Here is a 115671-nt window from a genome sequence, read left to right on the forward strand (position 1 = left end):
CCCCTCTATCCCCCGGGCCTCTATCTGGTTACCACGTTTACTTCTGACAATAATAATGCATTTGTTTTGTAAATAAATAAATAACAATTTAACCCGAAATATTTATTTTAATCAGTTTTAAATATGTGGACGAAGTATTTGCCATGAACTGACCTACAATAAATTTATTTCGAATTATTTTTACTTTCGATTTCTGCAGATGCCGACAGAACAAGGGTTTTTTCAGTGACTGGAACCACAGAAGGTGAAACCAATCTCAACATGGATAGCAATATTTCAAGCAGTCAGGTAGGACCACAAATAAGATTATTAAAATTGAAACAAAGGTATTCTCATGATTTTGATATAAAGGCCTACATGGTAGCACACATTTTTAGACCAAGTAAAAATAAATAATATTCAAAATCGGTGAGGGAGTTCCTTATTGTTTGTTATTATGTTGGGTTTTTTTTACCATTCATTTCTGTGTAAAATTGCAATTGCAAAGTGTATGTCAACACATAAAAATGGAGAGGGACCTAATATTTTTGTTATTTCCTCAAAGCCCTACCCCTACATTTGTAGCTTGTTGAAGAAAGTGTTTGCAATGTCTATATATAATTGATATAAACCAAGAACTTCTTTAACATGTCTTTTCATCACAACAATTTTAGAAACAAAGTAAGGAAGCAAAAGAAATAGGCCTAGGCAGTGACGGCACCAGGAATTTCTTTCGGGGAGTGAATTTCAGGGGGCCAAAACCGACGAAATTGCCACAAAAAGTGGAAATTAATGTAATTTTTTTTGGGGGGGGTTGCCTCAAAAGTGGGGGGACAAGAAAAATATTTGGGGGGAAATTGAACACAAGTCGAATATTGAAAATGAAGTGGGTGATTATGGCATTTCTTTGCCTATTTTTTAACCTCCTGAGCACTACCTGCCGATCTAACATTGCCTCTGATTGGTCAATTACATGATATCTTCATTTTAATCACCAATCAGAATAGAACTTTGCAAACAATTCACCCCAATTTTTTTGTGTGGTGAAATTATTCTACCAATGTTGTTGATTGGTCCAATTGATAATAAAAACTTCTCTTTTTGGCTAATCAGCAGGTAGTTCTCATGGTGTAAAAGGAGTATTTTTGTGATCCTAGTATATCCTCTTTTGCAAGCCTCAAAATAAAGCAGATCTGAACCAGGAGCCACACATTTGGAAAAAGCGGCAGCTCCTGGTCCTGAATCTAGTGAACCAGGAGCCATTTTAAAAGAGCTAAGAGTCATTTAAATTTCAATTGTACACATTAAATACAAAGCTGTTTTAACCACCAGGCTCTTATTTAAAAACAAAATGTAAACAGTGGACAAGGATCCAAAATTTTATGACCATTGGGTAAATGGTTCCTGGGTGCCTAGTTATTTTGAAGCTTGCTCTTTTGTCAGTAGATATCCACAAAAAAAGCAATATTCCCAAAATTTCAGTTGATTAAGATTTTTCATGATTCATTTAAACACTGCCCTATAGGCTACTGTGTTGTAATTTCATTCTGGCATACCTAACATAATTCATATTTTTGCTAAATGAATTAATCTGCAAGAATATTTTTTGTACATAAATGTTTATGTAGCCAGAGGTTTCCACTCCAGTGGTATAAAAATCTCAACTTTTTTTTTAGAATAGTGGGGGGGGGGATGAGGCTGTGGATGCCCCTTTAAGCTTATGTGTTTTTGCATTGTTTAGAAAACATTGGTGAGTGTTTTGCTGTTATATATAGCTAATTCAAATTTTAATTTGTCAGTATAAGTTTTATTTACACATACCCATGTTTCTTTTCAATACTTTCAGATCTGGCTTGCATTACATCAACATTCTCTTCGACATCAGCATTCTATACCAAGGGGGTGTCACAACAGGCAAGCTTCACAAGTAACTACTACTAGGTACTCTTCAACAGGTCAAAGGTCACAGTGAATCTCCTCCATCGGTAACCACACACAACATCAGTATTCCACATGCCCAGGATGTCACAAGCAGACCTGCACATATCAACTGTAGGCATAATAATACTAGACATTCTTGACCAGGTCAAAGGTCACAGACATTCTTCAGTAGGTCAAATGGTGACAGTGTGTATACCCCACCTAGTATTTTATGACCCTGCTCAAATGGATAGCATCAGTATTTCACATGCAGAGGACATCAGGCCTAACTGGTATTATAATAGTTCTGCTATACTCTCTTCAACAGGTCAAAGGTCACAATACCCTCCACAAACCGTGCAGACATCAGTATCAGGCCCGTATGGGGGGGTATGGTGGTGTGACCCCCCAAAAAAGTACCAAAATTTCCGCATTTGCGAGCGTAGCGAGCAAAAAAAATGTGTTTTTTGGACAAAATAGGTCCAAATTTTGGGAAGAAAGTCCACTTTTCACAAAATCACCCCCGAAAAAGTCAACTTTTTCAAAATCAGCACCCCCAAATGAAATACTGTGTATGGGCGATGTGCGCGCATAGTATTTTACACCATTTTTGTGCATTAATAGGATGGAAATGGGCCTTATCTTTACAATGTGCGCAATTTTGCATTTTAAACTATTTTGGCCCATGATGGGGCTGAATTTCGGTAGAAAAGGGCTCCTTGCCCCTTTTCTTTTGCCCTCTGATTTTCTCTTTTATTTTTTGTCAGAGGGGCACTTTTTTCTTTCATCTTTTGTCCTTTCAACCGGCAACTCAACAATATTGGGATATTCCAGTAGAAATCCACACACTCGCTAGACTTACTTGCCCTTATTCTCCCATACAGGGGGTGTAGATTTCATATGGAATCGCCCATTTGGATATGGGCCCAACCCCATGTGAAATTCAAGGATGATCTTTGGCCAATCAGAAAAGACATACATTATGAGGTTGTCACCTGACGGTCTGTTTAATAATGAAGGAGAACAAACCGGCCGGACCAAGACTAGTCTTTCATAGGCGTGTATGCAGTGAAGAGGATTTCAATCCGCTGTCGTAGTGCACGTTAGTAACCATTGGTTACTGCTCCAAGCCTGGGTTCATACACCTGTTCTGAATTTTGATATGCCAAAGGTTTTGGGTTGTGACCATTTCGATCAGTGGTTCGTAACAAAGAATGCGTGATCCAGTTGACCTAGCAACAGTCATATTCTAACGGGCACTACGGCAGCGAATTCAGTATTAAAGTGTTACGTGTTATCGGATTATCACCTTGCCAACTGGACCACGCTTTCTAGTCTCGAACCATGATCGAAATGATCACAACACAAACCAAAGGAGCACTTACATGTATACATGGCAACATCGTAATTATATAAGCATTAGGTAATCACTTTGATACTTAATTGAATCAGAGATATTGGTTCCAACATCTGATTGATTCCAGGGAACTGGCTCCATGTTGCTAGTACTATTCGCCACTTGCAGAGTTCCGCCATTATGCACTATGTGCGGGAGAGCCTCGAACTGGCAGCATACATGAAAGGAAGAATTACGTAACCTTACACAGAATGTTATATGACTGGTTCAATTCCCATTCATGTATGCTGCCAGTTCGAGGCTCTCCCCGCACATAGTGCATAATGGCGGAACCGTGCAAGTGGCGAATAATATTAGATGTCAAATTATTGCAATTATTGTATATTGTGAAATTCACATACCGTATTTCGTCAAATAAATGCCCCCGGGGGCGTTACATTTCTCCAAAGGGGGCCGTTTATTCAAGGTCAATTTTAGAATGATAATTCCCGATAAAATCATTAGGTAAACTTAAAACTCACGCTAAAATGACGAACTATGAACTAGGAACACTGAATTCTAGTTCACTTCCAGGTTTCCAATCCAGATTTTCGCCAATTATTGACGCTATTATTGACCATGTGGACAACTTGGTAAGCTTACTACACAAGGTAGCATGGAAATATCGGCATATTTGAAACATCTTGGTTGAAAAAAGTGGTGGGGGCGTTTATTGAGGGGGCGACTATTTGACGAAATACGGTACGTAATTAAATTACTAAATGATTCAAAAATGGCTATGTGAATAGTAGAAATTACAACAATACTGTATTAGGCCAAATAAAAAAATAAACATAAAAAAAATAAACATAGACTGCAAAATTTACTGCAGAGATTATTGGCCCTCTGGTTGGGCGATCGCCACACCATTTGAAGAACAGTAAGGAGTTGGTTGAGAAATTACAACATGTTCAGCTTACCAATGACGAAATCCTCGTAAGTTACGATGTAACTGCTTTGTTTACTTGCACACCGGTAAATGAATCGCTCCGCATTATTGACACTCGCCTGAGAAATGACACCACCCTTCATGAACGCACTGAACTCAATGTCGATCAGATCATGACTTTGCTTGAGTACTCACTTACCACCACGTACTTTCAATACGATAATGTGTTTTACCAACAAATTGAAGGGGCGGCCATGGGGTCCCCGGTATCCCCAATTGTAGCAAATCTTTTTATGGAGGATTTCGAACAGAAGGCCCTCGCTTCGTTTCACAGCCCCCCAAAATTTTGGGGTCGTTTCGTGGATGATACCCTGGTGATCATCGATAAGAACTTGATCGACGAGTTTACTGAGCACATTAACAACCAACATCATGCCATCAAGTTTACCTTGGACAAAGAGTCCGAAGGCTGCTTACCGATGCTTGATGTATCTGTGTCGCGAGATGATGTGGGCAATTTGAGCTTCAAAGTGTACCGTAAACCAACACATACGGACCAGTATCTGGGTTTCGCGTCCAACCATCCACTGCAACACAAACTTGGAGTAATTCGCACCTTATGTGACCGCGCTAATTCCATTGTCACCAAGGAGGAAGAGCGGACACAAGAACTTGACAAGGTTCGTAGATCTCTGGCCATTTGTGGCTATGAAGATTGGAGCTGGGTTACTGCCAGAAAGAAACGGGAACCCAAACCTCAGTCCAAGAAACAATCAAGTCAACCTAAGGGGAGTGTCTCCATCCCTTACATTCCGGGACTATCGGAGTCCATTCAGCGGTTGCTACGGTCTAATGGTATCATCACCCACATTAAACCAACGAACACTATCAGATCTGTTTTAGTCAATCCTAAGGACAAGACGGATAAACTGGACAAGTGTGGTGTGGTGTACCACATCCCCTGTGGTGACTGTACTTCATCGTACATCGGTGAGAGTGCCCGCTCACTTAGGACGCGACTCGTCGAACATGGGAAAACGCCATCATCCCCAGTCAATGAACATGTTTCTGGCTCCGCCCACTCTATTGATTGGGAAGGGGTCAAAATTCTGGACAGGGAAGAGAACTGGTTTCGCAGAGGCGTCAAGGAAGCTATACAAATTAAACGCAATGAGAGTGATCTGAACAGAGACAAGGGGCGCCACCACCTTCCCCCCACCTATGACTCGGTCATCCATTCATCTGACCGTCGGAGGTCAACATCAGTTGCTACTTCCGGTCAGATGACCCAATTTCCCGCTACCAACCAAAACATCAGTCGGCATTGAAGACCAGTGGATGCTGGTCGCAGGCCACCAACCTCCACAACGTAAGTCGTGAGAACTTTGTTTAAATTTGTACTTTCTCGATAAAAATAAACATGTTTCACGTCCCCTCCCGCTTCCTTTTTTGAGGTTTCCTCAAATATATTTTTATTTTTTGAAATTCACTTATAACTTTTCAAAAAATATGTCTAGGTAGTTGGGATGCATTCTATAGCCATGTTAAGATACAAGAAACACTTTAGGAAGGTTTTGTGATCATTAGAGGGGGTGTAACTCTCAGAACAACAAATAAAAAAGGGCCTCCTCCTTTTTCCAGGCATTATTGTATACGCTAAAACAGCTCTAAGTATGGGTATTTACACCAATTTTGCGATAAAAAATAGAAAATAAAAAGCCCCCTCTTCCTCCTTTTTTTCGAAAACCCGGACGTGAAACATGTTTCATTTTTTACTTGGCCTTATAATCCATTGTGATCTACAACTCCTTGACAGCAGTGGCCACACCAGGGGGGGTTACCTCAGTACAAAAGCCAACTATTTGGAAAAATAACAAATTTTAGGCAAATTTCTGATTTTCCCCCCTCATGAAAAAAGTTTGATGCCTGGAAGTGAGAAAATGTCTTTAAAATTACATTGCAAAATTTTACCTGTGAAAAAGTGTTATCTTCCAAATTACTGTATATTGTGTAATTAAACAATGGTGTAACAGAAAATGTTGACAGACACATTCTGCCTCATGTAATTGTAGATGTAGGCCTAAAACAATGCGAAACTAACTCTATAGTCTGAACTGTGCCTTGCCCTTGGTCAGACAATTCCATTAATAAATACTCTTAAAAGTGGAAATTTTCGCACTTTCAATTTTTTGTACTTTGCCAGTTTTAAACTGTTTCCCTTGTTTTTAAATTTGCAAAATTCTAAGTTCCTTACATTGACCTAGACACAAAAATAATAAATTTGTATGTTGTTATTTTGGTGGTAGCAGCTTGGAACGCGGAAAACAAAAAAATATTACCGTAATGGTCCGAGTATAGTCCCATGTTCGAGTATAATCCCACCCCCCATTTTTCGAAAAATTTCAGAAATTGTAAAAAAAAAAAAAAAAATTATTTTTTATTTTTTTTTTTAAGTTTTTCCGGTTTTGAGTGTCCCTGGACCTAGACCTAGATGCTAGGATCATTCAGGGTTGACCTAAAAAAAAAAAAAAAAAAAAAAAAATTTCAAGATATTTTGTATTTTTAATATGAAAATTGATACTTTGTTTTCATGTCATACTCTATTAATGATTTCAAAATGCATTCAAATTCAATGCATTTTGAAATCATTAATAGAGTATGACATGAATACAAATTATCAATTTTCATATTAAAATACAAAATATCTTGAAATTTTTTTTTTTTTTTTTTTTTAGGTCAACCATGAATGATCCTAGCATCTAGGTCTAGGTCCAGGGACACTCAAAACCGGAAAAAAAAATTAAAAAAAAAAAAAAAAAAAAAAAAAAAAATTTTTTTGAAATTCGAGTATAATCCCACCCCCCAATTGTGAAAAATTTTCACATAAAAAACGGGTGGGACTATACTCGGACCAATACGGTAAATGTAGCGTGAACATTTCCACTTTTACCGTATTATTGTCTTGCCATTTTCAAAATTCATGTCTTCAGTAATTAACTCTCCACGGTACGGTGCCGACTGCAGATGACAAATTTCAAAACTGTTTACAAATTCAGAAATTTCGTACATTGGATCAGAGAAGATGTAATTGGATTCAGCATGAAAACTGCTTGAAAATAAGTACAAACAAGCCTAGTATTGGCTCAGTGGCTCTTGAGACAGCTCTTGATATTTTGAGAAAATATCTCAAAATTCAGACTTTTCAAGTTGAAGTCTATGGCTGACACACAGAGCAAACAAGCAATAGAATGTGTTTTGGCAGAGTTAACCTGACCTAAAAAAAATATCTTGAAAAGAGGTTTTTGGTAAGACCAACACTAGGATCCATAACATGCTCATCTATCAAGGCACAGGTCTGTAACCCCAATACAGTAGCACATTCATTGAATGACCTTTGAAAATTTGGGTACAAAAACTCATACTCTCCAACTTGAGGTCAAATTTTGAACCATCATTGTTGAATTGAGGTTATTAAACTATGCCATTGGGATGAGGCCATTGTGGCCCGTAGTGCAAGTCATGTCTCTACACAAGACATATCCGAAGTTTCAAAACAAAGTTGCATGTATGGTATGTCTCGGATATGGCCATTGGCCAGGGTCATGCCCATCAATTTTGTAATTATGACAATGAGAAATAATTATATAGTAGTAGTTATCAGAGTAGTTATGAAACAATAAGAAAGATTTTATTGAATTATGAATAATCATGATAAATAGCATGTATTTAGTAAAATAAAATATTTAAAGTGAAATTATAAGAGTTTGTTTGATTTATTGATGATCGTTGTCTCCATGGAAACCACTTGAGTAAATTCAGGACATGGGTAGGACAGGTACCACTAGATTCCACAACATGCTCATCTATCAAGGCACAGGTCTTTAACCCCAATACATTTGAACATTCATTGAATGACCTTTGACAATTTGGGTACAAAAACTCATACTCTGCAACTTGAGGTCAAATTTGCACTATCATTGTTTAATTGAGGTTATTGAACTATGCCATTGGGATGAGGCCATTGTGGTCCATAGTTTACATTAAGGGTAGGGTTAGTGTAAGAGGGTCCTCCTAGCAGCTATTGGGCTATTCCATTTAAAATCCACAAGCTTTAGGGAAATATATCCTTTACAGGGGGAGGTTGAATTTCAAATGGAATGAACACATATTTGTAGGTCTCCATAAACATAAAACTCATCGTCTTTCTCAGAGGGTGCATGAAATACAAATGGAGCTGCCTAATATGTTTATTCCATTTGAAATTCATACCCCCTCCGTGGTAGATATTTCCCAAATCTTTCACAGGGCTTGCATGGATTTTAAATGGAATATCCCAGAATCCTATGTAACATGTATCACCTAATTTCATCAAAATGTCACACCCAGGCCCGTACGCAGGACTTTTGTGGGGCTGCGGATTTTGAAAAAGTGGACCTTTTTTCCAAGGGGCGATTTTGTGAAAAGTGGACTTCAAAAGTATGGACCTTTTTTGACCAAAAGGCGTATACTTTTCCATTTGGGGGGGGGGGGGGCACCACCCCCCTGCGTACGGGCCTGGTCACACCCCATTGTATATATAGGTGTCCTTGCAAGGCCTTGTTGAAATAAACATTTTGCAACATCTGGATATCCTCTGTTCAGTCAGGTACATTTCGTCGCTATTGACCAATGTTGCACTACATAATTAAGTAAATCAGTACAGAAAATTGAAATGGGGGCAGCACCTGGCCTGATTGGAGGAGGCACAATCCGTTTTCAACCCCCCCCGGCCCATCCCTATGACGCCACACCAGCAACAACATTCATAACAATGGCTATTTCTATTCGCCCCCTAAGGTGGCGCCCAAGGCACGTGCCCCCTCCCTCACATACGCTTGGAAACCGCTCGCTCGCCGCTCATTCCCTCGAATCCCTCCCCCGACCCGCTTCGGCAATTTAGGGATAGGGTTAGGTATTGAGTGTGAACAGGATCTGTAGGATAAGAGTTATGGCTAAGCTGAGAGTAGTAGGCCCTAAACTTGGTTTACTAGTTGTCTCAGGTTAAGGTTTAAGGTTATATTATGTTAGGGTTGGGATTATAGGTTAGGGTGACGTTTAGGGTTAGAGTAAAATGATTAGGGTTAATAAGTTATGTGTTTTGGACTATAATAACCCTTCCCCTCGCGGGGCCCAAGGACACGGAGCAGTGCAGGCCATTGTAACAATTCCTTTATCATCGTTTATCCCCCTTATTTCATTTTCATTTTCGCTTTTGCTCGAAACTCCTAAACCCTCTGGGGCCCTTCGTCCACCCAGAGAATCCTTGGGCCCTGAAACTATTTTGTTTATCATATGGAATCAAATGCATCGCCAGTGGCCACACGGAAGATCCCAAACCAGCATCTTCCTTTCAAATGACATCCGACATATTTTATCAAAATTATTAAATATAAGCCTCTTTTCTTAATTCTTAAATTGCAGCATTTAGGTACAAATGTGACGGATTTTGTTTATACAAGTTATTTTGACCACCCTGAATAGGAAGTATTCCCATGTACAATAACGTTTTTATACAATAACTGCATGTCGGGGTTAAAACACCTTTAGATGTTATTCCATTCCATCTGTCGATTTCTTTGAGACTAACAAATGTCAAAATTGCAACAAATTTAGGCGGTACTATTATAATTTTATAGCTACATGTAATGGCTTCCGTTTTTGACACCCTTGTCAGTTTGTCAAAAAAATCCCGAGACAACGCACCTTCTCCGATTTCCATGCACAGTAAATTTTGCTATTTTCAGAGATGACTCACATGCCCGTATAAACTCCGGGTATAAACTAGGATTTATTTTGGGGGGGTCAGGTGGTGGTTTTGAAAAAGGGACTTACAGATGGATATTGAAAATTGGACCTTACAGTGGACTTTTTTTTCAAAATTGGGACCTTTTTTTGACTGAAAAGGCATAAAAACTGCTATTTTTTTTCGATCGCTGCGTTCGCAATTGGGCTAGCCGCGTCAAGAAAGTGGAATTGTTTGGCCTTTGGCGATTTGACACAGTGGCGTAGCGTCATGGGCACGGGGGGGGGGGGGGTTGCAATCGATCTGAAATTTTAAAAAATCCCATAGGAAAATTGCCGAAAAACGGCTTGTGCCCCTCCCCCAATCAGATCCAGTGCCCCCCAATCATGGCATGGTCGGTGCCACCCCCACCCCCACCCTAACAATTTGAGCTCCTCCTGGTTACGGGCTTGGCTGATGAGAAACTGATGAGAAAAACCTGAAAAAGCACGTGAATGCAAGCCAAAAAGACCCAAACGGGCTAAAAATAAATAAAAACGTGGGAATTTTGACTCGTAAATACCCCGAATTCAGGCTAAAACCTGAAAAGTGGAATCTCTGTATTTTTTAGGCGGCCTACAAACATGACAAACAAATCTGTCGGACCTTTTACCGATTTATGGGGTGTGCGTCGACCCCCTGACTCCGAGTTCGGGACTGGGGCATAAAGAGGAGAATCCAGGGGAGTTCACTTGATCGCCTATTTAAAAGTTGTTCCTCGGAACTTTGAGATAATTTTTCCATGCATGATAATCGTTACTTCATTTTCCTGTTTTGGAAAGTAAACAGAGAAGTTGTGCATCTTTTTAAAACCCAAATAATACAAATATGACTCTTGAGGAGCATCGTGCTTTCAGTATAGGCCTTTTGCCTTTCAATCGGTAACTCTTGAAATTATAAGAAAAGATCCGAATTCTGATCCGAATTAAAGCTCAATATTAGCATTGAAGCGAATAATGTCAAATGAAAAGAGAGAAAATTGGTTAACTTCACAAGTACATGTTGTGTGGCCACTAAATAAGCTTATATCCAACTTACAATTCAGGTCCTTTTGATAATAACACGGTTTTAAACAAACTCTTAAAATGACATATTTGGTGTTAGAATTATCCTCATAACAAGTTGTAATACGACTGTAGAAATTGATTATGAATAAACTAAAGTTGTTTGTTACATTTTGATAAAAGGGAAGCTTTACATAAAATCATTCTTATACTTGTGGTGGTAATCATCTTAAAAAGATATAATTCCCGTATTTGTATGATTGGAGTTTAGTTTACATGGAATAATATGTTTAAACGCAATCAATAAAACCAGTAATAGATTTATAATGATTGTGAAGTCTTCATTCCGTGTGATTTGAAAAAACCCCGGATTTGGTTAAAAGGTGGAAAATATGCTTTTGAAAACCTGAATGTGTTTGAACAAGATTTGTGCGATTTACTTTTGCTGCAATGATGCCTTAAGGGGGTATACACCCCTGCCCAATTTCGTGCCTATTTTTGCATTTTTCTCAAAAATTATAGCGCACTGGGGACAAGTAAGATATGTATATTATAGGGGCAAGGACTGCAACTACTGCACTGGAAATTTTATTTCAGCACAGACAACACTTGTGGAGTTACAGTCAAAAATGAGGGAAAACCAATATTTGATCAATAAATCAATAACTACTTGCGTTGAGTTACTGAATTATCAGTACAGTAGTTGCAGTCCTTGCCCCTATAATATACATATCTTACTTGTCACCAATGTGCTATAATTTTTGAGAAAAATGCAAAAATAGGCACAAATTTGGCTAGGGGTAGTACCCCTTAAGGGATGGGTTTATATGTGTGTAAATGGAGGAGAAATGGGAGGATTTTGGCATGTTTGCTGTGATTGTTTGCCTAGCAATATTGATCACAAGTACACATTTGATGGTGCATATCAAGGACCAAACTCTATAGTTTTATATTTGAGCACGATCACTTCTGTAAGGTCATGGGAAATTATGTAAATCGGCTTTTATATTTGATGTTGCATATCGGCTCACGCACTTTTTTTTTGTACCCAGTATTTCACACAGTCCCTGTACTCTGATGACCCTATGACTTTTTGCTGGTATGTTGAGCACTTTAAACAATTAATTATAGTACTTACCTCCTACTTTAGGAACATGCATATGCCTTAATGTATGTCGACCATGTCAAGAACCCAGTGTAGTTTTTCATGGTTGGAAAAGTCTATTTCCTTTCGCTATTTTGCCAATCATAATTCATAAATTGTCCAACTTTTTTGACAAAAAAGAGTTTTGCAACTATTCCGCCAGCAAGGAAACACAAATTTATGTGTATCCAGTGCGTCCTTTATACGTTTAAATAGTTCAGTTTATTGTCAAGTTGTGCCTCTATACGCCATATTTACGGAATTGATGATACGAGCTGATACGGAATTTTTGAACCCAAATTTCTTGAAATATACATTACCTTTTTAACTTCTCGCCACGAAATTGGATTCATAAGAAGGTCAAATACAAGCCTTCCATTATGGCTGGTATCATCATCTCGATTGGTGTCTTGTGTTAGTATTATTCCATATTTTGCTGGTAGAAGTTCAATGAAACCCTCCATAATTCACGACTTCTGTCACTTGTGTTATAAACTCGATGTGTTTACTATATTGTCGCTCGGGTCCCCGACTAATCGCAGGGACCGGTCTATCATTAGCTATTGACATGCATTTAATTATTTTACTACTATGTTTGATTTTATACATAAGTAGGCCTAATGGTACAATTAGGTTCTATGTTTATTCATCATTATAGATGATATGATCAAAGTCAGAAAGTAGCAAATGGTAGTCATTAAAAGTTATTTTTAAAAAGAAAATCCAAAATATAAATAAAATAATTAAATATTTTGCAATTCTCTACTTTGGACGCGGGCGGGAAACAGGAAACTAAGAATCAATTGTAATTGGCCTTAAGGGCGAGCGACAAGGCACTCGCGAATTTCACAGAAAATTTAAAGCAACATAGTTTTATAAGTTCCCAGACAGGAAATATTTTTCCTATGCCCTGAGCTATTCTATACACTTTTCAATAGCCTTATTGTGATGTGTGGGAGTTTTAAAAGCCGAGCCATGCATGAACAAAAATATAATGCGAGCACCCGGGGGGCATCAACTTTAGAGGTGACGGTATGTGCCTGTCAATATATGCCCCTCTTTTGAAGCCGACTATACCCGATGACCAGGCACCTTCAGTTTTCAAAATATTATACCCAATGACCCCTTTTTCATTTTGATTGTACATAATGACCCTTTTTTTTATAAAATAAACCCCCCCCAACGTTTTGTACTGATATGCGCCTACTTCGCGACGCTTGTAGGCACATATACCCATCAATTCTAAAGTTGTGTTTTCCGGTGTGAGCGCATACTGCGGGCCAATGAACAATGAGATAGTGGCTTTTCTGATATAGCTTTGAGGAACTGTTGAAGTATAAATCAGCCAACGAGTAGGTGTGTCCAAATTGCACATCTTGAATTGAGACCAAGACATGCTGTTATTTCAATTGTTATACCGTTCCGGTTGGTTTATTACCTACCATTGCCTACGAGATGCAGTTCTAAGGTGACAGAGGGACAGGTCTGCAATTCGATTCCACAATCATTCATACCTTTCATCTGTTTTATTGTATTATCGTGCGAACTGCTCCGTGGTACCTTACGGGTACCTGAATTTTATTTGAATGAAGGTGACTCTGTCATGCTCGACGTCATATTGCATAATTTCTATACAGTATATGCAATAAACCAACCAGAACAGTATAACAATTGAAATAATAGGCAGTTCTAAGATAGGTTAAGAAGAATATAACGTCACAATTCTGTATTATTATTCAAGGTTGTAACGTGTGTCTATGCTGTCATGTAGGCCTACCTGGCAACAGACACGCCCCCGGTACAAACAGATGAAATTTGTAGAAAAGCGTGATTATGACAAAAAACATTAAAAAATGATAGGCCTACTTTGAGGTATTGTTTTTTTAATTTTTGTATGGCAGATCATACATACACATGTGCTGAGGTCAAAAAGGTAAAAATTTTGTTTTTGACCCCTGACTCACCTGTCATTCCAAACAACCCCTTAAATTGAAAAGCACTCTGTCAGTTCATTCGTGCAGGGATATGAGACAACTATATCCCTGATTCGTGCAACAAAAGCGTAAACAATTAAAAAAAATGGGTATATGCATTGCTTATGGGAAGGATAAATTATAATATAACTTGCAAATAAAATTGCAAATAGATAATTCAGCTTTCAAGATGGAAATTCTATATTTTACGGTATTTCCCAGTATGCCCTTGGTACATGCATGTATTAAATATACTGGTATTCCCCACCCAGTTAATTCCACGCACAAAACAAATTACATGCATGTACTAGCAATAGCATTGGGCATACAAAGTCATGATCTTCCTCCGTGGCGTTGTCTTTTTTTTAAAAACAGTTCTTGTTTCACTTGCAGGATATAGTAACCATGATATAGCACATCCATCATGTCCATTGTCTTACAAATTACATATCTGACCATGATTTGACTTCGGTCAGCTTTTGGGAAAATGAACTTTCCTCCTGCCCTTTTCGGGGATCCCTTTGTCTTTTAAAAGAAAAAACGGGAAAAATGTTGAGTGTTTTTAAGACACTCTAGTCTAGAAGGCCTAATACAGTAATACAATCCAATAAATAAAGACCATTTCTGATCCAAGTTAATTTTTACGTCTGAAATTGATCCAAATATTATCAAACAATTTTGGTCTGTCACATTTTGAGAACATCTTTTTGTCAAATCCACAATTCATAAGTCTAAAGCCGGGGTCTAAAGTGGAAATATATTATATTACTAGAGTTTTTGTATGTTCTTCAATTTGCCACTTCGGCTAATCGTGCTATAGAAGAACTTGGACCATCGACTTCAGTTCTTTGGAAAGAGATGTACCCTCTTATCTTACAACTACTTTAGCCTATCTGTTATCGTTGATAATCACTGCTCTTGAAATGTCTAAACTTTTAATCCAAATACTAGACCTCACAATTGAGTGGGTTGGGAAGTAAATTGAAGCAATTATTTGGAAGAAAGGATCTCACCATTGACCTCATACAGGTGGCAAACACTGAATACCGGTGATTATCGGCCCTAGAAATAATCTAGTTATAAACGTCAAATTGTTCAATTTCAAGTACGTCTAAAGTAGGACCACTTTAAATGATTCGATTCGGATTGTTGCTTGATTGATTGATTGATTGATTTGACCGATATAATTATTATCACTATCCTTTATTATTTGGTATTTTCTCTCTGCCATGTTTTTTTCCCAATAAAATTGATTAACTTCATCAAGCCTATAATTGGAATCAGGTCTTCTCTGATGGAATGTCATGCTCAGGCCTGTTTCCAGGACAGACATAGCAGGTTTCGGGGTACATTTTCAGCAATGGATCCAGGTCCGTACGAAGGGTGCGGAATCTACAAAATATGAACATCCACTTGCATGCAAAAGTGGACAGTACATTATTAATAAAGTTGACCCTTTGATACGGTAATACATGTAGGCCTATACTTGGTTGGGAACCAGTTTCTAATAGGCAGCAGACTGCTAGCTGACAGCAGTACAATTGTTCTGTTTTTATAAAAGATTTTGATATATTTTCAATTCCAGACAGTCATTACAACTTTCGCCAGAGTAAGTGTAATGTTATCCTTTGTATAACCCGACTTTTAAACGTTTTCTGTAAAACATTTTGTGCTTGACATTTTTCATCAGGATCTGTTTGCCCCCCCTGCACCTCCTTGCAAGTCAGAATTTGATACCCCATATAATTTAAAATAATCTACTCTAATGTGGTTGAGCTTGAGGTATGCTTTGGACAGGGAATCATAGATGATGGATGCATTTTTAACTTGCAACGTAATGTCCAACGTTGTGCGTGGAATTCAAGGCGTGGAGTACAGGCAGTGAAGGTCTAGTACCTGCAATTAGGGGGTAAAACAATTTCTGTTTATTTAAAAAATTTGACAAATTAGCAACTCGCAACTCGGAAGAACTCGCAAATGTAAACTCACAACTCGCAAATTTCAACTCGCAACTCGCAAATTTTAACTCACAAATGCCAACTCACAAATGAACTCGCTAAGTCCTTGGCAACTCGCAAATACCAACTCACAAATCAACTCGCAACTGCACCTGGCAACTCGCAAATTTCAACTCGCAACTCGCAGATTTTCAACTCGCATCTCGCAATTCGAACTCGCAAAACACCTTTACCCCTGTTTTTGCTGTGTATTTTAGACCAGAGTCTATGTTTAGACGGATGGTGATTGTGTTTTAAAAATCTCAATGGGCGAATCAAAATCTCCTACGAAGAACTTGGCCGTGACCACACCGCGATCTTCATTCATAATAACGTCCCCGGGAATATGTTGTTCCACTTTTGAATGTTTGACAAAATAAAACGGTCTATCCAGTATCAGTTACACAATTCACGCTGAAAGGGTTTGAAACTCATGACTTTTGAACTTAATAGGCTAAATATCTCCATAAATGTTTTATCATTCTGTCGACACACATCTGAATACAAAGACTTTCTTGTGATAAAACTAAGTTTATTTAAGTATGATGGATGAAAGAACGGCATGGATGAAGACATTTTAGTTTTCTCCCACCGTATGAAGTGGACCATCACTTTATACAAGTAAACTCTTGACATTGAAGTCATGACCATGTTTTGGTTTCGAAATTGAGAATAAATTGGCCTATATTTATTAAGTGGGATTATTTGTATAGGGGCAGGGACATGAGAGTAGAACTCGAAACTCGAACTCGAAACTCGAACTCGAAACTCGAACTCGAAACTCGAACTCGAAACTCGAACTCGAAACTTGAACTCGAAACTCGAACTCGAAACTCGAACTCGAAACTCGAACTCGAAACTCGAACTCGAAACTCGAACTTGAAACTCGAAACTCGAACTCGAAACTCGAACTTGAAACTCGAAACTCGAACTCGAAACTTGAAACTCGAAAATTGTAACTCGTAACTCGAAACTCGATACTCGAAACTCGAAACTCGATAAAAAGTAACACTCCGAGTAGGGTACTCTGAGTACTCTCTAAAAATGTACACAGAGTGGAAAGAGTGAAAAAAAGTTAGAGTGAAATGGATGACAACCTGTTCAAGAGCTTTATAATTATATAGGCCTACTTAAAGCCTTCCGTCAAATTTTAATTTTGTTATTCTTTATTCAAAATGTTGAAATAATATTTATAGTAATATACTAATAACTGCCGTGAAGGGTTGCTGTCCATTTTAAGTTGAAATAACAAGGGAAAGTGAAAGAAAGCCCACTAGTTATTTTGGCCATTTAACATGCAGTTCAATGGGAGGACATATTATTATCATAATTTTTAAAATTATGATAATATGTCAAACTTTGACTCTGTTGACCTGCAAAGACAACAAATTTGGCCGATTCCATTTAGGTGTAAGTTGGGACATGTGTAAACATTACAATATGCAAAAAAATCAGGTTTGAAAAAAATTAACCAATTTCACATTTATATAAGTGGCTTTAAATTCATGCAGGAATTACCATGGTTACGAAAATCACATGTAGATAATAATAATTTCTGTGCACAACAATGGCATAATTAAAGCAACACAAATCGTAATTGGATCAGCTGTCGGGATGATAATTAATATGAGTGTTTAATTTAGACAAGAGAAGATGCGCGACTCCTGTTCGCTAAATTGGAAGAACAAGACCACCGTCAAATGATCGACCACTCGCTGCGCAATATGCGGCTATTTCAAAGCAATAATTATTAAATAGGCCTATGGGCCTAAAATATCTCGTAACATGTAGGCAAACTTCCTACATCATTATGTAATATAACAGTGGTGTGGATGTCTTTAGGCAGGGGGGGGGAGTTGGAAAAAAATTCTTGAAGTACATGTATAGTGAATATAGCACTTTTGGTGGCAGAATAATTTTATGGTACAAATGCGCAGCCAAAATTATTTTAAAAAAACCGTCCGGGAAAAAGTTGTATTTTACCCCCTCCCTCCCCACCACCACCAAGAAAGCTGGCTACTATACGCCCCTACCAAAATCCCAGTCCCATATATTATAGGCTTACTGTCTACTGAAGTGCTATTTAACCATACTTGATAATCATGATGATATTGATATAATAGTCATGTATAAATATACGGTTCTATTTCACAAGATTGTTTTTTTAGGGTTGGTACAATTTGTGACCCTACTTCTCATACCCGACTTTTCATACCCCACTTGACCCAACTTTTTATTGTTATGATAAATCATTTTAGATATTTCAATGAATACTAAATAAAGTGTAAATGAAGTCTACCGAATTGAAAAGGCTAAATCAGTGTAATTGGTGAAAATTATGATTTAGAAATTATTATTTATAAACATCGCCCTTCCTCGTGCGCAGCCATAATCTCCAAACCAGTCGTTCATAAGTTACCTTTTCATAAGGCAGTATAAATCTGTCTGTCACATTCAGATCTAAGCATGGTGACATTATCAACGTCAATATTGTTATTCAGCCCTTTCACTGCTACCAACATTTGAGATTAGTTGAGTATTGACTTTATTGTACCGCTTTAGTTGCTCCAAGCAAGTTCAATCAAGTTAGCATATCAAGGCATAGTTATTGACTTTTTTCTCCTGGTAATTGGTCAATGCATTGTGATAAGCAAACACTTATTGATTGGCTTGAGCAAACTTTATAACCAGGTTTAGGGAGTGTTCAGAACATGGAGGGGGGGGTGGGCACTTGGAAATTGGAGTCAAAAAGTTTTGACCCCCCCCCCCCCTTCATTCCTTCCATTCATATACGTGCTTACCTCAACAGTTTGAGTATCATCGCACTGGCTTTACGTACGTGCAGTTTTCCAGAGAACCTGAAACTGTTTTGACCCCCCCATCTTTGGACATACAAAACCTTTTTGATCAACCCTTTCCAAGAATTTAAAAAACAATTGATGATTTGTGCAGTAACGAACTCAATCCCAATTTACATTATAACAAGTATACACTAAGTTTTAATGGTTATACATTTTTTTAATTTATAGGTCTTTAGGCCTATTTCCTACACTGAAACATGCAAGTTTTATAGGGTGACTTGTATGAAGTTTAATTTCATTGTATGATTTCTAATTTTTTCATGTTTCATTCTTAGAACCAATAATTAAATAAAAGTAACACAAGAAAGGGAAATTGAGAGAAACATCTGGGCACATACTCAAGATTTTTAGTCTAAAGACTTGTTTATCAGGGGCGTAATTTTCTTGGTCAGTGGAAAAATATAAATTTCGGGGCAAAGATGAAAAAAATGTCGGTTGCATCATTTTGACCCGGTATTATCAGTGGAATATATACATATACTCTTTTCTTATAGAGACTGGATAAATGTAAAGTCTTCGAGCTTCCAAAAAGACTTTATAGGCCTATTGGAAAATATGCGTGAGTAGCGCGCAAAAATGTTGTATGTTCTTGTTCTTTTGGTATTTTCTTGTTAAAACTTTTTTGACCCCCGCCCCCTATCAGGAGCAAAAACTTTTTTGACTCCCCTTTTTGAAGACATAAAACATTTTTGACTCCCTTTTTAGAGACTAAAACTTTTTTGACCCCTCCATTTTGCCCCCCCCCCTAAAGTATTTCAGAACAATCCCTTAGTCCAGGCGATTAGAATTGCACAGGGCTCAAAACTCATCAATACTAATCACAACTTTGTATCTAAATATGGCTGAACGAGGCTTTGAAATTTGAGATGAGAAAATGCTTGAAAACGCTGTTCTTTATCAATAATATTAAGGAAATGTGTATGGTATTTGCTTAATATTTGATTACCAACGGAATAAACTGCGAATATCTAACAAAACTTTAAAAATAAGTCGGGTCAGGTGGGGTATGAAAAGTCGGGTATGAAAAGTAGGGTCACAAATTGTACCAACCCTTGTTTTTACCTCAAAGCTTCTTTTTACCTCAAAGCTTTTCAAAATACAATCAACATTTCATTTTATGTAGCTTTTATATTTTAAAACACTTCCACTTTCAATTCATCCCGCAATTCATCTTTTCAAATTTTATTGCTCCAGTTTTGTTGTTTATTTGGTCCATTATTTGGCGGATGAAGTCAAAGGCGGTTTGTTTGTGATAACCAAAGGTGAGAGAGGTGGTCAAACGTCGCCATGGTGTCTAGCGCCAGCTCCACCAGAAGCGTCTCAATCTGCCTAACTTTCAGTCAGAGAACACTCGACATTGTCAAATGTTTTGCCTAACTTTCTAGCAGCGACCTGCAATGCACAGGTTCTTTCGTCAATGGTCTACATTAGTTTTCCTATGAGATCATTTTCCATATAATGATCGGGTGGGGGGGGGGCTGTCGTTGCCGATAAACGCTACGCCGATAGCCCAACACCACCAATAATTATTGTACAACATTTCTGCCCCTGAAAGAACTCCAATTGCCCCTCAAGTCTATATTTCACTAGTACAATTGAGCACAAGAGTAGTTCTAGCTTATATTTTCATTCGAGCCTGGTCCCATCAGGACCAGAGCGCGTCTCCGCAAGGTACGACCACTTTTAAACGAAATTATCAGTGGCGGTGCCGCGTAAACTTGTATGGCTCAAAATTCGGACCGCTCGCCATGGACAGATAGTATCAGTTTGTGAATGAGGACATCGATAAGTTCCTTGTACTAGGTGCCGCTGGGGGGGGGCAAATGCCCCAGTCAGAACTCTTGCTCCCCCAATAAAAACCCAAAATTACACAAATTTCCACTTTTTTATGGCATTTTTGTGCAATATAGGTTGATTTTGCCCCCCCCCCCTGAAATTCACTTTGCCCCCAATGCCCCCGAATAAAAATTCCTGCCGCCGCCACTGGAAGGTTAGAGAAGGTTGCCACTGCCAGGAAATGTTTAAATGCCGGGTTTATATAAAGGACATAATATAAAGTGTATAAAACGTTTTCATAACATTAAAAAATATCTTTTCATAACCTACTGCAAATATCTTAATACGGTATATAAATGTTATTTTCATAATTTCATTGTTGACAAAATATTTGGCAAAATATGTTTGCAAAAAATATTTTACGATAACATTTTTAAAATCGTTGTAGTGAAGTGTAGCGCGCGCTATAAAGCGTAGAACTCCTGGGAGTTGTTACCCTTGTTTTGCCTAACTTTATAGCAAGTCTTTGCGAAATATCTGCCTAACTTTCTTTATTCAATAATGCCAAAACCAATTTGCCTAACTTTTGTAATGTAATTGTCGACCAGTACCGAAAAGTTTAATATTTTTCCATCTCAGATTAATCAACTTTTGGAGGAAAAAAACTTTCGGAACAATAACCATTCAGAGTCGTTTTTGACAAAGGAACCTTCGGATAAAATCCTCTCAGACAAAAGACCCTCCGGAATAAAAAAACCTTTAGGACTTATGACCGTCTATAGAAAAGGGCGTTTGGACAAATGACGCTTCAGAATAAAACTGTTCGCAACAATAATAGGGCCTGGTCAACAATAATAGGGCCTGGTCAATTGAGCCACAGAGGCACACTGGAGAAGAGCAGAAGATCTTAATTTATAGGTATACATTTAGGTTCAAATTAAAAATATGCAGTTCTGTCTGATGCCTTCTGCTGGGAATGCGACGAACACCATTCGAACCTAATACCTATACACCAATCCGAGAAGCGCCACTGTATTTGGCCCTCTATTGACGGCAACACAGATGTACCAGAGCGGAGATTTAATTCAGTAATTCAATACTCACGATTGTGTATTGAATATCACTGTTGTGCACAATTCCCGGGTACAATTCTGTATAGCACACAATAAATAATGGATAGAACCCCCGATCTCGGGACACCGCAGTTTTACATCGGGGACACCGCAGTAATGGCGAAGTCGGATAGGTGTATAGATAAAAATCTTTCGCTCTTCTCCAGTGTGCCTCTGTGGCTCAATTGTCTAGAGTGTCGTGCTAACAGGTCGCCGGTTTGAATCCGGCCAGATGCACTGTTTTTTTTTCAATGTTTATGTGTGCTGGCTGCTTTGGGTAAAGATTAAAATTTGTTCATCCTATCAACCCAGAGAACTAAGTGTATAATTTTCAATAATGGCCTACTTCGGCATATCTCCATTCATAATCAAACCATCCTGCTTCAATGTATTTTGCATTGCAGTTGACACCAGGGTGGATGAATTCCAGGGGTCCCTTGGGTTCAAACCCCCTCCCCCAGGGCAAAAGCAAAAATGAAATGACACACACACATGCACACCCCACCACCCACATAATTCATTGTCTCCCAATGAGTTCATGCATGTTTTTGACTATGGAAAATAATAATAATACCCGATGTAGATATCTAAATTTGGATCCAAATGGCGATTAATGGATTTAGCCTAGAGACGAATCATATACTTAGCTGTACAGAATTGGTATAACTATTGTATACATGCAGTACAGCTGCAACCACCGGATTTCTATATTAAATGTCCTATACTGCTATATTTGTGATGCGATCAAGCAAAATCAGTCGGAACTCGGAAATATCAAATTTTTAGTTTCTTATGGAATAGTAAAATGCATTTACAAAGCTGCATTGTGCAGAAAACGCCATTGAAATTGAACAAATGGTTCCAAAAAAATAAAGAGCAATTAAAGAGTTTCCAAAACAAGAGTTTGGCTATATCTGAAAATCAATATTTCCGAGTTCCGACTGATTTGGCTTGATCGCATCACATTTGACCCCAATGGACACAGCGACTTCACCAGGTAAATAATTATATTGTACAGGCAAGGAAACTAAATCAACACACTCAAATACAATGTCTAACAAATGCAGCCAATGCCTAAATTAAAGCAGAGACAAATACAAGTTTTCTTATTTTGTTCTATTTGGCATTGCATTTATTATATTAATCTAAATCCTCTCAAATTGTGCACTCAATCAGCCTATTCCAGCTGAAATCCAAACACCCCATGTGGAAGACATGACCTTAAAGCCATAGTGTGTGATTTGCCCCACAGCAACGCCCTCAGTATTTGTTAAATTTCTACTTTTTGCATGATTGCAATGCCCAATGGTGTACTAAAATCCCACATGAAAGACTAAGCCTGAAGTGCTTTAATTACATTAAAATTTTTAAATTTTAAATTTTAAATTTGTTTAAATTTTAAGACTTAAAAGTCTTTATAATAAAACCAGAGATCTCTGGTTTTATTCAGAGTTCAACGATCGAGTGGTGGCTGAAAGATTGTGTGCGTGTGTATTATTGAATCAGTGATGTATAAACTGTGTGCATATCGCTATTCATCTATTAGGTCTCGACGTATAAACTGTGCACATATCGCTATTCGTCTTGTTTGTCCAAGTTGTGCGAAGCTAGGTCAATATTCATGATAATAATATGATCGGCAAGCTAATACACACATTGTAGGCGCTGCAATGAAATAGCAATTTTCTTTGTTTTACCTTACTTGTGATCAGTGAAAACTAACATTTAAAAAGGAATCTATTCTTTATGCAAATCACACATTATAGCTTTAAGGGGATGTAGATTTCAAATGGAGTCACTCATTTAGGTAAACGCCCTGTGAGGCAACACAAAAGTCTGAAATACACCGGACGGACAGCAGATTGGATTGAAAATTGTTTTATCATATATCATCGGCATATGCCGTTAGATATTACCGTACGTATGAGTACATACACACACACACCACAACGTATTGTATTACTTTGGCATAAGAAAATATTAAGCTATTCCAGCTGAAATCCATACATCCCCTGTGGAAGACAAGACCTTATAATCTTCCACACAGGGAGTATGAATTTCAAATGGGGTTACATTAAAAGGTGACTATTTGAAATCTACACCCTTATGTCTTCTATAGGGGTGTATGGATTTCAGCTGGCATAGCCTACATCACCTTTGTATATGGCAAAGCAATTCATTGGCGAAGTGATGTAATAATCGCATTAAATACCATAGCAATAGGGTAAAACAATTTTTGAATATAGACAAATCAAACGAGCCAAATGATGGTTAAAATACAGTTGGCCATTACTGGGTCCCGTCTGCACCAAACTGGTGTTGTTACTGTCCAATTGGGTGGATTAAATCTGCTTAAAAATCAATGTTGAATTGTATTATGTTGTAAACTTTCATCATTCTTTTGTCTATGTGTAACCGGGTGATAGAATGCAGTTTAATATCCCGCCAAGGCCACATCATTTCACATTTTAGGTGGGATAGACGTAAAGGGGGGGGGGACCCAGCTATGGCTGTCATTGAGGTGTTGGAATGCCTGAAATTGGATTTGTCTATATCGCGCTGCACTAAAAGCAGGTTGCAATCATCACCTGTGCATGTCTGCAATCATAGATTGAATACAATACCGTTCTTTTCAATGATACTAATCTTACAGGTGCGATTGATCAGCATGATATGGTTGATAATGGTCCAATGCAGAGGTAACCTTGTTTTACCCTATTGTTATAGCAGTTAGATTATTACATCACTTCTACAGCAAATTCAGAGGTTGTGATATAATCATACATCTTGTGCATATACCTGTCTACCGGGTATCAGTCCCAAGGCACAAGCTATGCATTAAAGCCATATTGTAACATTTGCTGACGAGGACGACCTTAATACTTTTCAAAATTCAATTTTTTTCATAATTGTAATGTACTTTATTAAACTAAGATTCCTTGCAAAATTCAAGACTTTAGGTCACCGGTGCTGTAGTTTTGTTGAAATTCATGATTTTGGATAAAACGCAACAACCATTGTTTTTACGATGGAAATATTAGTCAAACACATATACGATGTTCATAACACAATAATACATGTCATGTGGGACACATCAAAGGACCGTGCCATAACACCAACATATACTCTGAGCCCTGAATGGTAGCCTATCTACTATAAAAAACATTCAAAATTGCAAATTATGTTTACAAGTCCAGAATAATACCCCAGTTTAGACATTTCATCGGTGACTACGGTGCAGATTTCATCAATAATGCGCCAATCTAGCTGGACTCGTAAAACATAACTGGAAATTTTAATGTAATATTAACAGTCCTGATGAAGTTATTCAAAGAATAACAGATCTAGCTTGTGTCTGACAATTCTGTCAATCAAACTAAATCACAGCCTGTGATTGGTTAGTATGTGTAACTAGGCGGTGCCTTTGTTAATTACGCCATACTAGTCTTTTATTAGGCCAAACAAACAAAATAATGTCTTAAAGCCCTTGGCAGTTTCAAAAAATGAATGCGGAATGCGTTTTTTTTTATGAGTTTTTTTTTAAAAGAGCTTTTTAAAAACTTTATTGAATTAAAATGTCATTTGCGACTGTTCAAAAGTACACGGCATGAAATTGTGGTTCATTTACATTTACAAGTCCAAATATCAATTTATACCTATAATCAAGTAATTTTCTTCCGAATATATCTCAGACTTTCATGATTTTACGGCAAAGAACTTAAAAAAAAGGAATTTAAAAATGAATTTGCCGTTTCGGCTGAAATGGATGGATGCGCTAAGAAAAACAAATGTGCGTGGGCGCTTTGAGACATTTTTTTGTTTGGCCTTGTACTACTGACCCCGTTTATTCTTCATGAATTGGTTACGAATTTGAAATCCGGATCCGTCTTTTTGTTAATGTCATGTTACCCATAAAATTTCATGTAACACAAGAATTATTTATGAATTTTGGAACAACAAACTAGCACTTTAGCTCCAGAGGGCAGCACATCAATTTTTTAAAAACTGTGATGATCAGCGACGACGGTGCTGCGTTACCATATATGCCGCCCTCTTTCGCTAACTTATCACACTGAACACTGTAAAACAATCAGTGGCAGCGCAATGAATTTTTTTCCGGGAGGGCATTGAGTGGGCAAAGTGAATTTCAGGGGGGAAAAATCAACAGATTTTGTGCAAAATTACCGCGAAAAGGTGAAATTTTTGTAACTTTAGGTTTTTACTGGGGACAACAGGGGGAAGAGTTCTGACATTTTCCCTCTCATGCCCCCCCCCCCGTGGCGCTGCCACTAAAAACAATTGATATGCTGCCATCTACAGCACTTGATCCCTTGTTCCCTAATTCAAAATAACTGTCTTATGCTCTGCTAGGGTTAAGCATATAGGCCGCCTCCTTCTTCATTAATCAAAATAATTCAGTGTAACATGAATTTATTAAAAAGATAAATCCGGATTCAGCCGTCCGCTAAATTCATAACGATATGTTTGATAGTCCTAGCAAAACAAATTACTATCTTTCATTCTCTAAATAAATGTCTGTCCTGCAAGTTTGCAGACCTTCCCCAGAGTAATCCCATTATATGTGGTGTGATCAAGCAAAATCAGTATGAAGTCAGGCATATTCAATTTTCAGTTTTTATACATGATTGTATAAAGCATTTGCAAAGCTACATTTTGTAGAAAACCCCGTTGAAATTGATCATTTAGATATGAACAGTTGAAGTGTTTCAAAAACAATATAAAACAAAAAATATTATTGTCTTTGTTTGGCTCTGTCTGAAAATCAATATAGCCGACTTTCTACTTTGCTTGATCACTCGGACAAGCGAATTAAGGAGTGCAATAGTGTGCGATCGCACTTGCACGCCTTAAAACGCAATCCCTGAATTTTCTTTGGTTTACCTCATTGTTGGCTCGAAATGTGATCAGTGAAAACAAACATTTTGTGGAAAACAAATAACAATATATTCTTTATGGAAATAGCACATTATTGTTTTAAAGATTCAAATTATGGTTTGATTTTGGGCTCTTGTCAATACAGGCTGGCGGTTCACAATTATATCTCCATGTGAAACAAACCAAGATGGCACATTTACCATTTGCCTTTTTCGAGACATGGCGGACAAAATAGGATGGGGCTGCACGAAATGGGTCAAGTCTTTTGAATTTGCCAGGTTTTACCCACATTGAAGACTGCTCTCCTGTTGTGTACGCCATATCTCTAAAAGGGTAATGCACTTATCAAGTCTTTCCCTGGCCCTGGGGGACCCGGGACTAGCGGGGACTTAGCCGGGGAAGTACATTTTGCCAGCGTGACATCCCGGCACTGACCCTGTTAAAGTCCCGGTCTCACGGGCATAAATTTTCTGTACATCCCCGCTATGACTCGGCCCCGCTAGCCGGGCTACAGTGTGACAATCCCGGCACAATCCCTGACCCCATGGGCCGGGACTTGCGTTAAAACAATATACGGGCATAAATAAATAGAAGAAGAAGAAAAGTTCAAAGTTAATTCAACTTTTTAGGGCAATATTGCATTTCGTCAGTTGCGGGAGAGGAGTCAACGACTTTAATAGCACGTGCTAAAGTTTGCAGCGCGGTATACCTGTAGCTACCTGTGTCGATTATTGAATGAACGACACAATATAGGCCTAATAAAAAAAAGATCGATTGGATTATTTGGATAGCAGTGATCGTACACGACACGGCCGATTTAATAGTGCATGCCGATAATTTTAAAGACATCAACATGTTTGAGCCTTAATTTACATGCATAAGGATTTAAACAAAATAAAGTGTTTTAAAAAAAGTAGACTTTCATTTATAGATGCACGAAATTGGTTTTAATATAATATTGGTTACTTAAAACAAGTAATTATCCCACTCCTCAGTTCGCTTTGTAGCGCCACGATCGTGAAAATAGTGCATTTCAGATGAGTATGCAAAATCGGCCGTTCTTGGTATACTGATGTTTTTTAATGGTGTGACTTCATCGTGAAAGTCCCAGCTATGTCTCGGCAGTGCGGGGGAAAAAATTGTACACCCCTGCAAAAGCCCCCGCTAACATGAATGATTGGCCCGGCATAGCGGGGATGATCTACTGTACATCCCCGGCCAAGTCCCGGCTAACTTCCCTGCCTGCGGGGCAATGATTTTGTGTACATCCCCGGCTACGTCCCGGCATGTTCCCCGCTATGTCCCGGGTCCCCCGGGGCCGGGGAAAGACTTGATAAGTGCATAATAGTGTTACGCATGGTGCAATTTTGAGTTGGTATTCTTTGCGTATAATTTCATTAGATGTAATATGTTTAATTTAAACGTCAGCTTAAAACCCATCTCTTTCGTCAAGCATTTCCAGATTCACAGAATTAATTGCTTCTTTGTTTGTTTGTCTTTTTCATGTGTTTGCGCCCTCTGAGTTCCACGGAAGATTTTGCGCCTTAAAAGAACCATTCATTATTATTATTATTATTATTATTATTATAATAGTACACTACATTAGGCCTAAAGTCTGTTTGGCTTATATAAACTGGTCGGCTTTTCGAGGGCTCCCCGTCAGTACGAAACACCGTCGGTCCGAACCACCACTAGTCTGAATTTTTAGGGTTAGGGTTATGTTTAGGGTTAGCATTAGGTTTCGGGTTAGCTTTAGCGATTAGCGTCAGGTAAGCTTAAAATTCGGACTGTTTCGAACTGTACCCGGCTTTTCTCACTGCGCGCGTCAATTAAGTCCCAACTCACGCTTGCATAAATTCACATTAGCGTGCGCCTGTCATACATACGCAACCCAAAACTAACGTAAGCATTGCGCCCAACTACATGCATGCAATTCTGTATCAATACACAGTGTTATGAGTCTTATTTTTCTGCCTTATATGAGCCGAACAAACTTAAGTGCTGGACCATTGGTTACCTGTATGTTACCAGAGCGTTTTGACTATACTTTGATCAGCTCGTAATGGGCGGGCCTTATAACATCGCGGATTAATATCAATATATTTTATTTCGAAAATTGTCTTGTGACATCTCGCCAGAAGCATCACAAATTATTCATTCAAGTCGGATATGTTGTCTGTTTTCTTTAACAAGCACAATAGAGACCAGACAAAATCAGTATGAAGTCAGGCATATTCAATTTTCAGTTTTTATACATGATTGTATAAAGCATTTGCAAAGCTACATTTTGTAGAAAACCCGTTGAAATTGATCATTTAGATATGAACAGTTGAAGTGTTTCAAAAACAATATAAAAAAAAAAATATTATTGTCTTTGTTTGGCTCTGTCTGAAAATCAATATAGCCGACTTTCTACTTTGCTTGATCACTCGGACAAGCGAATTAAGGAGTGCAATAGTGTGCGATCGCACTTGCACGCCTTAAAACGCAATCCCTGAATTTTCTTTGGTTTACCTCATTGTTGGCTCGAAATGTGATCAGTGAAAACAAACATTTTGTGGAAAACAAATAACAATATATTCTTTATGGGCTTTTCGAGGGCTCCCCGTCAGTACGAAACACCGTCGGTCCGAACCACCACTAGTCTGAATTTTTAGGGTTAGGGTTATGTTTAGGGTTAGCATTAGGTTTCGGGTTAGCTTTAGCGATTAGCGTCAGGTAAGCTTAAAATTCGGACTGTTTCGAACTGTACCCGGCTTTTCTCACTGCGCGCGTCAATTAAGTCCCAACTCACGCTTGCATAAATTCACATTAGCGTGCGCCTGTCATACATACGCAACCCAAAACTAACGTAAGCATTGCGCCCAACTACATGCATGCAATTCTGTATCAATACACAGTGTTATGAGTCTTATTTTTCTGCCTTATATGAGCCGAACAAACTTAAGTGCTGGACCATTGGTTACCTGTATGTTACCAGAGCGTTTTGACTATACTTTGATCAGCTCGTAATGGGCGGGCCTTATAACATCGCGGATTAATATCAATATATTTTATTTGAAAATTGTCTTGTGACATCTCGCCAGAAGCATCACAAATTATTCATTCAAGTCGGATATGTTGTCTGTTTTCTTTAACAAGCACAATAGAGACCAGACAGGTAAACTATGACACTTTTAATGTTGGTTTACTTTTCGGCGTATTGAGAAAAGCCTGACAATTCCCGCCGAATACGGGGTGATCAAACTGTATGTTTTGGTACAGGTCAATAAAATAGATTGATTGTTCATTTCATGTTGGGTTTGCTAGTACCTGGGCACCACATTAAATAAGAATGAAATAAATAAATAAGTATGCCGACAAACCACTATTTTATGCACATATACATACTCTGTGCGGGACTAGCATGTATGATTGGATACTGTGACCCCGGGACTGTGACCAGCGTGACCATTACCACACCAAAGGTTAATCATGTCTAGATGTAGTACACTGCACTGGCCTTATGCTGGTTTCACACTTTCTGCCGCTTGTCGCTGAGCGGCGCGACACTTCATCATGCCGCTTGCACTTGTCTGCAACGGCAGGACTCTAAAAGCCATTGTTGCTGCTCAGCCCCGATTCAAAATCGTATTTTGTTGTCATCTGTCAGAGCGGAATCACTCCGAGTTGAATTGATTCAACTCCTAGCGATGCTGCTGCTTGGGCAAAGCGATGAAGTGATCGATATATCAGCTTGCCGCTGGCATTTTTTTTGTGTGATTGCGCAGAGGAGCAAAATCATCGTCAGAGCGGCGAAGCGGCAGTAAAGTATGAAACCAGCATTATACTGGCTTGATAGGTATCAAGGGTTCAGAACCAGAAAGCCTAAACTCACAATGACCTGCTCTTACGAAATGAGAATTAAGGGGGCTATCATTTTCTTTGGAAGGGGGGTCATAAATTTTTCGAAAGAAAAATAGGGGGGGCATAAAATTTTGATGACCAAAATGTAGGAGTCACAAGTTGACCACAGATAGTGTTTATTTTATTCAAAGAGGCTGATTTCAATACAATTTTAGCCCATTTAGGGGTAAGGTGTATCGTTAATCGGGGGAGGTCATAAAATTTTGTTGCCGAATTGGGAGGGGGTCGCAATTTTATTGACACCGACTTATGGTAAATTTGGTACCCCCTTCTTCCGAAGAAAATGATGACCCCCTAAGTTGACAATTTGAAATCAATATTTTATACCCTTTTCCTACCAAACATGGCAGAATGGCTCCTTGGTTTGGTCTTCAAAAATCAATATTTCCTCAAGAATTTCTTTTGTGTTCTATTGAATTTTGTCATGCTTAGTGGATTTTCTGCTCATTTTGTAAGGTCAGGTCGTTGAGAGTTAAGGCTTTCTGGCTCTTAACCCTCGATATACGGCCTAGTATTGGCTCCCTGTATGTGATCCTGTCCCAAATGTTGACTGCCAGCAAGTAACGATAGACTGCACTGGCCCAGTGCTTATCTGACACCGGCTCAATGCTGGCCTGACACCGGCCCAATGCTGGCCTCATACCGGCCCAATGCGGGACTGAAATCGGCCCAGTGCTTGACTGATACTGGCACCAATACTGGCTCCCTATGTCCTATGACTCTATTACATCTTAGGCTACCAGTAGCTAGCAATAGATCACACTTAAGGTCCGTTCATACAACGGAGCAGTTGCGGTGCGCTGTGGTGCATTGCCGATATATTAATTACTTTTTTCCGCAACTCAACGTAACTTGTTGCATTTCCAAGTTCAAATGTATTTAACTTTATTGCAATATCGCAATGCAGTAGTTTGCAGTACGACGCAGTGCGGCAACGCAAAGCACTGCAAAGCAATTGTGGCGTAGTATGAACACACCTTTACAGAAGTGAATATTCTGTAATTACTATGTCCATAAACCATATTGACTAGTGCCGACCTGATATCGGTCCAGCACTTGCCAGATACTGGCCCAGCATTAGCCCAATACTGGTATAGTGTTGGCCTGATACTGGCCCAGTGCTGTGGCCCTGTATTGGCTCCCTACAGCCTGTAATCCTGTCATGATTGTTGACTGCCAGCTGCTAGCAGTAGGTTGCATTTAGAGAAATGAATGTTCTGTATATTGGTAGACCTTGTTGAATACACACTGAGTAACTCAGGAGATGCGCTGCTCTCAGACCTGTATGTGAACAAAAATTGACAGTGCTGGCCTGCTGTGGCCCTGTATTGGCTCCCTACAACCTGCAATTCTGTCATGACTGTTGACTGCCAGCTGCTAGCAGTAGGTTGCATTTAGAGAAATGAATGTTCTGTATATTGGTAGACCTTGTTGAATACACACTGAGTAACTCGGGAGATGCGCTGCTCTCAGATCTGTATGTGAACAAAAATTGGCAAACAGTTTAATAACAGAGAAGCAGGGGTGTGAAATGGCTTTTAAAAAAAGCGGAAAATTTACCAACCAGTGGGTTTAAAAAAAAATCGGAAAATTTACCTACCAAACTACGGTACAAATTCAATGCTATTCCGCGCATATTTCACCAGCAATAAATTGAAGATTATAAGCTTCCATTTCATGGCCTAAATGTGAGTGTCGCTCGACAAAATTACATTTTATGGTAGCCATGATGTATCTTCTCTTAATTCCATATGATTTTTATGAAATCAAATCTGAAACTTCCGATGGATGGTTCGGATTGAAAATTGCTTACGAACAATCATGTATTTCGTATTTCCCCACAGGTACCATGACGACATTTTTAACTCATTCTGATGGGTGCAGTTCCCAAACAAACATATTACACAATGAGTAAGAACGAGGAATCAAAGAAGATTGCGATGATGTTATGACCTGCGTTTCATGACCCGGGTATGGGCCGGGTTCATGACCTTTCAAGCATCGTCAATCTAATTTTCCAGTCGTTTTTATTGCGACACACATGTAATGCTATCAGAAGTACACAGACACACTTTTGATTTTGGAAAAGCGGAAATTGAAATCAGTCAGAAAAATGAAAAAAGCGGATTTCTGCTCTGTAGCGGAGATTTCACTAACACATCCCACAATGCATTTCTTCCAATTCAATTTTCTGTACTGATTTGCTATCTAGTGCAACATGGGATGATAGTGACGAAATGTACCTCAATGAACAGAGCACATCCAGATCCTGCAAAATATGTTTATTTATTTTATGGCCTTAGTATGTGTACAAGATTAATTTTATGCATGCGATTTGATACTGTGCCTAGCGCAATGCACACCTACGTCACTACCCAATTTGAGGCGAACCATTGCATACCTTTCCATGCATAAAACACAACATATCCCTCTTTTTTTGATAAACAATCTATACCTTTCCATGCCTAAAACACAACATATCCAAGGGGGACTGCTCTAGTTGAATATGACCTGTGTGACCCACCATATCTTAACACATAGACTCAACCTCTTTCATCTCCAATCTGAGATGAATGTTAATGAAGTAAAAATCAATGTGGTGGTATATCTTAACCAATAACAGATAGGCAAGGATACATGTTTATGCATTAGCCCAACCCACTGTGTTCACTGAACCCAACCCACGTGGGGTAGCTCTATGATCTGGGTCAGGTAACATAAACCACAAGATCTGTGCATAAACAACCAAGACTGCATTTTAATGAGGTAACATCATACCCAGTATTAGAGTGCATAGGTCATTGTATAATCTAAATATAGTAGACCATTTTTCTCCTGGATAGCTCAGCTGTTGGATCAGAACAGGGTTGATTTTCCATGGTCAGAGGGATTAGGGGATGATAAATTAAAATGGTCTATACAGTAGACTAGTTACACCAATGAAACATTCTTTTTGGCCCAATTTTAGAGATGATCAAGGGCTAAATATAAGTTAGCCGCATGCCGGGTTTGGCCTGTAAGGCCATTCCAGGTTTAGCCTGTAGGCCGCATGCCAGATGTGGCCTGTGGCCCGCCTATTGAGAACCCCTTCACTAAACGAATTACACAACTATAATAGCACAAGACTTACTGTTTATTAGAGAAGTTATGCCGTACATCCCATATTCTGATAGAGTTATCTATACCACCTGCAAGATAGAAAAACACAATAAGACACATTCAGCACTTTTCATCAATTTTGGAGAAAATCAGCAAAAGCACACCATTACTAAACTGGCCTCAAAAAGTAACTTACAATTTTTCACAAGGTCATATCTTAAAATCCTCTCCATAAAAATTAACAAAAATTGCACACAGGATTATTTCAATACTCTACTCTAAAGACATGTCAGTAACCAAGCAGTTGTTCAACTGACACAACAGCAAAATGCACTGACATGGAACACCTTCCTTGACCAAAATTCACATCCCAACAGATTTCTTTTGTTGGGTTCCAATTATACGGCTGCACATGAACAAAAATTACACACAGGATAACTCCAATACTCTACTCTAAACACATGTCAGTAACCAACTGACACGACAGTAAAATGCACTGACACGTAACAGCTTCCGGGACCACATTCACAGGCGAATAATTGGAACCCAACCAAAGAAATCTATTGGGATGTGAATTTTGGTCCAGAAAGGTGTTCCATGTCAGTGCATTTTGCTGTTGTATCAGTTGGACAACTGCTTGGTTACTGACATGTGTTTAGAGTAGAATATTGAAGTAATCATGTGTGCAATTTTTGTTCATTTTTATGGAGAGGATTTTAAGATATGACCTTGTGAAAAGTTTCTTTTTGAGGCCAGTTTATTATTATTCAGTTTTCTTCCTTCCTTCCTTCATTAAAGTTGCTGACTTCTGCAAGTAAAGAACTACGCACTGCAGTTGCGAGCGTGCTCCAATAGATGAGTCACAGCCCAAAATATAAGTGCAAATTGTATGTACAGTGGAGAGTGCTGGATAAAAATAACTGTGAAGGATGCTGACTAAATCATCAACCCCAATGCCAATTTGAAGGGATTCAGGGATGGAAAACTGGCTGGGTCTGTCTTCAGAGCATTCCAATCACGACTGGTTTGCAGGAAGAATGATGAGGAGCACACATTGGTGTTACATTGTGGAACCCAGAATCGACTGCTGTGACCTCTGGTATTGGTTTTGGCTTCTCTGAGGTAGAGTTAACATCCACCATGTTAAATCTGATCTTGTACAGCATCGAAAGACAGCTGTAGAGTCTTTTGTTTACAAGGGAGGGCCATTGCAAGTCGCTTAGCATAGTTGTTACACTGCATGTGCGGTCGTAGTTGCCGGTCACATAACGTGCGCTGCGTCTCTGTACCTGCACCACCTTCTGGATATTTCTTTGGGTGTGTGGTGCCCAGGCTACTGATGCATATTTAACGGTGGGTCGTATGTAGGTCTTGCAGCTGGCTGCTTTGATGTTTCGTGGGCATCGGGTGAAGTTGCGGCTGAGGAAAGCTCTGGTTGAGTTGGCCTTCTTGGTAACAGCATCAACATGAGTGTTAAGGTTGAGCTTTGTGTCAATGTGCACAACTAAATACTTCACTGAATCAACCACCTCCAGATCATGGTCACGGATGTTGTATGATGATGGATGAAGTTTCCACTTGTTTGTAATTCTTATAACTCTGGAAAGCCAGAAATTGTTATCATCCCTACCACACATCCCCATACTTGTCTTAATGCCTTTCCACTAACATGAGCACCCAGCACCCACTTGATCCCATCTTATGAGTAAAATGAGTAAATTGCACCCTTTATGACACTTTTTTTTACATGGGTCTGTATTAGGTCACCCCTTGGAATCTAACAAATTTCATAACCAAACTTACCTGATGCCAGCATAGAGCTATCAGGGCTAAAACATAAACTATGTACAATATCTGTGTGTCCTCTTAACTCCTTGAATAGACTGCCCATTCCAAGGTCCCACAATTTGATCCGCCGATCTTCACCTGGAATAAAATATATGATATAAATATATGATATAAATAGTATTTATGCTCTGCGAGCTAGCCATAGGCTTTAACATAAAAAGTCCAAGTTTTGAGATATTTTCTCAAAATATCAAAACTATCGTAACAACCACTGAACCAATTCTAGGCTTATTTGTACTCAGTTTAATAAATTTTTCATGCTGATTCCAAATATGGTTATGAAAATTTACCATTCTGAATTTCATGAATTAAAAAAAAAAAACTTGTCGTCTGCAGTCAACAGTCACCGCATGTAGCGAGTTAATGTCTCTCTTCCAGTCAAACAAATCACTATAATCAAAATATTTAATTCTTGATCGTAAGAGCACATACCTACTGCATACACTATGTGGAATAAAACAATTGCGACATACTCTTGACCTAGCCTAGGGCCGACTATTTGAAAACCGTGATTGGTCAGTTCTCAAACAGTCATGCTTACTTTATCTTTTATGGTCATTGTGTTGTACGCTCCACATAAATATCTGTGCACTACAGAATGACACCCCACCCCCTACACACACCCCCACCCCTACACTCACCTCACCTCACCCCACACACACACACCTCACCCCACACATACAATACCTACCTGCAGAGGCCAAGTACTTTCCATCGTTAGAAAATGCCAGACTCAGCACTGTGCTCTAAAAATGAGAACAAAATCATGATTATTGATAAATCATAATTTCACATTATTCCTTATAAAATATGGCACCAGCAAGATTTTAAAAAGTAGTTTTTGTAACGAAGATTACAATCATAAAGAAATGTCGAAAAAAGGAGCTGATCCTGGGTGCAGAGGTTTATTGTGGTATGCACAGGGTGTGCGCTTCTTAGCTGTAAGTCCCTGAATGTTGCTATATGGTTAAGGGTCAGTCTGGAGCTGGTCATATAGTAATTCAGCCAACACATTCATAAAGCTGGTAAACATACATACAGCAACTAATTGAAAAGGTATTATGTCTACTTATACTTACTCTATGGTTGTTGAATAGCCTGACACATTTGCCATCTAATGTATTCCATAGTCTTACTGTCTTATCACTTGAACCGGTAGCAAGGTATTATGTCTACTAATACTTACTCTATGGTTGTTGAATAGCCTCACACATTTGCCATCTAATGTATTCCACAGTCGTACTGTCTTATCACTTGAACCAGTAGCAAGGTATTATGTCTACTAATACTTACTCTATGGTTGTTGAATAGCCTCACACATTTGCCATCTAATGTATTCCACAGTCTTACTGTCTTATCACTTGAACCAGTAGCAAGGTATTATGTCTACTAATACTTACTCTATGGTTGTTGAATAGCCTCACACATTTGCCATCTAATGTATTCCATAGTCTTACTGTCTTATCACTTGAACCAGTAGCAAGGTATTATGTCTACTAATACTTACTCTATGGTTGTTGAATAGCCTCACACATTTGCCATCTAATGTATTCCATAGTCTTACTGTCTTATCACTTGAACCAGTAGCAAGGTATTATGTCTACTAATACTTACTCTATGGTTGTTGAATAGCCTCACACATTTGCCATCTAATGTATTCCACAGTCTTACTGTCTTATCACTTGAACCAGTAGCAAGGTATTATGTCTACTAATACTTACTCTATGGTTGTTGAATAGCCTCACACATTTGCCATCTAATGTATTCCATAGTCTTACTGTCTTATCACTTGAACCAGTAGCAAGGTATTATGTCTACTAATACTTACTCTATGGTTGTTGAATAGCCTCACACATTTGCCATCTAATGTATTCCATAGTCTTACTGTCTTATCACTTGAACCAGTAGCAAGGTATTATGTCTACTAATACTTACTCTATGGTTGTTGAATAGCCTCACACATTTGCCATCTAATGTATTCCATAGTCTTACTGTCTTATCACTTGAACCAGTAGCAAGGTATTATGTCTACTAATACTTACTCTATGGTTGTTGAATAGCCTGACACATTTGCCATCTAATGTATTCCATAGTCTTACTGTCTTATCACTTGAACCAGTAGCAAGGTATTATGTCTACTAATACTTACTCTATGGTTGTTGAATAGCCTCACACATTTGCCATCTAATGTATTCCATAGTCTTACTGTCTTATCACTTGAACCAGTAGCTAGGTACTTGCAGTTTGGATGGAATCTAACACACTGTGAACAGACATGAGACAGAGGGTAAATAAAAATTTCCTTAAAATGGAAGGCTTACACCCCGTACACAGAAAAACAGACGTAAAAAAACACGGTCAATAAACAAAAATTACTTTAATATAAAAAAAAAACCCATCATACCTGAAAGAAATCTGTTGAGAGATGTTATGAAATAAATGGTAATAATGCAATATCCATTACACCCAAATAATGTGTCCAGGGCAGTAAAAACATAAATAATAGGTGAGGTGCAGCTGAGTCTATTCTGTAAACTTTTTTCTGCTGAGGACACATTATTTGGGTGTAAAGGACCAGGCAGCAAACTTTATTTTTATTCTTTTGCTGCTAAAATAGTAGGATATCACTTTTTTGCCCAAATATTTTAAGTTGTTTAATTCAAGGTATAACATGTACGTACATCCACAGCACTACAGGTAAATTAAGTAATTCTTGGCCAAGATTGAGCACTATAAACCCAAACCGTTGTTAATCCGTGATGAATCCACAGTTCAGTAGCGTACACGCGAACGCAAGGTTACGCAAACGCGTCACACATGAGCGCGTAAAATTCATCATGCCTGGAACATTATGCGTAAACGTGAACTCTCTTATGTTGGCGGTAGCAGCTAAATATTACCACTTTATTCTTTAGTTTTATTGCTGATATCAACAGAGAAATACCCCAATCTTTTTGTAAGGTTGAGTGGCAATGGCAAATGGACATTACGAATGAAAGAATCATGTGAATTAGATATCTTTAGCTTGTTTCGTTGTTGAAAGGAATTCAATCATGTTTCACCGTTGTTCATCACCGATTAACAACTCGCGTCCGGCGTGTCTGCGTGGTTTACTTCACGCGGGCAGCTAAAGCTGACCTTGCGAAGTAAACCACTCAGACGAAGCGGACGCATCGTTGTTAATCGGTGATGAATAACGGTGAAACATGATTGAATCCCTAAAAGTATTTTGGTATAAAGATGTTAAACATACCTCAATGACGTTTCGTACTACATCGTAGTACTTTCTCAAATTGACTGATCAACTCTCACACTCCTAAGTCTGTTTTCTGTTGGAACTCAACGTTGGTGGCGTTTTGGAGTGGAGTAATAATATATTGGTCGTAAATGTGGGGTAGGAAGTGGTTGCCCTTGTCTCGGTTGAACACTCATTGAGGTATGTTTAACATCTTTATACCGAAATACATTTGGATTTGTACACCAGAACTTTTGTAAATAATCTATTATGGACAATCCTGATGAATTTATTTACGGATTTTACCTTTACATATTATTACATTATATTACTTACATCTACATCAGTTATATGGCCTGCAAATATCCTCAGTGGGTACGTCCTCTCTAGTGTCCATAACCTTGCTGTGTGGTCCTTACACGCTGTGGCAAAGTATGTACCAAAAGGACTGAATTCAACATCCCAGATGGGGTAGTTATGACCTCGATATATGCAGGTGTTGGTATAGGTGCTGGTATTCCATGAACGTACTGCAATGAAAAGAAAAAAAAAACCCATGAGAACTACCTGCAGATTGGCCAAAATGAATATTGTGTCCAATTTTGAACCAATCAAGGAGGGTATTAATAAGATCATCTGTAAATGCAAGTTTGACCATAAATAGTTTAAAGGCTAGTCATAATTGGCAATTGAAATGAGTATTTCAAGTTATTAACCAATCAGGAATGCTGTTAGATGACCAGTAGTGTCCAAGGGGTTAAATAAGTAAACTCAATCTGTACGGAGCTAGCATGGACTAAACAAACGTCAAACATTCATTTTCTTGTCCAAGTACATGTACAACAATAACTCACATTTTTTTTTTCATAAATTAGATTGAGAGCAATGCATATCGAGGAATGTAGATGGAGTCAATACACTGGGAAGTACCTTATGGCAAAACCCGAGGGCAAGACCTCCAATTTTTTCCCCAAGCTGGACGGTCGCATGATTTATGATCGATGAGATATGGACTATTTTTTGCGCGGATAAGTACTTTGATATTTATCTGAGTTGACCGGTTGTTTACTTTGTACTTCCAAGTGGACAGACTGTACAACTGGATGTTATTTGTGCTATGCTTGTTTAGTGATGAATGAAAATACATTCGAATGTTGACGAATGAGGGTGGCAGTCTACATTCTGGGTATGCTGTGAAAATCTTCTTTGGGTTTGGGGTTTGAGTTAAAATCAAGCTGCTGTGTCTTCTGAGCATGTAATGATATAATAACACGTTCATCTGCGGATATACTGCATCCATGAACATGAACTTTGTTTTCTGATTAGATGAGTTTATGCATACATTGCAGGGTTAATCAGACATGCCAACTTTGAAATCCAGTTTCCCGTACTCAGTCGACAAAAAAACTGTATTTTGCACCCCAAAACTGTATTTTTGTAAATTTGTACCTTTTCTACAAATCATGTGTTGTGCATCTTACACTGTGGATGTCTTTCCTATTTCTCACAATAAAACTCCATTTCACAGTGTATTCATCCTTAAAACACTGTTTTCTTCAAGGTTTCTTCCCATCTTTGGATGCCATTATTTACATTTTTGGTGTCACACACAAACGAAAAGTCAAACACAAACACACACAAGTGCTTCTTTGAACCAGCATAGTGCTCACATCTACGATGCCAAAGTACTTTTTAAGACAAGCGTGCCGAATGGTCGACAAGGCCAAATTGAAACATTGTTTAGAAATATCAACCAATCAAATGACAGCTACGTTACCATGCATTAAACAGGTCAAACAATGTCAATTCAGATCGGTAGTCTATTACTGCAACTGTTTATCTTTTTGAGGCATACGTTATTACTATTTTGGACAAGATTATCAAATACTGTATTTTTCGGGAGTTGACCATACCACAGTATTTTTCATGTTTTACCGTACTAGTTGGCATGTCTGGTTAATGTTTAGGGCTTCTTGTTCGGGTTTAACTAACCTGTAGTATCTTCTGAGCATGATATAATGTGGTTTTTATCTGGCGATACACTGCATCCATACACAGGCCCGCTGTGTCCACGTAATACTTTACTTTCTGAACCAACACTGGAATTACAAGCAAAAAGAGAACATGAATTACCAAGTAAATCAGTAAATTATGCAGGGAGAAAAAACAGTTTGGGGAAAAAAAGAGAGAGAGAAAAAAGAAAGGAAATGAGATAAATTTGTTTGATCTTTACATTGACCATTGATGCTTGGTTGATCCTTATAATTGATGAAATATCATTTAATGGACTGCTGTTATTTTGTAACATTTAAAGGAACACTCCGGCAATCACAACATTATGCCTGATATGTTAGAAAATTAATTATCAAGCACGAATCATGTGGGTTTATTTTAAACAAACTCATACTGACCATAAAAACGAAATTAATACAGCCGTCTCTCAACACATGATATTCAAATTCACGCGCCGAAATTGTCTAGTGCAATGACGCCCCAATAATACAATGAAGGCTGACAGCAATTGAGCACAAATAACTATGACGTCATTGCACTAGACAATTTCGGCGCAGGAATTTGAATATCATGTGTTGAGAGCCAGCTGTTTTTATTCATTTTAATGGTCAATATGAGTTTGTTTTAAATAAAACCATGTGATTCAAGCTTGATATTATTTTCTAACACTAGTGCACCTGCGGCTGTGAGAGCCCAGATGCTGTGAGAGCACTGGCATGATAGCGATACTGCTTGACCCCAGATGACCTTTGAACTCGGATGACCTTGGTGCAATTTTTTCATGCTCCCTCAGTCATACAAAGGATTCCACCTATCAAGTTTAAGGCCAATAGGGCAAAGTTGAAATTTAGCCCCTACATGACCTTTGACCTCGGTTTACCTCAATTTTATTTTATGCATATATTCCCTCAGTATCAATGATTGCACCCACCAAGTTTGAACCCGATAGGACAAAGTTTGAAATCCATGACCTTTGACCTCGGATGACCTCCATATAATGTTTTTCATGCTCCCCTCATACGAAGGTTTCGACCCACCAAGTTTGAGCCCGATCGGACAAAGTTTGAAATTTGACCCCTCCGTAATGACCTTTGACCTCGGTTGACCTCGATTTTATTTCACAGCGCATTATATTCCCCTCCTATCAAGGATTCCACCCACCAAGTTTGGGCCCGATCGGACAAAGTTTGAAATTTTGACCTTTGACCTTGACCTCCGATGACCTTCAAAACCACATGGCCAACATGCTTTTCCCGATACCTATCTATATGCGAAATTTCAGCGCGATGCGTCGAAGCACGGCGAAACGTAGAGCCGGACAGACAGATAGATCAGACAGACAGATAGATAGACAGACAGATAGAGACCGCTTATTATTTTATTAGTATAGATATAAGGCATAATGATACCGGAGTGTTCCTTTAATATCTGCATGTAATGTACTGACCAATCATATTCTACCATTAATTTGTATAAAGTGTAGGAAGGAAGATTCTAAAAACATAATAATGTTTTATCTTGGGATCAACTGTCAGTGTTGCTTCAATTATTGTTGAACTATCTACACTTTATACAGAGTTGAAGAGTCCAATATAATCAACACTACTTGGACTTGGACTGTGTTGGATAGGCTCACTTCCCTCCCCACTCACCCCCAAATTTTGTTTTCAACAATTTCTTGACCAAAACTCATTTTTTTGACCCAAAAATATTTTTGACCAGAAATCTCATTTTTGACCAAGAAAAGACTCTGAAAACATATTGATGATTAAATTTTTTTCTCGCTATGAGTTTTAAATTATTAGACTCTACCAGTGTCTCGTCCAATATTTTAATACTCATAGCTCAACCAAAAAATTTGTGTATTGGGTTCAAACCATCCAATTTTATGTCAAACTTAGGTGCAGTACCTTACCTGTCTTCACGGATGATATCATCAAAACAATCACCAGCAAGGTGTACAGTTGACACGTCTACATGGTGTCGGGCAGTTTTCAGTTTCTTTGGTGATAGACTCCATGCTTTCATGGATGCGTCTTCAAAGCCTCCGATAAGGAGCGTTGAATCCTGGGATATATTTGTGCAGCATAATCTGACAAATAAAAAAGTAAAATTTTACATAAAAGTAAACTTTACATAGGGTAGCAGTTCATGAACATTGTAGACTTAAGTATGCTGGTATTTTTATGCTGTACTTTGGTTTTTAGTTTGTTAAGCGCTTGAGACCCCCTGGGTTAAGGGCGCTATATAAGAGCCTGTTATTATTATTATGAATCATGACCTTAGAACCAAAGTGGAGGTCGATTTTGGATATTTTCTTTAACTTGACCCTTCGTTCGCTGAAAATGGTTAAAAATAATGGAAACTGATGAAAACACTAAGAGGGACCCATAAAATGAATGTTGCTTTTCCAAGTCCACATCAATTGTTAGGTATTATTGTTGATTTTCACAACACTTAATTACTTGTCTGTGCAGCAAATCTATGGGGCATGCTATGGTTAAGTTTGGTGAAGCAAATATTGCAACTTCTGGTGCACAGACACGTTTACTCAAATGAATGAAGATGGCATGGGTAAAGGAACAAATGTTTCCTTATTCTTGTTGTCATGTGTGGAGACTATGATGCATTGCTGCCTTGGCCATTCAAGCAAAAGGTTCACAATCTGAATCGTTATCTTCTATTGCTTTTTGTTTCATATCTTGGGGATTTCTGCATCATTTTGTCGGCCGCATCGCATGAATACAACAACATGGCCGGTAACGTTGGCGGACCCTGCCGTACTTTCTCTACAGTAAACATAGTCATAACATAATAAGACCTCATATGTAACCTTGTGGAACACCAACTGCTACTCACCCTTGATATGCATTAATTAATGAATACAATAGAATAGATGGTAACGTTGGTGGACCCTGCCGTACTTTCTCTATAGTAAACATAGTCATAACATAATAGGACCTCATATGTAACCTGGTGGAACACCAACTGCTACTCACCCTTGATATGCATTAATTAATGAATACAATAGAATAGACGGTAATGTTGTCGGACCGTGCCGTACTTTCTCTACAGTTAACATAGTCATAACATAATAGGACCTCATATGTAACCTTGTGGAACACCAACTGCTACTCACCCTTGATATGCATTAATTAATGAATACAATAGAATAGACGGTAACGTTGGCGGACCCTGCCATACTTTCTCTATAGTAAACATAGTCATAACATAATAAGACCTCATATGTAACCTTGTGGAACACCAACTGCTACTCACCCTTGATATGCATTAATTAATGAATACAATAAAATAGACGGTAACGTTGGCGGACCCTGCCGTACTTTCTCTATAGTCTCCCTAAGAGATGCTAATTCAGATACTGAATCGTTGCTTCCTGCCTGACTTGAATCTTGCGTTGGGGGCGCTTGCTGAGTTGTTGGTATGTTATTTGGTCCTTCGTTGTCGATTTGGAAGTCGGTGTTCCGAAATGTGCCACGCACTGAAAGAGAAAATGATAAAAACAAATAGTTAATAATTATAAACTAAAAAAATTTCCTAGCTAGTTACACCTTGGCAGAGAAGAGGATTCATCTAATTGCTGAGAAATGAAAGCTTTATTTTGATAATTATACCGTATTATAAGATAATACCAGATAATTATACCGCATTATTTACTCAATCAGTGATATTGTAGAAGTGGTAATTTTAGAGATTTTAAACATTGCTTGCTTTTAATTTTGCAATTTTGAGTTTTCTTACATTAGACCTATACATTAAACTGTCAGGGCGTGAAATGTCCTTGATCATGTTAAGTAAATGTTGCCAAACAAATGACCCAAAAAAACACTGACCTTACTTAAAAGGTCTATCTGCTCTTAGGAGAGGTATTTTTTGTCACCTTAATGACAGAAATTATAATTTGTCATCTGCATCACATAGTGTCATATCTCAAAAGGCTGCCTTGTGTGATTTTTAGTATCATAGAATCAATATGTGACACGATCAAGGGAAATGAGTCGGATGTCGCTAATATTGATTTTGAGATATTGGTAAAGAAAGTATTAAAATTCTTTTGTTTTATATTGTTTTCAGCGATTGATAAATTGATGTAACTTCACAAAGAAAAGTCGTATCAACATGGGGTTTTCAGTTTGTGAAAGCTCTAGATGTCCTCTTTAGAAACGCGTGTAAAACTCATTTTCGACCAGGGCCGACATGTGACTCATTCCCCTTGATCATGTCACATATGTATATTGTTATTTTATATTTCAGCATGCTTCTTTCTTTCATTAAAGGACATGAGGTTGTAATATTATGATAATACCTCAAAATTAATATATCAAGTTAATTTTACAGTGCATATCATCACAATTAGATGACAATAATGTAAAAATCACAAAAGGCAGCCTTTTGAGATACGACAGTTTGTGAAGCAGACGACGAATTGATTGACACAAAGTATCACTATGGACCACAATGGCCTCATTCCAGTGGCATAGTTCAATAACCTCAAGTAAACAATCATAGTGCAAAATTTGACTCCAAGTTGCAGAGTATGAGTTTTTGTACTCAAATTTTCAAAGGTCATTCAATGAATGTACAAATGTATTGAGGTTAAAGAACTGTGCCCTGATAGATGAGCATGCTGTGGATCCTAGTGTATCACGTACCTTGCATATGAATATTTAGGTTGAGTACTTTGAGTATGACGGATGTATCTTGGCTTTGTAGATATCGCATGAGGTAGTCTAACGATTCCTTGCTTATGGAGAGCACATACTTGCTTTCTCTGTAAAGATGGAATCAGAGATGTAACAGAGGTGGAAGTAAATTTCCTGAAAATCAAATATGGCGGGAATAGGCTACAGGGTATTACACCCAAAAAAGATTTTTGCTCTTTTTTTATTTCCAGAATTATGGACATTTCTGGGAGAGTTACAACTCTGTGGAATAAATGAACAGAAATATGTGAATTTTCATTAACCATAAACATAAAGACAAGTGGAGCACACACAAAGATTTAGAGAATAAATGATAGGATTTTGTCTTTTGCCTATCCAATATCGTGTCATAATGGATGGGCTGGCCAATATTTTGAGTAGTGGATGCCGGCGCAGCCGGTATCCACTACGATTTCTTATTTAGTTTTAATGTAATTTTTGCGAGAAAAACTGCCTTTTTTTCAGAAAAAAATAAAGTTACTTTTGTGAGGACACCCCTGTTGTTTTAAATGAACGAAACCATCACAAACATCTAAGCCGCCGAATCAGTTCTTAGTTCTTGCACGTGTATTACGCGAACGCATTATCTCGCGATCCTTGAGGAGCAACAAGCGTGCCGCCGCATTAAGGCGGCGCTACTGACTAACTAATATCACTATCAACTATTGTGAGATATTATACACCTAAAACCAATCAAATTACGTGAATTCTTTACAAGACGCACCCATGGAATAAGAATGTTTGTTGTTGGTAGCCTGCAACTGAAAATCATTTTGTCTTTTGTTTTAAACTATTTTGAAATCTTTGCAAGAAAACAAAAATCAAGCTGGATTTTGAAATGAAACACTTTATGCATTATTTTTAATTTTTAGCCAAATCACATAATTAATAACAAATGGAGCCACTCATTCAGGGAACCCTAAGATTAAGGTCTACCCTTCAACAGAGGGTGTATGGATTTCAGCTAGAATAGCCTAATCACAATTCAGTATCTTGACAAGGCCAATTCCACCGTTACTGACGTTACAGATACATGCAACTTGCAACTTTTAAGTGAATAGCACACATGTTTGCTGTTAGGATAACACTTTATTTCTTTGTATGCTACTAGTACACACTCTAATGTTCAATATAATGAAGCAATTTTGTTTTGGCTTTCTTATTTAATTAGCTACAGAAATTAGAAACGAGCGTTAAGGACGTTACGCAAAAGTGCCTGCCTTTTTGACAGATGGTTTTTTTAAACATTTTTTAGTCATCAAATGTGTTGACATTGTTGCTAGATATGGAGTATAAATCCTCCTCAAATGCAAACCTTCAGAATAGGTCTGAGGTTCTCCAAAGTTGCCAAAAACTTTGAAATTAAAAAAAAAAAGTCATTTAAAATGTCCTATCAGTTACGTAGGCCTTGTTATAAAGCTAAAACAAATCGCTTCAACAAATATCGTTATGTACAAAAGTATAGGAACTGCATTTTTAAAAGCACATTTTCTGTGTGAAGGAAGCATATTTTTCAAACTTATAAAAACAGGTCCCAGAATGTTTTTTACATTTTTTCAAAGGTTATAGTCATCAAATATGTGTTGAAATTGTTACTAGATATGGATTCTAAATCCCTCCTCAAATGCAAGCTGAAGTGTATTAAAGCCTAGGGCTTCACTTTCACCTTGTTCTTTATTGTTTTTTTTCTCTATAAAATGTGACTTCTGTAAGGAGCTTATAAGGGTTTTTACAGTGTAGAAACCATCTAGCTTTTGGGGGCTTTGCTCCCTCAACCCCCATCAGAGCTTTGCCCCTGGACCCCAGCAGGGGCCCTTAAGCGGCCCCTGCACTCCAGGGGCGATACTGCAGCGCTCCGCGCCTCCGCTCGCCATGGACTCTGTTTTCTAGGTTTTTAATGTTGCAGGTATGATATAGGGTGTAAGGAATACATCTGGAATAGCCCAATTATTATATATTATTTGTTCATTTGGTGTAATCAAATAGATAAACTCACAGATGTATGTATTATCTTGACAAATATAACCACAATAGCTATATCAATAAATCACCCAATTATAGATATATCAATATTAGCATTGCTTTTGTTTCATCTCAACTTGAAATAGATATGATTTGACAAAATAAGTTGACAAATAGATCAAGATCAAAACCATCCGTTCTGGGTGACCGATGTGTCTGATAAAACAAGATGTATGCCACAGACACATGAAGAGTTCAAATGCAAAAATAGATATATTCATTTTTCGAAATTTGACATTCTGGAAAACATAATTGGTCAGATAGTTGTAAATGTTGCTCCAATGGTTTTGATATGAGAAGCAAAATGTGTATACCAATGCCCCATAGGATATTACATGTATACGTATTACCACAATTTGTTATGTTTTTGTTCACACTATTTAAATTAAAAATATCGCTGGCTTTAAATTTCACTGGGATAATAGGGTTTCTGAATGCTTGTCAGGAAGAAACCAATTTACTTATGCAGAGAAAGGTTATCGCCCTTTTGGCGACCTCAAGAAAGGTCATCTTGCTTCGACCCGGTGAGATTGTCATATGACCTAGTTTGGCGCGTGTGGGCTCGTGTGGTTTGGTCCAATCATAATGCGTGTTTTGGTCGGGTCGTTGCGTAGACCAATGGGGACAGGCCTTTCAAAGAAAGGTCGGCTCGGGTTGTCTCCTTAAAATCACATCACATTCAGATTTCATCCAATAAGGATCCAAAATATTTATTTTGTGATTTCCGTTTGATTTCCGGAAATGTGATTTCCGTTTGGTTTTTCCTTTCTCTGTCCATGGAGGTAGTAGAGAAGGAGAAAGCTCGCATACATTCTATTGTACAATCATAATTGCCGCCCTCTGAGGTTTCCAGATCAACGTTTTGATTATGTAACACGATTATCACTTATAATCTTTTGTGTTGTATACATGCATGGTCGCACACTTGTGTGCGCTATAAATATGATGAAACAGCATAAGTCATTCTAACTTGATGAAAATGATGCACATTATCGTTACATCTCTTTTATTGGCTAGTTTAAAAGAGGGCACAGGACGCGGTTTATTTTGAAACCTCGGGGGAGGAACAATTGTTAAAGTTTTGGGTAAACAAATAAAATCGTACCAACCCGGGCAGTACCGGGCAACACTGAGATACATCTCGTTTGATGGGAGTATAATTCAACTCATCAATGCGCAATTTATTTTAATAAGATCTTCGTATTTTTAAAACAGTGGTTAAAACAATTTTACCCGTCCTTAAAATGTGTGTGAACTGCACTATTCCATAATAAACTGTTTAGAAACATTCTGGAACAACATGTTTCAACATATTAATCGTAAAAAACATCATATATTAAATGAAATATGAATATTCAAGTTCAACAGCTAAGTAAATGTATGCGCATCCATAATACATGTTTTATGCGCATACGTGATTTACTTGTTACTAAATATGAACCCCCCCATGAGACGGAGTCATTCCAGAAATTATCGGCGATGATCATTAGATCAAAGGTATATCTGTCTCTATTGTGTATACAATAGGATTCACGTAATGAGTTTAACGCGAGCTCACTCCTTCTCTACTACCTTCATGCTCTGTCTATGGGTAATGGGGAAAATATGACCTTTTTCTGATACCAAAATCTCGGAAAATGGAGGATGAGGCTGTCGATTGGGTCAAGAACCTTTAAGAGCATCATGTTGTAGAGGCTTACCTAAATGCTGTTAGATATGGGTTGGTCAGAAGATCCATACTATTCATTACACCGGTCAAACTCCGCACAAGTTCACTGTGCTCTGACATTTCAATGAAAACACTGTGATGTTTGTTGTAGAGACTGTGAGCTGAAAAAAAAAGTTTTCAAAGAGTTCAGTATTCAAACCACAGACTACTAGACTAGACTATTCACAAACAGCCAAAGTTCCTGTGCTTTGTATGCTGTGAATTGCTGCATATTCATGAGGGATTGAGTCAACAGGGATTGAGTTTTAAGGCACCTTAAATCTCCTGTCACGATTAACTTCTTACTGAGTGCAATTAATAATAACACAACAGACAGCCCATCTTAACATTTCCAGAAGTTCCATTTGTAGTACCCTCTATGGAAGACATGACCTTCATCTACCACACACAGGGAGTGTGAATTTTAAATGGGGTTACCTGAATGTAGGCACCGGAGTTTCGCGCGATTTAAAACGGCAAAATACGCGGCCGGTTTTTTATAAAGCGCGAAAATTCAAGCCAAAAATCGCGAAAATGCGTTTTCCACCACTTTTGTATCCATTGATGAAGTCACACGCAATTCGAAATAAATCAAGTATGCCGAATTCTGCACCTATTTCACACGTGCTAGTCCGATGTTTTTCTCTCCATGAAGTTGATACATTATGTGAACAATGCAAATTTTATGTGAAAAGCTACTACTGTACTGTACAATAAACATTTTAATGCATAACTGTACTTTTTTGGCGTCCAAATGTTGTTTTTGTCATGAACTGATTCAGTATCTCGCGCTGCGCTCTGTGACTTATATCCTACCCTTCTTCGCTCAATCAATTATGCATATGATTAATGACGTCACTCATACATACGATCGATGTAAAGAATTAACTACCACACATGGTAACACGTCATGGAAAAAATCGGGCATTTGCATATCACGGAAGGGCTTTCGGGGAGGATATTGTGCTGGTCTGGACTCACGTAAACAGGCGCTGGGCCTGCATCAAATGGAATTTCATCTTGCGCAGGTTTGGCGATTTTGTTTGTTGGTGAATTTACATTGAAAAGTAGTGTGTTTGGCAAAATTCTCAAAATTCACGATGGACCACCAAAATCGCGATGGACCCCCAAAAACTCCGGTGCCTACCTGAATGAATGACTCCCATTTAAATCTACACCCCCTATGTGGGAGATTAAGGTCATGTCTTCCACAGTGGGTGTACAGATTTCAACCGAAATAGTCAATTTTTAGGATAAATCAGTACATTTTTGCATGGGTATCAGAATGATCTTGACACCTGGTTGGGATCATGGCAAGCAGCATCATTTACATCTGATTCAAGTGATTAAGCTTGCCCAATAGTTCATCATCATGTTCAAAATAATGATATAGTACAATTCGCTGTCAAAGTGATGATGTAACAGGATTAATTACCATAGCAATAGATGAATACAATTTTTGAATAGATCGCCCTGTATTACAACGTTCACACGGTACCAATGCATTGAGCCATAGATGCCAAAGAAATGCTAATCACTCGCACCTGTAAGATTAAAATCTTTGAAAAGAGCGGCGGTATTGTATTCAATCTATGTTTGCAGACATACACAGGTGATGGGTGCAACCTGCTTGTAGTGCAGGGCGATCTATTCAAAAATTATATGATTGCAGACATACACAGGTGATGGGTGCAACCTGCTTGTAGTGCACGGTGATCTATTCAAAAATTATATTCATCTATTTCTATTAATCCGATTATTAAAAACTTTGACAGCGAATACAGTTCCTTATCTGCTGCTCAAACCAATCAAGACGGACTAACAGGAGTGACTGATTTCAAGTCTACTTAAATAAATACTGATCACAACTTTTATTTATCCTGTTTACTTAATTTTGAGGAGGAAAAATATTGGCTAGGAAAAGCTCCCAATTTGTCAATTTTGGGTGTTTTGAAAAATTATATGAAAATGCACCCCACAAATTGGGTGGTTTTTTTTTTGGGGGGCGGGGAGAAAAAGTGTAAAGTAATCAACTTACCTGCAGATTTATGTCCTCCATAAATCATCTCAAGAAATAAATGCACAAACAATGGATACAGAAGTCCTTGAAGATCACTCTGCAATAATGACAAAAAGTGAAAAATTGACAAAAATGCAAACATTTCCATGCTATATCGTGTGAGTAAGCTAAAAACTTGCATCAGTCATGTCAGTGACGATTGCTAAATTGCATGGACAAAACCTATTATGACTCAAACTTCCATCCATTTCATTACCTAATTATGGTAGAATTTCAGTAGATTCTTGCTTGATGATGCACTTATGGGTGTAATTTTGTTGTATTTACCACGGAAATGATATTTTCCACTCAATTTCTGTGAGCGCCGCCATGGTAGTAGTATTAGTTTAGTTGTAAATCCCTTCTTTCTACAGGAGCACCATCGGGAAATTTAACCCGATTTTAACGTTTTTTTTCACTGACAATTCACCTTCAATAAACGCCCCCCTTTTGGAAAAATGCAATACCCCGGGGCGTTTATTACAGAAAATACGGTATAAGAAACCACAAAACTGTTGTTTTTTTGTGCAGTTTTAGCAAGATTTTCAGAAATGCAGCAAGTAGTCAAATTCAGTAGTGAAATTGTAAGGGTGTGCAATATCGCGCATTATATACCTCATATATAGATTCCTCTCATCTGATTGGTTAAAAGTGGAGTCATTAAAATAGCTGTGCCCCCTTTTTCTATCAAGATGACGCTCATAAGCAACAACTGTGCCCGGGCATAGATTCAACCGTGCCCGCTAAATAATTGGATATTCGCAACCCCGAATACACAGATCGCTCGTATACATTGCGCACCCACTATACGGCCAGCGTTGATTACAGTGTTGTAAAAGAGACTATCGCGGTCACAGTTTGCAATGAATTTGACCTCTCCTTGACGACGATCTTTCACCGGCCGCCCTGAGTGCAGTGATTGTTTACAATCTGTTACATGTCAAGGATTTATAGCTGCTAAATGTCACTTTTTAGACAAATTACTACGACCTGGAGACTCGGCAGTGTGTGATGTTAGCACAGAAACGGTAGGGTTGTTTTAGATATGAAATCGGTAGATATTGGTCCAAATTCTGCACCCTTGCTCTTGTATGCACTGTGTGCATTTAAGCCTAAGGCCTATGCAGTTAAAAGCTTGTAGGCCTTGTCAGTCAGGAAATCTTTTAACCAATCAAATGAGAAGAATCTATATTATTCGGTATATAAAACAAATATTGACTGCTTAATATTGGGCACAGTTTAAAATTATAGGCCCTCGGTGATGTCAAAACCATGAATCATGGTTTTGACATCACCTCGGCCTATAATTTTAACTGTGCCCTCATAGCAGTAAATATTTGCATAATATTGTGAGAAAATGTTAATTATCATGATGCGATAATTTGCACTGCTTCATAAATAACCCCACGATAAACATTAGACTGAACAACTTCCAAATGAAAGCTGAATAAAGTCGTCAATTTGCTATAACATTCCAAGTTGGAAGTCAGATTTTACTTTTTTTTTAATAGATTTTACCTTTCTTAATAATGAAGCACTTGCGATGTACGAAATTCCTTCCAGGAATCCATTCAATATTATTGCATGGAAATCAGGTCGAACATGGACAGCGTTCAAGTTTCCTGGTCTTAAAATTTATCGCGATATGATCGATATCGCTGTAAATTTTGCTATGCTATCGCAACATGAAAACCTTGGTGATGATCACCCTCATGAAATTGAATCACCATCACCATGGCCCACATCCACCCTAGCAACAGCCCTAGTTGATTATAACATACCTTGTATTCTTCCAGACTCTCATCTATGAAGCATTTCAATTTGTTGAACTGTTCTTCATAAACATCCCCATCTGCCTCACTAGAAACAAAAAACAAATAAAGTTAACACAAAAATTTAAGGTAAAGGTAAAGGAGCTGCATTTCAGGACGTAGTGCCCATCTCTCTTTTGTTAACGATTAGGCAAGTGAAATGTTGCTGTGGGAGGATCACCACAAATCCTCCACAGCGTGTCTGTTACCATCCCAGCATTTACATGTAAGAGTACCCATTTATACACCTGGGTGGAGAGGAGTAATCGAGAGATTAATTATTATTATTTTTTTTTACGTTTAAAAGGTTAGTGATTTTCATAAACGGATAGTGCATTTACAGCCAGTTAAACGGGTAAACATAGATACCCCTACTTACCATGTAGTACATGAAACCATGTTCAATGCACCCATCTCCCTATCAGCAGCAGCCTGCGCTGCCATAGACGTCAATGATTCTGTTAGCTTTATCGATTTCTTGCTAAAATTATCAGCACTGGTATCCTGAAAGAAAACACAAAATGGATATTTGATGCAATGTTTCTAGATCTAGAGCCCAGACAAAAACAACAAAAAACATGAGAGCAAATTACCGGCAGTGCCGTACTATTATGCTGACTTTCCTATTCGGCGAGGATGACAATTTCTACCTCCTCATCTGTTTACAAACAGAGAGGTAGACAAATACTCAAGTATCAGAATGATGGTCCACAATAGCGTGATTCACGTAAGATGAATAGGGATTAAAAAGCTGTCAAGTAGAACCATGTGCTTCTTTTGTCCAATTTGCCATCAAGATCAGTTCAGACCCAGAACATGATCATGTCAGAAATTAATATTTTGTTCTGGGACTGATTATTTGGACTAAGAGCAAATCGCATACCGCATTTCGTCAAATAGTCGCCCCCCCAAATAAATGCCCCCACCACTTTTTTCAACCAAGATGTTTCAAAAATGCCGATATTTCCATGCTATCTTGTGTAGTAAGCTTACCAAGTTGCGCACATGGTCGATAATAGCGTCAATAATTGGCGAAAATCTGGATCAGAAACCTGGAAGTGAACCAAAAGTCAGTGTCAAAAGTTCATAGTTTGTCATTTTAGCGTGACTTTTAAGCTTACCTAATGATTTTAACGGGAATTGTCGTGCTAAAAATGACCTCTAATAAACGCCCCCCTTGGGAAAATGTAACGCCCCCGGGGGCGTTTATTTGACGAAATACGGTATTGGGTTCTAAATTATGCAATTCTGGTCATTTGAGGAAATTGAAGATTTTCAAATTAAAAAAAGAAAACATTGGTTTCTTAAATATGTGACATGATCTGGTCCATGGAGACCAAACCTGAGTCATGATTAGAAATTACGTCATTATTACTATACTGCGCCAAATAAGTATCCTTACACTTGGAAAAATAATCATAATTTCAAAACTGAACAATATTGGGAGAAAATTTGTTTTTTAATAGATGCACTATCTAATCCTGCACATTTTGACAGCACAATGCACATTGAATCCATTCCTCAAGAAGTAAACTTACAAGCAATTGAATAGATGAAGGTCCAGTTTTAAAAGTGACAAACTGGCCTACACAAGGCACAAAAAGAATCCAACAAGTGCAACAAAATTACAAATGCTTGTAACTTTGCTTCCTGAAGTCACACTGGATTCAATGGGGTGTCGTAATGTTTCAGATTAGATATCTTTTAAAAAAACCAAATTTACCCCAATATGGTTCAGTTTTGAAATTGTGATTATTTTTCCAAGTGAAGGATACTTTCTGGCGCAGTATAGAGATAACATTTAATAGGCTTGCATACTGAATTTAGTTTTTGCCATTTTTGCCTTGATCTGGCAGCATGCATGAATGGGAACTGAACCAGTCGTATAACATTGGGTAAAGTTATGTAATTCTTCCTTGCAGGAACCTATTTTATCAAATTTCGAACCTGCAAGAAAAAGGCTGTTGCATGCAAGAAAAAAAATTCTTACCCAGAAGAAAAAAGTTTGTGCACTTAAATGTATTTTTTTGTATTTTCAGAATTTTAGAATACCGGTACTTTGTTTAATTTTCAAAATTTTGTAAAAGGGTTATCTTTCCTATAATTAGCCATAAAAAATTGCCATTTTGATGAGATGAGGCTACAAAAAAGTAATTGAAACTTTATTATATAAAAAGATGCAAGATTGTTATAACATTTATTTCTCTTATCTTTTTAAATTTTTTATCAAGTCATACAAAATATAACGCGTTACTCGAGAACTCTACATGTAGCTTCGAATTTGCACACGATATTTACGCATTCGATGCTAGAGTACTTTGCTATAGTTTTTCGGTCGGACAGCGGTGCAATTCTTTGCACCGGAGGTTATTTATTCTGTTAATGTTGAAATTTGGATGAAAGTTATTTCGATGAGACAACTGAATGATCTTTTGAGCAAGATTTACCAAATCTGGACAGTCTAAAATTGTGCTGAAAGTGTAATTTTACCCAGAGGCAGGGGGGTCACTCCCATTGTGGCCAGGGTTCGCGCCAGATCGCGTCTTCGCGTCCATGACGCTTTTTTTGAGCGCCGGACGCATTAATTTTGAAATTATCAAACCTTCTGCGTCCGACCGGACGCAATAAATTTCAATGTCAGTCTTCAGAATGCAAGAAAGATCCCTGAAATTCGCCAATTGATCATCAAACTAAATACAGTATTCTCCGTTATATGCAAATTATATTATGCAAATTACGTGAGTTTGTGGATCTCATACTCCAAAATTAATGCCAGACAACTATGACGTCATAGAAGTAGCAATGTTTATATGGGTGTATAGTTCAGTGGTGAGACGAAAATATCGTGTATCCTGCCCTGCGTGACAATCTTCCAAAATTATACAAGATTTTCAGGATTTCATAGATTCCTCACATTATTTTAATGCTTCAGCTAGTAAATTTGTGAGTTTCCTCTACTCAAAAATGTAGAACTTCTCTTGATTACTGAAGGAAAATTTGTGTTAGAAAGGACACATGAATAATCAGCTTAAGAAGTTAGGGTGCCGAATTTTGAACCACATTCGGCCTGCAACACTGCAATTGCATAACGTTGCCTCTACCGGCGCAGATAGTAAAGTTTGACATCATCTAGTAAATTCAGTCCTTCCAAATGACAAAATTACCCAGTAATAAGCTTTAAATGTTACAATTTTCCATGCATGGGTGGCCATGTGGTAATTATTGTCGCAAAATTCTTCAAAACATGATCAGTCACAAAATATCTCCTTGTTTCTTCAATTCTTTATTGTTCGTCTTCAGTACGGTACTCTTAATGTGTTCATATATCACATTACCCAAAAAATTCCGAACAAACTTTGTGGCCCAGAAAAATTACCCCGGACCCCGAAATGTTTGAAATTGGGGGTTGAAGGGGTCCAATGGACCCCGTAAATTTTGACCCAGCGCTAACCCTGATTGTGGCCTGTACACCATCCACGATAATCAACTTTTGAAAAGCACCCTAAACAAGGAACCGTTGGCTAAAACAGTACCCTAAACAGGCAACACACGCCTGTTTTCACACCCTAAACAGGGATTTTGTTCCTTGCATCAAATTTCATACCTTAAATTTCATTTCCGCGTATTAGCAATTACAATTTTGATCCTCTTTTTTCCAATTTTTCATGTTTATGACACCCTAAACACGATATGTGAGTATCGTGCCTACCCACGAAAAACTACCCTTTTTACATGTTTTTATTATCGCGGATGGTGTACTACAGGCCACAATGTCAATGGGAGTGACCCCTTCGGGTAGCAACATTTTTGATGCAATCGCCTCGGCTGTGTTGTACTTCTGAACTTCCATTGCTTTACACGGTGTCATATGCTTCATCGAATCTGACTAGATTTTGAATGCAATGGTCTCTAGTCTAGCTTAGATAGGGAGAATCACAATCGCCGTTTGCAGTGGCGCCCTATCGTAGATCTAAATTTGTTGCACGAAAAGTTCGTCGCCCCCGAGTCGGCTCGTGACCTTTGCGTCGGCAGCCATGTTGTTTTTTAAACATCGCCGCGGGACTAAAATTGACCGATTGCATGCCCGGTAAGTCTCTTCTTTTTCATTTCGGAACGTAACAATGCATGATTTGTGTGTAAATGATAATGATCTAATGTATAAAACTTGCGTTTTAATTGTAATTATTGTAATATCGGTGAAATTTGGGGGCAAATATGGCGTATTTTCGGTTCGAAAATGTTCAATTCAGTCATGTACATACCGTGTAATTTTGCTTCTTTTTATCAAAACTGTGTCGGTCTCGTAAAAATTCGTATACATTGTTCAAATAATATAAGCTTACTTAACATATAATCGGTAAAAACTTTTCATGAGGGTGACGCGAGTTGACGCTAAACGTGTGTTTCTTCACCCATGTCAAGTGTGAAATGACGAGGTTCGCGAATGTCACAGCCTCACAGTTGTATTGGGTGCATTGTACTGCGTTGTTGGCAAAACAGCGTGATGCAGCCGGTGCCGTGCGTGACTTGTAAATATAATCATTGCAATTGATTGATATTGGGGGTGGGGTGGGGTATTATAAAACCAACTTGATTTATTTTATAGGCCTGCTTTTTGATTTTTTTCACGATTGATTATTTATTTATTTGTTTGTCTGATTATTTATTTGTTTGTTTATTTATTTATTTATTTTTTTTTATTTTTTTATTTATTTTTTTACAATTTTTTTCATTTAATCTTTCTTATTGATTTAGTATTTATCTGTTTGTTTGATTATTTATTTATTTGTTTGTTTATTTTTTTATTTATTATTTTTTTTATTCTAATTTTTTGGTATTGGGGGTATTATAAAACCAACTTGATTGATTTTATAGGCCTGCTTTTTGATTTTTTTCACGAGTGATTATTTATTTATTTGTTTGTTTGTTTATTTATTTATTTATTTTTAAATAATTTTTTACAATTTTTCATTTAATCTTTCTTATTGATTTAGTATTTATCTGTTTGTTTGATTATCTATTTATTTGTTTGTTTATTTTTTTATTTATTATTTTTGTTATTCTAATTTTTTTTCATTCAATCTTTCTTATTCTAAAAAAAGAAAAGCATGCTAATAATAATAAATTAAATAATAATTTTAAAAATTAAATAAATAAATAAAAAAATGCTCTTTCTTTCAATTGATTTACTTTTTCCTTTGTACCTTTCCAGTAATTTGCTTTAGGTTTTTTTTATCAAGATTTTTTAAAGGATTAAGGTGGTGATGATTTATTCACTTATTTCTTTTAACATGGTTATTATTCTTTTTTCGTTTGTTTTGGTCATGATTTTTTAAGGATTAACACTTCCTCTTTTTATTTTCAGGTTAACCAAATTAATGAATTAATTTTTTTATATTGTTTCTCAGATTGTTGAGTTAGTCCACAAACCGATTACCAAGCCACCACCACCCAATGCCACCCACCACGAGCCAGTGCCACCCCCTGCCAGCCAGCCAGCCACCACCCAGTGCCAGCCACTCCGCCTCTGCCAGCCATTCACCACCCCACCCCACCCAGTGTCAGTCAGCCCTGACCCCCACCCATGTCAGTCAGGTCACAGCTCCTTGAAAGGTTTGTAAGATAAATTTGTTATTACAACTTCGAAACTATTTTGAGCATAACAATTGGAGAATTTTATTTTCAGGTTTAGCCATTTTTATTTATCAATTTTAAAATGTGTTGAATATTCAACAATAGACAAATCTTTTGTTCTCGACTTTCAGATGGTCAGTTATTCTAGCCAGTTCACGTCTTCTACCAAGCCCGGGACCAAGCCATTCGCCACCAGCCAGTGTCACCCAGTCACTACCACCAGCTAGTATCAGCCATGCAGTCATCACCAGCAAGCCAGTCTTTGATACATGAGCACCTACCTTGAAAGGTTTGTACTTTGTACATCGGAAACTTGATTATTATAACGATATCGTAAAACTATTTTAAACATGATAAACATGATGATATTCATACTTTAGCAACATTGCCTTAATACGATTTCTGTAACAAAATGTTGTTGTTTTTTTGCTTCTTGACTTTCAGAATCCTTTGATGCAACCAGCTCATTGAGGCAGTCAGCCAGCAACACATTGCAGGTTAAAAAATAATTGGAAGTTACATGTATTTCAATTTGAATGATAAATGTAATCAATGAAATGTATCTAAGGCAAACTGACTGAGTTATTATTGTGTGTATTTAGTAACAAGTGAGATAAATGAGGTTGTTTCATTGTAGATGATGCTTTGGACTTTTGGAGAGATGAGCCGGATTAATGCGCACACATTTCAAATGCCAGTACATATTAACTGCCTTGGGTGACACAACTAAAAGGCTGGATTTAGGACTTTCATTTTAATTCAAATTTTACAATGGACAGAATATTTGAATTCCTTACAAAATTTCCTTTCAGAAAATGTATACTTTTATGGAACTTGAGCAGGCAGAAGTTGCCGAATTCCAGCCGAAATACTCATGCAAGTTGTATTATCTTAAAACTTTTGTCTGTACACGGCTCAAAACATGGAAACATGGCAACATGGAAATGTTTTGACCTTAACTTAGGGATTTTAAGTGAAATAACAAGCATAAATTGTGAAAAACATGAAATTTACAGCAGGTTTATCATCAAATCTTTACATTTTACACCCAATTTGGGTGTTTTTACGTGAAAATAAAGTGCCGAATGACATAATTTACTTGCAACATTACAGTAACTTTGGGCGGAAAATGGCGGAAAATTGGGTGCTAAATGTACAAAATTCCCTAAAATTGCCTAAATCGGGCAAACTGATCATCATTTTGTACCAAAACCACATTAAAATATGATAATTAAATATGTTTTAACTATTATTGATTTTTAATGTATAAAAATGGCAAATTTCTTCATCAAATGTTGATCTTTGGTCCTTTAGCTCGGAAATTGGGCGGAAACGTGCGTGGATTTGGGCTCATTGCTGTGGGCGTGGTCGTCCGTGCTGCGTCATTTGACTTTTTGCATATCGCAACAGTCATGGGTGATGCTTGATCCACAATCCAACTTGTAAATCAGTTGAACTCCTGTATAAGGCCCTTCACAATTAATTCTTAGTTTCCTGTTTCATGGTTGAAAACCAGGGATGAGGCGACTTTTAATTATTAATTATTAATTATCTTTTATTTTCTTTATTTTAAAATAAGTGGTCGCAACCTTCATCAAGCCATTTTTACAAGGAGCATGCATTTAATTATTTTACTACTATTAGTAAATGTACTATGTTTGATTTTATACATTTAGTAATGGTACATACAATTAGGTTCTATGTTTATTCATCATTATAGATGATATGATCAAAGTCAGAAAGTAGCAAATGGTAGTCATTAAAAGTTATTTTTAAAGAGAAAATCCAAAATATAAATAAAATAATTAAATATTTTGCAATTCTCTACTTTGGACGCGGGCGGGAAACAGGAAACTAAGAATCAATTGTAATTGGCCTAATAGATCATTTAAATCACACAATGGGAAATAAAACAAATAAAAACACATTTGATTAGTGTTTCTAGATATTAGTGTCAAGGTCAAATAAGTGTAATGTTTTTTTCTCAAAATCCTGTACTAAAAAATTGTCAATTTTCCGACACATATTTTGCTATAACTCCGCTATTACTAACCCTACAGAGATGATCAACCCCTCATTTTAAAGGGAATTTTATGATCTTTGCAATAAAATGATTTTCAAGCAGATTAAAACAACTTCAAATTTTTGTGATACTGCCTAGCTTAGAATGTGAAGCTATATCGGTGAGCGACTTCTCAAGCAAATATTAAAGCACGCAGCGCTGAGCCTGATCTTCGTTGAATTTTGATTTTCCCCACCTGTTGTGTGAGTTCCTTTGTATAGGGATCCTATATTGCGGGGCAATATTCCAGCGTCGGTCTTATATAAGTGCAGTATATATGCAGCTTTATGCCCCCAAGTTTCTACGCACAAATCCAAATGTCATGTGTGCCGAATTCACCTGGTTTCAGCCAATTTGGTTCACCATCGCTCTTGAAAAAGTGCTCTAATAAGTCTCTAATCCCATTCATTTCATCAATATTCCTTACTACATTTGAAATAACAACTTGACAACTTACAATATAGTTTCGTCTCTTCAAATACTGCAGAACTGCAGCCTGAATCTGCTCACTATTCACTCGCTTCATTGTGACATTTTTCCCTAAATCCATTCACAATAATGACCTCTGCAGCCGGAAGTAAATAAATAGTAAACAAATTGATAGCCTCATCACTAGTACGCGATTCACAAGTTCACACGTATGAAGCTCTGATGTGGAACTTTGGTTGATATTTTTAGTATCTAAGTGACCCCATGTGCTGATATCGGATCAGATCATCAGACCACATTTTCATTCATCTGTTATTGATCTGGCAGTATTGATTTTTGTCAAGAATGAAAGAGAAACAAGTTAGATCAAAAGGCTGCAAGGTGTGTGCTGACTTCTGAGAAGTTACCTACATGGAATACCCCTACATGTACTAGTCCAATGCTGTCATGCTGATGGTTGACCTGTTGATCTTGGACAATTTGTGATTATTAAAAGTGAGGTAAGCTTTAATACGCATGTACGTTTTGTACACATGTATGTTAATTATGTGTTTAAACTTTGTTTTATATTCAAAATCATGATTATACATCAAATGTCATGATGTATTACTTGAATACTGGACACTTCATCCCCTGGACACTTCATCCCCTGGACATTTCATCCCCTGGACATTTCATCCCCTCGTGTTAAAACGCTATTGTAGCGTTCTTTGAGCGTGACAGTGAATCAAGAATGATGAATATAATAATTGTTTAGAATCTTGAACTTAGAAGGAACTAATATAAGGAAATTAATAATCTTATTTATCCAATGTATGCACCGTGTTCTGTTTGAGCTATCACCAGCTGATCACACGTATAATAATCGATCAATGTTGAATGGCAGCAGGGCCTATAATAGACTAATAGTTAATAATATACAAATATATACTGCCATGAGAGGTTCTGGTTAAAACTATGGGCCCGAGGTGAGATCAATAGTACTATTTTCCTGAGGGCGCAGCCCAAGGAAAATAGTATTAATTGATCTCAACGAGGGACCATAGTTTTAACCAGAACTTCGAATAAAGGCAGTATATATTTGTTTTATATACTTCATTAATATGTTCTTTGTTCATTGATTGGTTAAAAGAAAATTATTTGACGTTTTGACTCTCCCGCTTCTATCCTGAGTGAACAGCACGGCTAATTTAAGCACAACATACCCTTCAAAAATCGAATAGCCTAAAATCGGGCTAACCAATTACAGCAGCGCCGAAATGACGCAATGGCAGTTTCGCTGCGTATGCGTGAACTGTTCTGTCGCATCGAATGCGCGCACGCTTGAAGGCGTGGTCAAAAGTACTATTTACGGCTTGGAGGTACTATTTACGGCTCATCCGGGACATTGAAAATACTATTTACGGCTTAGAGGTACTATACATTCAATGAATTTGGCCCATTTCACGGTTAGGCGCCACTTTTTGATTTTCAACGTATCTGGCCTGGTGTGTAAAAAATAATGGGGTTACAGAATTGACTGTTGGTGATTTTTCATTGTCTCTGTATAGCCTACCTCCACTAGCTTAATCGGCCTTTCTGCTTTTATCTTTCAGGGCGCACAGGGGTCAGAAGTGGTCAAAAACCATTTTACTAGCAACCTAAAACAGACATTTATTTTCCAATGCTGCCACTTTTAACTATGTTGAGCCTACCAGCTGCGTTTGTTGTTTTTATGTAATGAACAAGTTGCACTATACAGCCATACATGAACAAAGTAGTAGTTGTCAGTTAAACTAGCATGAGAACCATTTAAATTTCTGAATTCGGATGTGACATTTTCCGTTCACATCTATGTACCTTATTCAATGTGGAATAGATCGACTAATACTTTACATGAATGGCAAACTAGTGTGTTTTAGTAAAGTTCAGAGTCTTGTTACTATTTGTTGAACAAATTACACTTGTTGCTCTTAATACGTAGATACAGCGATATTTTGAATTTTGCCAACAAATTCCGTTCACAATTTTGTCACATCCGATTAATTTTCCAAATAGTATAATTTATTAACAAATAAGTGGCAGAATTTGTTCTCCTTGATTTTTAAAAATCTCCTGCTATGAGCTATCTAATGACACCATTTAATGAAAACTCCTTTATCAACTTAGCTTGCAGATGTCATTTCAAAGTTTCCGTTCACATGTGTCACATCCATGGTACCTGTCACATCCAAAATAGTTTCTTCAAAGAACTAAGACAGGTATGGGACTAGGATGCCAGTTTGAAGTTATTTCATTACAGGTTTGTGGGGGATCAAAAGGCACAATAAGTTTTTAATTCAGCATGCCTTCTTTAATTGTGACAGGAGATTCAAAAAGCTTCCAATTTCCGTTCACATGTCACATCCTCAAAATTAGTAGTTTTTATTCCAAAATACTTAAACAACATGATATTTGACTTTCTAAAATAGGTTTATTATTTCATACATGTCACATATGATTATTTCATGGCTTTGTTGTTGTCTTTTAGGGGACAGTTTTGTATACAATTTACAGAAGCGGATGTGACATTTTCAATTGTGAACGGAATATTTCAGTATTATAAACATTTTGCTTGGCAAAAATATAAAGGGTCAGGAAAAACATTTTAGCATTGCTCAATTCAATAGAATCTATCAAAATATATGTGTTAGAAGTGCTTTAAAGCTTATATTTTGACAAGCAAACTGTTTATAATAATGAAATATTCTGTTCACAATTAAAAATGTCACATCCACCTCTATAAATTGTAAACAATGTTTTAAAATGAACACTAACACAGGTTAATATGTTTCAATATATCCCATTTCATTTACTGAGTGTGTGAAAACTCTTTGAATCATTATTTTCTGAAACATACTCTGCTTTACAATGTGTGGTTTCCGTTCACATTGACATCTGTCACATCCAAAATTGCACAAACATAAGAATCTTGAATTTGACCTGTGCTTTCAAACTGGCTGATATTATTTGTGAACATTACCCATATTATGACCATCAAAGCTGTGAAATATCAGAGTCATTCATTGATTATTAAAATTGTTGAGTAAACCTTTTCATGTCAATTTCCTTTTTACCACAAAAATTACATGTAAGTGGCCATAAATTTGTCATTACACAACAAAATTTGCCCAAATTTGGTCAGAAGAGAGCCTATGACATACTTGTTTATTTTAAATATCTATTATATATGTATTGGACAGTAAAAGTATAAATATTCACTACTCAATATTTATCAAAAAAAAAAAAAAATTACATAACATGAGATAATAAATTATAATTTTCTTCAAGAAGTAGAGAGATTTAAGCTGGGAAATGATATTTTTATGAAAATCTGGTCTTATGTGGAAAAGAAAACCCCAATTAAATGAAATTTAATCCATTTTGAAAATGTCAAGTTTTTTTCACCAAAAGTGGCGCCTAACCGTGAAATGGGCCATTTACCTAAATTGAACAGTGCATACGCGCATATCTTTTGTTATTACTGTGAGTATTGTTATCATTATATTATTACTATTATTGTTAATATTATTAGGCATATTATTATTATTATTATTATTATTATTTACTGTGGGTTTTTTGTTGTTGATAGCTCAGACTATTTATTATTGTTATGTTAAGTGTATTCTCTTTTTTCCTGTTATTTATGTATTTATTATGTATTGTTTATTAATTAATTAATTAATTAATTTATTTATTTATTTATTTATTTATTTATTTATTTATTTATTTATTTATTTATTTATTTATTTATTTATTTATTTATTTATTTATTATTTATTTGTTTGTTTGTTTGTTTGTTTATTTTATTATTTTATTATTATTTACTTAAAGTTGTTCATCTAACAAAATTAGTACATTTTAATACTATTTATCTGTTTATTGTACCGGTATATTGATAAATATGTCTGCATATGGAAGGATCATGGCAATATTTTTGTATTGTCCACTTGATGAGGTGATTAGCGCAATGTCATGTTAAACAATAGGAACAATAGCCGAATGGTTACAGGAAGTTGAATTCTTTCAATCATTGACTGGTGTGCTATTAATCAATGGAATCTATAACTATATAATCATTGGGGAATCTGTAATATAACCATGATAACCAGAGTCTTATCACTGATAAGGTGCGATTAAAAGGTTCTAAAAGTAGTCAAGTACAAGGATAGTTAGAACTTATACTTGTAGGAGAATTAAATTAATACTGAACGGTAAAGACTAAGGAGTAGGCCTACTATATGCAAAATACTGGAATTCCATCAGTTCAACTGATAATAAATATCTGCATTATATTTTTTCTTTTCTCCTGTTTTTGCCCATTTATTTTCTTGCTTTCCTCCAAAGATCCCCTTCAACACCTCCAAAGATCACATTTTTTCTTGTTTTCACCAAAAGCCATTTTTTGCTCCCAAGACCATTTTGTGGGGACACTCTATACTGTTATAAGATCGGCAACCAAGTTTTAGAATATGGCACAAAAAACTGCAGAAAGAACTGATTTTGGGGTTTTCCGCTTTATGCATGTCATTTTACTATTAGAGTGCCACCTCCCCGGAAACTTTAAAGTTTGAACTACGTGATTCCCGACAGAGTTTACACTCTGCATCTGTATGGATTACAATCCATGGCCCCTAAAGACCGGGTTATAAAAAATCGCAGGACCGGCGACCGCAAATATTTAAATTTGATTTCTCTAAATTAAATTTTCTAGATTAATTTTTCTAAAAGTAAGACAAACTCAGTTTCACCCATACAAACTTGCTCAAAAATATTAATCTTACTATAATTCACCAGAATCTGTACATCTGTTTGTCTGTACATCTGTTTGTCTGTACATCTGTTTGTCTGTACATCTGTCCGCCTCTTTTCTCGGAGACTAGGGGTCGCACGTTCCTCAAACTTGGTGGGTGGGTGCACATCTTGACCCCAGGCAGAACCAGTTTGTATTGGTTAGTGGCTCAAGGTCACCCAAGGTCATCCAGGGTCAAATTAGTAAAAACTGTTTTTCTCTGATACTGGCGGTCTCACGTTCCTCAAACTTGACGGTGGGTGCGTCTTGACCGGGACAGAACAAGTTTGTATTGGTTGGTGGGTCAAGGTCACCAGAGGTCATCTAGGGGTCAAATTAGTAAAAATTGTCATATGGGCATGCAACTTGGTGGATAGGTGCATCTTGACCTAAGACAGAACAAGTTTGTATTGATTAGTGGGTCAAGGTCACCCAGGGGTCATCTGAGGTCACATTAGTAAAAACTGTTTTCCGCCTATTTTCTCGGAGACTAGGGGTCGCACGTTCCTCAAACTTGGTGGGTGGGTGCATCTGGACCTCAGACAGAACAAGTTTGTTTCAGTTAGTGGGCCAAGATCACCCGAGGTCATCCAGAGGTCATCTGAGGTCAAATTAGTAAAAACTATCGTTTGGGCATGAAACTTGGTGGGCACAGTCAACTTTTGTAGTCAAATTTTTGGAAGGTCATTTTGGGGTCATCCGAGTCACCCAGGGGTCATCTGAGGTCAAATTAGTAAAAATGTCGTATCGCATGAAACTTGGTGGGTACAGTCACCTTTTAGAGTCAAATTTTTGGAAGGTCATTTTGGGGTCATCCAAGGTCAAATTACTAAAAACTGTCATATGGGCATGAAACGTGGTGGGTACAGCCAAATTTTGGAAGGTCATTTCGAGGTCACAGGGGGGTCATCTGAGGTCAAATTAGTAAAAACTGTCCTATGGGCATAAAACTTGGTGAGTACAGTCACCATCAGCCAGGTAATGTCGCGACAGCCGAGAACCGCCAAATACGGGTAACCGCCTAGTCTTACTATAATTCACCAGGAATCTGTACGTCTGTTTGTCTGTCTGTCTGTCCGCCTCTTTTCTCGGAGACTAGGGGTCGCGCGTTCCTCAAACTTGGTGGGTGGGTGCAGCTTGGTATGAGGAAGAACCAGTTTATATTTTTTAAGGTCAAAGGTCAACGACGGGGTCAAGTCCAATTGAAGTCTAATTTCAAAGATGTTAAATGACAAATCTAGCCATGCCATTGTGTTGACATTGGACTATCAAGCAAAAGTTTCTACGGTGACCTTTTCGCCAGACCTACGGTTAAGAGGTCATAGGTCAAAAAAGGTCAACATTTCAAATGCCCCTATGGAGCTCAAACTTGGTGGGTGGATGGACCTTGGACTAACAAACAAAAGTTTCCATGGTGACCTTTTTGTCAGAACTACGGTTAAGAGGTCATAGGTCAAAAAAGGTCAACATTTCAAATGCCCCTATGGAGCTCAAACTTGGTGGGTGGGTGGACCTTGGACTAACAAACAAAAGTTTCCACGGTGACCTTTTTGTCAGACCTATGGTTAAGAGGTCATAGGTCAAAAAATTTCAAATTTCAAATTGCTCATATGGAGCTCAATCTTGGTGGGTGGTGGACCTTGGACTAATAAATAAAAGTTTCCACGGTGACCTTTTTGTCAGACCTATGGTTAAGAGGTCATCCCAGCAAACACAAAACGCTTTCGACATCATTCGCAAAAGGTTATAAAAGGTTGTCAGAAAACGTTTAAATGTCGGGTTATATAAAGGGTACATTAATGGTATAAAACGTGTTCATAACATTAAATAACATTTGTTGGTAATCTACTGCACAGCAAACACAAATGTTTTACAGAAAATATTTAAATGTCGGGTTATATAAAGGGTATAAAAACGTTTTAATAACATTCCAAAAACATTTTTGAAAACTTGGTACAAATCATTCTAAACAGAATGTTATTTTGGTGTTTAAAAAATATTTTGCAAAAAATGTTGGCCCAAAATATTTACAATAACGTTTTAAAATATTTTCACGACCTTTATATAACCCGACATTTAAATGTTATTAAAACGTTTTGTAAAAAACATTTTAAGAACATTTCTGTGTTTGCTGGGTGCAAATATTTTAACATAATGTTATTTAAGTGTTGACAAAATATTTGGCCAAAAATGTTTGAAAAAATAGTTTATAATGACATTTCGAAAACATTTTAAAAATATTGTTGTAGTGTGTTTTCATACAAAACGTTTTAAAACGATATCATGACCTTTATATAACCCGACATTTTAATGTTATTAAAACGTTTTTACCTAAACCAAAACCCAAAATATAACTTATTTAAAACGTTTTAAAAACGTTTGTGTGTTTGCTGGGATAGGCCAAAAAATTCAAATTGCTCATATGGAACTCAAACTTTCAAACTTGGTGGGTGGGTGGACCTTGGACTAACAAACAAAAGTTTCCACAGTCACCAGTGACCTTTTCGTCAGACCTACGGTTCAGAGGTCATAGGTCAAAAATTTCAAATTGCTCCTATGGAGCTCAAACTTGGTGGGTGGGTGTAACTTTAGCCAAAGAAGCTTAGGTTTGCGTTCATTAGGTCATCCGTGGTCAACGGTCGGGTCAAATTTCAAATTGTGGCCGAAAGTCAGGTCAAATTGCAAAAGCTGCAACTTATTAAAGCTGCAATTTAATTGAGCTGAGCTGTGAGGAAAGTGATCCCAGCCAAAGGACACACCCTGATGTGAGATCTGTAAAAGCCAATAACCATGACAGCAGAGAACCGCGAAATACGGGTAACCGCCTAGTCAACATAATTTGTCAGTCCTCAGTAGGCCTCCCGGGTCCGTGGATAACGACTGGTAATGTAGTCTAAGCTATTTTCTATTTTCATCCCCCCCGTGCCCACCCCCTCCGTGCCAATGTATAATGTCATGTGATATTTTTAATTAACCCCAAAACAACCTCTTTTTTCGTAGGCCTACATCATGCATTTTTGTAAAATGAGTTGATTTTCAAAAAAAAAAAAAAAAAAGATAACGACTGGTAATGTAGACTAACCTATTTTCAGCCAATGCCCCACTCCCCTACATGAAAAGAGAAACTTGGCCCCCCGCTTGGCACTTTTGTCGTCTTAAGCCACTTGTGAGAATTGATATGGGAATATTCTAAGGATATTGATAATCATGGGGATTAAGCCCTTATATCAGTTATCTCCCTGCGCCGTGTATCGACTTTAATTTGTTTCCCATTGTCATACTTGGATGCACACTGACCACAGAATGTTTTGAATTAGTTGTTTGGAGGTTTTGTTTTGAAGGACCATTGACTATGACAGAATATCCAATTTAACAATTTTGAAGTCGGCTTTTCAAAAATAGCCCAATATTCAATGGATTTGGCGGGTGAGATTTTCAAAGGAGGCAAAATGTCGCGAAATCGCGGGAGCACGTTGTTTGTCGCGGGACGGAAGTCAAAAGTCGCCCAATTGGGCGACTAAAACTGGCAATATAGTTATATGTATATGTATATAGATTCCACTGATTGAAAGAGTTCAACTTCCTGTAACCATTCGGCTGACGTCTATTGTTCCTATTGTATAACATATCTAATCACCTCATCAAGTGGACAATACAAAAATATTGCCATGATCCTTCCCTAGGGCCTATATGCAGACATATTTGATGCTATTATCTTTTATCACTATCTTATTAATAATATAACATACTATCCACATAACAGATACATGGTTCCCATAAAAATGTACGGTACTAATAATAGGTGAACAACTAAGTAAATAATAATAAATAAATAAGCAAACAAAATAACAATAAATACATAAATAACAGGAAGAAAGAGAAGAAATACACTTTAGCTTAAATAGTCCAGGCTAATATCAACAACAACAAAAAACAAAGTATAATAATATAAATAATAATAAAAATATTAATAATAATATAATGATAACGATAGGCCTACCCGGTAAAATAGCAAAATAATAATACTTTTAATAATAATACTAGGCGTAATACTGAATTAGAATCATCCGTGCAGGCCTGCATCCGTGTAGGTGGCCTACACGCACTGTTCAATAGGTAAATTCATTGCACATGCCATTCAACATCGATCGATTTTTATACGCGTGATCAGCTGGTGATAGCTCATACAGAACACGGTGCATACATTGGATAAATAAGACTAATTTTAAATAAAGATTAAGTTCCTTATATTATTTCCTTCTAAAGATCCTAAACAATTATTATATTCATATGCAATCTTTTTACTGTCACGCTCAAAGAACACTACAATAGCGTTTTAACATGAGGGGATGAAATGTCCAGGGGATGAAATGTCCAGGGGATGAAAATGCGAGGGGATGAAATGTCCAGTTACCGTATTACTATTACTAATACTATTAGACTGTGGAACTCAGTCTTCAATGATCGTTACACGACCAGTGCCGTACTATTACGCTGACTTTCGTATTTGGCGAGGAGGACGATTTCGACCTCCTGGTTTGTTTACAAACAGAGAGGTAAACAAAACACCGTTCCGCTTGTCCAAACACTCAAGTATCCGAAGGATACACGTACATGCGTAACATGAATAGGGATTTTAGGCCCTTCGCACTTGATTATTTATTAGTTTCCTGTTGAAGATTTTGAAAAAGGGACGAGGTGACTTTTAGTTATTAATTAATTATCTTTTATTTTCTTTATTTAGTTTGAACTATTACAAGCAACTATTGACTCATTTTGACTAGGGCGGGCATTTAATTATTTCACAACAATATTTGATTTTATAAATAAATGAAGGTGCAGTTGTACTCCTTGTTCATTTATCATTATTGTTGATATTATTAAAGTCAGAAAATGGCAAGTAGAAGTTGTTGAAAGTTATTTTAAAGGAGAAAATTAGAAATAAAAATAAAATAATTAATTATTTTGAGATTTTCAATTTTGGACGCGGGCGGTAAACAGGAAACTAATAATCAAGTGTGAAGGGCCTTAAAAGCTGTCACATAGTAGAACCATGTGCTTCTATTGTCCAATTTGCCATCAAGATTTCATATGGAAACAGTTCAGACCCAGAACAGGATCATGTCAGAAATTAATAGACTCAGTACACCGGTCGATCTTACCGCTTCCGATGTTGATTAAGATACTTCTTGCATCGATCCCGAGATGCGGAAAACCAATAGTCATTTTGTCCCACATAAATGAATAAATAACAAAAACCCCGATCCCCGGTGGACTCACCCAAAAGGTGACGCCACACCATATGATCGTCCTTATCCTCCTTGGTCTCCGACTGACACAGACGTGCCTATCGATTGTTCATAGCACTGTGTATCAATTTCTCGACCAAAGGCGAGATATACGGTTGTAGTTTCACACCTTAGGTAAAACCAAACCGGTATTGTTCGGCTGAGGATAGTTTTGACGGCATTTTCTGGCGAAAAAGTGACAAAAAATCGATCCAAAACTTAGCTACATATCGTGCCTCCGCTTGTATCACGGGACACACGAGCAATTCAAAATGGCGCTCGTTGACGCCATTCATTTTGTTTCCCACGTAAAACAACCATTGCAGCCTGTAAGTTACAATAGATGTTTGTACATACACATTGTATTTCATGTACGGTAGGTTATTGTTGCTATGTTAGGGTGATTACTCTATCGTTATGTCTTCATTACCGTCCGATAAAGACGAGTTAATCAGATATTCATACGGTGGGGATTGGTAGGGACCCGTCTGACATTTTAGTAATAAAGTTAGCCAGTCCTTACTTTACCACTAACGTTAGCGACCAGCCTCCGTGCTCAGGTTTGTTTACTGGGCTTGAGTCGCGTGTTGGGGGGGGGTAGTGCCCCCCTCCCTTTTCTCCTCGCTTCGCCTCGGCCCTGTCGGGCTTGCCCTTCCTGGTGACGGAGCGGGACCCACACCCGCTCTGTTTCACCCGCAGGGGGTGGTCACGAGCTTCTTGCTGTCTTTCCGTTGCTTAGGACTCTCCGAGTTCCAGCTTGACGATTGGGATAGGTCCGTCATCGCCATAAGACGAAGAAGAAATCTACCAAGGGCACTGGTAAGGTCGACACGGTGGATTCTGCTGTGACAGCCCTATGGGTCATGGCAGGTCTGCTTAAGGGGCTCCGGTCCCCGGACAAGCAGGCGGTTCCTTCGGGGCTTGACTGCGCCCCCGAAGGCCGAGCAGCCAACGAATGCATTGACTATAGGTCGTCGCAACGTAGCAGGCACCAGAGCGGTAAGCACCAGCGAAAACCCTAGCGGGTTTTGCAGCAGGAGGATACCAGTCGATATGGTAGATTCTGCTGTGACAGCCCCTATGGGTCATGGCAGGTCTGCTTAAGGGGCTCCGGTCCCCGGACAAGCAGGCGGTTCCTTCGGGACTGCTAAGCGCGTCCAAAGGCTCAGCAGCCAGCGAAAGCACTGACTATACGTCGGAGCAAAGTAGCAGGCAGCAGAGCGGTAACCACCAGCGAAAACCCTAGCGGATTTTGTAGCAGGAGGATACCAGTCCTCTAGCGAAAATCCTCACGGGTTTTTAGCAGGAGGACACCCGTCTGTTGCAGGCATATCTACGGGCTCAAACAGCCACAGTAGTAGCCAGCGACGGGCAGCATGCAAGGGTACCCCGGGCTTGCCTGGGTTGAACCCTAGCATGCATGGGTTCAGCAGAGACGATACCGCGGCTAACGCTGTGGGTGTAATCTTAGCAGAACCAACTGGGGTTGTCACACGTCAGCGTTCCATGGCGGGACCGCCGAGTGATACCCTGGGCCCTAGAATAGCTGCTGGCTGTCCACAGGGACTGGCTGGCGATTATTCAGGGGTTGGGCTCGCAGTCTCTCACGGGACAGCGACCCAGGTGCATTCGGTGGCAGCTACAAAGACGAGCTACGGCTTGACTGCAGTGGTAGCCGCTATGCACCCGCCCATAGCTGCCGTGAGTGGTCCGCCACACACAGCGACCTTGGGCGAAGCTCTAGAGGGTACAGTAAGTAGCTTGAACAGCCTAGCTGATCAACAACCCACTTATGTCCTCGAGAGCCAGCAGAGCGTGGGTGATCCATTACCGTCAATGGGTCAATTACCCTCTCTTGATCGATCACTGTCAAATCAACAGGGCATAGCTCCATTGATTGACGCTGCCTATTCAGGTGGCGAGGTGATTGATCGGGGTATGCACGCAGCTCAGCTACCCGTGGTACTAGGCAAGCTCCCTCTAGCCAAGGGCCAGCCGGTATAGCGGGGGACCCATACACCCGGCTTGATCCCCTTGCGGGGAACGCAGTGAGGCATGGGTACAGTGGTACACAGCCGGGAGCCCTCACGGGCACCTACGCTGGAACCACGCATACAGCGCTACACACCCGGGAACCCTCACGGGTACCCATGCTAGTACCGCGCCCGGTACCACGCCAGCACACAGCTTGATCCCCAAACAGGGAACGCGGTGTGGCGAGGGTACAGCGGTCCACAGTTGGGAACCCTCACGGGTACCCACGCTGATACCGCACCGGTACCGCAGCACCGCTTTAGTCGCCACAGTCTCTGTGGCAACAAGGGGGAGGCGGTGCTGGTACTGCAGTACCATGGGGTTACCCTGGTGGCGGATCCTTTCAGGGTCAGCTGCCGGCTGGGTATGCCCGTGGTACCCGCCGCAGGGTGTTTCTTCCACGGCCTAGCACCGTGGCAAGTGTCGCCTAGCGATGGCCACGCAGTACCAACATCAGCTGTTGACCAGGCCAGCCGGCATGGGGCTAACCCAGATCTTGATCAGGGTAGGCCCGTGCTGCTAGCGCTAGGACGACGGCTGCGAGCATGCGGACCCAGTGGTGCCATGGCGGATACCTCAGGGTCTTGCGGAGTACTCCCTCTTCTGCTGGCAGGTAGTCGGCGAGCCACACAGTGGTTATGCCTTCTTACCCGCTTTCAGATGCCCGTCCTCAGTTACCGTCATCATCGGAGCATGATCACGGATACTGTGGGCGAGGGAAAGGAGTCGGAAGCTGAGTCCGGTAGTGACATCACTACAATCTCCTTCCCCCGCTGCCCCGGGGATCCTTTCAGTAGGATGCTCAGCTGCTGCTTCCTCACAGGGGACGCCTGCACTCTCATTCCCGGCAAACCTCACGGGTAGCTATCGTAGGCCTGTCGAGCCCAGTCGAGCTATGACGCCGCGTGCTCGCACGCTTCCTCTGCGTGTAACGCGGGAGGACCACGGGACCTACCTGAGGGGATCCGAGAGGGACCCAGATGTCGCTCAAGCGTATCACGCTCAGACAACATCTGAGCTCTTCCATGAGGTGAGCCTATTAGCGGTGCTAACAGCTAGCCTCAACGAGAGCTCCATGGGCCTAGCCCATAGGGTGTCCACTCAGCGCCGGGGGGGGCCTTTTTCTCTTTGGATGCTTCTGCGCTACGGTGGAGGACCGTGCAAAGAAGCTACCAACGGGAGCACTCTGAAGAAGTCGGAAACTGCCCTTACCATGGGTAGGAGCTCCAACTTCAGCAGGCCGTGCACCACCAACAGTACCCGAGCCCACTACCTCTGCAGCACCCATTTCTGGGAGGCGCCAGGGTAGCACAGGAACAGCTGGCAAGCCCCGAAGAAGAGCAAGCGCTCTTCCAAGGGAAGCTAGGCAGAGCATTCCTGGGGGGCTCAGCGGTTTTTCCACAGGGGGATCTCCCAGTGGACGACCGCTTATGGCTTTCACCCAGAGGTGGGAAACCATCTCTTTGAGCGCCTGGGTATGGTCAGTGGTGAGTGGGGGTTACAGACTGGCAACCCAGTCTCCCCACATCGCCTGCACATTTCAGAGGTCCACAGTAGTGCCGTCAGACGGCCCCCAGCGTCGGGCACTACTGACAGGGATCACACAGCTTCTCACGGCGGGCGATTGTCCCGGTCTACCCCCGTTCTACGGGTGATCTTGGAGCCATTGGCTCCAAGGAAGACAAGGCGGCGACGGGAGCCCCATCCGGAACCGCAGGCTGTTGAACACGTTCTTCAGGCCCAAGAGGTTCAGAATGGGGACTCTCGCCTCGGTGCTAGCCTGCCCCATCAGGGGCATGGGAACAGCATCGCTAGATCTCTCGGGCCTATCTGCATATGCCAATCGCCTCTCAAGATCGGAGGCATCTGCGCTTCTAGGTACAGGATCAAAATTACCAGTTTTGATACCGGCCATCCGGCCTGTCCATCTCTCCCAGGGTGTTTAACACTCTTGGTCAGAGCGGTGGCAGCGTACCTGAAGCACAGGGGTGTCAACATCAGTTGCTACCTGGACGTTTGGCTCATATCTGGACGCACTCCACTGAAGACTACGGGTCTCATGGGGTTGATAGTCCGTGGGGTGCGGGACCCTGGATTTTTGATCAGCTCAAAAAGTCCAGCGTGGTCCCGACGCAGACACCACTATTTGTAGGGGCCCAGATCACCCTCACGGAGGGGTTCGCGGTGCTCTCACCCGAGCGGGCGACGAACATGGTGCGGTGTGCCTGACTCTTGGCCGAGTCTCGGGCAAAACCCGCTGTGGCATGGATGAAGGTGGTAGGCCTAATGGCCAGTATGGTAGACCTCGTACTGTACTGCCGTTTCTACGTTAGGCTTACCCAACTACACCTTCTAGCCTGCTTGCAGGCCCAGTCGTCACCCAAGATCCCTCGCGGTTCCGTTGTCGGAGATCGCGCGAGAGGAACTCTGGTGGTGGACCCATCAGCCCAATTTGACCCAGGGGTCAGGTTTCCTGCTCCCCCGGTATGTCACGTAGTGACGACCATAGCGTCAAAACGGGGCTGGGGGGGTCCACATCCACGGAGACTCCGTCTCGGGCCTATGGGGGCCATAGAGACAGAGTTTCACATCAACCTCCCTCGCTTACGAGGAGGTGATCGTGGAATCACATACCGTTGTCCTGACGGATAACACAACCGTGGTAGCCTACCCCAACAGACAAGGGGACTCCGGGCCACCACGATTTAGCCTGCATGCACGACACCTGATAGGGTGGTGCAAGTTCAGGCAGATTACGATGAGAGCGATACACATCGCGGGCGTCACCAGCATCCTCGCGCACAATCTGTCACGAGGAAGGGTGTCGGGACCAGCAGAATGGTCCCTTGCTCCGCAGGTCGCTCAGACGATCTTCAAGGGGATGTACCACCCCTCGAAAGATCTGTTCGCATCTCATCGCAATCATCCACTGCCGGTGTACTGCTCAAGGGTCGCGGACCCCCAAGCCTTCACCGTGGACGCCCTGTCCATAGACTGGGGAGGGATGACAGCTTATTCAGTCCCTCCGATCTCACTACTCATGAGGGTGGTGGCCAAGATCGGGTGGGAAGACTGCATTGTCATTCTGCTAGCGGCAAGGCCGCTGGCACTCCCCGAGGTACCAGATCTACTCCGGATGCCCGGAGCGGAGGTACCCAGTCTATCACTAGAGCACCTGCAGTTAGCTGCATGGCCCTTACCAGGGAACGCGCAGCGGAGGGATACTTTTCATCAGAAGCTGTTTTTCTCATCGCCGGGGCTAGACGGAAGTCTACCCTCCGTACGTATAGCCAGAGTCTGGCTCCATACTACGCTTGGTGCAATGAGACAAATAGCTCTCCCGCTAGAGCCTCTGTGCTGCTAGTTCCGGAGTTTCTGACAGAAAAGTTCCAAGCAAGACTTCAGCGGGCCACTGGGGCCAGCTATAAGTCAGCTGTCCTCTCCATTCACCGAGGTTTCGAGACGGGTCGACTATCATAGCCGATGGTTACCTTATTAGTCTACGCCTCGACGGTATGTTCAACGAGTGTCTACCAAAAGGAAAGTGATCCTCCTAAGGGATCCCAACACAGTCTTAGATTACTTTAAGGGTCACCCTTTTGACCTTCCGTCCAAAGCGGCGCTTAAATACGTAACTCTCAAGATGGCTTTCCGGTTTGGCGTTGGCTTCGGACGGCGGTGCTGAGTTGCACACGGTCTCGAGGTTAGCTTCCGTGTTCACAAACACTGGAGCGACACTGTTTCGGCGCTCTGTTCTCGTGACTACGAACGGGCGCGGTGCATACCGACATTCGTCCCTCTCCAATCCCCAGGGTTGGGCAAGGTTCGGCTGAAGCCAAAGATAGGCTGGGGTGTCCGATAAGGCGCTGCAGCACTATTTCTTCCGAACACAAGCCTTGCGAGGGACTCACGACCGCATTCATCACCCTTACAGAGCCTTTCGGTCCAGCCGCTGTCGCAATGGCTGGTCCAGGTGTTGGTGGGGTCCGGGGATCGCGAAGGTTTCGCGTCCCGACCCACTCGACACGAGCTATCTCATCATCTTGGGTATACCGTTCGGTTGTCCCTTGAGGAGATCTAGCAGGCGGTGTCCCGGAAGCCACCTTCGCCTTCTCTACGATACTTCCGTTTACGTTAGTAATCAGAGACGGGCGGAGGTTTACCGGGACATTGTTCGGCGATCATAATACGGTGGTGTACGGGTACCAGGTTTTCAGACTATACAGAATACTCAGCATGGTAAGAACCAGTGTCGCTATTCTTAACCACCAAACTTATTAAGTAAGGAGGTTTATGTCTGTGATCGCGTGGTCTTTTTGTTTCCCGACCGTTGGGGAAAATATTTTCTGACCTCGCGAAAACCATCGTTACCGCTCCCGATCCCTGATCAGATGCTGACCAATCTTGTACCTCCATCCGTCGGTTACTTGCTAGATCGATCTTTCAGATGTTGATGCAAGAAGTATCTTAATCAACATCGGAAGCGGTAAGATCGACCGGTGTACTGAGTCTAGTCCCAAACAGAAATGTTTGGTAGACTCATAACCGGTGCGATCTTACCTTTCCGATGTTGATTATCCCGACCCCGCCACCCCTACAAGTTTGGTCCGGTAGGGGATCCCAAGTCGGATAAGGGATTTATCATATGGTGTGACGTCACCTTTTGGGTGAGTCCACCGGGGATCGGGGTTTTTGTTATTTATTCATTTATGTGGGACAAAATGACTATTGGTTTTTCCGCATCTCGGGATCGATGCAAGAAGTATCTTAATCAACATCGGAAAGGTAAGATCGCACCGGTTATGAGTCTACCAAACATTTCTGTTTGGGACTATTTTGTTCTGGGTCTGATTATTCGGACTATTACATGACTAGTCCTGCCAGCAAGACTTTGACACACAGTCTTTATCATAAACATAATGACATCTACGGACTTGAAGTCTTGCAACGGTACATAGGGATGCACTGCACGTTTAAGAAATCCAAACTTCAAGCATCATTCAAGAAATATACCTTCAAGAAATATTTACTTCGCTCGAAGTAAACCACGCAGACGACGCGGACGCATCGTTGTTAATCGGTGATGAACAACGGTGAAACATGATTGAATCCCTTTCAACAACGAAAAGAAGCTAACGGTCGTATAATTTACGATAATATTTCACGAAGAATGTCAGTTAATCATTGCCAATTAACAACTTCGCGTCCGGCGCGTCTCGTGGTTTACTTCGCCGCCAGTAAACCACGCAGACGCACCGACGCGAGTGAAACATGATTGAATCCCTTTCAACAACGAAAAGAAGCTAACGGTCATATAATTTACGATAATATTTCACGAAGAATGTCAGTTAATCATTGCCACTCAGCCTTACAAAAACTTAAATGATTTCTCTGTTGATATCAGCAATAAAACTACAGAATAAACGTCAATGATAAACCAATTGCCAACTGCAGTAGATTCCAATTGCCCTCCATGTAACAACCGGTCAGTACTGGATGATCGTTGGACCATTTGTCTGAAGACTTGGGGAGATTGAATTTAGTTTCATAGATTGTTTTATTATTTCAATTTTAAAAGCGAATGGGTTTGGGTCCAACGCCAATTAACCTTTTCGAAGCATGATGGACACAATAGGAGGGCAGTATTCAATATGGGTAAAACCCGCCAAATTCAAAGCCTTTACCCATTTCGTGCAGCGCCATCCTATTGTGTCCGTCATACTCTAAAAGACTAATAGGGTGTGAGTATGGGTACGGGTACAGACTCATTGGCACAGTTACGAGTTCTGGAATTGGGATTCAAGTATGGTAATTAGAGTTTCTTATAATACATGTTGTCTTGTTTTCCTACATGTAGATCTCAAGAAGTCAATCATTAACAATTACCAAACCATTTAGGAGGAACCCAGTTGCCCACAACGTTACAACCGATCACATCAGTGTTGAATGATCATTGGACTATTATTTTGTCTGGAGACACCAAGCAGCCTTACTTGACATCTGACCAAGAGAGCTGATAACACAAAGAGAAGTGCCATCAAAGGTATGTTCAGTAAAATACTAATGAGGTAGAACCAAAGAGTACAGACTCCATCATGGAGGGCAAAATAGTGTACTAGATTATTTTGCTACATGTATGCGCCCAGCAAACTTGGATTAAAAGTTCAATCCAATAAGCACCCAGGGCGCTTAACAAAGTCATTTTGGGTGGGCGCTTATTTTTTACATTGTTTTTAGTCATCAATCACCGTCTGAAAGTATTTAGTTACTCACAGTTAGTGCGCCTTCACAAAGTGTGTCTATATAATTATTATATTGACAATGTTTTTGAGGGCGCACTATAACTGTAAGTAAAGATGGCCGCCGCCGGAAAATATGATTTTGAGTTAGAAAATCCTCAAACTTGGCCTTTTAAAGGCATTTGCAGGTGGTTATTGTGAAGTATTTTTAATATCTATACATCTGCCCACTATGGAATAGCGTCATAATTTAATTTTGGTGCACATTTTGGATGCTTTTGATGCATGTAAATTCACTCGACAGGTAAGCTTACTGGAGGTATTTTGACAACATTAATAATTTTGTATTGTGTTTGTTGCAAAGTCGCTGGGTGGGCGCTTATTGGGGCATGGGCGGTTATTGGAACGAATACAGTACATGTATGTGAGACATGTGTACAACTGTACATTGTGCCAAATATGCACACACTAAGCACTGCATGTTCAATGCAAACCTTTGTAACACTCAAGCTTAAGACGTCAATTATCAGTTCATTTTAGGCTTTAGCCGATAAATACGGATAGATGCACAATTTGCACTCCATCATCGACACACCAAAATGGCGGATTTACCATAGCAACACACATGGGGGTAGTTGTAACTTTGTATTCTTTTGGTTTAACATTTGGACCCCATCCGCGTGGGTCTACTTTGCGTATGTTTCATATCCACGCGTCTATTTGTGCGTAGGCCTATCCGCGTAGGCCTACTTTGCATATATTTTTTTGGTTCCGTAATCAAGGATCATAACAACAACAGCGCAATAGTCTGACGATCGATATGAGGCGTGAAACTACTAGTTATACTGTGCTGAATAATATTTAGCCAAAATTGTTTTATTTTCTTAGCACAAATACATGACATGTATACAATGTATGTATGATTACAGAAATGCAAATTTAATACATGAACAGTAAATTTTAGAATTGCTAGTTCACCCGCCAGTGGCGTAGCCAGTGGGGGGGGGGGGGGGCCGGGGGGGGGGGGCCCCCAATCATTTGTTGATTTTGGGTCAACAAATCACAACTTCCGTCGGTAAAAAATATTTCCGTCGGTACATTTACAAGTTGTGCCCCCTCGGTTCCAAAATCCTGGCTACCCCACTGTCACCCGTAGCTGTCAGAGTAACTGATAGCGATGCTATTTGACCCCTATGACCCCTTTTGGCATGTTCCTGTCATATCAGGGGCGTAGCCAGCTTTTTTGATCGGGGGTAAATTAAAATTCCAGGGCACAGATGAAAACAAATTACAGTTGCATCATACTGTTAAATACATCTAGACTGTATGTCTCCAAGCTTCCAAAAAAGACTATTGGGACGATGTGCGGACGTGGCACGCAAACATTTGGTATTTTGCATTATTTTCGCCCGTTATCAGGATAGAAAGGGCTTTATCATTACAATGTGTGGGCTGCGCTTGCAAAAAATTTGTATTTCAAACTATTTTGGCCCATGATCGGGCTGAATTTTGGTAGAAAAGGGGCTCTTTGCCCCGTTTCTTTTCTTTTGCCCTCCTGATTTTCTTTCATTTTTTGTCAGAGGGGCACTTTTTTTCTTTCATTTTTTGTCAGGGGGGCACTCTGCCCCCGGCATACTCTAACATTTGATTCCATATGACCTTTGCCCTTGTCACCTCGGTTTGATTTTGTTCATGCTCCCGTGATATGGAGAATTACTTTCACCAAGTTGTTGTTGAAATGGTTAATATGGAATGATATGGGCTGTACCCACAGCAGCAGATAGGCGTATCCCATCATGCTCTGCAGTACCACAGTAGAGCTGCACATGCCATAGAAAGTCTACCCAACATCCCCCACTTCAACTTTCAATTACTCGCTTATATCAGGGGAGTTAAGACTTTTGTTTGAAAAAATATGATCTCCAAAGTATTGTGAAACTATCCATAGCTCTCAATATCTAAGCCGCTCTTACTACTGTATGTTTTGTATGTATTTGCTATGGAGCAAGCAAATGCATGATGGGATACTCCCTTCAGCTGCTGTGGGCTGTACCGTAGTGGTTAGCAAGAACCTGTAAAGTGTGCTACTCATCAAGGCTTGTGGATCAACATTATGGCTTTTACGCATAAATCACTGCGCTTTTCTTTTTATGTTGAGAATTTACCTCATTATGGGAAGAAGCAAAAATCAAAATAACAAACATGCAACATATTAAAAAAATATTTTTTTTCAAATTGTAATTTCTTTTTTGTTGCAGCCTGCATGCGATCTGACAAAGTGCTGTGTTATTGTTTGTGCTGCTACCATAATAACCATAGCAATTTGACTTTGAGAGAACAAGATGGCGGGATTCAAGCTAGATCAGTGTGTACAACGTGTAGGGAATCAATCCCACTTATCTCGTCTATCATCAGGACTTAACCAGTTGAGACAACAGGCAGCATTCTGTGATGTCAACATCATTGTTGGACATCAAAGATTCCCTGCTCACAAAGCAGTTCTAAGCTGTGCAAGTGACTACTTCCAAGGAATGTTCTCATCAGGGTTTCAAGAAAGCACAATGAGTGAGATAACTGTTCCTGGAACTGAAGAAAGCTTTGCCCAAATCTTGGACTTTGCTTATACAGGATACTTCAGTCTCTCCTTACGAACTGTCACAGGTATTCTCCAAATGGCTTGTTACATGGTGATACCTGAAGCAATGGATTTATGTGCTGAATATCTGAGACAAGTCAAGGGTAGTTTCACAGTTGAAGACTGTTATGAGATATGGTCGATTACGAGCAATCATAGCAGTATTGCAGATGTTGCACGATTGTATAGAAGTTACCTTGTAGAAAACTTCTCCAAATGTGTTCAATCCAAAGTGTTTCTGGAAAATTCTTCAGCAAGTGTGATGCTGGAGATTCTGAGTGACAAAGATATTGAGACGGACAACATGGCGGAAGAACAGATTCTGCAAGGAACAGTGATGTGGCTGAAGTATGATTGGGAGCAACGCAAAGTCCATGCAGTTGACCTCCTGAAGAAGATGTGTCTTGGTCTGGTGCCAGTTGACCGACTCCACAAGATACTTGGTGATGAGTTACTAGCCATACCAGAGTGTAATGAAATGGTGGAGGAGGTTGTCAAGTTGAGTGTTACCATGGATACGGCTTCACCACCATTGGTCAAAAGTTGCCCAGAGTTGTTTGCTACTAGAAACACTATTACAGCTAGATTGTACGCAGAGAACAGTGCTTGTGCAAACCATGACTATGATTATTATGGTAGCACTGGTCCCATCATGTTATTCGAATGCAAAACTAAAACAGCATGCTATGAGATGACCAAGTTGGCTGATATTCCTAATCGATTTCCTTATTCTGCAAATATGAACAGCACTGTTGCACCAGTTGTCAGCACTGAGAATCAATTATATGCTGCAATTGATGTTTATTATGATGCGCAAGATCAAGAAGATATTGAAAATCATGACAAATGGCTTTTGGAAAATAACTTTTTCCAATACGTGTCTGAGACGAATGAATGGATCTTGCTTCCACCAATACCAGTCCGAATGTTGGGCTATTGGATTCCTAGACTGTTTTATATAAAAGAATACATATATTTGATTGGTGCATATGACACCTTCAAGAGTATGATTCAACGATTCAATATTCGTCGCAAATTGTGGGAAATTCTTATACACGATCTATTGTTTGAAATATCGTATGCTATTTTACTATCAACAGGACAGATATTAATCAAAGCAAAACAACCAAGAACAGGTCCTATAATTCCTGGTGGCGGTTTATACTTGCCTGTTGCAGTCGCTCTGTACATGTATAAACCTGCTACCAATGAATTACTAGATGTCTCTGTTGATACCACATTGGATGAAAATGAAGATTCATTCTTTGTTGAGCATGATGATAACTACTACCTAGTTACTGTAGGCAAACACAATGAGCCTGACAAAATAAACAGAGTTATCTGTGACTTTGCTAGTGATAGGCCTACAATGGTAATTGGAGATGTCGTTGAAGATGAAACAATAGATAAAGAAAAGCATTTTTTGCCAGAATTTACTTTTGACAAGCGCAAACTAGGGTTGGTTCAAGAGCCTTGTGAGTGTGAATACCATGTGAAGAAAGGTGAAGCAAAGCTGGAGTAGATACAGTAGCAGTGTGGTACCCTAGATTGACTTGTGAGTGTTATCAATCAACCTTTATTCAGCAAAATGTAAAATACAAAAGCAATACTCAGCAATACAAGGAGGAGGAACAAATAAACCCAGGATAAAATCTGGACAACTAAATTGCCAAAATTAATGCAGGGTGACACATAGACTTCTCCGTAGTCCACTTGCCAATTGTGCATACTCTGGCTATTACATCTAAGCTTAAAGCTCTGATTTAATTAATGTGTGCACAATTGCTAGATTTTCACAACTGATCTTTTCAGTCACCCTGCTCCCTCTGTTTGTTAGCTTCCCAAGTGGACTACTGACTTTGGATTGCGGTTTACATGCTTAACACGGCTGTCTATGAGCTTCTATGGATGAGATTGTCGGAAATCTGATGTAAAAAAAAAAATAATGCATCTTTAAATGGATGTGGCTTGTGATTGGTCGGCCAGATTTCGTTATTGTTTAAATCCTCCCGACACGTACTGGTACCATTAACTAAACATGGTACACAACTATCTAGGGAATGCGGCGCGTCTGTGCTGGCGCAAAAGTTGGTGGATGAACGTACGCATCTAGCGCGTATTGTACCACCATGCTTAGTCCTGTGGTTAGATTTGATTGATAAACAAGTATGATTGACAGTGTGTTTTAGAGAACGAAGTCCCGGGGTAAAGTTCTGCTTAAAAGTGAAAGTCCGTAGTCGATTTTTAACTCAGATAATTAACTGGCAGATTCTAAAATTAGAATTGTTCAGTATTGAAGTGCCATTATAATTATGCCATTATGATATGTTGCATTCAATAATATAAGCCTACGTATACTTTACTTACTGTCACAAATATAAAATATAAACTTTTTCATAACCATTTTATACTAGTATTTTGATGTAATAAATATCAGGATAATTTCGAGTTCAACTGAATGCGTTCATCATGATTAATAACATTTTTATTTATCAAAAATTGACTATGGCATAGTCTAGGTGACACATAAATCTTATTATCAACAGAATAAACTAGCATTACTGATGAGTAAGAGTGAAAGAACCCATCAAAATGGTAGAGCACCAGCTGCCATCACAAACTGATGTAAGGCTGATCTTTGGAGCCCAAGGCTGGCTCCTGCTTAGCATTCCAGATTAATTTATTGGACAGGAGGCCAATTTTGCTGAGTTCATTCATGAATGTCTTAGATGATTTACAGATAGAGATCTGCTGACAAATGAGAATATCTTGTCAATGTGTCCAACATTTTCTGAGGTAATCAGTGCATGTGATCTGACTTCAAAACAAGTCAAATGAAAGTAAACTCTAATACCTGAAATGTCAGACACAGGGTCAATGTACTTGTTTTGTTTTCCTTCGCAGGCTTTTGATATTTTGTTTGTACACATTTTTTGTAAACTGTAACAGGTGTTGGTTCCTACATGTGGGACACGATGTAGAATCAGACAAGTAGGCAATTATGCCATGCATTGTATAGTATGCAAATATTAACTGTCTATGAGTGTGATCGATGTTCGAAATATAATCACGAGGTGAAAGATGGATTGTTCCATTCCACGAGCCGGAACGGCGAGTGGAATGGAACAATACATCTTTCACCAAGTCATACATACATAAATTCTGTTGTTAAAAAATACTATTTAAGATAGGGAATACATTTTTTCATCAACATATATATAAACACCATGTTTTGCTGTGACATACTTAACATTTTGGTGTCCACCCCATAACTAAATCGGCGAGTCTACGAGTCAGGGCACGGATTGGCGCAGGCGCACTACGGCGCAGCACTATGATGGTAAAAACTATCACACGGAGAGGCTGATGGTAAAAATGACAAATTGCTATCAACCAATGAACTGTCTAGAATTTATGTATGAGAGATATAATACGCAATGATGCATGGCAGTGTTGATTAGAGCAGTTGTGTCAAACAAGATAATATTAGTAACTTTATATTTCTTATTTCGAACAAAACTTTTTTGATTCATTGTAAAAAGTTTTAAGTGGAACTTAGGACTTGTGGACCCTTTAATTTCGTACAAACAACCTAGGATCTTGTGTTTTTAAAAATGGGTCTATTTGAGCTCATGAAAGTTTATGCTTCAAATACAAAAGACAACGTTTGGTATAAAATGTTTAATACATTGAAATAAGTAGTCTCATTTGTCCTGCTTTCGCTAGAATAGTCTTATATTAGTCTACCAGACACATTTTGGTGAGCCATTTTGGCAGTAGGTATTAAGCATAAAAATACAGTCTTCCAGCGTGAATTGAAGCTTTTGAGGTTGAGCTGTAGCCATGTTTCTTACATTGTAGCTAGTAATATTGTTAGTGTTTAATTGTGACTTACAAAATGCCCCATTCTTTAAAACTACCCATTGTCCCTACTGCCCAGCCACCTGGTTCAATTCCATTCAGTCACTGACATTTTGGCATTGATTTCTTGTACAAAGACACAAAAGTGGCCATGTGGATTTACGAATAGCTAGCTTCTAAGCAGTCAAGTTAGCTCAATAGATGAGGTGTTCGACGATAGTGCGAGAGGTTAGAACACTGGCAGTGGTTTAGTATGCTCTGGTGGAAAAATTTAGTTAGCTTGAAATTCCCAATGAACTTACTGCTAATTGTCTTGTTGTAACCCTTGCGGGGAGCTGATCCTGGCTGTGAAGGCCAATTGTGGAGTGTCTAGGCAAAGTCCCTGAGTTATTTGGAATGATACAATGTGGGCTGTATTGGTAACAACAACATGTGCCGAGGCTTGTGGATCAATGACTGGCTTAGCGCACTATAAATCATTGTACTTTTTTTCCACAGCATTGACCATATCTTTGCTTGTAGACCACCGATTTGAATCTTAGTAGATTTTAAAATTTGAACAACAAACATTGTAAATCCATATATTTATATAGCCAAATTTTTGTTGCAGCCTGTATATCTGTTTGAGTTTGCTAAAGTTCCACATTACGCCTACCAATTTGACTTTCGAGCAAGATGGCCGCATTCAAGCAAGATCAGTGTGTACAACGCATGGGGAATAAGTCCCACTTGTCTCGTCTATCCTCAGGACTTAACCAGTTGAGACATCAGGCTGCCTTCTGTGATGTCAACATCATTGTTGGAGATCAAAGATTTCCTGCTCACAAAGCAATTCTAAGCTGTGCAAGTGACTACTTCCAAGGAATGTTCTCATCAGGGTTTCAAGAAAGTACAATGAGCAAGATAACTGTTCCTGGAACTGAAGAAAGCTTCGCCCAAATCTTGGACTTTGCTTATACAGGATACTTTACTCTCTCCTTACGAACTGTCACAGGTATTCTCCAAATGGCTTGTTACATGGTGATACCTGAAGCAATGGATTTATGTGCTGAATACCTGAGAGAAGTCAAGGATAGTTTCACAGTTGAAGACTGTTATGAGATATGGTCGATTACGAGCAATCATAGCAGTATTGCAGATGTTGCACGATTGTATATAAGTTACCTTGTAGAAAACTTCTCCAAATGTGTTCAGTCCAAAGTGTTTCTGGAAAATTCTTCAGCAAGTGTGATGCTGGAGATTCTGAGTGACGAAGATATTGAGACGGACAACATGGCGGAAGAACAGATTTTGCAAGGAACAGTGATGTGGCTCAAGTATGATTGGGAGCAGCGCAAAGTCCATGCAGTTGACCTCCTGAAGAAGATGCGTCTTGGTCTGGTGCCAGTTGACCGACTCCACAAGATCCTTGGTGATGAGTTACTAGCGATACCAGAGTGTAATGAAATGGTGGAGGAGGTTGTCAAGTTGAGTGTTACCATGGATACGGCTTCAACGCCATTGATCAAAAGTCACCCAGAGTTGTTTGCTACTAGAAACACTATCACAGCTAGATTGTACACAGATAACAGTGCTTGTGCAAACCATGACTATGATTATTATGGTAGCACTGGTCCCATCATGTTATTCGAATGCAAAACTAAAACAGCATGCTATGAGATGACCAAGTTGGCTGATATTCCTAATCGATTTCCTTATTCTGCAAATATGAACAGCACTGTTGCACCAGTTGTCAGCACTGAGAATCAATTATATGCTGCAATTGATGCTAATTATCATGCGCAAGATCAAGAAGACAGTGAAAATCATGACAAATGGCTTTTGGAAAATAACTTTTTCCAATACGTGTCTGAGACGAATGAATGGATCTTGCTTCCACCAATACCAGTCCGAATATTGAGCTATCGGATTCCTAAACTGTTTTATATAAAAGAATACATATATTTGATTGGTGAATATGACACCTTCAAGAGTATGATTCTACGATTCAGTATTCGCAGCAAATTGTGGGAAATTCTTGTACACGATCTATTGTTTGAAATATCGTATGCTATTTTACTATCAACAGGACAGATATTAATCAAAGCAAGGCAACCAAGAACAGTTCCTATTCCTGGTGGTGGTTATGGATACGGGCCTGTTGTCGTCGCTCTGTATAAACCTGCTAGCAATGAATTACTAGATGTCTCTGTTGATACCACATTGGATGAAAATGAAGATTCATTCTTTGTTGAGCATGACAATAACTGCTACCTAGTTACTGAAGGCGAACGCAATGATCCTGACAAAATAAACAGAGTTATCTGTGACTTTGAGAGTGATAGGCCTACAATGGTAGTTGGAGATGTTGTTGAAGGCAAGACATTAGAAACAAGAAACCAGTTTCATCCAGAATTTACTTTTGACAAGCGCAAACTAGGGTTGGTTCAAGTGCGTTGTGAATGCAAATCCCATGTGAAGAAAAGTGAAGCAAAGATGGAGTAGATACAGTAGGTGTTGTTGTACCCTAGATTTACTTGTGAGTGTTATAAATCAACCTTTATTCAGCAAAATGTAAAATACAAAAGCAATACACAGCAATACAAGGAGGAGGAACAAATAAACCCAGGATAAAATCTGGACAACTAAATTGTCAAAATTAATGCAGGGTGACACATAAATCTTATTATGAACAGAATAAACTATAATTACTGAGTATGAGTGAAAGAACTCATCAAAATGGTAGAGCACCTGTTGCTATCACAAACTGATGTAAGGCTGATCTTTGGAGCCCAAGGCTTGCTCCTACCTAGCATGCCAGATTGTGTAACTGGACTGAAGGCCAATTTTGACGAGTTCCTTCATGAACGTTTTAGATGATTTACAGAGATCTGCTGACTAAGTAGAATATCTTGTCAATGTGTTCAACATTTTCTGGGGTATAATGAGTCCACATGATCACAAGTAAATTCTAATAATTTTTTTTATTTCGTACAGAACTTTTTGATTTATTATAAAAAGTTTTAAGTGGAACTTAGTACTTGTGGACCATTTACATTGTACATGTACTTTAGTATACTTGTAACCTGGGATCTTGTGTTTTTTTTAATGGGTCGCTTTGTGCTCATGAAACTTCCCTTTTTGAAAGTTTATGCTTCAAATACGAAAACAATGTATGGTATCCAGATTGGCTCCTGCCTCCTCTCCAGTTGTGTAATTGGACAGGAGGGTCATTTTGCTGAGTTCATTCATGAATGTTTTAGATGCTTTACAGAGATCTGCTGACTAAGGAGAATATCTTGTCAATGTGTCCAACATTTTCTGAGGAAATCAGTGCATGTGATCTTGACTTCAAAACAAGTCAAATGTAAGTAAACTCTATCTGAAATATTGGACACAGGGTCAATGTACTTGTTTTGTTTTCCTTCGCAGGCTTTTGATATGTTGTTTGTAAACTGTAACTGGTGTTGATTCCTGCATATAAACCACAGTAAAATACAATATATATAATACAAGCGGAGCATAGTAATGCAATAAATACGCAACAATAAAAAAGACGAATAATACATGTATACATACATGTATACATACATACATACACAATTCTTTTATAAAGCGCCGTTACATCTAGACCACAGCGCATAAACAAATTCAAAGCATAAATACAATATAACTAAACAAAGTGAGCAATAAAAACAGTCAACTTTTTGGGAAGAGATATGACTTCAGTAATTTCTTGAAGACTGGCAATGAGTTTGCAGTACTGATGGTGATGGGTAAATTGTTCCACAGTCCAGGAGCAGCCAGAGAAAAAGCTTTATTTGCGGCAGAATGGAGAGATTTGGCATTTAACTTATGTATAGTAAGCTGTGTTGTATCTGAAGCAGAGGGAAGTCCAGTACGCGATTGATGGTAGGGTGTGAAACAAGAAGCTAAATAACCTGGAGCATGTCCATTCAAGCATTTAAACACATACAGAAGTACTTTGAAATTAATGCGGCTTTCACAGGAGCCAGTGGAGTTGTTTTAAAAACGGAGTTGCGTGATCGAATTTTGATGCAGAAAAAATGAGTTTTGCACCCCAATTTTGAAGGCACTGAAGTCTGTCGATATGGGTTGTGTTTACATGTATGGGACACGATGTACAATCAGACAAGTAGGCAATTATGCCATGCATTGTATAGTACATGTAGGCAATGATGCATGGCAGTGTTAATCAGACCTGTTGTGTCAAACAAGATAATATTAGCTACTTTATATTTTTTATTTCGTACAGAACATTCACATTTTGATTTATTGTAAAAAGTTTCAAGTGGAACTATAAGGACTTGTGAACCATTTACATTGTACTTTAGTATACTTGTCACCTGGGATCTTGTGGTTTTTTTTTAAATGGATCTCTTTGAGCTCATGAAAGTTCACTTTTTGAAACTGTATGCTTCAAATACAAAAACAATGTACCTGTAAAAAAGACAACATTTGGTATAAAATGTTTAATACATTGAAATAAGTAATAGTCTCTACCAGAAGCATTTTGTCCTGGTTTCACTGGAATCTACATGTACCATACAGTCTTATATTAGACTACCAGAAGCATTTTGTCCTGCTTTCGCTGAAATCGGTTGTAACTAGGATTTTTAATGCTGGGAAAAATTTTACTTTGGCAATTTTTTGTCAAAATTAATCAAATTCTTGACTAATTCAATAAAATTGTGCAATTTTGGACTCTTGAGTGGTGGGCTCCAGTGCTAAAATTGCAGCTGAGTGGTGGGGTCTAAAACTGAGGGGTGGGTTCTGCTGCCCACCACCGCCCACTGTAGCTACAACCCTGCTACCATATAGTCTTACATTAGTCTACCATGGTAATACTAGGTAATATAAGCATAGAAGATTTCACACCTCCAAATAGTATTATACGGTCGTGCGCCCTGAATGCATTTCTCAGAAAAAAACCATTCATAGCCTAAAGTAAGCATTAAAATGAGCAGAAATTTGCATAACTTTGGCTACATTTGGATTGGTCATGATTAGTAATATCAAATCCTGCAAGTGTACCACCGATGGGAGAGATCGAGTACTTTTGAATGATTTTAAGCAGTCGTTTCTGTACAGAAACACTGGCATGATTTTGGAGGTAAATTAGGTAATTCCCAGACATCAGAGACTTCGAGGGCCAGTCGTAAAAAATAATGATGGTCAATCTATATTTTTTCCCAGTCAGAGGGATCAGACTAGGGCTAATTTCAACCATCATAGTTGTCGCTAAGAACTGAGTCGCTCTTGCGAAGACAAAATGATGTTTTCTTGAGGCGAATCTAGTACATATCTCTATGGGGATTTATTTGGTGGTGTGATATCAGAAACAGTCTTCCAACATGAATTAAGGCTGTTGAGGTTGAGCTGCAGCCATGTTTCTTACAGTGTAACTAATAATGCTGTTAGTTTATAGTGACTTACAAAATGCCCCATTCTTTAAAACTACCCGTTGTCTCTTCTGTTCATGGTTCAATTCCATTCAGTCACTGACATTTTGGCATTGATTTCTTGTACAAAGACACAAAAGTGGCCCATGTGGATTTACGAATAGCTAATTTCACTTAGCAGCCAAGTTAGCTCAATCGATAAGATGTTTGACTATGGTGCGAGAGCTCGAGGTTGCTTGTTAGAACCCTGATGGTGGTTTAGTACGCTTGGTGGAAAAATTGAGTTAACTGTATGAAATTCCCAAGGAACTTACTGCTAATTGTCTCATTGTAACCTGTAAGAAATTAGGGGAGCTGATCCTGGCTGTGAAGGCCAACTGTTGAATGTCTAGGGTGTGCGCATCTAAGCAGCAAAGTCCCTGAATTGTTTTTTTTTTAAATGGCTTATGGAATGATATGGGCCGTAGTGGTCAGTGACAACATGTAAAGTGTGCTGAGGCTTGTGGATCAATGTTTTGCTTGGGTGTAGCACACTATAAATCATTGTGCTTTTTTTTTTTTCACACCATTGACCATATCTTAGCTTGTAGAATCTTATTTAGTAGCTTTTAAAATCTGAACAACAAACATTGTAAATTTATATTTACAGCCAAATTTAAAACTTTTTTTTGTTACAGCCTGTATCTGATTTGAGTTTGCTAAAGTTCTACATTTGCGCAGCTAGTAATTTGATTTTCGAACAAGATGGCCGCATTCAAGCAAGATCAGTGTGTACAACGTGTGGGGAATCAGGCCCACTCATCTCGCCTATCATCAGGACTTAACCAGTTAAGACATCAGGCTGCCTTCTGTGATGTCAACATCATTGTTGGAGACCAAAGATTTCCTGCTCACAAAGCAGTTCTAAGCTGTGCAAGTGACTACTTCCAAGGAATGTTCTCATCAGGGTTTCAAGAAAGTACAATGAGCAAGATAACTGTTCCTGGAACAGAAGAAAGCTTTGCTCAAATCTTGGACTTTGCTTATACAGGATACTTCACTCTCTCCTTACGAACTGTCACAGGTATTCTCCAAATGGCTTGTTACATGGTGATACCTGAAGCAATGGATTTATGTGCTGAATATCTGAAAGAAGTCAAAGATAGTTTAACAATTGAAGACTATTATGAGATATGGTCAATTGCAAGCAATCATAGCAGTCTTGCAGATGTTGCACAATTGTATAGACAATACCTTGTAGAAAACTTCTCTGAGTGTGTTCAATCCAAAGTGTTTCTGGAAAATTCTTCAGCAAGTGTCATGCTGGAGATTCTAAATGATGAAGCAATCGAGACGGACAACACAACGGAAGAACAGATTCTGCAAGGAACGGTAACGTGGCTGAAGTATGATTGGGAGCAGCGCAAAGTTTATGCTGTTGACCTCCTGCAAAAGATACGTCTTGGTCTGGTGCCAGTTGACCGACTCCACAAGATCCTTGGTGATGAGTTACTAGCCATACCAGAGTGTAATGAAATGGTGGAGGAGGTTGTCAAGTTGAGTGTTACCATGGATACAGCTTCACCACCATTGGTCAAAAGTTACCCAGAGTTGTTTGCTACTAGAAACACTATCACAGCTAGATTGTTCACGTATGAAGACTATGAGTATGATGATGCTAGCAATGCTCCCATAGTTCTATTCCAATGCCAAACTAAAACAGCATGTTATAAGATGACTAAGTTGGCTGATATTCCCAATCGATATCCTCATACTGCAAATGTATACAGCACTGTTACAGCAGTTGTCAGCAATGAGAATCAGTTATATGCTGCAATTGATGTTGAATATAATGGGGAGGATCATGAAGAAGAGGAAAACCATTACAAATGGCTTTTGGCAAATAACTTTTTCCAGTACATGTCTGAGACAAATGAATGGATCTTGCTTCCACCAATACCAGTCCGAATAACGGGCTATCCTACAATGTTTCATATACATGTAAAAGAATACATATATATGATTGGTAAATGTGACACATCCAAGAATATGATTCAACGATTCAGTATTCACAGCAAATCGTGGGAAATTCTTGTAGACGACATATTGTTTCACATGTCGTATGCTATTTTACTACCAACAGGACAGATATTAGTCAAAGGGGAGCAACAAAGAGCAGGTCCCAATCCTGATGGTGATGGTTATGGATACATCGCTGTTGTAGTCGCTTTGTATAAACCAGCTACCAATGAATTACTGGATGTCTCTGTTGATACCACATTAGATGAAGAGTCATTCTTTGTGGAGCATGACAATAGCTACTACCTAGTTGCTTATAGAGGTGAAAGCGAGCCAGACAGGGTAAACCGAGTTATCTGTGAGTTTGATGGTGATAGGCCTACAATGGTAGTTGCAGATGTCGTTGAAGATGAAACAATAGACAAACAAAAGCATTTTTTGCCAGAATTTACTTTTGACAAGCGCAAACTTGGGTTGGTTCAAGTGCCTTGTGAGTGTGAATCACATGTGAAGAAAAATGAAGCGGAGTAGGAGCAGGATAGACGTGTTAATATATCAGAGTTGCTTGATGTAAATGGCATGATTATTTAAATCAATTTTTGAATTTGATTAATTATGGACAATTCAGTGTTGTTTTTGAGTAAATAACCATCTGCATTAGTCTCTGTTTGATGTTCTTTATGACTTTAAATCATAATGGGATTGGATTCAGTCCCTTCATTCAGAGACGTTCAAGTGTATGAATTAAAAAGATATGTCATAAATGAAGGTGAAAAGTTCATATGTGAAAGTGGGGTTGGAACTAGGCCCTCATTCAGAGACGCTGTGTAAGTCCAAATACATGCCAATAATAGGCCTATATGGTGAATGTATAGTATGTAGTAAAGAAAACTAAATATTATTGGTAATCCTTCAAGTTTCAATGCGGATGTGATGTATACAGTTCTAGCAGCATGAGATAACACATTTATATGATAATGCGCTAATCAAAAGAGTTGAGAGACTGTCAGGCCCATAGCCAGGATTTATTTTTGGGGGTGCTGATTTTGAAAAAGTGTACCTTTTTTTTCAAAATTTGGACTGAGCGGATTTGGACATTTTTGGACCAAAAAGGCATAAAAAACCTAGTTTTTCGCTCGCTACGCTTACAAATGGGACTTTTTGGGTCAAAAAGGCATAACAAACCTCGATTTTTTTCACTCGCCACGCTTGCAATAGGGACTTTTTTGGGTCAAAAAAGTAGACTTTTTGGGTATTTTGCATTTTTGGGGGGTGTGTCGCACCCCCTGGCTACGGGCCTGGACTCTGTTATAAATATTGAATATAAAAGTAGTTTGTAGTATGAATGCCGAAAAATGGCATTGTATTAAAATGGTGCAGCTCAACTCTTAAGGTTGGCAATTTCTTGGATGTAGATGTAGAGTGTGTACGTTAAATTGAACCATAGCTGTTCTATGCATTTTAAGAAAAATGCCCAACACATGTTTCGATCCTCTTTATCATGTTGATAGGCGGGATCTCATCAGGAATGGCCTATATGATAGATTTTATTATACTCCAAAAATATTCCCGACATACATGTACATGTATACATGAGTTGACACGAAATAGACTTTTCTGTAGTCCACTTGTCCATTTTGCATACTCTGGCTATTACATTTTTTAAGCATAAAACTCTGATTTATATTAATTTGTGTGCAACTGATAGATTTTCACATCTGATCTTTTCAGTCACAGTACTCCCTCTGTTAGCTTCCCAAGTGGACTTTTTACTTTGGATAGCTGTTAAGGGGGTACTACACCCCTGTGGTAAATTTGTGACTATTTTTGCAATTTTCTCAAAAAATAATAACACACTGGTAACAAAAGTTATGTATATTATTGGGGCAAGGAATCCAATTACTACACTGAAATTTCAGTGATTCAAGACAAGTGGTTCAGTATATATGATCGGAAATTAGGTACATCCTAGCGGTACCTCTTTTCTTATCATAAATAACGTACCGTTTGTCTTGGGTCACTGAAATTCCATTGTAGTAATTGCATTCCTTGCCCCTATAATATAACTTTTGTTACCACTGTGTTATTAGTTTTTGAGAAAAATGCAAAAATATACACAAATTTATCGAGGGGTGTAGTACCCCTTAACATTCTTAACATGGGTCTCTATGTAAAGATAGGCCAATTTCTGGCTTAACTAAAATTAGCCATGATGTAATGCATCTTTAAATGGATCTGGCTTGTGATTGGTTGCCCAGATCACGCTATGGTTCAAATCCTCCGGGCATGTGCCATTACTATTAGATAGATTTTCACATCTGATCTTTTCAGTCACAGTACTCCCTCTGTTAGCTTCCCAAGTGGACTTTTTACTTTGGATAGTTGTTAACATTCTTAACATGGGTCTCTATGTAAAGATAGGCCAATTTCTGGCTTAACTAAAATTAGCCATGATGTAATGCATCTTTAAATGGATCTGGCTTGTGATTGGTTGCCCAGATCTCGCTATGGTTCAAATCCTCCGGGCATGTGCCATTACTATTAACTGCATCGTACACATCAATCTGTGGAATTTGCGTCACATTTTTGCTGGCGCGAAAGTTAAACTCTCACTTGGTGCATGGACGTATGTTTCGCACGTCTTGTACATGCATAGTGCTTACGGTTAAATTGGATTGATAAACAAGTATGATTGACAGTGTGTATAAGAGACAAAGTCCCAGGGTAAAGTCCCACTTAAACTCCAAAGTACGTATAGTCATATTTTTTACTCGGGCTTTCACGATCAATTCCAAAATCAGAATTGTTGAAGTGATGAACCATTATAATTATGCAAGATATGTTACATTCAATAACATATAGGCCTACGAATATACTTTACTTTTACTGTCACTAATTATATAAACTCTTTATGACCATTTTACTATGGAACACTGTAATTTTAATAAACATCAGATAAATTTGAGTTCAGCGGAATGTGTTCATCATGATTAATAATAACATATTTTTATTTATCAAAATTTGACTATGGCATCTAGACATCACAAGGAATGTCCTGATGATATCAAATAATTTTGATTTTGTGAAATTCACGATACAATAAAAAATTTAGGGCAAATTATTTATATTAAAAATTGATTTTTTTTTTTAATTTGTGACATTTTACAGTCCTCAAAGTAAACTTTATAAATCTTATGATGTGTACTTAGCGTATGCAGCTAAAAAGCCGACCATCAATTGAAAATAATGACCTATCATATTGAAGATGTACATTTTTTCCCAGAAAGACCTAAATTCTTTTGATGTTTTTGGGAAAAAATCTATATCTTCAATACGAAAGATCAAAATTTTTGTATGATGGACAGCATTTCATTCCAGCTGTATACGCTTTAAATAATATATCATTAGATTATACAATTTACTTCGAAGACTGTTAAATTTTGAAAATATCAATTCATTTGCCATTTAAATTTGTATTATATCGCGAATTTCAAAAACATCAAAATTATTTGATATCAAAATGCAATTCAATATGTCTCACGTGCTCTCAGGTCCACAAAAATGTGCAAAGGTGGGTAACCCCTTTTGCATATATAGAATTCATTACAAATAATACCTTATTGTTGCACCAAGTGGTTTAAAAAAATTGGGGGAAAAGTATGAATTTTGGACAAAAACTGTTATTCTGTATCACATATTTTGTTCAAAATTCTTGAATGACTGGGCATTTTGCTGTCAGTAAAGCAAAAAAGGGGGTCATTGGATGAGGGGGATCAGAAAAATGGGGTCAATGTGGCCCCCTGTAGGAAATGGACAACATATATTCATGCTTATTGTTGATGTTCATGTTCATGTCAATTAAACAAAGGAAACGTTTACAATGTAATATTTTGTGTTTGTGTCTATATATAAAGTGTCTTGGCCCCCTAAAAATTACCAGGAGGTCTACTTGCTGCTTTCCTATTTTACATTTATCATGTTTTTAGGTTTAAATGCATATCACTTGTTGGGAGTGAAATTGTATAAAATATAATGCACGTGCACTGAGATGTTGATGCATTATTTTACCCATTTCTCATGCAACATGTGATGAGCATTTCATACACGAGAAAAAAAATCATGATTTTTGTTATTTTTATACCAAAATTGTCATTTAAAATGTTTGAAAATAATCTGGGCTCAAAAAGAAACTTGTAATTTTTTCACGTGGTCATGAACCAAAATTACGCACAGGATTACTTCAATACTCTATGCTAATATAATGTCATTACACTATCCAATCGGTTGCCTCACTGATACAACAAAAAATATACTGGCATGGAACCGCTTGCTGTATCACATGTCACAGCATGAAATTTCGGCAACATAGAGTTTAAGGCATGTGAAGAAGTAAAAATAAATGAAGATTTTCGTGAGAGAAAGTTGGGGTGCACAGAGGCGTATGTGTCCGTGTTCACCTATGTCGGGGTGTGTTTATGTTCGTTGGGTACGAGTGTTATTTTTGTGAGGCCATCCTGAGACAGGAAAGTCCCCATTGCTGTTACACATCAAATGGGCAGTGACATGTGGTCCAGGAAGCTGTTCCATGTCAGTACATTTTGCTGTTGAGTCAGTTGGGCAACTGCTTGCATTTGACATGACATGTGTTTGGAGTAGAGTATTGAAGAAATTCTGTGTGTAATATTGATTCATTTTGATAGACAGGATTTTAAGATATGTGAAAAATTGTGAAGTTTCTTTTTGAGCCCAGTTTACAAGCAATGCATCAACCCACAAGAAAAATGAAAGAGTCCCAAAGCACAGTGTGTATTACACGGAGTGCATGCCCATGCATTTTACAGTTATTGCATGCTTCACAAATGATCGAGTTGAAAAAAAGTGGGCTAATCCATTTAAAGTCCACACTCCCCCTGGGGAACATTTTGGAAATATATCTTCTTCATAGGGGGAGTATGAATTTCATTTTACCACATTACCCAACTCTAATTTGAAACTTCTCAGAGGGTGTATGAAATTCAAATGGAGCTGGAAAATGTGTTCATTCCATTCAAAATTTATATGGAAGATATTTCCCCGGAGCACATCGACATCGCCCGGTTAAAAATTACATTATTCAACCAGAGACACTGAAATGAATACACGGGATCGATACACGTAAATGTGCTATGCACGATTGATATTCAGACGATAAATCTTTGGATACCGGGATGGAAAATGATGAATATCTCCCGTAAATGATTTCGTATAAAGAAACCAGATGTGGTTCCTTGCACTTGAATATATATATTGAACAGATATGATAGTCGATAGTTTGCGCTTTGAGAGAGTAGCTTGCGTCTTGAGCTGAAAAAGTGACCAAAATTCAAGATTTTAAATAGCGCAGCGTAGACCCTCGTGGAGGTAGTCTCGAGCCAGACTGTATGTGGCTATCACGAACATACAGGATCGACTAGTGTCAGACCGACTGACACAAACTGGCTGTGTAGGAGACTATAGTAGAGGCAGTCTATAAGCAGATGACAATGGCGAATGTATGCTCGCTGACCGTACAGAGGTCAGTCACAGGTTAAAGGCTTAATGTACGATTTAAATTTGTCATTATACTCAAAATGTTGAAATAAAACTAGTAATAATGATCGGGAATGGTTTAATCTGTCCATTTTGAGCTGAAATAACGAGGTAACGTGAAAGAAACACTGCTTGTTATTTTGGCCGTTTAACACGCAGTTCTATGGGCTGACATAAAGTCATAATTTCTTGAATTATGACTTGATGTCGAACTTTGCTCTGTTTACCTTCAAACACAACAAATTTGGCTGATTCCATTTAGGTGCAAGTTGTGACATGTGTAAACATTACAAATATGCAAAAAAATCAGGTTTGAAAAAAATTAACCAAATTCATATTATAAGATCGTACATTATGACTTTAATGTCATTAGCCTTAGTCGGATGTCTTTCATCCCACTCACTAGGAGAAGTCAAATGGCGCCGCTTTTCCCAATTTTGGCGCCGAAAGGCGCCATATATGGCGTCAAAAGGCGCCGCTTAGCGTCACTTGGAGTCACTGGATCCATTTTGGCGTCACTGGCGCCAACTTGGCTCCACTGGATCCATTTTGGCGTCACTGGATCCATTTTGGCTTCACTGGCGCCAATTTGGCGTCACAGGTTCCAATTTGGCGCCAGTGGCGCCTTTTCAGCATCATGAGATTTTTTCGGCGTCCTTGGCGCTGATTTGGCGTCGGGTTTTTCTCTGGCATGGTGTTAGTGGCGCTAAAGTGGTGATCTGGTGCCAATTAAACCTGCATCAATGGCCAATTCTAACATTGCAATTAAATTGAATAATGAATATTTTATTATTGTGACATTGTCTACCATTAATTGGTGAATAGACATCATGATTATAAAATTAATATGCATCTGAGCATTGAAATCATCAACAACCACCCCGGGCGGCAACCAGCATGCGTGGCATGTACCGTTGGATGTTGGTTTTCGAATGCACCCCTTAAAAAAACACAGTCCTTGATTAGCGCATGTGGAATGTAGGCTAAATTCTGACCTTATCATCTGTATGTAATCACAAAATTACTAAAATAGTGATTCTGGACCTAAAAATTATTTTCAGTTATTTTCAAAATATCCTTTGGTAGTACATACCAGTACATGGTTCCACAAAATGCCTAATTTTAGCCCAAAATGTATGTAAACAACAGATATACAGCAACTACTTGTGACTTGAAAAATGTACTAGATGTGAAGGTTTCCATTAATATTGAGTTCCTCTTTCAGTTGAAGAACCATTTTGAACAAAAAATATTGCAAAAAAAATATGGGTATTTTAAGAATCCTTTCCAATGAACAGTCTCATACCATTTATATCCAACAAATACTTTTTTAGATATTTTGGGTCTAACAGTAGGTCCATCTTTTCTTAAAAGAGTCATTTTAAATGTTAAAAATCAAAATTGTGATCATTATCACTTTCAAAAGTTGTGTGGTTATTCGCATTACTTTGGTTACTCGCATTACCGTGTTACTCGCATTACAGTTTTCAGTTGCTCACTATTTTATTGTGCTGGTTATTCTTTTTTTTGTTGATAAATTTCACAGTTGGTATTAGCGGTAGAAGCATAATATGAAATCGCATTAAAATAATCTGCACCAATCAAGAGATATTAAAAAACTTGGTCTTTCCGTTACTCGCATTACACATCAAAATAACCTCAATGGTTGTGCATTCATATTTGTACAAGGAACCCTAGGTGGAAATTGTCTTTTGATTTTGAAAGATCTTAATTGGTACCACCAAAATTCATTTTACTTTTATGGAAACAACTTTTTTGAAGAAAAATATTAGACTGTGAAAAATGTACTATGGAATTACATGATTTTTACTCCGAAATCACAGCTTCAGAAAACAAGATTTTTTCCTGTGAATATGATATAATTAGAAGAAAAAAATTTATATCTCATTCCATGCATATGTTAACAATAACTTTAAAGTGGAAAGGAAGCTCAGGAATGATTTTGAATTTTTGAGGTCATGTCCTTGTTGTATGGCATCGCCCGTATACCAATATTGAATGTTTATGGGTTCAATGGTAAGAAAATTTTCATGAGGTGAATATGGACTGCTCCATTCAACAAGGCTTTGCCGAGTTGAATGGAACAGTTCTTATTTCACTGAATGGAATATTCTTCCCATTGAACGAATAAAAACATTAAATATTTGTTTTATATTATAACTCATATATGGTCATTTTCACAGTAAAGGGTGTAACTTTTGATTTTTAGGGTCAAAAGTTCAAACCACTTAAATATGTTACTGTTTACTGAAATCATGCAAAGAAGCAGACTTAAATTCCAGTAAAATAAAAAAATTTGACATTTCCGTAACATTTTGGTTAAAATCTAAGAAAAAATGTATTTTACATAAGCTCAGAAAATTATGACATGAAAGCTGGAATACATGTGAAATTACATTCCAAAGTAAGTCAACAGATATAAGTTAAATTTTATACCATGTTTTGCTATGTTTGCAATTGCAGGTTTGAAATTTTTTAACATCAAGTTTCATTTCCAATGGAAATTTCCCAACCTTAAACATATTTTTTAAAGTTTTAATTGGGTTCCTAAATAATTTGGATGTCTAACTTCATGTACAAATACTACTTGATAAAAGGAACCTCCCAGCCAAGTTTCACAGAAATTGGAGTTTTTTTAGAATTGGCAATTCAAGCGATTTGTGTTTCGGAGGCTTCGGTTAACAACAACACAAGTGATCATAAAAGCAAAATATTTGGCTATAACTACTACAAGTTGACATGAAAAAATAGGTAAAAAATATCACAATTACCAATTTTCATGCTTTAATTGCTTCTAAGTATTGAATTTCAGTTGTGACAAAAAGTAAATTGTCACAGCAAGTCATTTTTTTTGTTTCGGAGGTTTCATGTTAACAATGGTTAAACATTGCAAAAGTAGTTTTTTTTTTAAAGAACACTGTTAGGATCATCTAAGCTGTTATTTTCTTGTGTGTATTGAATCAATGATTCTATGCAGCAGATATTGTAGATTTATCACACTTTAATTTTTTCACCCATTTGTTAAGTATGGTGTTAACTTGCATGTGAAGCCTTCGAAACGAGCTTTCTTGGGTATCAGTATATTTTTCAAACATTAACCATAATATCATCAACACTTGTTTAAATTGATGACATTCTGCACAATCAAGTAACAATTACAATGCAGATATCAGTATGAAACACACCAATTTAGATGTACAAAGATGATCATTAATCTTAATGTTGTTTCGGAGACTTCATTTGTTTCGGCGGCTTCAATTGTTAACGGAAAGTTTGTATTGGGTCCCATTTTTAAATGGTGATGTATATCTCAACTGTTTAAAAACAAGTGATCTACTTTGCTACATTTTGATAAATAGATTGGATGAGCTCTTTTATTTATATTTGCACAAGCAGAGCTAGCTGAACAGTTTGTTTCCGAGGCTTCAAAAGAGTTAACGGAAAATCGCCTCTATGAAGTCAAGATTTTATAAAAAATTTAAAAGCTTGCAAATCAGCTAATTTTTGTTACCCATTTCAAGTTAAGTTATCAACTCTTATGAATCAAGAAGAAATGAAGAAATAGCATAGAATAATGAACTAAAGCTATACCCACAAAGTTTGTTTTAAACAATTGTTAACGGAAGTCCGGTTCTCAAAAATACAGGGCTGTTCACAATTAAAACTAATGTGGCAATTTTTACTGAGCATATGACTACACTTTCAGCATAAGAAAAATTATCCATGAACTGAAGAAAACACAGGGCTTTACAAAAATGTTACTGTTTTTTTAGTACATCAAAAAGGTCATATTTATGGACATTTTAGCCTGCCAAAACTGAACGCAGTAACCCCCAATTATGATTATGCTACCCAAGGTAGCTGCTAACTAGATGGCTTATGTGGCCAAAAATCACGGAATTCTGTAGCTTTCTATGGATCAAAATGTTACAAATCCAAAGTTACACCCTTTACCATGAAAATGACCATTATGTATTCATGTATATTCCTTTTCTTGCACTATCACCAGGAAAATGAAATAAATTGAAACATATAATAAGCTATATTTATTTTCAAAGCGGCACCCACACCTATAATTGGCGAGTCAAGGTGGTCACTGCGGTCTCTATACGCACACGGATGTCAGGGCTGCCATGGTAGCTGTGTGTAAGTCCAATAGTCTTTTTCTTAATATAGCAAAAATAATCAATAGTAATTGACCAATCAAATGACAAGAATCTTTGTATGAGTTACTAGTATAAAACATTTGAACCCTGGCCTGCTCACCCCTACGTGTATGATGCTACACCACTGATTGATACAATGTTTGTCATTGTGGTACATGTAGAAATTAAGTTATCAACAATTTTCACTCAGTATTCTCTTGATTGGAATTTCCCATCAGTTGACAAAAAATTTTCTTGCTAAATAAAATACATTTGATATTGTAATTTCACTTGTGAATGTGGGAACTGGGGACCGTTGGGAAGCTCTATGGATGCTTGACGTAGGCCTACATAAAGTTGTTGTAACATAAATGAAATATTTTAGTCCAAATGGTAGGGAAGATGGGAGATCCGGGATGCTACAAACCACACAACCCAGTGTTCACATGCACAATATACAAAAACTTCAAGGTCCCTCGAGTCGTAGAGTTTGAATCTGGGCTCTCATCAATTTGCACAGGCCCAAAATCAAATTGTAAAATTAATGTTAAAATGGTTCATGTATTGTGACACTTTTAAAACGCTCAAATCAACAGCAGGTAATGCAAGTCAATCTTTGTAGGGCTGTCCACATCTTCAAATAAATGTGGGTATCATGGTGTTTGAGGTTTTGGCTGCTGAATATATCAAGCAGTTTGTGTTGATTTTGCTCTAATGTAAATGTCACTAAAAAAAACCCTATACTTTTTTAAGTAAACATGGTACCAAAACCTACAAACAATGTAACATATGGTTGCCAATTTTTCAGAATTGCTTGGCTTGAGATATTGAACGGACTGCGGGCATACCGGGAATGAAATATTGTTTGCTAAATAAAATTGTTATTTATTTTTACGCCCTGGCGCTCGAATATCTAAAAGAATTGGGGAGTGAGGGAAGAGACACAAAACATTGTCTCTGATTATATTTGATGTGTGAGATTTTACTATATCATGGTGTGTGATATCATTACCTTGGCATGTTATTTTAAGTTAAAACTACCGTGATGTGTGGGCATGAGAAAGTGCCTAAATTTGTGATACTCACGCTGAATGCATAAGAGAACCGAATAGGTGTCATCAAATACTACATTTTGTATACTACATTTTGTCTTCCATCATGTGTACCAGCTGCGTTGGGAGGGGTTCAGTTGAGGGACTCAGCCTTAGTTATTACACTGCAAAAACAAGTGTTTATATTTAAACACCATATTGTGTTTATCAGAGCAACACTTAATAAACACATAATTCATGTTAATGGTCTAACACTAATGTTAATTTTTCTAACACTAATGTTCATAAATTAACACTTGGTGTTATATTACAAACATTAGTGTTTGTAATATAACACCAAGTGTTAATTTATGAACATTAGTGTTAGATCTCTGAAACCTGGACATTTGAATTATGTGTTTATTAAGTGTTGCTCTGATAAACACAATATGGTGTTTAAATATAAACACTTGTTTTTGCAGTGTATGAAATTGAGGATGAACATTTCAATGATTTCAGTAATTATTGAAAACCCAAAATACATGCCTTTTACATGTGTGCAAAATTTTCCTTTATCTCAACTAACTGAAATAATGCATACACATATTAATTGCTTTCCTTTTGTTCTATTCTATTTATGCGATTTATATTCTTATAATTCTACCAGTGAATCTTTATCATTACTACTGAACACAAAATATTGTTTTTGATACAAGTATTATTGTAAAACTGTGTTTGCTGCCCCCCAAATGAACAATTGACATGGCAAATCCACAAGTTACATTCATATACTGCCATCTTCTGATAAAGTAAACATTGCAACAAATGTCCAGGTTTCAGAGATCAATTTCTATTGGTGTAAAGTTTTACTTTTCTCCCAACCAAGCCCCTGCTGTTTACATTATGAAACAAAGCAGACTGTATTTTTATAATCAGATGTTTCTGCATTGATTACAATGAGGTAGAACCAAAGCATACTGACTCCACCATGTTTCTGTGTCACTCATGGTTGCAAAATATTGTATCTCTTGATTATTTCGCTATATGCTTGGCAAATTTTAATTCAATGTACATTGTTGTTTGCATTCTGCATGGAACGCATTGTGCCATTCTGCGGCATGGGTAACATAATTATTTGGAATTTTCTTCATTTAAGTTTGTTAAATGTATTTGGCTATATTCCAGAAATTAAAGGCACCCCCCCCCCCCCTAAAGAAGACACAGGATTCCCAAAATTTTAAACCATTTTTTGCTCGGGAAATTCACCCCAAAAATGGACATTATTTTCACAACCCTAAAGAAGAAATGGGAATTCCCAAGAAAAAGACACCGCTTTATTTTAGGCTTGGGATTACTTAATCATTTTATTGTTCACTATTGGGAATTCCCATTTTTTCTTGGATAAAAGTTTGGTCTGGGAATTCCCAAAAAATTATGGTACAAACTTACATGTCTTTTTAGGGGAGATACCATTCATTTCTGAAATAGCCCATTTAAATGTTATCAACGTTTTATGTTAAAGGAAGTGTCCGGCAATCACAACATTAGGTCTTATATGTTAGAAAAGTAATTATCAAGCACGAATCACATGGTTTTATTTCAATCAAACTCATATTAACTATAAAAACGATTAAAAATAGCAATCTCTCAACACGCGATATTCAAAATTCCCGCGCCAAAATGTTCTAGAGCAGTGACGTCATGATTATTTGTGCTCATTTGTCGACAGGCTTCATTGAACTTTTGGGACGTCACTGCTCTAGACAATTTCGGCGCGGGAATTTTGAATATCGCGTGTTGAGAGATGGCTGTTTTTATTTGTTTTTATGGTTAATATGAGTTTGTTTGAAATAAAACCATGTGATTCGTGCTTGATAATTATGTTTCTAACATATAAGGCTTAATGTTGTGATTGCCGGACACTTCCTTTAAATGGTATAATTTTGTGGCTTACCAAGAAGTAAAATGGGGGTAAATTATCCTTCTAGTAGACCTTTCCTATCAAATGTTATGATGGGCCCAAGTTATTTCCTTTCCTAAAATCACTGTTTTTGTTATTTTGTGTAAAACCATGTCAATTTTGAATGACTGGTATCAATGTATAATTATTAGACTTATATTATTTAAAAGGATAACATATTGATTTTAATAAACAAAAGATGTGAACTTAATTTGGCTTTTAAGAGTACAATGAGCATTTTAAAATATCTTGTTTATATTTTTGTTGGCCAAAAGCAAGGTTGCAAAATCAGGAACTGCAGAGAGATTCACCAAAGAAATGATTCATTTTTAAATCTTCAATGTCAGCATTTTCCACCCAAAAATATTTTGTTCACACCTTTGGCTGTCAATTTTGGGAAGATTGTAACCAATTCAACTTAATGTAATGGTTCCCTTCATCTTATCATTTCTTATGCTTTTCTATATTTCTAAAATTGACAAAAAATGGGTGTAAATGGCTGTTTCCATGTAATCTGGCTTCTCTTTGAATTCTCCTAATAGCTTAAAATTAAAGAAGCGCTGTATATCAATACTTACAGGCCCTTTCAGTGATCCCAGTGAAAATGCAAAAAGAATAAAATTGTTTATAAATTGATTAAAAGTGAAGGATAAGCGATGTTCAGCCTTTGTTTAAAAGAAACACGGACTGACTCTAAAACTGTGTCCATGTTCAGCCTTTGTATGTACAAGAAACAAAGATACTCTAAAACTGTGTCCATGTTCAGTTATATACATGTATATAGCTATATTATGCAGATACCGGTTGTGTAATTGAAATATTTTCATGGCAATTCTGTCACTTGTAAACGCTAATTATAACTAATATTGTGGGACATGTTCAATTGTGTCAAAACAAAGTAAAATTATATCCTGGCTTTTACCTGAAATCATTTATTAGCAATAGCAATAAACTACTTCTTTAGCTTAATGATTAATTTAAGTAATTTTGCATGCAATAAATTCAATTTGTAAATAATTGTACAACCACAAAGTAAGATTGCTTTCAGTTAGGCCTATGCAGGGATAGGGGGGCTACCGGTATGTCCTAAACGGATTTTAATTATAATCATTTGATTTCTACATAAACATTAATTAACAGTATTGCACGGTTTGCACCCAAGGCATGTTGGACGACTTACCATTTTACCATTTTACACTTACAGGGCGTGTAAAAAAAGCACCTGTGCGCACTAAATGGGTGTGTGCATTCGAGCTCAATGGCGTTGATTCATTGGGGCTAAGAAAGCTCCTAGCAATTGTAACAACTCTCATTAGTGGTACAGTCCCAAAATTAGCAGGTAAAATAACTGATAAATCAATTTAAGGCCAGAATAAGGGAAGACAAATTTGTCCATGCCCGAATTTGAGATTTTGATATTTATCAACACTATGTACTCTTTCACTTGAAACTGATAAAATACAATATTGCGATTTGTGTCGCAATATTGTAGCATGTAACTCTGCGTGTATGTCCAACACAGTCAAGGCGTATTCTGTATGTTGTTAATGCCAGCAAATGGGGGTAAACAAAACAAAAAATTTGGAGTCAAAATGCCACAGATTTTAAAATTACTTTTACAAGCGTGAAAGTCTTACTGTTTTAAAATAATTATAAGGACGCTTTGTGCATAATTTTGACTTTTTTACTAAAACATCGATTTCTCAGAGTTCACTAAATTAGACAACATTGCACGATCTTTGTGACAAGATATCTTGAAAAATATGCAAACAAAAGGTAAATCTTTTAGAGCACATCAAAGTCTAGGGAAGGTTTTCTCATTTTTTGGTATATTTGTTTTAAACAAAAATATACACCATTATAATTTTAGCTTAAAATTAATAGTTTGACAAAATTGCTCTTTTTACATGTTTTTTTTAATATTTCGAAAAAAGAAATGAATTTAAAAAAAATAAAAAAAACCTTCCCTAAGTTCATGTCTCTTCTCCATGAAAAGCTAACTGATTTTTTTTTTACTGCAAACGGAATTTTTATTTAGGTTGTCTCAAAAAAATTGGGGCAAAAAAGTGAATTTTTGAGATTTTTTCAAAAACTCAAAGATTTCTGAAAAAATCCGACGTCACCATGGGATTCCTTGACTCATTTTCCTTTCCAAAAATGTATAGTTTTGGACTTTGGACATACAATTCAGAAATAATGATGCTTGAAAAGGTCCATGTTCTCTCCCATTACTCTGGCCTATTGTTGCAAGCAGCGGACAAGACTGCTGAATGCAGTTCCAGTCCACATCGAAACCAAATTAAGGTAAATGAAAAAATGAATGAAAATAAAAACCTAAAAAGACCCAATTTTGCCGGACTCGAGGAGGACTCAGCTTGACTCTATAAGCCGAGTCCTTGGGGTACGAATTTGAGTCCTTACTCAAGTCCGAGTCCTTACTCGAGTCCAAGTCCAGGAATGGAGTCCTCCAGCACTGCTTTTATATTACCTCACACTACATGTTCTACTATAATGGGGTTTCCAGTTATGGTTCCTCAAGTATTCCCACAGCATCAATTAGGCTAGTTGTGGTAAACCCCTTTGCCTTTCTGGGTGAATGACACACTCCAATTTAGAGTACACTATTGGGAACCAAAAATGAACTAAAATATTGACTTGTTCTTAATGTGGCTATGACCTTTCTAGTCACACAGGTCTATTAATAAAACTTCAGACTTGTCAAGCAAACTCAACAAAGTTTCTGAAAATGAACTAAAATGAACTTTTCCCCTTCCTAGTGACAGGGTCTCTTTTGCTATTTTTTTTTCATTTGCCACCACAATACATTCTCCTGTGTTTATTTCAGTAATACTTTAACTGGAAGTATTTTTTATTTTACACTAATTTTGCCCAAAATCACAAACATAATGCATTTTTACCCTAAATTTTACATCAAGATATAAACATGCAATATTTTTTCCCAAATTAAATGCATGTCACTTGAAATCTCTGCAGACAATATATGATGTCTGTTGCCGGTTTGATTTCAAATTTATAGCCATTTTAATATATAATATATTGACAATTTTTTAAGTAAATATTTGTGCAAAATCATACAAGATCCATTTTTCAACGCAAATATCTCAACTCACATCTGTTTTCATTTTTCAGAAGGAACACTTTTTAGCCCTTTAAAAAAAAATATTGGCCAAATATTACTTTTATTGCCAGCTAAGGGCTCTGGTATAATGTTTCAACAGTATTTTGTGTGGGACATGAGAGCACATCAGACATATCAAATTGAATTCTGAATACAAAGAATGTCCTTCTGATATCAATAACTTTGTTGTTGTTTTAAATTCACAATATAATACAATTTTATGACAAATTATGAAAATTTCATATTTTTCTCCCAAAAAGTTCTATTTCTTTGTGTGTTTTTGGGGAAAAAATCTGTATTTTGCATACAAAAGGTCAAATATTTTAATTGATTGTATGTTGGCTTTTCATCCCACTTTAAGTAGGGCCTACATCATTATCATCAATTGTTAATCATTTTCCATCAAAATGTGTATTATCTCGTGAATTTCTAAAAAATCAAAATTATTTGATATCAGAAGGGGGGGCACTCTAGTTTCACAGTGTACACATGCGTGGCCAGAGACTTTTAAAACATAGCCTAAACAGGATTTGCCCTTTTGAGCAAAATACATGCCTAAACAGGAATTTAGAAGGGTTTTGCAACAAATTTTATTCCCTATAAACAGGACTATAAACCTAAAAGATATACCCCTAAGCAGGATTTTATCTGAAATGAACCACCCCGATATCTTCATGGCAGAAATCGCCATGGTAGGTTGAATCCACCGCCACGCATGGCCATTTTGTTCCGACCTTTTTAATAGTTTTGAGACGATAGGACATCTGACTAAGGCTACTGACAATAGCCCAGTGACTGACCTCGCTGTGTGTGAGTGACCATGGTATACGCCATAGTTCCAACTGCTTCTACCTCCACGATTGGCATACACTGCACTATAGTTCAGCACCATATCAAAACCTTTAGTAACATTTCAGAATCAGTGAATCCACGACAGACTTGGCCATTCAAAACGCAACAGAAAACTGGCTAAAATGGCCAAATTTTTCTTTAAATCGCCACAATTTCAACTTGTGAACTCAGAATTCTATTCCCACGTTTATATTACCTCGAGATATTCGTTAAGCCTAAAATTATTTTTTTGAAGCTGTAGGTGCTTCCATGAACCCATCTGAATTTTTATTTATTCCATGTTTTCACTAAATTGTGTTCCTTTCCCTGCGTGGAATTAAGTTTTTCTGGGTTTTCCTGTCAAACCTGCCCTGTTCCAACAGTCACTCTATTTAAATAGCGCCACGCTATTAAAAATGTCCTCGGTTAATCGACTGTATAGACATTTTCCCTAATGGTCATCTAAAAATGGTTATGATAGACCTGAATTTAATCTCGCCAGATACAAAAAACTATGGGTACCCCCTTATCAGAAGTCAATTCTAGTCCCTTCGATAACTCGCTGGGTCTGCTAGTCTTAGTCACAGTCTATATGGCACAGCATAATTCGCATTACAGTTAAATCTGACCAAGCGTAGACTTTGCGTAGACTATACGATCTATTTTTAGCATGACTCCACATAGCTCGCGTTCATCAAGGTCACTTTCGTTTTCATTGCGCAGTGAATATTATTTTGGGTAAAAAACATGTTACTTTTCACATAGAAAGGTTTTGATATGATATAAAATCAGAATTTTTGTCAAGTTTTTGAGTTCAAGACGCTCGCTTCTTTTATTTCTCAAGACGCTAGCTAACAACTATCATATCCGTTGAACATACGGTATATATATTCAAGTCTAAGGAACCAAATCTGGTTACTTTAGACAAAATCATTTACGGGAGATATTCATCATTTTCTACCACGGTATCCACAGATTTTCGTCTAAAATATCAAATTGTGCATAGCACATTCACGTGTATCGATCCCGGGTATTTATTTTAGTATCTCTGCTGTACCAAGTAATTATTAGCCAGGCGATGTCGGTGTGCCGCGTGTCATGTTATTTCATATTTATGAATATTAATGAGCTTGCATATTTGTATATTATTTGTATAAACCTTTGTTATATACACACCTTTGTGTGGGGCCACCTTAATTACGAAGTGCACAATTCTAGTTGTTACTCTTTTCCTATAAAAAGGTCTAAAAGTGGGAGACAAACATTGACAAAAGGTCCACTTAAATTTTTGGTGATAAGACATTCAAAAGGGCCAAAAAGTGCAATTTGTAGCGGGGTTTGAGTTCACAAATCTGCCCAAGTATACAGTAGTATTCAAAAACGGTCCACTTTTTAGAAGTAGGCCTACTGCACCTCGACCACCCCCCCCCCACCCAAAAAAATAAATTCTGCATAAAGGCCTATACACCAGGCACAAAAAGAAACTCGCCAGTTATATTCATCCTTGCTGTTCAATAACTTGATAATTTTGGATTATTCTGAAATATACATTTTGTTAATTGGACTTTTCTTTCTCATTTGACACCCTGTTCGTGAACATTGAGCAAGAATTTCAAGATATGCGCCCAAACTCTCAAACCCCAAAATGAAAAGTTGTAATTTTAACGATTCAATTGTGCCTGTTACACTGTGTGCTTTATTGATTGGCCCATGGTACTTGTGTGCAAAACAACGATGTGTTCCCATTGAAAATCGTTGAAAATGCAACTTTTGATTTTGGGGTTTGAGGCTTTGGAGGCGAATATCTTGGTCAATTCTTGTTCGCTTTTCACGAACAGGGTGTCAAATGAGAAAGCAAAGTCCAATTAACAAAATGTATACTCAGAATAATCCAAAATTATCAAGTTATTGAACAGCAAGGATGAATATAACTGACGAGTTTCTTTTTGTGCCTATATGTGTGTGTGTAAGGGCCTGGCCTTCACCAACTTTAACAGGCCCAAACTCAACTTCAGAATATTAGCTATAAGTATTATGGTTATTTTATTTTGTTTGTTGGAAAAGGAACCAAATTTTCAAGGGGTATTCAGGCCTTTAGAAGGTCTGAAAAGTTATTTCTATACATACACTACATTGGCTTAGGAAGATTTTCAATATTGGGGGGGGCTGAAACTTGGAAAAAATGGTGCCCCCCTTCCTAAGCCTATGAACTTCACACATGATTCTTCCAAAATCTAATTGCATATATCTTTATCTTCCATATTTTAATAAATTTCAATACTTTCATGTAGCCTACATTTCTTTCTTTCTTTTGAAGAGATGATGATAAATATTGATTTAAATATTGATTTAATATTGCCCAAAATAAACATGCTGTTTGCAGCTGTATGAATTTGAGTCTGAAAGGCATTCAAAACCTAATTTGAATATCTCTGCAAATAAGTTTATAGGCCACCATACTCTTGTTCAAGTTTATTTTAAATTTCCTATAAAATATGTATACTGTGTCACAGTAGTAGCAAGTTATGACTAGTACTGCTAAAGATAGTTCAAATTTACCACTATTTATCATGTATATTGTCAAATAGGGCGAGCTAGGGGCAAGAGGTCAACATGCTTAATGGCATTTGAATTCCAGCACTGCTATTAAAGGTGCACTGGTATATTTAGAGTAAATTATTAAACACATTCTAGTGTTTTGAAAATCCCATAAATATAGCAGTGAGTCAGGTGTTTAAAATATATGCCTTCTCTATGTACAATGTATTTAAATTATTTACATGAATAAAAGACTAAGTAATCTAAAAAATGCAACAATTAAGTGGCAAATTCAATCACATTTGCTTTCTAAGAAAACAGCCATTTAAGATCTGTGTAAAGGTTATGTTCTTCATATAGTATCTCAATTTATACTTTAGCACTAATTAGGCCTAAAAAATTGTTTCAACATTTAAAAAAATTAGGGTAGGTAGGTCGGGACTTTTTTTTACTCAATAAAGCTGTATTAAAATTATGCTTATAAGGCCTTGGAATGTTTTGCTTTTTTTTTTAATTCAATTTTTATTTAGCTTTATTTCTTTATTTTTTTCTTTTATTCTAAACAAAAAAACCTTAAGGGTCGGGCCTAATTTAGGGTCGGTCAGGTTACAGCAACCAATGATTTTTTAGGCCTTACATAGACCTATATGTATGAATGCAATAGCATACAATAAATTTTTAATAAAACAGTGAAAACCCCTGCTTGTTTTTTGAGTTGATTGGACAGTTTTAAATTATAGTATGACTGAATACTAAGTTTCTGGTTAAGGAAATGTTATGTCAATTTGAACATAAACTATGATTTTCTTAATATGTGTTTGTCTTGCAAGATAATATCTATTAACAGTGTAGGCCTATACTAATCGCAGGCCTACAATAATCACATGTCTATATACTTCCCTGATGAGTACAAAAAGGTCTGTATCTGTGGGCCTTGATGCCTTGAGTGCTCTATCAATTGCACTTTTTGATATTTTTTTTGTTTTGTTTCTTGTACAAAAACTATATTAGAATAAAAAATAAAACAAATGAATATACTTCCCATCTTGAAAGTGAAATGTATTTTTAAACAAATGTTTTCACTATTATATTATCAGGACCTTGGGAAATCCCACATGGTTTTGTGAATTCACCCATTTGAAATCCCACATTTATTTTTTTTAAACCATGTCATCTTTGGGGAGAGTATGGACTGTGGATAATATGGACTGTGGATAATATCTAGAATAGCCCAATACCGTGGCACAGTCCCTACTCCAAATCAAACATTCCATGTATCAAAAGAGCTCACAAGCAAGCAAGCTGCTTTTCTGCCAAAATTGACCATATACAATGGTCAAAATCTTTATCTCACCTTGTGCACTTTACAATGCTAAAATAAAAGAAAACACTTTTTTCACACCCATTTCATTACCAAAAAAAAAAAAACCCAAAAAAACAAGTCTCATTGAATGCTGTCCGATAAGCAGGGCCACTGGTTCCACATTTCAGGCAGGGGGGGGGGGGGCACTCAACTAATATTTTGGTAGGGGTGTGCAGGGTACTAAGAACCGATTTTCAGGCAATAGGGACTTCATGAACTTAAATTTCAACATGGGGGTATAGTTAATTAAAATTAGGCCAAACTATAGGCTGGGGAGCTTACAATTCACAAACTTTCCAAATTTGAGCTAAAAAACTACAATTCTCAGAGTTTGAAGCACAAAGACTAGAGCATGATCCAAATTTGGAATTATGGAAACTTTCGGGCCTCATAACTGCTAAATTGTTGGTCTAAAGTATATATGATTATACATATTTACAATGGCAAAGACTTGATAAATTCATGTGAGGTCAAATTTGGGAAAACCTAAAAAACAGGTTTTTTGGCCCACTTCTTTTTCGTTCAACGTAACAAAAAAATTATTAGGTCAAAATTATGTTTGTTTTAATTTTTAAAAACTAGATAAAAACATCTAGGAACCATTTTTAAAAAACAAATTTTTAGGAAATGGTAAATTACCATCCCCTAACATGCTGCCTATGACATTTTAAAGCAATTTTTATCCGACGACCAACCTGCAGAAGCAAACATCTTTTTAGCTGAATTGCATCAACTTGATTTGCTCACAAGACTCATCAATATTTGAAACTCAGAACAATGCAGCCTATTTCCAATGTAATTCACCTATATGCAATCATAGCCAGGAATCAGAGATCATAAAGGCAGTTGTTCTTCGTGACCCATTATGTAACTGTAGGCCTACTCTGCTAATCCTTTGTTCAACATTACATTGCTTATCTACAAACACATTCTGTACATTTTACAAGCCCTCTTGAATGCCTTAAAATGTAAAATACAAGAGTGGTAGCTGGTACTATCATATGGGTGCACACCGGTAAATAGCTCCCATTGACTTTCTGTACAAACAGGGCCCAGGAAAACATCATTTTCTTGACTCCAGAGCGACTCAGTTCTTCAAAACTTACCTTTTCTGCAAGTCGAAGGTCAGATGAAGTCATCTATTGTAGAAATTATATACGGAGTCCAGCATTTTTTCCAGAAAAAAGCCGACTAGATCACCCTATAGCCCATACAGCGTCGCCACCTTACAAATAGCTTGGTGTTTCTGAAATGTAACACATTTTGAAAGTTTAGCCAAATTGTAATAAAAAGTCAGATCCTGCTCATTTTTCACAGACAATCTATTTCCCAGGCCTAAATGAGGATTAAATATGAATCAGGGCCTAATAGTTGGGTTTTAAGCCTTTTCTGATGGATTTAATTTAGTCGTATTGCACGAATCCTCGTTTTAAACACTGATTTTTTTCTCCCAGGGTGTAGGAGACTTGTATTTACTGGTGTGCACTCTA

The 115671-nt window shown here is 38.1% G+C and overlaps 4 protein-coding genes and 1 long non-coding RNA gene across 6 annotated transcripts in view; 4 read left to right on the forward strand and 1 right to left on the reverse strand.

The window, feature by feature from the left end:
• The window catches only part of LOC140162068 (uncharacterized), a 2694-nt gene extending 665 nt beyond the window's left edge, over positions 1–2029 (forward strand). Inside the window, exons 2-3 of the mRNA XM_072185358.1 lie at positions 200–288; positions 1826–2029. Of these exons, the coding sequence (XP_072041459.1) occupies positions 200–288; positions 1826–1951 (215 nt within the window). The 3' untranslated portion in view covers positions 1952–2029. The remainder of the gene's footprint in view (positions 1–199; positions 289–1825) is intronic.
• Positions 2030–4438: 2409 nt separating this feature from the next.
• LOC140162069 (uncharacterized) lies at positions 4439–5512 on the forward strand. Its single transcript, XM_072185359.1, has one exon. The coding sequence runs from the start codon at positions 4439–4441 to the stop codon at positions 5510–5512; it is 1074 nt and encodes a 357-aa protein (XP_072041460.1).
• A 26470-nt stretch (positions 5513–31982) lies between these two features.
• Positions 31983–61451, reverse strand: LOC140163208 (TAF5-like RNA polymerase II p300/CBP-associated factor-associated factor 65 kDa subunit 5L). 2 transcript variants are annotated; one of them, XM_072186603.1, is made up of 15 exons: positions 61347–61451; positions 53573–53697; positions 53164–53242; positions 51362–51440; positions 49316–49445; positions 45543–45661; positions 44149–44371; positions 42785–42961; positions 40849–40955; positions 39193–39386; positions 37771–37884; positions 36313–36367; positions 35577–35699; positions 33805–33862; positions 31983–32149 (listed from the first exon to the last, which is right to left on the reverse strand). In XM_072186603.1, the coding sequence occupies exons 1-15, from the start codon at positions 61437–61439 to the stop codon at positions 32029–32031; spliced, it is 1797 nt and encodes a 598-aa protein (XP_072042704.1). In that variant the 5' UTR covers positions 61440–61451; the 3' UTR covers positions 31983–32028. The 2 variants fall into 2 exon arrangements, 1 of the variants encoding a protein (XP_072042704.1); XR_011860420.1 differs by lacking the exons at positions 31983–32149; positions 33805–33862 and having other exon boundaries at positions 35687–35699; positions 37022–37884.
• Positions 57187–60282, forward strand: LOC140162373 (uncharacterized). Its single transcript, XR_011860260.1, has 4 exons — positions 57187–57280; positions 58602–58806; positions 58959–59116; positions 59272–60282. It is a non-coding gene; the product is annotated as an uncharacterized lncRNA (long non-coding RNA).
• Positions 61452–79311: 17860 nt separating the features above from the next.
• On the forward strand, positions 79312–85081 carry LOC140163209 (uncharacterized). The gene is made up of 2 exons (XM_072186604.1): positions 79312–79493; positions 81948–85081. The coding sequence occupies exon 2, from the start codon at positions 82032–82034 to the stop codon at positions 83844–83846; it is 1815 nt and encodes a 604-aa protein (XP_072042705.1). The 5' UTR covers positions 79312–79493; positions 81948–82031; the 3' UTR covers positions 83847–85081.
• Positions 85082–115671: the final 30590 nt, after the last annotated feature.

Source organism: Amphiura filiformis, chromosome 10, assembly GCF_039555335.1.
Source record: "Amphiura filiformis chromosome 10, Afil_fr2py, whole genome shotgun sequence".
Classification (NCBI taxonomy): domain Eukaryota; kingdom Metazoa; phylum Echinodermata; class Ophiuroidea; order Amphilepidida; family Amphiuridae; genus Amphiura; species Amphiura filiformis.

Excerpts from the sequence above, each read along its gene's own strand:
- LOC140162069 (XM_072185359.1), top strand. The coding sequence starts at position 4,439 with ATGGGGTCCCCGGTATCCCCAATTGTAGCAAATCTTTTTATGGAGGAT.
- LOC140163208 (XM_072186603.1), bottom strand. The coding sequence starts at position 61,439 with ATGGATTTAGGGAAAAATGTCACAATGAAGCGAGTGAATAGTGAGCAG. Across the intron at positions 51,441-53,163 it reads AGAGTCTGGAAGAATACAAG|AGTGATCTTCAAGGACTTCT; the intron begins GTATGTTATAAT and ends TCATTATTGCAG. Across the intron at positions 36,368-37,770 it reads GGCTATTCAACAACCATAGA|AGCACAGTGCTGAGTCTGGC; the intron begins GTAAGTATTAGT and ends TCTCATTTTTAG.
- LOC140163209 (XM_072186604.1), top strand. The coding sequence starts at position 82,032 with ATGGCGGGATTCAAGCTAGATCAGTGTGTACAACGTGTAGGGAATCAA.